General features: G+C 42.2%; 1 protein-coding gene across 1 annotated transcript; it reads left to right on the forward strand.

Annotated features, from left to right (window-relative positions):
• Window positions 1-287: 287 nt before the first annotated feature.
• CFAP58 (cilia and flagella associated protein 58) lies at window positions 288-61,675 on the forward strand. The gene is made up of 18 exons (XM_074591508.1): window positions 288-381; window positions 2,179-2,460; window positions 7,517-7,665; window positions 9,462-9,618; window positions 11,692-11,886; window positions 14,613-14,750; window positions 17,310-17,469; window positions 19,213-19,295; window positions 20,455-20,646; window positions 24,908-25,069; window positions 28,021-28,167; window positions 31,666-31,806; window positions 32,169-32,392; window positions 34,358-34,469; window positions 36,661-36,765; window positions 53,823-53,942; window positions 55,439-55,572; window positions 59,757-61,675. Exons 1-18 carry the CDS (start codon window positions 373-375, stop codon window positions 59,875-59,877), a joined length of 2,631 nt encoding a protein of 876 aa, XP_074447609.1. The 5' UTR covers window positions 288-372; the 3' UTR covers window positions 59,878-61,675.
• The last annotated feature ends 82,504 nt before the right edge of the window (window positions 61,676-144,179 follow it).

Here is a 144,179-nt window from a genome sequence, read left to right on the forward strand (position 1 = left end):
CCACCACTCTGCCCAGGGGCCAGCTCCTGGACTTTCATGTCAGAGGGGAAATATTCCTCAGTGTTTTGATTAAAATCCCTGGTGGTTGAATTTCAACAGCTGGATGAAAACCCTGAGGCCGAAGGGACCCGGGGGGTGACCAGGCTTTTGTGCACGGCCTCTCCGAGTAGCCTCTGGGCCGGGGGCCCACAAAGGTGGGGGGCCCCGGGCCCAAACCCCGCCTTCCCTGTCCCACGGGACGCCACGGCGGCCACAACGGCCCCAACGGCCCGCCCCGCTCCGCCCGCCGCAGTTGCTACGATACGGCGCGGCGGCCTCCGCACCGCCGCGGCCTGGGGCCGCCACAGCATCGCCACCACCGCCGCCGCCACCATGGCTGAGGTGAGCCGCCCCCCCCCCACCTCCCACCTTCCATTCCCCGCCTGTTTTTTTGGGCAGGAGAAACGCTGTACCTCAGAATCAGCCCAACGACATCATCTGTATATCATCTCTATCTATATACCATATTTAAGTGCCGAGCTCAATTAAATCCTGTGTTAAAAGTAGAAGCAATCAGGCTACTTGTACATAGGCAGTAATAACACTTAAATTTTAGGAACACCTGCTATTCTTAAGATCGAGGGTGTGATTCTCTCCCTGCCCCCCCCCGCCCCCCCGCCTCCCCCATATGCTGTTACTGCTCTTCTTTTAACTCTGTTTATGATCACAATCATAAACGAGATCAAAACTGAGGGTTTGACATTGGAGAGGAGGATGAAATCAGAAGAACACCCAATTCGTTGCCTTGAGCGCCGGAGCAGGTTTGTAGGGGTTACGCGCCCAACTTCAGCCATGCCTCGCTGACCGCCCGTCCAGCCAACAGCAGCTGGGGTTTGATATCCGAGTTGCCTTTGCTGTTCTCCCATTGAAATTTCTGACACAAAAAAACCCACCTCAAATCAGAGCCTTGGCACAGAGAGGGGATTTGGAGCCTGTGCCTCTGCCTGGGTGTGTCGCACGGCCTGAGCTTGCTTTCCAGTTGTAAGGGTCTGGTTTTACCCTTTTAATTTCACGTTTTCCAAGTAGTATGAGCTTACTTAGTCCCTCCCCCAAAACAATGAAACAAATCATTTTGCTCTCAGAATTCTATTTTTTTCTTTAGAATTTTGAAAATTCTCGCCTTTAAACTGTGTTCAGTGAGTAGGGGCCTGACCATTTTTGAAATAGCAATCCTTTGGTTTGTGAGGGAGATACGAACGCAAATTTTTAAGGTGGTGGGAGCTGTGCATCTCATTGCCTCTCCTCTGTGAGAGGGGCTCACCAAACATCCATGGCCGGGCTAACACAAGAGCTGTTTTCCTATCCAAGTGAGTCTGCCTCCGAGATGCGATCTACCTAGACTTCAGGTTGCAGCGTAGAGACATTCCAGTCGGTTTTGAGCAAGCTTGAGTAATGGGAGCGATGTAGCTGTGACAGCGTGAAGCATCCTGTGGGTTGATTTATCTTGCTGCTTAGCAGATCAAGCTAACTGCCAAGAAGTGGCCATACTGCCTCCCCTCGGTATGATTGTGTCCTGTTGAACGGTATAATGGAGGCTTATTACAAGCTGTTTTGAAAAATATTCATGGAATTTGGGGTCCAGCAACCAAGCTGGCAAAATGGGGCGTCAGAACTGATCTAGATAAAAATGTCCCTTGTGAAAAGTTTAACAGTAGCATTTCCTGCAGAGGAAGGATTGGCTTGCATTGGCATAACTGGAGCTTTCAGACATGCTTATCTGCAAGTGATTTGCTGGCACTATCTGCATAGAAAGCATAAACTAATCAGACTTCAGAGTCTAAAGAGCTGGGAAGAACTGAGGCTAAAATACTGGGCTTCCTGAATAGTTGATGTATTATTTAAACATTATCACAGTGATGATATTTTATAGATCTATCTTTAAAGTACTTGTGGTACTCAATTACAGGAACTCTGACTGTTAAAGCACAAGTTATTTCAGTAAAATCGGGGGAGATCTGTTTGAAAAATACCTTCGATATGCATATCAAATGCTAGCAAGAGAACTTTTATTTCAGAAAATTTTGTCATGATTTCTTAGTAGCTGTTGCACACTCAGTATATTACTTTTTTATATTCTGGGGTCATAAGTGAGATTTTGAATTCTTCCCGTTTGTTGATTATCTATCTCATTTAATTCAGGAAAAGTCTGGCAAGCCATATCTAGAAGAAAGTGCATTTGAAGCACTGGAAAAAGACTTCCAAGAAGTCATCCATCTACTTAAGGGAGATAAAACTCTGGAAAAATTCCAAATAGAATATGAGAAACTCCATGCTGTTATGAAGAAGTCTCATGAAAATGAAAAGCGTCTCATGGAGAAATGCAGGGAGCTGAATGCCGAGCTTGTGGTGAATTCATCTAAAGTAGCTGCTCTCACAAAGCTCTCTAAGGATGATCGGGGAACTATATCATCAATGAAGGCGGTAAAGTTTTGAATAGAATTAAATATGATCTGAAATTGTTAATGAAATCATGATACTGCGGAAAGTATCTACAAGAACACTTTATTTTATGTAGAGAACTACCTGGAGGACTAAGTGTAGAGCTGCCATTTCCAGTTCTTTAACCTCTGCTTTGCTACCAATCGCTTTGTTTCCTCAGCCTGGTATTTTTACACGGTCCAGTCAAATTCTGTGTTTATTTGCTCCAAACCAACTCCATCAGCTTTCAAGTACTCACTAATAGTTTTTGTTTAAGCTTTCCCTCTGTAAAATTGTATATTTTCAACTTAATCTGCAGTTTTTGATTCATTAATATTTTTGAAAGGCTGTTTGGATGTTAACTATTGCCAGAACATAAAAAAATCTACTTACGTGCTGAAATATGGATTGTAGACCAGGGAAGTGTCATAAACGCATATAAATAAGTGTTTCACGGTGTTTTTGGAAAGGAATCCTATGTAGCATTTCAATGCGATTTTACCAATTTACTCTGATGTGTTCTTTGTTATTATTGATTTGAACTCTGTCAAATCAAAGTGCTTGACTCGCTAAAAGCAGTCAATGTTTTTAGCCTTACAGTGAGGTTTGACTACCAGAAATGTAAAGCTGCCAAATCATTAGAGGACTGTATTTTGAACTTTTTTCCTTATGGTGGTTTAAAAACTTAGGCTGTGGTACCTCGATAGGCTTTAATTTAGCATTTAGTCGAGAAACCTCCATGCCTTACAATGAAGTGTTTTGTTCCAGTAAAATAAATTCAGTGTGGCAATCCAGAGTGATCTATAAGCACTGCAGAAACAGAAGTTCTTTGAAATGAAGTTTCTTTTCGTTAGAATTATGAAGAAAATACACTCAGAGTAAATATAAATAGCAGTGCTGTCATCCAGTGGCTGCAGCTTGCAAGCCCATGGTACTGTTCAAAGCATCCTCAAGGAGGAGGAAAACCGCGTAGAAAATCTTGTTGATTTTCACTGCTGCTAATCAAAACCTGGTAGGTGGGTGTCAGGAACCGCAATGATCCTTATAATTTTCTTTCTGCTATTATATGGCAATACTCTGTGAACAGTAGCAGAGGCAATCCATCAAGATATTCCCAAGCTGAGGAGACATTGTCTTAGTAATGTCATAAAACTGAGGAGCGTAAGAGTAGGAAAAATAAGAGCCATTCCAATTTCAGCAGCTAGTTTGAAGCTCAGGCAAGGTATGGCTTAACAATACCACCTACTATTGAACCAGCTAAGAGATTTTGGAGTGAAAAAGCTGCTTGACAATGTATTCCTATTAGAAATGATGTGCAATGCACAACATGGGATATTTAAATTCTAGTGGTGTACTGTGGGACAGGTAAGCAGCACTGATACTTTTTCAGTTTGGTTATGAGAATTAGTCTTTCCCTTAAACGTTCAGGAACTATTTGGATATTGTTTAAAATGTTCATGTCATGTTTTGGGAGGTTTGTTTGGTATACTCTTCATATTTCATGTTATTCTCCTTTCTGAAGCTAAGTTCCATTACAGCTGTAGTATTTCACGACAGTTTTACTAACATTCAAAAAATGTGTTTTGCAGTGCCAAGTGTTTGCAAGTGTTGAGGAAAGTTCAAGTGCTAAAATAACAGAGATAATATTTTTCAGTGCTAAATTAAAGAAACAATCTGTTCCACTGTTTAATTATTTACAAAAGATAGGAGAATCCTGGTGGGGCTGTTCTTGTAAACGTGGTATAGTTGCTTCAAATTAAGTCCCTAAATCTTGGTGACTTGATGGGTCATCAGGGTAACAGGTGTACAGCCTTCCTCTTCTAGGTCATTGTTTCATATACAACTAAAAGTTCCAGAAGCAGAATTTTTCTCTACATGAAGCCTTTTTGTAATCAGTAGGATTTGTTTAGGGGCAGGGGTTAACTACACAGATCAGTGGCTGGTAGGACCCAAGTCAATAATAATCAATAGCGGTTAACTCTCTGATGGTTGTTCAGTGCTCTGTTTTGTAGTTTTAATAAACCGGACATAATAGCCTGCTGTTTACAGTCATATCAAAGGAGCAAAGTGCCAAGCTGAACACCAAGGGAATACAATTCTCTTTTTCATTGATAGGGATTCTAATCCACAAGGCTGCACTGGAAGAACCCTAGAAGGAGAATTTACAGGAGCTTGTACTTCCAAGCCTTGGAATTACCAAGTTTTCAATTTCCAGGGAGATCACTCCAGTATCCTAAGACAGCATTTCAGTAATTCTCAGTTCCTGAGCAGTGAAACTGCTGTGATCTTTCGGGGTACTTAATGACAATAAAGTAAGGCAGTCACACTTTATGAATTCTGATTCGCAATTTCCAGAGTTCCAGTACTTGTCCAAAAAATTTTGAATGATTCTAACCGCAAGCATCCAGTGTACTTCCATCTTTAATTATACAACAGACTGCAATGCACGTTACCTTCCTAACCATGTACTGCAGTCACCCAGTGATGCTGACATACTCTGCATTATTTCAGTTCAGCTCTCCATTGAGTAATAATGTGAGTATTATTTCAATGAAGGCTTCCACTGTCAAAAATTTCCTTCTCTTTACTTTTTGATTTAAAGGAAGCAATCTGTCAATCCGCTATTCAAAGTAAAAGACAGAACCAAGAAACAACTGCAGTGAAGCCCAGTTTCACTGATACTGAAATCTGTAACTAATTCTTACTTAGATTTTGTTTATTAATAGGGCCATCATCTGTGCATGCTAACTGTATTGATGAAAATTGGTTTTATTAATACAAATTCAATAAAATTGTTTTTACACATTGAAAGCTAGATAAAGTCCAAAAAGCACAGCTTAGGGTGACCTGAAGCCACTGCTTATCTGAATGGTCTCATTGACTTCAGGGGATCACTTTTGTGAATACTCACTAGAACAAAATACTCTGAAGCCAGTAAGACCTCTGAGAGGGCATATTGATTTTATTACCAGTTCTGTCTCCCAAACCTCCAATCATAATGATTTAATTCACCAATTTTAATCACAGTCTAATCAGCCAGCAGGAAGCTTTGATTTAAGTAATCAGCTTTAATCTTATTTTCCATTTGCATTTTTCTAGAGAACGGTTGGTTGCCTCTTATTGGTTGACAAATCTGAAACATGTTTATTTACAACTATATTTTATGCTTTTCTGCCAGTCAAGATGATACACTGTCTTCATGCCATTTTTTAAGCCTAGTATGCATTTATTTAAATTTCATAATTGAAGATTTTTATCTAAGATAATAATGAATGAAAAATTTATTATTTATTAGATGATACTTAATACTTTATGTGTGATCATTGCTGCATTTGAATAGAAATTAAAACTAAAAATGTATAAAACCTAAAAGTTGACTTTAATATTTAAAACTGTTTAAATATGCTTGATACATAAGTGAAAAGCACATTTTTCAGACTAAATTTTGAACTAAGTAATTTATTAAGTAATGAAAATACTGTTTGTAGGTATTGAATTTAATTCACTATAGTCTTCTTCAGAATTTCTGAACAAGTAAAGCCCACTGTTTAACTCTTTATTAATAGGTTGTGAAACAAAAAAGAAGAGCAAACATTCCTGGTCTTTAAGCTCCAGATGGTTTCTCGAATTTGGATATGCTGATCTAGTTGAGTAAATAAAATGAAAATCTATTCCCTCTCCAGTTTGAAGAGGCTACAGATGTTATGTTTTGTGTTAGCTTTTCAGCAAACTCTGGTAACCTGTTACTTATGCTAGTTCAATAGCTTGAATTTTTAATTTAGGCAGTAAACAGCTCAGTACTACATTTACTTGATTTAAAAGGGTTCAATAAATATATTAACAATATACCATAATATAGACATTTTGAGTTTAATGTTAAAAAGGGTTTTTTTAGAACCAGATATATTAATTTCAATAAAGAACTGCTGTAAAAAATTGATATAAATGAAATTACTTTATATTCTTCATTGTGGAGGTGTTTTTTAACTTTTTTTCCCTGCCCCATTTTCATATGATGCAAGTAGGAGTTGAAAAGGATATTATGGCCTGATGTAATGATGCTTCTATCTGGCTCTTGGGGACACCCTGAAGCTAATGTCGAGCTTCACAGCCACAATTGGAGTCTAAATCTGTACAAGTCCATCAAGTCCAGAACTCCACCAGAGCCAGCTGAGAAAAGAGCATGAGAGAGAGAACATCATGCTGTGACCTGCAGTGAAAGGACTTCTGATGACAAAAGTAGTGTCTTCATTATTTACTGAGTCTTTGGGAACTTTTCTTTCAGTCCAGTTGCTCTCTGAATCTATGCGTTTTTTTAGCACAGGATTCCAGAACTGGTATGAGCTTGGTTTGAGCCTGACAAGGAATAAGCCTGCTGTGTGATTCTTAAGGATCTGATTCAAGGGAGAGAGATGCAGAGGAAGTTAAAAAATCAAGTGAGCCCTCCTACCCTGTCCTGTTTGTGGGTATCAAACCCTGGGCCTGTGAGAGGCACATGAGGCTCTCATGCTGAAATTTGGCATGAGAATTGTGGCTTGTCTAAATATGTAGTCAAAATCAAAATACATTACGTCTTCACAGATGAAAATGAGCAAAGAGGGAGAAAAGCCCAGACTAACATCTTTTTTCTGATCCAAATCAGTGATTTGGATGTTCATTGTCGTAACAGCTAGTAAGATTTTTACAGACGTAAGTGAGCTATTTATGTAGATGGTACCTTTGCGGGCACTGAATTTTTGGCAGATTTTTTAGATATTAGTGAGACGCACAAGACCAAGACCTCATAGAGTACGATTTGATAATGTTCAGATCTATGTTTTAAAGAAAATGTATTAGAGCTTTTGCGGTGTAAATAGACATAGCTCGAATGGCTCAAAATTTGCTATGCCCTCGTCCAAAAGAAAGACAACTGGTGAAGAAAACTGTTCTGAATCTAAGCATGAAAAGGCATGAAAATCTCTTTTCTTAATTAACAAAAATGCAAGGCAGTTAATTTTTAATTTGTTGTTCATTTTCAATCCAATTTAATTTATGTAATTGTTTTCCATTTTGTTCCTAGGAGATTGAAAAGGCCTGGAAAATGGTGGATGCAGCCTATGAAAAGGAACAGAAAGCAATGGAAACGATTGATTCACTGCAAGAGGAAATTGCTCGCCTAACGAACTTAGTGGAGCAAGGATCTGGAGTATCCCTGGGACAGGAGTACAAGTAAGCTTTCCCCAGGGAAGGGGAAAGCCTGACCTTATTTGCCATCATTCTACACCTTGTTTAGCCATTTAAACACTACAAAGGCACTGGAAAATAGAAAGGTCTTTTCTGCCTTTTACTTTTCTCATGAGTGCACATTTATTGGTCTATGTGTTTATGCAGTGAGCAAGTACAGAATCAGGCTTTGAGTGAGTTCATTCAGCATTGCAGTAAGCTGAGAGATCAAATAAAAATCAATATTATGCACTTTCTCAGTATCCGTCATATTGTTTTATCTGACTATCATTTCAGCATACTCTGTATTTGAGAATAGGATCCTGTCAACATTTTTACATATGATGGCAGAAGGGTCAAGTAGATAAGTGAAGGAAGGAGGAGACTTGATTTCTCTTCTGTTCCTAGCTTTTTTATGGGGCATTATCACTGTCTGTGTTCTTGTTTGTATTTCATATTTATAAATTTTCAAGACCATGGGGTTTTTTTACTGAACACTTATACAGCCAGTAGCATAGAGGGACCTAATGTCAGGTGGAGGCACTAGCTGCTACAGTGTAAAAATAATAATGATCCTCAGGAGGTGCTCAAAAGCCCTCCAAAAGCTAGCGTTTGTAGTATCAGGCTGTGCTTATGCTGTAAGATTAAGTGTAAATTCAAAGATGAGATATTTGAGTGTAGCATATTGACCCTATGACCTGTGCACTTTCTATTGAGACTGCTGATGTTTGGGCCAGCTGGTTCTGGCTTGAAATTTTCACACTGTGTAAGGTATTCATTTATATTATGCATTCAGGATATGCATGGGGCATGTTCATCTCCCCATGCGCTGTGTATCCAAGCTGCATAAACAAGACTTGTGTCTGTGAGCAAGACCTTTAGTGTGGTCAAACATTTCCCCTCCAAGGAGTGTACCAGCACGTAAACCAGCTGGATGCATGATAAATCCACTACTTCACCTTTTGGCCCTGAAATGTTCTGGACCTGTGTAACAGGTTTCCTTCAATCTAAAAGCTTGGTCATTAAACCTTCCCCTAGTATAACTCTCCCTAGAGGCAGCTCTCTGTGGCTGCTTTTTGCATTTTTCTGCAAGAGCCAGGAGCCAAGACCTCACTCTTGCAATTGCCAGTTGCTGCCCAGGCTGCTGAGACCTGCCTACTTACAATTTCTTCTTAAAGTTCCTTCTGTATTGCCCTCCAGTTCCATGCTTAAATACTCTGTCCAGTGACAAGACCATGGGACTAGAGGACTCCTCTGCAGGTATTCAGCCCTATAGAGCTGAAAACTCTAGACTCTTTCAGAACTATAAGGCTGTTTTTTAAGGTTGAGCTGGAATCCACAGTGCTTGGACTTTCTTTCAGATTGTAATGTGTCCAAAGAGGGAGTCTGTTTTATTTTTAATTAGATGACTGTTAAGACATAACCCAGTTAGATGCTGCAGGGAGAATGGTTACAACATGTAACATTTTTGGTCCTTTTTTGGTGGAGAAGAAGGAATTTTGTTCCCTGGTAGATTTTTGTGAAACTGAAGGTTTCTTCAGACCCATGAGGATGTGATATTACAAGAAAGACTGATTTATTGGACTAGGTTAACTTTTAAAGCTGCCTATGTTGACAGTGACTGCAAACACAGTAGATAGGGCATATAATTCAATTGATCAGCAGAGCCTTAATCCCAGAGGAGTTTTAAATGAAACAAATTACTTTTAAACTCCTGTTTCTGACAAAAGATCTTGCTCTGGCATAGGAGGAAAAACAGAAAGGGCTGTGACACTGCTTGACTATTATTTCCTTGCTTCCAGTATCCAGGATTTGCTAAAACTTAAAGAAGAGATAACAAAGGAGCGAGACAAACTCTTGTCAGAGGTCGTGACGTTACGTCAAAGTCTAACTCAAGCCACAGAGCAGCAGCAGGATACAGAGAGGGCAAAAAATGAGGCAGATCAATCCGTTATGCAGGTCTGTACAGATCACCAGGTGGTGATTTTGGGCTTTGTCCTGAACCATTCTCCACCCTTGCAATTGATCTCCATTGACTAGTGTGCTACTGCCGGTTCTTTCACATCTCAATCATATTTAGGAGTGCTCAGAAAGGAGTCTGTTGTGAATTATTTTTATATTTTTCTCTACTTCTAGACTAGGTCCTTTGCAAAAAGTGTATTGTCATGTACCCACTGCTTCCATAGCTTCCCCATACCCTGAATGAGGCCAAGGTTCCTTTGCCTGAATAATAGTTATCTTTCATACTGGAGATACGTGGATGTTTTCTGCATTGTAAATCCTTACTCCTCCAAAGAAGCACTTAGAACATAGCCCTGGATTGTAGATCTGAGGTCTCTTGCTGTTGGCAGTGGTTGTCATATGGTGCCATACCAGCATTTGTAAGAATGTATCAAATTCTGACTTAAAAGCTAATTAGGCTGTTTTCTCCCATACTGCTTATGAGAAGCTTTTCCAGAACCTAATTTTTCTAATGGTTAGAGACCTTCTAGATTCTTCTTCATACTGATTCCTGCCTACTGTTTTTCAGCTTAAATAATTTTTCACCTCACCACTGTCTGTAGAGAGCAGTCATGTTCCATCCCAGCTTTACTTTTTTTGTTTCCTCTTTAAGTTAGGTTTCCTGTTTTTCAGACTGAGTAGACAGTTCTTCTTTACTAATCCATATGTATAGCTTCCTTTAAATGTGTATAGCAGCTAGAGATGCATAAGACTGAGGATCAATAGGATACTCACTGAATGGAGAGAAAGTAGAAAAGGATGGAACATGGGATACAGAACTCTGATACATCAAAATATAAAAACATAATAATGAGGAATAAAAGAATTTAAAGCTGAATATAAATAGGGGTTGGAGCAAGACAACAGGAGAAAGGAAAAGCAGAGAAGAACTTAAAGAACGGAGAAGAGATGGAAGCGGCATTTAGCTTACAATTTTTTGTTAATCACAAATAGGAAAGTAATGATCAGCCTAGGTTTCATGCATAGAACTCATTTCTGTTTCTAAAGCAGATGGTTGGGAATGTATTACAAGAGAATATAAATCTTTGCTTTTCTGACAGCATTGTGGGCATGGGAGAAAAGAGAGAGGATTGAAACTCCCGTCAAAACTCATTGAATCTTGCCAGCCTTAATCTTCCAATATGCACTTCATCAGCCCTTAAATTTACAGGATTGTTACAGAGTTTGTAACCACCTCCCATTCTCCTGGTATGATATTATTCTCCACTTCAGACTGCTTAAATGACAATATCTTTTTAAAGATCCTGTTGAAGACCCTGTCAGTTTTGGCAGCTTTTCATCTGTGGGCTCAGAGGGAGAGGAATCTTTAAGCAAAGAACGTCTTTCAGTTGCTGGTCCCTGGCTGAACTGAATGTTTCCATGTGGATCAACCCCCCGTGTCTCCCCTCTGCTGATTCTGCTCCATCACATTTTTGGGGAGGGAGAGAGCAGAAGTCACAAGAGAGTCTATTAAATATGAGAGAAAGCTCCTCTTTCAAAGCTCCTGCAGAGGAACTTCGAGAGCAGAAAGAATGGGAGCAGTTGTGAAAACACTGGTCTGACATCTCTCTCTTTCCTTTACTATCAGTGTAGTAAGTGTTTCTGCTGGTAAGATAGAAAAATAAAAATAAAAATCCATGCAATACAACATCAAGCTCAAATTAGTTTTAACATTGCATTTAGAAATTACCACTTTACAAGTAACTTACAACTGAAAATACATTTGTGCCACTCCATCTCCGGAGGAATTCTTTTATGTCTGAACTGTATTAGACACTTCTGTGTGTGTGAACTGACTGGTGCTTAACAAATTCTCGTCATCGATAAATAGGTTCCCTCATGCAGGATTTTTTGTTCATCCAGTAGAGAACGTATTTACTTCTGAGAAGATCTGGCATATTCCTTGTAGTAGTGGGTACAGTAGTATAGAAGTTGTTGTTTTCAAAATCAACTGTAGTAGGAGAGGTGAGAGGCCTTGTTGTCCTGAATAAAACGCAGCAACTTAAACTTTTGTCTTCTCTATTATTATAGCTTCAGCAAGAAATCCAGCTGCATCAGAATGAGGCATCACGAGAGGCTCGAAAGAGGGAAAAAACGGAGAAGGAGCTGAAAAATCTTCAAGCTGAAATGGATAACAAGCAAGCTGAGATCAAGAATTTACAGCAACATATACAGAGGAACAAAGAGGAACAACTGAAAATGGAGCAGCAGCTAAAAGAGCAGAAGGTAGGGTACATGGCACGCTGTTTTCATCAGGTATAAGATTAGGATCAGATGTCAAAATAAGGAGAAAATAGATTTTCCTGAAAGGAGAGGGAGGGAGATTACTTTTAGTCAATAAATTTTAATAAATATTTATTTTTATATAAATTTTACTTTACTAATGAATAAATATGTAAAGCTTGCTGACAGATTTCAGATAGAATTCCTCACAGAAATCAGTAGCAGATCGCAATGATATTGTTGGAGATCATCTTGAAAAGATCACAGCAAATGAGACATAGCTCTGTGAAGAGCATGGATAATCTAATGATAGTAACAGGAGACTGCCAGGTTGGACTCCTGACATGTATTGCCGGTTTTGCCACTGATTGACTATAGTGGCATTGGTAAAGTTATGTTACCTCCGACCCCTTCCTTCTTCTCTGTCACAATAATTTTTATCTACCCCTCAAGCTTGTGTAAGAATTTCTGTGAAAGAGCAGAGAATTGTCTTCATAAACCTTTTTGATTGATTTTCCCCATTCTGTTTCTAAAAACTTTATCTGGAAATGTCCTAACATAGTGTTCTGCAAGTGTTTGAATTTCCAGGTTTTCGGTCTATTTCCCCTGACTTTGAGAAGCTCTCAGGGAAGCAATTTCAGTAAATGGCAGGGGAGATCTCGTCACTGGAAAACAGACCTACCTCCAGGGAAACTTCTTTGGGAGTTGTGTGTGTCTTGTAAATTTATGACTTTTATGGCTTTTTCTTCCCTTTAGGTTGCTGAATTTGTGAAGGTAGAGGTCTGTGGCAAGTTTTTGTCAACAGAGAGTCTTAGTAAAATACATCACATAAAGAGATACAGAGAAGACTTGATTATTTCTCTGAATATCACTGATTTGATGCAGCTTTTGAGGGCAGATCCATGATCTGCCAGGACAATCACATTGTTTTTAAATAGGATATCTACAATTCCTGGTTCTGCTCCATTCTCTCTCCTCCTTTCTGTAGTCCCTTTCAACCTTTCTAAGTGCAGATTTTAGGGGCATTTGATTGTCCAAACTATCCTGGAAACCAATAGTTCACATAAAGTGCAGTGCCTAGGCTAATTAACCAAACTACTTGTCCTGGTTTCAGCTGCAATAGACTTAATTTTCTTTCTAGTGGCTGCTGTGTTTTGGATTTGATATGGGAGGAATGTTGATAACGCATATTGTTTCAGTTTGTTGCTAAGTGGTGTTTACCTTAGTCAAGGACTTTCTCAGCTTCCCATACAAACTGAGAGGGAGCATAGACAGGACAAGCTGGCCAAAGGAATATTCCATACCATAGATGTCATGCTGAGTATATAAATGGGGGTTGCCTGGCGGGCAGGCATCCACAATCACTGCTCGGGACAGGCTGGACAACCGATCATCGGGTGACGAGAGTGACTTGTGTTGTATTACTTTATTTTGTATATTCTTCTATTATTATTATTATTATTATCCTCTTCTGTTACTGTTCTATTATTCTGTCTTTATCTCAACCCATGAAGTTCTTTTCTTTCCCCTCCTTTTCTCCCTCTTCTCCCTACCCTACTGGGGGTGGGGGTAGTAGGGAGTGAGGGAGTGAGTGGCTGCATGGTCCTAGTTGGGGCTGGAGTTAAACCATGACACTACTGCACTGTCTTTGTTGCCTGTGCTGGCTCGAAGGTGTCTGTGGAGGCCCTGCATTGTCTTTTGCAAAAAGTCTGTCCAAAACACAGGCTATCCTACTGTGCGAGCGTCACGGTAGAGATCCGCAAGAGAAGGTGACTCAGCTATTGCAATGTCATTGGATTATTGTTTCTCAACTGAATTGTAGTTGGCTGTGTTGCCTGATCTTATTCCACTGAAATTTCTAATAAAATATCCTTGCTTGCATGGCAGTGAAGATGGATTGATACAGCTGCTATAGGCTTCATCCCACCCATGTCCACGTCTCAACAAAGAATCGCCTGAATCACCATGTTATCCTGACATTTGCAACACAAGAAACAGTGTTCCTTGTTTTTACATTGTCTTTGCTTCTGCATGCATTCTGAAGAGGGAGATTCGACTGCTCTTCCTTTAATCAGTTCATCACACATTAATGCTTGAACTGAAAAATATGATTGTTCTTTCCTTACTTACGGAGTAATATCTGTTAGGGGAAGTCTCATCAAGCAGAAGACTGGCAGCTCCAGTATTATAGTATATGTTCTCCATAGAAACCATGAAATGCTGTTCCACACTTTTGACTGAAGACAAATTAGAGACGAAAATGGTTGTGTCCTGGTCTCAGCAAACCGTGTACCCAGAGAAATGTTATCAGCATATTAATGTAGGATTTGCTTGCTAAGAAACAGAGCTCCCTGCCCTCTGCTGATTGGAGTAATTGAACCTCATACTAATTTTCAGTAATTATATGTAGCAAGTTGTTGTGTTATGTGATGCTTGCCAAATGCCTAACAAGAAGTAAAATATTTATCTACCACCTGCGAGAGAGACCTGCTTAGCTCCCAGAAAAAAATTACACTGTGTTATTCATTAGAAATTATCATTTTCCCTAGTCAATATGAACATGTATCATATTTCACATTAGTAATTTCATCAGCAATGAAGAGTGGTTTTTAAGCAGACAACAGTCTGTAACAGCTTTTATCTCCTGGGGAGATAGAAAGTTCTGTCTTCATGTATATGTAGATATTGTAATGAGATTAAAAAGAATTAATAGGATTATTCTTTAACAGATCCTGAATGAAAGAGCTGGTAAGGAACTTGAGCAATTTCAGATGAGAAATAATAAGCTTGTGCAAGAGAGCGAGCAGCACAGTATGATGTTTGAAGAGGTGATGCAGGACATCCAACAGAAGACAGCAGAATTGAAAGTAAGTACCAGAAGGTGTGTGCATCCTATCGGCCGTATCACTCTGATGTCAGTCTTGCCACTTGGGACAGGGATGACCTCGGTTCTTGTACTGATAGTTCCCTATGGGTAGTTTTGGGGGAAATCTGAGAAGTTTTTAAGAATAGGTCTGGCTATCACTGGATGCCATTCTGTCTGTGGCACTACCATGGTGCAGTCGCCAACTCTGTCACCTGACAGTGTGGCACCTGTCCTGCTTGAGGACCCACGTTTGATAAAACACATAAACCAAAATGCTCATCGTGTTTATAAAGGATGTATGGTACTTTTGACAAGCTGTCCTGGTTCCGGTGGGGATAGGGTTAATTTTTCCTGGTATTCCATGCCATGTGAGCCACGCCCACCCTGAGCTGCCGGGGGAGGGGGCAGGAAGTTCCTGCTTAAAAGCGGGCTGGGGCGGCCCGGGTCCGGTCCGGCCGGCGCGCGGCGGGGAGCGGCGGTTCCATAATCGCGTTTGTATATTCCCCTATCGGTGGTGGTGGTGGTGGTGATGGTGGTGGTGTTTGCCTGTCCCCTTTACTGTCCTGTTAAACGGCCTTTGTCTCAACCCAAGAGTCTTGCCTTTTCTTACGATTCTTCCTGTATTAGGAAGGCGCGAGCGAGCGGCACGTGGTTCTTTGTTGCCGTCTGAGGCTAAACCACGACACAAGCATAAGGTCTTTTTTTGATCATGAGATCTTCAGATAAGAGCGACAATTTTCTTAGAGTGATTAACGTAATCTGAATGTTGCCAAAACCCATTGAAAAATGTTAATAAATCATAACGACAGTGTCCTGGATAACTTCCACTGAAAGCAGTTGCTTCCAACACTAAAACTTCCCCCCCACAGTATTGGTAGGGGAAGCTAAATATAAGTAACCAAGATGGTGTTTACTTTCTGATCTAAATGGTTTTCTTGTCTGACTTTACATTGTTTAACTGTTGTTTTGTGCCACTCAGAAGCAAGTGAGTTTCAGTTGGGGAAGGATTAAATGATTCATGCATATGCTTTTTAGGGTACTTTGAGAGCATTTGCGATAAAGGGTAATGTGTAAGCGTTCCATGTTATTACCCTGTCTCCCGTATCTTGCATTTTGTATCATCGTTGGGGTTAAAACACTAAACATTAGAAAATTCAGGTAGAAAATCATTATCTTATCAAGGTTTAGTCAAGTATAACCAATTCACCTAAATAAAAAGGTTGTTTGCCAATAGAGAGCACTTTTTTTTCTTTTAAATGGGAACAGTTAGCCAGAATGATAAAAACTAACCACTGACGGATTAAAAGCTCAGTTCATAACTAATATAACACAGAATATTCTGAGTTGGATCCTGAATGGGCTGTATGGTGGGAGCTTGTTTCCTGTTGCATTTTGTTAGGCAGATATTTTTCTTACCTATTCGAGAAATGAATTACCATCTTTTCCAGGTTATCTGGTTTTATCATTACTTCTAACAATACCATCATTGTTTAAGATTTTACAATGTGTTCAACTGTGACATACATTTGTGACTCTAGAGTGTCAAAAGGAGGATTTTGATTCTATGATCTTATTCTAACTTGAAGAAAAGTTGATGGAACTTGTAGAGTCATGCACACAGAATTCTGGGAACAAAAAAATAGAAGATACTGCCCAGTTAGTAATTAAGCTAATTGCTAAAGTTTCTAAGGGGCCCAGTCATTATCTGAGATGCCCTTTTTGTGGGCACTGTGCTTGCAGTTTCATCCTGCAGTGTGCTCAGTGCCTCCATTATGGTGTTGGGCAACCCGAACTTTTCATAAATCTCTTGAAGGTTATTGTCAGTAAGAATTGAGGAGATTCACATCCTCCCAGAGGATACTCACATAGCAGGATTCACCGTCTTACAGATGCAGTATCTGAGGCCGTAAATGGAACACTGTAGTCTGTGATGGCTGTAAAACCTCACAGTGGCACTGAATTATACAAGGAAGTTATATTTACTTCTTAAAAGGAAAGAGACCAATTTATGTTGTGATTATTAGTTGTGTTTCCTGGTAACCAGTTCCTTAATTTTTATGCAGTGTTTTGATTGATTATTTTCTCCTCTGATTGTATAGCAAATGAGATGAACTCTACATTTTGCTTTTTCTTTAAAGCCATAGGTAATAAAAGACATGGGGATAACAGATACCTGCTATTAGGGACATGCAACCAGACCACACTACAGATATCCTTCTCATCACAGTCACTGTCCCTAATACTTCAAAGGAAATTAGAGCTGCCCGTGTTTAATCTGCAGGACTAATTGGGTAGTGCTGTGTGAGGTCTGCAGCTGGGGATTCTTTATTGATCATCTTCATCCCTAAAGCATAAGATTTGATTATCATTTTCCTTGCCCTAGCTAGCTTTGTTTAGATTATTTTTAATATTGTTCAATTAGCTAATTATCTTCTCTCAGGGGGCCCACAGCACTTACATCTTTGCTTCCTGAATTTCATGGAATAAGTATATACCAAGTACAGAGGTGCTTTCTTTCTGTGGATACTTTCTCTCCACTTTCCTTGTTGCTGTTCTGTAGGCCAGAGAGGATGAATTGACTCAGATGCGCCTTGAAATTTCAAAGCTGAACAAAGTAAGAGATGTTCTCCAGAATAAGCTGCGTGTTGCAGAGGAGCAAAAAGTTGATGCAGGACATGAAAGAAACACTCTAAAAAATCAAATATCTGGACTGGAGAGAGGTAGGTGCCTAACTGATGCATGGATCTGTCTTCTGATTCATAATTTATGAATTATGGGTACCTAGTCCTGTTAGGATCATTCTGCTTTAGTGCCTAGTATGAGACTGTATAAATGACAGTTGGAATCTACAGCAGCATTTTGAAAACCTTGTAGGGTTACAGAATTTTTACAATATAGCACATGTAGGGTGAAACTACAACAGACGTAACTGCAATTTGTGATGAGCCAATTTGTGCCACATCACATAGAGAGTCATCCCCAATTCACCTTCATTGCTCCTGCACTGACCTGTGAGAGAGAAGAAATCTCAGAGCTTACTGAAATCAGACGTGGTTAGGACACTTTTTTTTTCCTGCTTTGATTCTGCCGAATAGGTACAGCCAGGAAATGAATACGTGCAAGTGAGTTGATAAACTTAGTATGTAAGGTATGTTTAGGACTTCAGTTGGTTAGCGTGGATACTAGAGCTGCACAAGTATTGACTTTGACTTGGTAGCAGATCTGGAAAACTTTAAGAAGGAACTTTCAACGTTTTTGCCAAACGGAAGTTTTGGAAGAAAATGCCTTGGGTCTAACAAAATATTTTGTTTAACTTTAAAAAATAGTGTTTGTTTGGGGTATTTTTTAGCATTTAAAACCACTTTTTTTTTTTGACTTCAGAATGCAAATAAATTTCAAAATCAAATATGCTTTGACATAAGAATAGGCACATTTTCAAAGTGATTTTCAGAAAAAAACAGCTTTATGATTTTTTTTTCTAAAATAATATTATGAAGTTGGCAAAATATTTGAGTTGATGAGACTTCACTTTTTGGGGCAGAAAAACCCCTTTGCTGTAAACTTCCTCTAGTTCAAGTTGATATACACTGGCATAAATGCCTCTCCCTGCTCTTGCTTGTTTCTAGCTTCTGTCCTGAAGAGACTGCATGAATGAGATACGAATCCTGCCGCATAACTGTATTTATGGAAAGTCATGTCTGTTTTTTATGCATCACTGTGAGGGTGGAAGAGCTTTCCCACAAGGGTTTTGCTAGTACTGCTTAAGGTCATGCTCTGTACTAGAAAGGAGAGAGAACTTCAGAAATTCAAATCTTACTGGAATGCCTGAGAATGGCTACTAATAACATGTATTTTTACAATATTTGGCACATCTTAGCACTCCAATGTGCTGCACTTACTGAGTTCCAGTTAGTGTAGCAGGTTTTAATTAATTTTAAAATATGGGGAGAACACATGCCTCCGATTTTTAGTATCTTTTTAATAGCAGTGTTAATCTTGACCTTGAGCGAGTAGTTTTAACTCCACTGAAGCCAGTAGAATCTCACTGCTTCAAAGGAGAACTGGATTTTATATAGAGGGATTAGAATAATTCTGAAAGTCCCTGTTTTTGAAAGTGCCTCAATTTTTGGGTGCTCACATTGAAGCTTCTTAAAAGGCTCTCGTTTTCAGTGTGTTCCATGATTTCTGAAAATACAACTTCTCTGTGGTATCTTGGTTTGAATACTCAAATATAATAAATCCCCATACCATTAATTACTGTGCTTGAGTTCTTCTGAGTTCTTCTAAGTGCCCAAATAAGTATTAACACCATTAGCTGCTGAGGTTGCAAAACCTGGTCACAGGTAATTGGACTGTTCATGTAATGTTAAAGGTTTTTTGAAAAGTCCACTAAGTTGTTTCTGCCTTTTTAACAGCTGTCAAGTTTGAATGCAGGATTTATTCTCTTTCCTCCTTTTTTCTAGAGTTGGAGACTGCCAAAAAGCAGGCGGAGATTGACAAGAAAGCTATAGAGGAGCTTGTGAGGGAAAGGGACATGCTAAGCAAGGTGAGCTTGCATTGGTAATACTGATAAACAAATCTCACAGCTTGAGAATGCAATGTCTGTAGTTTAAACACAGAAACAAAGAAATGTTGTAGAATAAATAACATTAATTAAAGCATTTGGATTTCCTTAAGCAGATGCTCACACTGCTTCTTTTCTGTGCATTGAAATAGCATTAGTACCCATAAACACACAAAAGATTTCTAAGTTTTAACATATGAACCTTCAGGGAATTAAAAAATGCTACATGTGGTCACTTGCATTGCAAACCCATTATTTGATATCCAAAGAGTTCATTACATCTGTGCTTTTACACTCTACAGCATATGAAGTTAAAAACTAATCTAGGCAAAATAAGGCTTTGCTAGTAAAATAACAAACAAAAATGTTGATGCACCATGTAGCAGCTTGGTAGGCTGCGTTAATACTAATCCTTGCTTTTAGGTCCATTTCTCATACTGATCGTTTTGTATCAGCCCAAGATTCTTCTACTGCAGGATAGCATCTCATGTTTATGGCATTCCTGAAATGTAATCTAGTAAATTCAATGCTAAAAGATGATTTCTGAGGTGTTTTACTTGGTATTGATTCACCGTCCTGTGTCTTGACTCTAGCAGAGTCTCAGATTTGGCAGGTAACAAATACCTGTTGTGTATAGGGAAAGAAATTTCAAAGTGGGACCAGAAGGCTGATTTTGTAAAGATGATATCTTGGTGTTTTCTGTTTAATCCTTATGCATGATCTTAAAGTTTGGTTAATTTCCAGTTTGAACTTGCTAGTTAGGATATGAGAAGGAAGGGTATTTAGCGTTATTATTTATTTTACTGGCTATTTTCATGCTTTACAATCTAAATGCCTTAAAGCTAGTAAGGTTTTTCCAATCATTATATCCATTATCGTGGTTTGTTGTTTGTTTGTTTGTTTTTTGTAATGCAGACACTGGTGTTTTAACTTCAAATCATAAAAAGCACTATTTAGCAGCTTCGTTAGAGATTTTTTTTATATATCAGATTTGAGGCTCAAGTATTTTGACTGAACAAATTAGATAAGAGTTAGTAATATTGGGAAGTCCATATTCCACTTAGACAATGGCATGTTTTTGTTGTAGTGGTGGCAGTGTTGCCATTCCAGCTCAAGAGTCATTATTTTCTGTTTCTTGTAGAACTTGGTCAAAGCTTCCAGTGCCACTCAGAAGCAGATAGATTTAGTGAAGCTCCATGAACAGTCAAAAAGGAACTTGGAAGAAGAAATCCAAAATTATAAGAATGAAGCTCAGAAACAAAGGAAGATTATTTACCAACTGGAGAAGGAGAGAGATTGTTTCATCAATGAAACCAGTGAGCTCAAACAGAAGGTAGGAACAGCTTTTGTGCAAGTGGTTCTTTCCTGACTTACTCTCAAAACTGTAAAGGTGATATATTTATTTTCTAATATGCCAGTGGGAGGAAGCTTAGAGCAGTGGTCTTCACACAGTTTACAAAGATTTCTTCTTGTCAGTGCATATTGCCTGCTACTGTTTCAGGTCTGTCTGGGGGAACCTCATCCATGGGTGTGTATTCTATGAGAGACTTGGAGTATTTCTCTTACTCAGCAATCATTTGGGAAATGAAACTAGGGCTGGAGTTCAAACCAAGGCCTCTGACTTCTTATACCTTAATCCCACAACTGAAGCTCTTGTATGCAGTTGGAAATTACTCTTTGGTTGTTCTGTCTTATCTGCAAAGGACCTTATCTTGTGTACTACTGGTGTCCTCAAATTGAGGCCAGTGAGAGCTGACAGTCCTCAACATCTTTGTAAGAGACTTAGCATTTTGAAAGATTACTCCCAGTATGGGAAAACGTCCAAACAAGTTCAAGCTAGTCTGCAAAGTAGAAGTTTTCCAGGAACAGCTGCAGAGAAATACTACATAAAATTTGTGTTTCCTGCTGCCCATTATTATGTACAATTTTATTGCTGGTGGCATACTCACGAACATGGTTGTAACATGTTCCATTAATTGCTGAAGATCACATTGGAGGGCCCTCCAAGAAGCTTATTGATTTACTGGGATTAGCTTTCAAGCTGTTTCAACTCACAAGTTATTTGCTGTCTTTTCACTTTAAAATTATCCTTTCCAACTTCATGTGACCAGGGGCTTTTAAATAATTTTTTGAATGGTATGTGCTCCCTAGTCTGGAATACCTTTTGTCATTTCCTTAGAATAATATTCCACAAAAGTGAGATTTGTCTTTGTTGCAAAGTCATATTTTGCATCCTTCCCTCATAGTGCATTTCTAACAGTATAGATATGAGTTAAGAAGATTGTAAACTAGGGCCAGGGAGTAATTCATAACACTCAGAACTACAAGGCTCTTGCTTTCAATTCTGATTAGGGTTGCTCACAATATTTTGAGGGTGAAAATGACAAATATTCTTTTTTTCCCCCTGACACTTTGGGTGCAAATTTTCTGTCACGTCTTATAAGGCAGAGCCTCAGTAAATGGGTTATGACACTTGAGCTGTTTGTATGATTGCCCGCTTCGTGATTGTGAGTTTTGAAAGGACTTGCATGCTTCTGTCGCTCATTAGAGGGGCAATTCCTGACTCAGCTTGCAGGTGAAGAGCAGCAGGAGCAGTTCTGAGCACAGAAGTATGTGAGACAATAGTCTTATCCCTGCAGAGGTTCCCTGCGTGAAATTACTCGTTGTTTGGAAGGATAGGACAGGGCAAAACACAGGGTAGAAGGAAGACATAGGATTAGGATTATTATATCCACTAGTTAATATTTAGGTTCACTGTTTGACCTATTCAGACTTGAGAAACTGTGGCAAAAACACAGAAGCCATTTCACAACTGGTGGGGAATGAGCTACCGATGGGCAGTAATCATATGGCCAGTCAATGCTCTTCCATCACCTTTTACCATCAAGCTGGCTCTGAAGGAGCTCACTGCACACCTTCTGAATTGTGTAAGAGCTGGTGAAGAGCCAAACCTGTGTTCAGTCCAAAGACTTCTTGGAACTCCTGCAAGGCAGACAGAGTCATGCTGGCTCTGAAAGGTGTCTGTCTGGTTATTTATAGCAGGTCAGAATCTATAGAGCTGCAGAATTCCCCTTTCAATCGTCATTTACTACTGAGTAACTGATGAGTGGAATCTGCAACCATAAAAGTTTTGGTGGTGAGAACTCATGCTAGACTTGCTGTTCTAGTTATTGGCCTGTCTGACTGCTCATTTGTACCATTTTTAAGCCAGTGTCACTTGTTGAATAGTCTTGCTTTTAGATTAGCCAGCACAAATGAGAAGAAAAATCTGGCTCTTTGTTGTGTAGCCTGTATTACTGAGCTACAAATGTTAGTCGCATATTTCTTTTTTTAGTTGAAATTCTTAGCTTATGAAATCTTCGTTTCCCTGTGGAAGGTTCAGGCTGCTGAAAAGGAAGCAGTGAAGCATACCCTTCAGTCTCACCTGAAGTGTTCCCTGACTGTGCCTTATGAGAGATCACAAAACCAGTCTCTGATGTGTTGTTTTTTCAAAAAAAGCCATTTACAATGCTAAGTCTACAGTTTAACAACACATCCAGGAAAATTAAGAAACTTATTTTCATTTGTGAATTCACATAATCTTTTGGAAAACTTAATGCTTAACAGCAGACCACGGCAGCACTTTTGGACTGATTAAATAAAGGTAAGCAAATAAGGACGGCACCATTACTGAGATCTTGAGTAGGTTCACTGAACTAAATAGGTAACCAACAGTTGATGATAAGTGTACAGATAAATAACTGTGAGAGTACAGAAGAAAACTATGAATATCTAATACTTTCTGCTCGGCTTTGGCCCCTCATTGCCAAATCTGAGAGGCGTAGTGTGCTATCAACTAAATCAAAATTGAGGATGTTCAGCCTCTCACAGGGCTCTGTTGGGCAACACTACATGTATCTTTTCTGTATTTATGAGGGAGAATTGTTTGTGTTTAATTATTCCTGAAACAGCAGTCAGCATCCAGCCTGTGAGCACAACTCAGAAAATTTAGTGGACAGGCTTATTGTGCTTATATTGTATCAAAACCAAGTAAAACACAAATGCAGTGACCTACTTTCAAATCTTACTCCAGCCTATAATCACCATAGTGCAGATAGAAAACATGCCTTATTGATTTCTTCTCCCTGCTATTAGTATTGGCAGGTTGTTTTAACAGAAAAGGAAAAGGCAGGACTAAGTTATAAATTGGGATTGTGTTTTTTGTATTGCACTATAAGCAGTTTCTGGGATCCTCTGCAGTCAGCTACGAATGTGCTGTAATAAAAGTTTCTATATTTAGCTGTCTTTAAAGTTGGTTGGAGGTGCCTGGTAGAATGATCAATTAACTAAGCTCCTGGCCCATAACTAGATGCTTTACTACTAAGCAAGGGACAGCATTGTCAACCACAAACGTTGCAGTTATTGACTATTTGTTGTAAACACATTTTTTTTATTCTTCTGCTTTGACATGTGAACATAAATCTTAGCTCAAACAAACCTTCAAAAACATTCAGGAGAACTGGGTATGAAATGCAGTTGTAAATGGACTTCTCTCCTGGATTTTGTCCATGTGATTTCTCAGCTTTTTCTTTAATGCTTGATCTTTTTCCCAGATTCAAGGGTGGCATTGTTTTCTCCCTCACACAGTGAACCTGAAAAATTATGTTCTTGATGTGTGTACTCCTTAGTTTTCTTTTTATTTCTTTTAATCTTCTTTCTTCGTAATGCTGGATTCCGTTTGAATACTGCTTGTTTGTGGTCCTTGGTTTTCAACTTTGTACAGCAGGCGGAATGTTCTTGAATTTAAAAAAAATAATTAGGAAGCCCAACATAACGATTAGCAACTATTTGTATTTTTGCTCCTTTAATGTAGTAATTCTTATGTATTGTTACAGTGGTAACTGTTTAATAAAGGTATTTATAAAATTTTGTATTTTTGTTTATTGCTACTTTGTGTGATTATCTTCTTTCTACAGTCTACAATACTCCATTCTCTTTAGGTAATCTTCACATCATTATTTCTAATCCTTCATAGACGCTTCTAATAGAAGCATCTAATAGTGATTACCTGCTTATTTAGATCAACTGTAAGTTACATTAACTAACTTTCTTATTATTGTAATCATGTATCAACAGTTTGTGATCATGTGTTCATGGGTTGGGTTAGAATATAGGAGTACATGCAGGGCTTCTTGGAAAAACATGTGGTTTGAGTCATCTTATCATACAGCTGACATCCAAAACATACAAAGTCTGTCTTTGCACTACAAATAACCTAAGGCTATTCTTGATGAAAGATGTTTATGTTCATTTTATTGAACCCACTCAGTGGCAATATTTTCACTAGCTTGTTTTTAAGTTAGGTATGTGCACATCTGTAAGTTTTAGTCTTAAAAACAAAACCTAGGTATCAGATTAAAATAAAATGTTGTCCCACATAAGCAATCCAGAAAGGTTAAACTTGCACTTGGACTGAGTGATTTTTAGCTGTAGCTAAAATGTCTTATCACAGGGATTTGAACTTGTCATCTTAGAAGAAAATCACAAACTCTGCCCCATCCTTATAATCTTGTGATGATAGTTTAATCATGTTCACTGCCTTCTTTTCATTACAGGTCCTCCAGCACCTGAAAGATATTGAAATAAGGGAAATGCAGATTTGTGACTATGAGAAGAAAATAGAAGAGTCTGCGATTAAATTAAAACAGCAACAAAACCGCTGTGAAGCTGTGAGAACAGAGAGGAACCTGTATAGTAAAAATCTGATTGAAGCTAAGGTACAAGGCTGTGTTTTTGCTCGTGTTGCGCTCTCTGCTCTTGTTGGGTTTTTTCCTGATCTAATTTTAATTTGTTAAAAGGAAAGCTCACTGGCTAAATGGCAGAAGTGGTTTCTTCATTCCTGTGTGTTTTGGGGAAATTAATGTTTTAGGTCCCTGACATTTTATCTGGACAGTTTGTATTTGGACTGGAAATAGGAGTACACAGTCATGTGACAATATTCCTGCTTCAAACCACGCATAAAATCATGGTACACTGGAGCTATGGAATCATAAAACCCTATCAGCGAAGAAACTTTTTCCTTTCCATCCTGGCTCCACTCTGTTTTATTCCTTTAGGTGTTGTCTGCATGTATAGGAAATAGGATATAAGGGAATACGATTGCCTCCTTAGCGCTGAGTGCGTATGCACATTACTGTGAATCACGATTTAGAAAGCAGAGGAAACACTTCCCCAGCTGAAGTGGAATTTTCTGGCAGAATTTAAGGCTTCCACCTTGCTTATTCCTTTCAGTGAGTGCAATTTTCCTCAGATAATGATTCTCTCTATTCATATCTCTTCCTTGGGGTTCTCACTAACAATACTAGAGGAAGAGAACAGATCACTTAAGGATACGTTCTGTTATTCTGATGTAAAGATCTAAAATACTACGCAAATCCTATTGCGATTGCAGAGATTGGGACCTTGGATAGCTGTGATTTGCAACCCCGGGTTATTTCAGAATAAGGATTTATAACATAAACATAGATAGTAGATTACAAATTTATACTCTGATTTGAATAGGTAGGTGTTTTGCGTGAGAAGCAGATGGGAATGAACTGTCCAAGTTCCTATCCAGCTATGTGCTGAATTTGATTAGGAATGAATCATTTTGCCATTTATGTGGCTTTACTTGACTTTTGTCTCCTCTTATTAGTGGACACTGTGTTTGGATTCTTGCTGCTCCCAGACAAACTCTCAGGAGAAATGAGGGTGAAAAACTGCAACACTGATGATTTATTTATTTTTTTTTATTTTTTTTATTTTTTTTAAATATCGAGCATAAATTTGCTTACTTATAAAAAAACTGTCATCTATGTGCTGAGTTACAAAATGAAGCAATGAACTCTGTAGCCTTTTCAGGTTTTGAATGTTATATGGTGGTATACACAATGCTGTTCATGGTTCCAGTTGTTAGAGGCTGATGTTCAGGCTTTAATAGCTTACTTGTCTTACCATAAAGCTTTTTTAGTAAGTCCTGCATAAGAAGATAGCTCACCCCAAAAGATGTTTTGGTCAAGGCAGTATTATGTGTAGCAGTGAAAAAATAGCCATTCATTGTTCAGTAACAGGTCAGCCAGCCATGAAAGAAAAAAAAAGAAGTTGTGTTAAAAATTATGGTAAATTCTTTTTCCTTTTGGGAAGTAAAACAAATTTGCACAAGCTTGTTTAGATAAAGCTAGATGTAAGTATTTTTGGATTGCTTAATGTGGAAAGATCCCTTGTTGCCCACCTTGCTGGTGGTCTCCAGAGTACCATGATGTTCAGCTCAGTAAAATCTCTTGGAAAAGACGTGCTGGCAGGCTGTTATTATGAGATAAATATCTGATGCTTTCATCCTTGGGGTTTCTTTTGGTGTTAGGAGCTCATTTGTTTAAGCAAGTTGATTAGGAGACCTGTTTGCAAAAATCGTGTGTTCTTACTGTTCTTCATTAACTACAGAATTAGGAATGTATTTGGGTAAACGTCTGGGCACCATATATTAAATGTCTCTCATCTTTTACAGTTTTGAAGAGATTTATAGGCTATTTAGCAAAGACAGCTATTAATATGAATTTTGCATTCACAGGAGTGACCGAACATGCAAACAGGTGGGCCTAATGGCATATTGTTGCATTTATTTCTGGTTCATTTGATTTGCCAAATGAGTGTAGAATCCACAGTTTCTCTGTACTGTTTGTGAAGACTGCCATGACTCAAGATCTTGCTTAACTATGTTAAGCATATCATGCAAGAAAACATGACTCATCTGTCTAGTAAATCCACACCTATGGCGGACAGTGCTGAAAGAGCTCTAAGCTACCCTGGTTTTGTACTGGAACAGAATGTATTCACATGAAAGGTTATGATGACTTCTCTGTGAGGTGGCAGCCTCTGGCAGAGGAGTAATAGCTTCTAAAGCTACTTTCATTAGATTCAGAAGAGCATGTCTGTCTAAGCATTAAATTTATTAGCTTCCATTTCATGTCACAACATGTGCTGTCACTCCGATGAGCTGAAACAGTTTCTTAATTTTGTATGGGCAGGCACCTCTGTGCTGTGAGTAGAAGTATTCCTAGTGACCTAATGTCTCTACAATGCTAGCAGGCTTTTTGCTCTGTGTTTTGGGCTTAAAATATATGCTAAATATTTTCATACCAGGGACTTTTTGGTCTCTGAGCACTCTCTTCCCTCTCTTGCACCTATGTGCAAGCTAACACATAGGCAAAATGAAGATAAGCATTTCCTATACTCCCTTGCAGGCATATAGGTGTCTGATGGGTATGTTCATTTGAACAAAAGCAGCTTCTCTCCAAACGTTTGTGCCCCAACTGCATAGCACCTTATTGAAAAACACATTACTAGAAGCATGAAAACAGATGGATAGGATCAGAATCTTATTAATTTGGATGGACTGCTAGTTCTTGTCATGTGTCCAGCACTTTAGATTAAATGGCTTATCATACTTGTAACTGATGGTCATTATTTTTGTCAACGTATCTTTTAAAGGCTTTCTTACTGCAATGTCATGCTGGCATAAACAAACAATTGTCATTTAATGAAACTGTTTTGTTCTGTTGGATTAAAAAGTAATGTCTTGTGATACATACAACGGATCTCTCAAGTATGTGGCTACATTTTCTAGCACCAAAATAGCATTAACTCCCAATCACAAACTTCCTCTTTTTTGATCCTCTTTCTGTCCTATTAGGATGAGATAGCCGAAATGAAGAAGAAACTGAAAACTGTGACACATCAGGTGGATCAGCTGAAAGAGGAGATTGCAGACAAAGAAGCAGCCCTTGTGAAAGCACATCTAGAACATCAGCGAACAGAGAAGGAGAAGGAATCATTGAAAGTAAGAGTCTTTACGCATACACCTTCTTACAAAGGATAGTTTCCATGATTTCACAAACTGCATTATGTCCTTGGTCTGTGGTAGTTCTTTCGCTGTATTTAAATAAAATATTCTGTAATTGAAACACAAGATCTCAGTACCTTTTAGAGGTATTAGTTACACAAATCTTCCATACATCTGATGAATCTAACCTCTGCCTATAATTATAATCAGAAAGGTCCTGAATTGTCTGTTGGAAGTTTTAAATCTCTTGATGACTGAATAGTTTTACTAAAAAGTTCCATTTTGCTTGCAGAAATTTGGATTTTGGGGATAGCCTGCTTCCAGCAAACTTTTTAATATAGACCCTTATAATTCAAGTTTTTCTTTTTAAAAGCTTTTTTTCTCTGCTGTTTTTAAGTGCAAACCCCATTATATTACACTTCACAATCTTGTATTTCTCTGTGACTTAGCAAGCATTAGTTTTCTGGGAGTTAGGCAGTGCCTTTTAGTAGGTCCCTCTGCACAAAAAGTTATTTTAATATTGTGGTATAATGCAGCAAGAATCTGTTTTAAATCAAAGGAAATTTGAGCTTGAAGCTCTGGTTCTTCTTCTCAGCACTGGCTGCAGCCCATCCTTAGATAAGCTATTAGATTTGTGGTGATATCTCAACTCAATTTGCTGCACTCTCAAAAGGTTTAAGGAGTTAGTGTCCACATCAGCTTATTTTTTCTCTCCACTAAGCACTAGAAAAAAAAACAAAGCCAGGAAACAAACAACATCCCCCAAAACAAAAGTCCCCTGCCACTTTCTGCAATGTTTTTCTTTTGTCAGTTTATTGCTATGCTGCAATGACGCCTTGTGTTTTCAGCCCCTCTCAGCACATTACAGTTATGACATGATGTCAATAGAGCTTTGTAAAAAGGTGATGAATTTGTGTTCTTGTACTTGATCTGTCTCAGAATTGTCCTATCAGTGGTGGAGAAGTCAAACAGCGTCTCATTTCCTGTGTGCAACTTTCTGCCTTAACTAGTCCCCAATTCTGTCTCATCACCTCAGAACTGTCTGCCATCCCTTTGACAAACATGTGCTCGCTACATGGTTTACCCACTCAATTATTCACTAGCAAGTATGTCCATACACTGACATCACATTACTGACTAGCTTCAGGGCATTGTGGTCTTCTGCCTGGGTGTCTCTGCTGAATACTAAAGCAGAAGAGAATTCAAAGAGGGAGCTGATTGACACAGGCACAAAAGAACCCAATTATTTGTGTAGCAAACCGGCTTCAATTTGTCCTGTTTGCGCTGATGTGGAGGAAGCAAGCAAGCTGTTCCTGGGAAATCAGTTTAAAGAACACACTAAATCATGGAGAAGTGGGATTCATAGAAATGAGACTATACAGACATTAGATTTATGCTTGCCTCGGCTAGCATAAAGGTCTTTAAAATGTGTAATAATGGTAAATGAAACAGAGGATGCCTGATCCAAGCTGCATTAAAGCCAGTACAATGCCATCTTTTGGTTTCAGTTGACTTTCATACAGGCTTGCGAATCAGACTGGTTTGACAAAGCATCCAAATGTTGAAAAATACATTATCCGAAAGATGTAAGAACTATGGCCCTCCAGGTCTGAGCTGCTGTCAAATGCTTTAGTATACTTTTGTAGATGTTCATGCATGTCTCTTTTTTTTTTTTAGTGTTTTCTAGAAATCTGGATGTAAAACCTACAACTTGTTGTTATTTCAGTATTCTGTCCAGCCCCAGTTATACCTTTTATAAAATTCTTATTTTCCTCCCACTTCTATAACAAATAAAAAAACCCTCTTGACTTATGCTAATAGTTCAGAATCTAAACAAGAATTTGGTTTGAGTTATAGACATAGGTCCCATATAAATTCTTCTTTCTTGCTCACTGTTCTTCAGTTCTTACAAACTCTCTGAACCAACTTCAAATCAGCTGTGCTGATTTACGGCAGTTTCAGACCTGGCCATTTTTCTGCATGCACAGTGACTGTGTTTATTCATTTCCTTTTCTCTTACCTAATATACACAGACCCTCATACTGTAGTTTTTAGCATATTTAATCTCACTGAAAGTCCTGTTAGCTTGTGGGGCCTCTGTGTGGCTTAAAGTATTTATGTTCTTTACTATAAAAGGCAGTTCAGATTTACTTTAACGTAGTGCATTCCAGTGAGGAGATTTGTTTATATGAATGTTTGCTGCCAACATCTAATGCCATTTCTTGTTTACAACTCATATTTTTTTTGACATAAGGAGAACATAGAATTTTGATATATTAAAAAAATATTATCCAGCAATGCCAAACGCATGAGCAGTTTTACATTTGTAGACAGCTTTTGCACAGTGTTGATTGCATTTCAATATGAAGTGGCTTGCATTTTTGTTTGGCTGATGGATTCTGATGAACATCTAACACTGAGTAAGAGAGATATGAATGTTGCACATATGGGAAAATGAGAATTTTATTAAAGAAAATAAGAATGGAACAAGCTATTTTATTATGACGATGGAACTGTTTCTGTCTTAAATCAACATTTTTGCAGGTGCAGCCTTCATCACAGCCTCATTCTTTCAGCATTGGATGATGCTCTTTCACAAAAGGCAGCCTGAACATCATCCTTCATAAGGGTCAGAGTTGTGGCAAAGTCTTTGAGTCAAGGCTTGAAAGTTTTCCCATCTATCTGTGAAAATGACTGTAGTCAGCTAGTTCCATCTTGGCTCTAAGTAATTTCCTAGCAACGACAGAAATTTCTAATAATCCAAGAAAACCTTATTAGTTTTTATTTACATACATCCCTTGAATTATAGAGTTCATGACAATGGGATAGAATTATTGGGCACGTTCCAGTGTTTGTTTACATTAGTGGTGTGTGATCACCGTAGTAGTGCATTACTTCTGCACTTAGGGACAGTGCCTCTTTTTCCCAGTCTTCCTCATCTACACACCCACTAAAAAAGTGCTAAAGCTCATTAATTTTGCTGTTCCATGCCTGGTTACCATCATCTCCACCAATTCTGGTATTCCAGTCTGAAGCCTGTCCTGAGTTGATGCTGATTTGTATTACATAGCATAGATTGTTGCCCTTTCCACCAAGGTGAACTATCCTTCCTCACATCCCAGACTGACTTTCAACTTTGAATAACAATTCCATTGAAAAGCTTTCCAAATATGACCTATTTAATTTAAAAAAAAAAATGTTATTAAATGAGATGTCCCTGTACTACAACTTGAACCATTGTCAAATATAAAACTTCATTCAAATTTCTATTTTGTATAACACAACGATTTTAAGACAGTGTTTATGACATATTTTTATGTGTCTTCATGCTTACTTGTCTTAGTGATTTGTTCTCAAAAAGCAACAAAATATGTACATCTCAGGAAACTAAAAGAATGTATAAAATTTTATTAAAATCCTAACTCTTAATCTCAGATTTATGTAATGGGAATTTGTTACTAAGCGCAGTTTACCTATATTCTTTGACTCCATCAGGCTGAACTGCTTAAGATGAAAAAACAGGCTCTGGAAACCAAACAATTTATAGAAAATCAGGAGGCAGAAGAGAGAAAACTCCTAAAAATCATTGCTGAAGCTGATGCTGAGAGGCTGAAGCAGAAGAAGGAATTTGACCAGGTAGAATCTCTAATTTGGCTTTTCAAACACACTGCATTCTGTTCCCTTATTTGCCCAGTGTACTTTTACGATCAAGATCCTCAGCTATTGTAAATGTGGTACTTCTAAAGCTTTATAGTGCCATTGAAACAAAAATGTTAAGACGTTGAAATGAATGTAGTTCATGCTACGTTGAATACGTAGTTTATATTCTTCAGGTGACTGAATAGAAGAAACTATTAGGCCCTTGCCGTATTTCTTTCAATAATAACAGTGAAACCTCTTAATGCATATGATTTTGACTGACGCAAATATAGTCATGATACTTTGGGATTGTACTGAGGAACTGTAACTGAGATTATCCCTTTGCCCTGCATCTTTAGGTTATCAATGAGAGAGATATCCTAGGATCCCAGCTTGTTCGACGCAATGATGAAGTGGCTTTGCTCTATGAAAAGATAAAAATTCAGCAGTCTGTCTTAAACAAGGGTGAAACCCAATACCGACAAAGAATGGAAGACATCCGACTTCTGAAGCTGGAGATCAAAAAACTTCGGCGTGAGAAGGGAATACTTGGCAAGAGTGTGGCTAATGTGGAGGAGCTCAGGTAGAGAAAGTGATTGAATACATTTCTATAGTGACCTTATCCATGATTCTGTGTTTGAGACAGAAAATATATTTTATGCATCGTAAAGACTTGTATCAACCAATATTATACCTTGGAGAAGGGGATTGTTTGGTTTGACCTCAAACATAGAGTGGATTAAATTCACAAAACCATTTATCAGCAATTAAGAAAATTAACATATAAGAAGGAGGAAAGGAGGAAAAAAGACATCTTGGCCAAAATTGAAATAGTTTTCGTATTTCCCCTCATACTGTGAGTTACTGCCTAAAGAATAAACTCAACAGACAGCAGCAGAAAAGGTGTTCATAGTTCAGTGAGCTACTTAGAGGTACTCAAAGCCCAAATTAGTGGAACTGCTTTTTATGAGGCAATCCACAGAGGATGGGGCACACTTGACATATTTATAACAAACCCCTGCACATTTTCAGAGCTCTCTTCTTCCAGATTTATATGCAGACCTGCTCTCTGAGAAAGATTTAGTTAAATTTTTGTTGAAGGTTGTGTTTCTTTAGAACAGAAGTTTAATAGTCCCAGCCTGATTTATCTTCTTCTTCTCTGGCTTAATGTTCCCCATCTCTTTTTTTAACCCTCACGTATTTGAGGTGTATTCTTTGCTGATGGGAAACTATTGTCATTTTCTATAGAATCAGTCTTGGTTTGTAAGGAGAGGCAGCTGTGTTTTTAGCAGATAACCATAATACTAATTCTATGTAGATACCACAGGTTTGGGCGAAGTCTTTACCTTAACTGTATCAGTATAATTCCATGGCTTTCACTGGAGCAAATTAACTTCAGTCTGTGGCCAGTCCCATTGACTCCAGCAGAATTATGCCAGTTTGATTTGGTGTAACAGAAAAGAGAACTGGACAAAACATTAGCAGTTGCAGTTTTCATCGACGGACTGCAGACAGGAATAGGATTTGAACTTGCTGCCCAAATGCATTCAGCTAAAAGTCGGTGATGGTATTGAAGTATAGTGTGACACATGCCATGATGGGTGGATCAATTCTTGCTAACTGCAGCAGCAATCACATACTTTAATGAAGTCCAAAACCATCATGAAAACTGCCTGTCGAAAGACTCCATTTATCACTTGTGCTGCTAATTAGCTTCTTGATTTGCCAATTGGAGATGTGGGCTTTTTTCCTCTTCCATAACCTTGTCCAACCTCACAGTTAAAAAAATGCCTTTTTCTCTCTAGTGAGCTAAAGGCAACTCTGAGCTTAGCAGGAAAAGATTCAGTGGGGGAGTAGGCACATGGTGATCCTCCATCCCCTTTCCCCTTGGAGAATTTACAGGATCCACCCACCAAAGTGATAAGGGTTGGACCATCGCAATCCTGCACCTCAAGCCCCACATCCCCACCATAGGAGTGTAGTTGTCAAAGCATCTTGGGAGCACCCAATTAATTTTAAATTCAGCAACGAATCGCCCTTGAAATTCCTTGAGGAGAGGTAGTAAAAGAAATCAAACTTAGGTTCTCTAAAGAACAGTGTCCATCATACTTAGGACCTAGAGTGTGTTTTATTTACTGTATTGTGTGAGACATGTAGATTTAAAACCTTCTTTCAAACACAAGCTGTCAGATTCAATACAGGGGTAACTGGGTATGACTCCATAACTGATTTGCAGGTTACTCTAGAAGAATTAACTGGCCTTTAGGTACATGGGAAGATGTGGGCAGTAAGATCCAGTAGGCTGTGGAGTAGATGCCCCAGGCACTGATGAAAAGTCCCATTTTTCAGCCATTCTTCTAAAGTGTCTAACTGTCTTATCTTATGGTTCCACCTGTGTAGTGGTATCGGTGTTGACTATTAATCTCAAGAGTCACTTTGCCAGTGCAGTAGTGCATGGGAGTATGGTTTATTAATGTTTATTGTGCTTGGGTCACATTGATGTGGGTTTGGTGTGTTTTTTTTCTTTTTGTTTTATGCTGGTCTTAAGACAGGAGGTTCATCACATGCGGAAGGAACTATTAAGGGAACAGACTCGGTGTAAAGTTTTGGAAGAAGAACTGGAGAATCCCCTGAATGTTCACAGATGGAGAAAATTAGAGGTGATGTCTCAGCATTTCAAGTTCCCAAAGCCCATATTACCAAATCAGTGACACAGCACAAAGCCTATTTAGTTTACTGTTATGCAAATTATGTGGAGAGGCAGGCAGACTGAAATTTCCATAGTACCAGTGGAATGGTTAACTGCTGAATGATTTCCTTGCACAATGCAATCAGTGTTATTTTTGTGTCATTTTCTCAATGAAAAACTGCAGAGGGATTTGTAAAGAGCCAGTCAAATGCTGAAGGGAATAAAGAATGCATAAGGTGAATTTAGGAGGAGGTGATTCCTTAAAATGGATGATGAGAAAGAGGATGATTTGGGAAAGATACAGTCCTACCCTCACCAGTTAGAGAGATGTATATGGGAAGAAAGCCAGAATTAGAAAGGGTCATGGAACAGGTGGACTGGGGAATGGATAGACACGGACAGAAGGTAAACTGCATCTGTGAGAAAAGGAAGAGGCCTCCACATAAACAGTGGTGGGCTCCCTTTACCAGGTAATGTGAGTTCTACTGTTATGTAAAAAGCAAATCTAAATTTTCACGCTATTTGAACCCACAAAATGAAGGGGAAAAATAAAAAATCTGTCAAGCACAGCCCAAATGTATGAACATCAGTTGGCATCACTGGATATTTTTGAAGTAAGTCAGAACCAGCTGAGATTTCTCTGTTGCATGGATCTCTGATTTGATGCCAGCCTAGGTTGCTTGGCTTCTCTAATAATGAGTGCTAGCCCCTACAGAAGCAGAGCTGAATATTTTGGCTGTGCTTACTAGCATGATAGTTCATTTCTGATCTTTCCATGCTGAGCTTGAAGCTGAACGGTGTGTTTGGCTTTTCTCATGGAAGGGAGATAAAATGCAGGATGCTGAACTAGGTTAAAGACATCCAGGTACAATCTCCAGGAGCACCTTGTAACAAAGGAAAATCAGGCCGGTCAAAACATCCAGTGTTGGGAAAATGACTGTATGAATAGACTGATAATGGGAAATGACGTCTCTCCATTCTAGGTCACTGGTTTGTGTTTGGAAGACAGAAAGGCCAGCAGATGGCTAGATCCATATGAAATAATCCTGATGGGGTTTTGGTTCAATTCCTAATGAAGAAAAACTCTCATATCCCTACACGTGTCACAAATTGGCACCATGTTTGGGCAGTGCTATAAAAAAAATGAAGGACTGAGTGGGTCATGGGGACTGAACTACTTTTTAGCCTGGTTTCTCAGGAAATGATGATGTGTTGTGAGCACTGCATGCATATCTGTGTTAGTGTCCCAGTTAGACTTGAACTGATTAGTCAATTTAGATAAAATCAGACAAAGGATTAAGAGCATTGAGATACCAAGTTCCTTATAAGCTCAAGCAAATATGCACAGAGCAGGACTTTATTGGAATCTTTAATGCAGCGTGAGTTTAATCCTTATGAGCCACCAGAGGCACCACATGAGAGAGGAGAAACCACGTGGGAGAGAGGTCGTGTGAATCCCTGAGGGGGGGAAAGCTTCAGCCAGAGTTTGCTCCTTATTAAAGGATCCAACAAGAAGATACAAAGTGGTAGGAAATTTAACTTTGCTGGCTGCTCCTCACAGAATTATTTGTTTGCTCCTTAGAGCTTCCTACAGATGCAATCTGTGATAAAAGAATAAAAAGGAGAGACATCTGCTAGCTCCTGGTCTTAACTTCTCAACTGACTATATTGCAGTTACTCTTTCTTTTGATCAAGAGAAAAATCTTCCTCTCCTTAAAACTCAATTGGCAGCGTTTGAAGTTCTTGAAACAGTGGGAAGTACTTGCACTGCTCTTCCTACGTCAGTGGGCAGTTTCAGTTTCTGCTAAAAATAACACTAACCTCTTTTCCTTCCCTGCCACATGGTTCTACCAATCTTCATTGGTTTGGGGGTTAAGCTCTGAAGGACCTCTATTTACACTAGTTGTTTTGAGGAGGGTTGATGAGTGTAATAGTGTTAAACATGAACATGCTCCAAGTCATCTTCAAGAGGCAGAAATTCCGTTTTCAGGACTGCTTGTATAAATGCCATTTAAAAAAACCACCACAACTACCCCACCCCCACGCCCCCATTTTGTATCTGTCACTTTTAGACAGTTAGATATTACGGTTTTCATTTGCAAGCAAGAAACACTAGCTTGTTGTAACGTATAATTTTTTGAGACTGCTCTTCTCTTGTCTAGGCCAGTGACCCAAGTACCTATGAGCTGATTCAGAAAATACAGAGGCTACAGAAGCAGCTTATCAGCAAGACAGGTGAAGTGATAGAGAAAGAATTGCTCCTTCAGGTACTGCAGCATCATTATGTTGTTGTATCTTATTAACATATGTGACTTACCCTGCATTCTCTGCTCAGATGTGCTTCCTGAATGTTTTTTGGATGCATGACTTGAATTTGTTTTGCATGCCCCTCAGATAGCTTTAGATGGCAGCACTGACACACTGAAAGAGAACAAATAGCAGCTGATTAGGTGATTTTTATATCCTGGTTACTGATACCTGGACAACTCTGGAAAATAAAATTAAAGGTTTGCTTTAGTTTATTCATGTCATAGATTAGTCTTCAAGTCAGTGTTAGACTTTTGGAAGTTTTTTGTCCTATTAAACATGCCTGTAACAACCAGGACATGAAGGAGAATCCTTGTTTGATTCCATTTGTGCTTAGCTTGGCTTTTGGCAGAAGGAACCCTACAAAGTTTGTGTGATTTAGATATGTTGCTGTCTGGGCCATGTTTGACTTCAAGGTCTTTGTGCTGAACTTTGCCAAAATGCAATTTTTGTGATAGCTTATCTTTTTTTAACTGTATCAGATGTCCCTTAACCTCAGGGATACCAACAAGATTTATCTTGTAGAATCAAGGAGAGACTATATTCCTGTAGTGCAAACATTGCTATCAAATATAACAAAAAAGGACTGTCTTTAGGCTTCAACCGTAAGTGTAAAGCTGGGGAATTCATCTTCTCTCTGATGACTGTAGGGATAGCTACAGTTTGCCAGTTCAAGGTATGATTTTAACATCTTCGTGTTAAATACCCTAATAGTCTTGATACCTATGGGGTATCACTCAATGGAGAGTAGAATGTGACCTGAAGCTCCTTCCGTCTTGAGAAGAAGCTCAGCAGATGTTATCAAGGCAGCGTTTGTCTCTCTTTATTGTTTCATAGGAAAAAATAGATCTGCAATTTCATTTGAAGGTAACGTATGGCTATTTATGCCTTTGCAAGGAAAAATGTAATCTTTGTTGCGTAGCACTGAAATGCTATCAGTGAAATAGTTTGTTAGCTTAAACAAAATGTAGCAAAAATAGCTTAAAACTTGCTATGCTTTACCCATGCACAAACACAGTTGTTAGATTTTGACATAGTCTCTATGTGTATCTTGCCTTATCCTCAGTGTGCTTCCATTTAGCTATTATCCTTATTTAGAAGTGAAGAACTGAGATATAGAGGTACTAAGCTGCCTATCTAAGAAAGTCTTTGAAATACTAGGTATTTGAGTCTACGTTACTACACTAGCCATTGGCACAATCTTTCTGTCTATACAGAAGTCCTTCTGTGGCAACTCAAAATTTTTTTTTAATTAGACAAGTTTGGCTAAAAGAAATTTAGTTATTATATCTGGAATTGTTAATGAGATCCTTTGCGTCCTTACTTCAAGCAACAATTTCCTGTGCAGCAATGTTGAAATGAAGGTCTCTCTCTGTGAGATCGATGGTAAAGAAAAGGTTAAAAAATACCACACTCCACAGGGCTTCACACCATCAACAAGCTGAAATTCAGGGCTTCACCATCAACATTTCTGAGCTCTTCTCTGGTTTGCCACAATGTTTTTGAGTGCTCCACAATGGCTGAAATAGGGCTCTTACATAGCAGGGCGTGGATAAGGAGAGGTAACCAGAGATGGAGGACACCCCCCGGCTTATCTCCTCAAAGGGCTGTATGTCCTACTGGTCATTGGCGTAGGGCTTGCAAGCTAAGTGTACTAGCTGAGAGCTTCTTCTGCTGTGTGTCTGGATAACCTTGTATGAGTCATTTTATTGTTCTTTGGAGTGGTTTTCCTATATACATGTAACGTGGTATGACGATACCTGTTTTATGAAGTAGTCTGATACTCACTAAAGCAAAATGTTCGCTAATAACTTAGGAAACTGATGCTATCATGTTCCAAGCTCCTCTGGTGAAGGAGCGAGTGTGAGGAACACCTCCAGCAGAAGGAAATGAACGGAGAGCAGTAACGTTAACTTTTCAGGGGCAGCTGAGCTGTATGCACCAGGAGGGTTGCTTCACCAGGCCCCCTTCTGGGCAGTGTGTCCTATTAAATGGAGAGTGTAGGCTTGATCTTGACTGAAATTTACCGTTATGAGAAACAGCAGCAATTTAGCTCCTGCTTCTGGAATTATTTTTTTTCCCCTCAATATAATTTGTCTCGCTTAGTGAGTCTGCTGTCTGGCCAATATAACAGCCAGCGTATAAGGCACTACTCCCCCATAAGGTCTGGTCTGATCATTCCTTTATTATTTTCTTTTTCTTTTTTAAAATCCTGGTGAATTCCCTCATGCTTAAAGGCATTCAGCGTCTTTTTTTTCCTGGTCTTTTTTTTTTTCCTGGTCTTTTTTTTTTTCCTGGTCTTTTTTTTTTTTTTTATGGTTCTCTCCTGTCAGCTCAGTTCAGTCAGTTTCTGCTCATTTGCAGGATCGGGGGAATTGCTGATGACTTGACCTGTGCCTAGTTGGCGTAACGTGCCCTGTATTCATCATCAGAGACTGCAGGAGCTGAGGGATCCAAACTTATTAGTTTTCCCCATGTTGTGTTTGCTTGCGTAAGTCACGCCTCCTCACTCCCAGTCATCCTTATCCACATCTTGCCCTGTGACAAGAACATAGCCATTGCGTGTATCTGCTTTAAAACAATCTTAATCTTTTGCTTGCCATACATAACCATTTTTATGTGTGTGTGGCCATCATGCTGGCAGATAGAATATTTGTTGAAGGTGAAGCTTATGAGTGTCTGTGTCTGTGATTCCTGTGTGTGCATATTATGTAACTTAAATTCCCTCACATCAAAGTGTAGTAATACAATGGAGTGCAAAAACCAATATAGATTGAACATTGAGTGATTAAAAACAACTTTGGAATTTAGAAATAACCCCCGTCTGGAAATGGTTGAGCCCAGTGTCAGCAACCTGCAGTTTGATTTGTAGGGTATTCACCTTGCTGCATCCTCATGCAGCACCATAATGTTTGTATAAGCAAAAAAAAAAAAATTCCATTTGTATTGTATGCACTGTAGTTCTGTCTTTTGAGTGTTACTTTTTTTTTTAGCAAATTACCTTTTAGATAAAAGCTTGTTTATGCAGAGAACAATGTTTCGGGATAAGCTGGATATATAAATGAATATTTTTGCTAAGTAGGGATCACAGTGTACAGATTCATGTAGAAAAAACACCTGCTTACTTTACCTGCTCCTGTTGTGTATTCGATCACATCCTTTTTATTAGTTTTTTAACTATTTCTCACCTGTTACGTCTTTAAAAATGATGCAGCAGTAAAAGCATGCCACAATCCATGCTATGTGATTAAAAGAAAGGTTCGCTACATTTCAGTCAGAAAATTTTGATTGCTGACAGTACAGGAAGAACCCCGCTTGACTCGTAAGTTCCCATACAAAAATATCTTTCTTAACCTGTCAGTAGGGCACATTGTTTTGTATTGTACATTTACTGAGAGGTACTGAATATGCAAGATGATGAATGTTGTTTTTTTTAGAATGACTTTTCAGAGTTAAACACTTTAATAGAGACATAGAAAGATGTCCCGTGTTACAGAAATTATTAAACTCTTTTCTTGTTTCTGATTTATCTGTGCCCTGTAGCCACAGCATCTTGGGTTATAACCTATCAGCTCTCATACACCAAATAAGTGTGGACATCCTGAGACTTTGAAGAGTAGCTGCAGAGCAAGCGGTCATACTTTCTCCTTAACTCAGGCGTTGTCACAGTTGTGAGCTGCTGTGCTGATGAAAAACATTGTCTTAAAAATCAGATCCAAAACCAAGGTCTTGAATGCTTATGGTCAATAAAAATGCAATGGCATTTTTGCCAAACATAGGAAATGTTGCTTCAGGGTTAGCCAACATCCATGTTTGAGTCATTACCTTCCTTCTGAATTTGTGCAGTTGAAAGATAGAGCATTTTTTGGTTCTTTTCGAAGCCGTTGAGTAATACTGCAGGGCTTTATGGAGAAATGCGTTGTGTGTTAACCAAGGGTTTTCAATGATGGGTGAAGGTCTTTGTAAACACATGTGGTATGAGCAAAATGTATTGTATAGCCATACGATATAATTATTAATAAACAGAAGTGCTCTGCTGAACAAATCCCAACTGCAAAAAAATAATTACTCACTTTGTATGTGGGGCAAATCCCCCACGTGACTGAAGCTCTCTTGCTCTACTGCATGCTGAACTGTGATGTGGTAGACTTGCAGTGTAACATAGGACCTTGTTAGGATTATGATTAGTGTGATTTTGGGAACTTATCCCATTAAAAGTGAATTATGCACTGCTTTATTTGTTTCAAATGTAGTTCTTTCTCTTCAGAGCAAACTCCTCTAATTTGATTTTATGTCTGACTGAGCGGAATTTTATTCAGCTGCACGTCTTGGAATGGATAACAGTGGGAAGATTCGCATTTATGTCAGTTACCTCCATTGTCAGTCATCTCAGAAGAGTGTTTATAAATGTGAGAGAGATGTGCAACCAGGATTATTTGTGGAGGGAGGCAAAGGCAAATGTCTCTCATTTAAGCCTTGCATGTAGTAGTGAAAATATTGTTCTCCTGTACATATATATTTTTAGTCAGTATTGTTTTAAGTTGTCAACAATCAAAGATCAGGATTGGGCAGTCAGAATGTGATGCTTACAGGCTGTTAGCATTTTGAGCTCATGGTTTCAAAGCGTGCAAGGGCAAAAGGCATGATTAGCTCATATATCTGACTCAGAGATTACAGCCAGATAACACCCACATGTCCTTGTGTTGAGCCAAGTTCTGAGCTAAGTTTCAATCCCCCCAAAGAACTGATGGTCCCACTGACAGAGAGTAGGAGGAGCAGAGGGGACGCTGCTGTCTCCAGTATAAATCAGCAGAGTTTCATTTCAGGTATTGTAAGATACAGGGAGGAGAAAGCAAAAGGGACTTTCTCTGGGACCTTGGGCAGGTTACTTAGCTTTTGCATGCCTCACATCAAAAAGAAAGGGAATAAAATCATTTCCACTCTTATAGTGGTGTGTGAATGAATATATTAGAGACATGACTCAATTCAGTAGTAACAATAGCTAGCTAAAGACTCAAAATAGGCAGATGTTTTATTTCGTTTGTGCTAACTTGGTAGTAGAGCTGTTCTATCCAATTTGAGGTTCTTGTTGCTATAGTGTCTGAACATATACATAACCATCTTTATTTCTCAGAGCTGGTACTAAAGTTTCACAAAGAAATCTGCTTTAGAACAGTGCGTTACCACTAGGGTTTATGCAGGCTGGCAGCTACTGAAATCAAAGTTTTCTCCCAGCTAATGGAGGAGCTTTGGGATTTGCTTCCATGTATTTGTTATACAAAATTTTTCTGCCTACTTATTATCTAAAATACAGTTTTTTTCAATGTTGTATCATTTTTTTGAGCCCTGTTCATGACAGACTAGTCCTCTTGAAAATAATTTCTTTCCCTAGCTTGGCAGTTTCAAGAAGCATGCTTCCGCTAACTTCTTCATTGCTCTCACAGTGCTCTTGCAGCTTCCATTATGCAGCATGTAATGCAGAAAAGTGTGCTCAAATGCTGAGTAATAGATTTTCTCATCGGACAGCCTGCTAGGGAAAATAGGAGAATACACTCCTTTTACCTGCCTTTATTCTGGTACTTTTAAGGCCCAGTTCAGTTTTATTTTAGGTATTATCTGTACATCTTCAAAATAGCTGAGATTACTTTGCCCTCTCAAATTTGGCATTTATATATTTTCGGTGCTGAGTACAGGGTCTACTAGGATTTGAGAGTACAACCTACTTACATGTTACATGTAGGGTAGGTAGTCTGAGTTGGGGATTTTTTTGGCACAATTGTCTATTTTCATAAAAATAACTGCAATTCACTTCAGGAAGCTAATGACTGTAGAATCCCTAAGAGTCTCTTTTGACCTGCCCGTTATTGTTTCTCTGTCATCTTGCCTTTAGAGAGATTTTAGCAGAGGTAGTTTGGGAGAGTGCTTTCTGAGTGCTGAAACTTCCAGGTGAACTGCAAAATCCACTGCCAAAATACAATCCTTTCTTTACTGCTCCTTTATGATTTATATATAAAAGTTAACCTTTTGAAGGGATTTTTCTGTTCAAAAATGAAAAGGGAAATGTTCTTTTTGGCTTTTTATACTTTACTAGGATTTGCCTCTTTTCTATCTCTATTTCCTGGCGGATTTGACTTCCTCTGGAAGCACTGGATTAATGTCCTATCTTGTGGCTGAAGCTAGCAGCTCTCTCAGCCCTCAATTAAAGGGGTGAGTATATTGAGCTTTAGGCCTTTTCTATGCTTAAAAGTACCATTCCTACTGGCAAAAAGTCACTTTTCTGATTTAGCTTATACCAGCTCTTGAATGGCAGAAGACTTTCTTGCTAGTATAATTGCATCTAATTGCATAGCCAGTAGCTGGCATAGCCATGTCAGCACAAAGAAATTGCACCAATAACTGATAAAGCTAAGCTGGCAAAACTTCTAGCCATTTATCAAATGGTCCCTGACATGGAAAAAAAAAAGACAGAAAAATGTTTTTCTGTCCTTATAAAAACCTAAGCATTGGAATGTATCTTAAGGAAGACCAGAGAGAGAAAACAGTACCTGATGGAGTGTGGTTTGCAAGTTTATGACTCCAGTTCTAAGTTAGTGGCCAGAATTTAGAGGGATTTATATTGGAATATAGAAATGAGAAATACAGTAAGGACTCAGGCCCGACACTTACTTTTTGGCTCAGATGGGTATGAATCATTAAAAAAAAAAAGTTTACTTCCCCAGTGCCATGCAGAATTAGGCACCAGTGTGTCAAAGGCACACTGTAAGAATTGCCTTGATTTAGAATTGGACTCTGAAGAGAATCTCTGTTCTTTTTTCAAATAAAAAACTAATGTATTCCCATGAACTCTGGCTGTAACCCTGTTCTAACTAGTGATGAACAAAAAATACCTAATTATCAGTACAATATTTTGATGCACAACAGCCTACTGAGTTGGTGCCATCAAATTAATTTCAGTCTAGTGCCTTGAATATGATTTGAACTGGAGTCTCCAATGCAGTATGAAGTGACAGGTTCTTTCCTTCCTGTGCCACCCTTTTATTTTCCTTTTGTTGTGCTTGAAATGTTCATTGCTGAGCTAGGGCTTTGATTGGGGGTTTTGACTTTGACTGTAAGTGAAAATTTTTGGGTTTTAATATTGGTGTTAAGTTGAAGGATTAGTGTCTTTTAGTGATTCTATGCCTCGCCTGATGATTCCTCCATGCAATTAGAATTTCTTTAGTGCCTTTTGTTCTGCCACTGATATTATTTTTTCAAGTAATTTAATTATTTTTTTTTTTAACTTGATCCCGTATCCAGTAGGGTTCTGTACAAAACCCTTAGACTGAGCAAATTGTAGGATCATTGTGTTAATCCTTGCTGCATCTTGCCTGGGGTCGTATGCAATGCTGTGATGATGTAATAAGTAATCACATCGCATAAACAGGAAAGGTAAGAATCACCTCTGTGAAGGTCTATTGAGGGTCTACATATCTATCTGAAAGTTTTGTGTAAGCCTTAAGAATTCAATAGTGATTTGAGGGATGTTCAGTTCTTGCCCTAGCTCTCAGAAAGGAGTTGATTTCTATTTCTGCATATTTTGAATACGCTTCTTGGCGCATTAGTTTATTTTAGCCCTTCTAATCTCAGTCCATCTAGAATTAGAAGATGTTCTATGCTATAGAAACTTACAGCATGATAAACTGCTCTTAAAAACACACTGACATTTATATTCTTCCCTCCTCCCACATATGTTGCAATTCAAATGGAAGAGAATAACGTCTTCCCAGGAAAAACAGCCTTTTGGGCTTTTCTTGTTTAGGGTATGTTTTTTTAAACAGCGGTTTTGAAAAACTGGGTATGAAAAGTGCTGATCACTTCAATGTCATCAGGTGAAGATAATCAGCTGCTCTTTAGAGTACGAAAATAATTTTCCAATAAAATTAGTGCAAATATTTCTGGCACTGGGAAATGAGAAGCAAAGCAGATTACTTAGTGATTGAACAAAACATTTTTGGTGGTGAATTTTCTTAGTAGAAAAGTTTAATTTTTACTGAATCTTTGTGGAACTACATTGCCTTCATAAACAAAACAGATTTCACATGGTAAATAGTTTTGGACAGAAGCAAAGTGCATATTTATTTGAGAAATTAGAAGAAAACAGGTCAAAATAACTTCTGGGGATCTGCTCCATTTTTAGCTGATCTAATGGTGTTTTAGTCAGAAATATTCAGGTGCCATTTACAAAGATGAAGAATTTGCAGGTGGAGTAAAAGTCTCCTAGGGTTTATAGGTGGCAAACGTAGATGACTGCATAATCTGTTTCTAAAGTTTTTTAGAAAAATTGGTATATAGACTTGAGTTTGAGCTTGAAAGAGAGATCTAGTGGGTCATCAGATGCCATCCCTCCACAACATGCAAGATTGATTTAATTACACAAATACCATCCTTGATAGCTGAATGTCAGGTATAGATTTGTTTCCTGTGTTCTAATACGTGTACTCCCAGTCCATGAATTTTAGCATGCATGAGAGAGATTGTTGGCTTGAATTACCCTGTGGTTTATGGTTGTGACTTTTCTCCCACGCTTCTAACCTGCTGCTGTAGTCTAGCCCTGATGTTTCTGAAAAGCAAGAAGCAGATGTATTGGCTTACTCAGCATGGTGGTCCTGGAAGCTTTGGGGACTGAGTTTCATTTCTTCGTATTTTCCAGGAGTTTTAGTGAATTTTGACAATTCATGTAGCAACTGTTTGTGTCCAGACCCTTTTGTTGAATGAGAAGAGAATCACTACCCTGGCTGAAAGCAGTACTTCAGCGTAAGCACATTTAAGATTTAACAGCATTCAGATACTGAAAGGAGGAAGTCTCATATGTACCCGAGGTACATCGCTGTTATCTGTAATCTGTATCACAAAAGCAGAAACTGTGATCACCGAAGTATTTTATACAAATGTCTTGCATCTGATTTAAATCCAGAAATCCTGAGCATGGATACCTTGTGTCATTAAAATTAAAATATTTTGTATAATGATCTATTCTTAAAGTTCTTAGACAAAATTGCCATTAGCTTCAACGATAGTTCACTAGAATAAAGCTTGAGTAAAAAGTTCAGGAATTGTTGCAGTAAATAACAAAGAACTGAAAACAAACTTGTTTACTCCTCATTCCTGTATTCAGCATGTATCTGGGAAGGAAATAAATCTGCTGCACACCCCAGGGTAAAGTATATTAATCAACCAGTTATCTTGTTAAAGGAAACTAAATGATTCTCTGTGCTGACTGAATACATTGCAATGCAGAAACATTGCAGTGCTGTTAGCAATCCAATACTGACTGTCAGCCATCCAGAAGCTGCTAGAGAAGTTAAAATACTGGAGGAGTGCAACAGCAGTGTAGCAATACGTTCACAAGGCCCTATTATATAGTGTGGCCCAGAGCCAGCTGCAAATCTTTATTATTCAGGTGTATCCTTTGGCAGGCATTCTTCTATTGAGGCAAGGGTATTCTGCTCCTCCCTCCGCAAGCGAAATATGGACAATATACAGGATCCTATTCAGTGGTGGATTATTATTTTCTCTGGTAGTTGCAACAACAACAACAAAACCAAATTAAAAAAAGACATTCCACAGGGACAGATTAGATTTTATCTGTTTCAGATCACTTATTTTCATTCTTATGAGAGTGTGAATGGTGCTGTTGTTGAGGAAACATGCAGAAAGATGCAGCAGCACAAAAGCTGTTTTGGGGCTGTTAGGGGCAGGCAGTTAAGAGTCACTCTGTTGTTTTTTTTTTTTTTTTTTAAAAGGTAGCTTAAAATTGGACAGATAAGGACACAAACGGGTGTAGAAAGAACCCAGTTCCTCCATTCTTCACTCTGAGACAGCCAGAGACAAGCTGCTGAGTGCACGGGGGCCATGAACCCCGCGTAGGGAGACTCCCTGCCAAGTAGGGTGCGTCAGTCAGCCAGCTGCTCCACATCCTCTAGGCTCAGAGCTCAAGTCTTCCCGTGCCTGTCTTAGTAGATATAGCTGTAATCTTAAACAGGGGATGGCACACTTGGGCACAGCAGTTGCCTTTACATGAACATTAGGATACATGAAAGAAGGATTCCTTCTTCTGTTTGTTTGAATTTTAAGAAGCAGGCAGGGGGAGCTGAAACAGAACTCCTTGAAGGATAGCAGAGGGTCAGCTCTGATTACAGTGACTCTGAAGGAAGCCATATATTAAAACATTCATGATTTCGGAATCGCTGTGTGTGTTTCTTAGATGCACTGTTATTTCTTAATAGGTTCCAAAGTGTAACAGGAGACCACTCTTTCTTCCCTGAGGTACTTGGCATATGCAGGGAAACTCCGCTATCCTGTCAGAAAGATGTATGTAGGCTTTACTGCCTTGTTAGACAGGTATTTGTAGGTTTAAGTGGTGGCTTGACTTTGGAGACAGCTATCAGAGGCAGCAGTTCCAGAACACCAAAGGACTCAAAGCTAAGTGCTGTCATCTTTCAGGGAAATCTAAAGATCTAAGTCAAGCAGGTGATTAAAGAGATGTAGGTGCCTACCTTACAGAAAGGTATTTCTAGAAGCAGCTCTGCAGTTTCTCTGACCCTTCAAGGTCATCTGTCAGATCAGTCAGAAGTGAGAGCAGAAGCTGAGTCTGCCGGGAATCCCCATTCCAAGCCTCAACCTGAAGGAGCGGCTAATCGTTAAGAACAGAGCTGTGATAATTCTCCTTTAATTCATCTGATATTTTAAAAATCTAAACGGCTATTGAATAGATAAAATACATGCTGTTACACTGACATTAAAATACAGAGGTTTTAAGTCAAATAGTCTATATTTGAAGAAGATAATTATTTTTTTTTTACTTGAAACTCTATATGTAGTAATTATTAGCCAGTAAAAGGTTTCCCATTGTTTGCCTTGTGGAGTTATTCGCTTAGAATTTTTTAGATCCCTTGTTGATAAGATTTGTATCAAGCTCTGAATCTCCTCCAGGACACTTTAAGACAAGCTGCTACTAGAATGTGAAACAAAGGTTTGTTTAGAGCTCTCTTCAGCCCAACTGTCAAGCTGCAGGCACTGTGGAAATAGCTGGAACATTTAAATCAATCCATGCCATGTCAGGGGTAATTCTCACCTTCAAAGAACAGCTCACTTTTCTTTTGTGTGTATATATGTGCATATGTGTTCCTGTTCACACATATAGAAGAACAGAGGATAATTAATTGATCATCTTCTGCAATGTAAAGTATAAACACTGTGATTAAATGAGCTACTCTGATTAATGATTTTATAATGCTTATGTAATGTCAATAGCAAAAATGGAATTGCAGCTGTTATTTCAGCAAGAGGCATCTATGCCGTTTTCTTATGATATATTGTTATCCTTGTGTCTCAGAGTTCAAAAGCTGAAAGGAGAGGAGCATATGTAACCCATGTATTTGTCCATTGGAAATAAAACCCCTGTTTTCCCACACACTTCCTAAGAAATATACAATATATATACCAGTACCTAGCAATAATAATAAAAATAATAATAAGTTGCAGTTGCACTTTAGCTGGAAATGTTTGTACTTTGTTGTTCCTGGAAGATGGTAATAATGCAGCATTCAGCTCTTACTGTTACAAAAAAGAGTCAAGGGTGAAGACCTTAGAAGATGCTCCAAGGTGTTTTTTTCCTCTCTCATTAAGCTGTTTTGAAAATGCCAGTCAATTTGGTGCAGTCTGCTCTGTGCCAAAGGAAACAGATTTGCTCTTGAGAAGCATTATTATCAACTGGAGGGATAAGTCATAGGACAGGTTTAATTTAACTCCATCTAGAGTGGTGCAAATGTCACCAAAGACGGGAAAATGATCCCAGCCCTTCCTTCAAATTGGCGGCAGCATTTTAACAAGAAAACCCCAAGTGTCTCATGCAGTATTAGTGTTGCCACATCATAAAAGGACTTCAATGTCCTGTTTCAAACATGAATTTACCCAACAAAAAACCTCACATTGGACAGTTAAAGAAGGCTCTGGGTGATGATGAAAATAGAAGCTGTTCTAGGGAACTGCATGCTTGCAAAGGTGTTTGCTGATGGACGTGGAATAGACAAGAAAGAACAGGAGCTTTTGAAAAGTGTTTATTGAGAAAGTTTATACTTCACATTTCTCACAGTGCTGGAGGCAACTTTCTTCTCTTGTTATAAAATTTGTGAAGGTTACCGTATGCTAATTTTTTTTACACCTCAGAAGACTTTTAATCGTAGATGTCCTCAGCCAACAGCTACTCTATTAGGTATACACATACACACAAGTGTTTGGCTTATACAGGTAAAATTAGTATAACTAGATGTGTACGTCTGTGTATGTATTTAATTCAGATTTCAGTGTCCTGTTTAACACTTCTGAAAAGGGATCGCAACCCCTGAAGGATGCTCTGCTGCTGTGTGACATCGTAAACAAAATGGCTCTGGAGTTCAGCATAGCGCTGACATTTTGGTTATAATGCCGATAAACAAGAAACCCCACGTGGCATGTTGACTGACTTGTTTTGCTCACCAAAGCCATGAGGAACTGTAGTGTGCTTACAGAGTTACTGTGTTGCTTTCCTCACCTTACTAATTAAAATAAGGATTTTTAGCTAGGTTAAATGTTTTGGGGTTTGCCACCGTACTCTACGCTACATGCACCACACTGCATTACACGCTTTTGCTCTATGTCTTTATCTGGTTGGGTTTTTTTCTTTAGTTCAATTGCTGGCGATAGGAGCTAACATAAACTTAGTCTGAGTCAAAGGGTTTGGGATTTTTTGCGTGTAGTTTTTTTTAATAACTTGTGTGATAGAAAGCTTTTGGTGCACAATGGGATTTTTGCAGGTCTGGTGGAGAAGGCTGTTGGTGAGCTGCTCTGCCAGGTAAATTTGTTGATTTATCTATGTGGAAAGACAAGCTGATAAAAATGTGGAAGCTGGGACTTCATGGCCTATTTCTGCTGTTGAGTACATCTTCATTAAATGTATGGTCATCCATCGTCTCTGGCTCAGGATGGTATCCTGGGCTAACTAACAAGATGGGTCATTTCAGGAGTTTCCTAGTGTGGTGACGGAGCAGGTGATATAAAATGGACTGTCATCTTTAGAGCTAATACCAGGTTCGTTGGTCTACCCCAGCATTGCTGATTGCCTCCCACTCCTTGTCAAAGCGGTGAAATGCTTTGGTGTCATTTTAAGAATGTGTCTGATGGGGCTGATGGTCCCTCTGGCAGGGAACAATGAGGAAATCGGGCTGAGCAGCAGCAATACCTTCTTTTGAAGTAGGAGTGTGCTGGCAAAAAAGTGATTCTTCTTGCTGTTGGCTGAGCCAACTTGTGACCACCAAGTCCTGAAGAATCAATTGAAATTTGCCAAATATCTGCCAGTCCTCTGCAGAAGCAAATTATTTTTTCTCACTTCTTTGTAGAGCAGGCAGGCCAGGAGAACTCCGGATTCTGGCTGAGACAGCAGCTAGTTCAATTTAGGGGAAAGCAACAGTCCCCCTCACGCTGAATTAATAGGCGAGAGACTTAGGGATGCAGAAACATATTGTCATGGCTGAACCTAAAGGCAGACCTCTGGGCTCCTTGGATCTCCCCTTGAAAACAAATCTAAGACAGGAAGGGCTGTTCTAAAAATAATGTGGAATTTTATTTACACAATTTTTACAGCAGGTATTCACAGAGGCGCTGAAATTCTCTTCGGAATGCTTGAAATTTGACTGTAACCCTCAATCTGAGTATCCCAGTGTGACCTACATACACAAAATGAATGTGCCCTCATCTCTCCACCATCGGCTTGTCTTATTTTATGCCATAAACCAATGAAGCTGGTTGACATTATGGGCTCAGTTCTACAGTCAAACACCTGCTGAATTTCATGGGAATTTTGCCACAGGAAGGATCACATAAAAAGCTTTCGTACTGGCCTAGACCTGGGCTGAAGACATGCACATTACTCTTATTGGTGAAGGCTTAACAGCATGGATTTACAGAGAGATCTCGTGGATCTTCCTTCACCTCAAGAAGATGACTACTGCCTCACAGCACGTTTGTTCTTTTCATCTCAAGAACGTGTAACTCTACCAAGATGTATGTTGTGATTGCAGGCTGGCAGAAGGATGGAGGGGAGTGTGAGGGGAAGCATTTTGGGACAAGCCAAAGAAACCCATCTTACACAGGCTATAATGGATTGACTTATGCCTGCCCAATGGGTGTAGGATTTCAGGTAGCTTTTTCTCCAACATCATCTGCGCAGACACCAACAGATATAAATGGAGTTTACTGACTTCTACTTTGGACAAAATAGTGTTAACTGACTTCCAATAGGCACCAAACAGACTAGCTTACGCTCTTGTTTTCAAATTACTGCTACGCTGCTGATCATCATTGCTGACTTATGATTTTCTTGCCAATGCCAGGATACCTTCTCTCCATCTGGCCCCATTGGGGTCTCAGACATGTTAAGGAATGCACATGCATTTTGCTTGTTTCCAAAACAAAAAAGCAACCTAGATCCATCTTGCAGGGGTATCAATTTATGCACTGCAACTGAAAGCTACTTTGAATACAACTCACACATCAGACAACCCTATAGGTCTTTCTACATGTTCTCTGCTGTCTGTATCTGATAACTGGCTATTTATAAGATATCTGCATGTAATACACATTGCACAGCTTGTCTGTCCTTTGAATATAGCTAGAACATTTTAGAAGCCAAAATTTTTCTTTATTATTCTGTGAAGACTTTTTTTCCCTGGGCTTTCCATATTTCTTATGTGTAGAGATAAAAGTACCTGCAATGCGTTTTTGGTGGTAGTATCACATGTACCTTGTGACTGACTTAGATTTACTCTGGTGGTTGCTGGTTTAAAATTAATTGAAATTAATTGATTTTTTAAATTTTTTTTTTTTTTTTTGCATCCTGCAGTAAAATGTCAGAAATTATAGAAATGCCAACCTGTGAATGTAAACTTCTGCTGATGAGGAAAGACATATCCAGGATTTTCTTTTAATGTTTTGCTGACATATGGTGCTTCTAACCCAGTGACAAATTAATTGACTAGATGTAAAAGAGATGGACAGCACTTAGCAAGGAAGGACAGGATATGCATTATAAGACAGCTGGTTCTGCCTCTGTTGGATTATGGAGACAATATACATCGGACAGCTAACGAGTCTCTGTAGCATAAGATAGATTCTCCTTATAATAGAATTGCACGCTTTGTCTCTAAATGGGGTTATTATACACACCATTGCACAATGTTTGAAGAGCTTGGTTGGCCCTTGTAGAGGGTTAGGAGAGAAATAAATTGGAAAACAATTGCACATAAGACCTTCAATCCATCAACTGCTCCATATTTATCCAAATTACCGTTACACTCTTCCAAAATACAAATCTGTGATACATTCAGGGGTGGAATGTTAATACTGACCACACAGATTTTGACAAGGCAGATTTTTCTTTTGCTGTTGCTTTTAGCTTGCAGTAAAATCTTGCTTCCTCAGGAACCACTTGTAGTGACATAACAACTCTCTACTGAGAATGAATTCTCAATCTAATTCTTGCCACTATGCAAACTCCAGTCTGAGTCTCAGGAGGTTTTGAATTTTCCAGGGATAAACTGTGAACAACTTCATTTGTAGGAGCTCTTTCTCAGTAATATTTAGAATTTTAGGGTAATGCTTGCAAAAACAATTTATGATTTGAAGTACTTCCATTTTTTGGGTCCCAACTTGTGACCTTTATGGTGTATGGTTTTCAGAAAATGCTGAGGTCTCCTTATGCTCTTGAAGACTGGACACCTAGAATTTTACATCTTCAAAATAACAAGCCACTTTTGAAAATCCTGGCTCAACCACTGAGCCAGGCCAAATGTAGCATTTCTATGTGGTGTGATGGCACCATTTCCCACATCTATGGAATAAATCTGCGGTAAAGAGTTGTAGACAGAGCTTATAAAAAAGGCAGCAAAAAGGAGTTTTGTCAAAGTCAATGTAAATAATCACCTATCCTACCTCCTACTTTGCATTTTTGTCTTCTTCAGTTAATTTTTTTGTCTGCTACTCCGACTTCCAGTCAAATAACACTCCTTTTTAATTCCAGCTCTCCAGGTACCAGACAAGGATGCGATCTTGCTAAATAATGTTAAATAATAATAATCTTAGTCTGACAGGGTAGATACTAAAAATATTGTAATGTGCAAAGCTATGAAGGTGGCTTTGTTCAGAGCTTTATTCCTCAGACTGAAAACAAGTACAGCCTCAAAACACAGTTGAAAGCGGCATTTCAGTACAGAAAGCTGTAAGTGGGTCCGTGGTGTGGTTTCTGTTCAGGTATGGCTATATCCTATTGCCACCAGTACACTGTTCCAACATAAAAAATGAGAAGAGACATGACAAAGAAAAATAACTTGGTGGTAATTGTGCTAATCATAGTTGTTGCTGTTTATACTTTCTTTCCCTTTCCCAGGGTCCCTGCAGTTAAACTGAAAGGTTTTATATATGTGTGTGTGTGTATGTATATCTGTATGTGTCTGTGTGTACATGTGCTTTGCAGGATTTTCTTTGGAAGAAGTAGTTCTTTTGTACAGTCCTTCCCTGACATTTCTAACAGCCTGCTCACATCCTGTTGGGTGAAGCTGTGATCCTTAATGTACGGCAACGTGGCTCATAAGAAGAAGGATTGCAATAAGCACAGTTACTAGTAATTAATTTCCCACCCCTGGATACTCTTCCAGTGACTCTTTTATATTCTCTGTGGTAGAGCGTGCTCACTGATGACAGTGTTTAAGAGTATTTCATTCGTGGTTCGAAGTAGCTGGATGTTTCTTTTAATGAGCTTTCCCACTGCTATCACAACAACTTTAAATACCTTCTGGCTAGTGAGGAAAGACTGACACACAGGCAGATTTGTTTCTGCAAATATCTTCCTGACTGAGTTGCGTTTTTCAGTGAGGTTGATTTCATCACACATTGTGCTGCTGCTATAGTAGTTTTATAAGAGCGCTTCCTCTTGTCTTTTTATTAGGAAAAGGAGAAACTGTATGTGGAATTGAAGCACGTCTTGGCCCGGCAGCCTGGCCCTGAAGCTGCGGAACAGTTGCAGCTCTACCGGCATACCCTCCGACAGAAGACAAAACAGCTGAAAGTAAGAGATGCCCTCTGTCTCTGGCTGAGGGGCTGCCACACTTGCAGAACGACTCCACCAGTGATCCTGGGGAGCAAGGCTTCAGGAAGATTTTTGATGAACAGTGTCCATGCCTTAGTATATTAGATCAGGAAAATAAGGTTAATACTGCATCTCCCCAGGGGAAAATCAAAAGCAGTAGAAGTACTTTTTTCGCATTATGCTAGTTTGTTTCATTAAAATAGAGGAAAAGTCTTATTAGAATATGAGTGTGCAGCACAACACTGTGAATGCTTTTTGTGCATGGGCATTCTGGGACACTATCAGTTTTCCATTAAGCTTATTCTCCTTCCCTTCCCTTCTATTGGACTGCTAAGATCTTTAATGAGCAAATCAAAGCCATTTTATTTTCTTTTTAACAAACTAGTGGGAATATATCAAGAATCCAGTCTTAAATTATTGTTATATTAGACTTGCAACTTCTATAGGGATGACAGGAGTAACCTGTCCTAACCCTTTGTCACTAGAAGGGAGGATTTTCTGGTTCTGAAGGAATTTTGTGGGAGACACTGAAAGCATGATATTAAAAAGTGATTCTTTGATAGAATAAGCTGATCTTCCCTTGTTCTTGCCTGCATAAAAGATCAGTCTCCCCAGGAGTTCATCTACTTCTACAGCTCCTCTGTCTGTTGAAGTCATCATCTCCTGTTCACTGCATCATAATCACGTCTATACTAACCATGAGGAAAAAAATGCAGGAGCAGATGGGCCCTTAGGAAACAAAGAGGCTGTTATGCAAATCTTAGCTTTCCACAGAGAAGAAAAACAATGTAGGAAATGTAAAATAGAAGCCAAAGTTTAGCTAAACTGAATGTGATTTGAAGTTTTCCATACGGTTCCCATTTGTCCTTAATGCAGTCAATTGCTACTGTGTATTTCAGGCACAGTACGCTGTACTGGCGTGCATGCCATTTTGTGGTGCCAGGTCAAGCTATTCTCCTTCTTAAAGAAGGAAAACACACTATGCATGCTCCTACTTTTTTAAAGTTTATTGATTCGCACGCAAGCAGCATTGTATTTATATTTACACTGCCTGATACTACTTTGCCTGTGTGCATTTAATTACTTCACATAACAAAGTGGATCCATGTGAATAAAACCCATTATTATTAAATAAATCCCTGCTTTATTATTTTTTAAGACCTTCATTTTGAATTTCCACCCAGATATGTGTCCCAGAACATTAAGAGCTAATGTACGTATTAATACCATTCCCATAATCTTGGGGCATATTTTACATGTTTTATTGTGGTTAAATGGCATAGCCTTAATTTTGTAAATTGTTCTTAGGTGAGCAGAAGTTATCAAAAGAAGCATATTGACAGAAAATGAGATGTGGTGGAAAATGGTGATGTCTTATATCATCAAATCTGAAAGGAAAAAGTGCTTGTAAAAGTACTAACTTATGTTAGTTAACTAACATCTCTGGTTTCTGCTTTTTGCCTTTTGTTTGTTAGGTTTTGTCCTCAGAATTGAATATGTATGAATCACAAAGCCAAGAATACAAATATGAAATTGAAAGACTTGCCAACGAGCTTCTGAATGTGAAAAAGAAATATCTGGCTCAGAAACGCAAGGAACAACAGGCCAAGTATGGGAAAATAACAGTTTTGTCTACACAACTTTCTGCATAAACCAGATTTTTTTTAGACCCTGCTTTACCCTGTTGGTCAGAACGTGGCCAAATTTGACTAAGAAGATACAATATTGTTGACAGATTTTCCTGAATGTTATCCTTCATATTACTTCAGTCCGGTCTAGACTTACCATGATCTATGGCCAGGACAAGAACATCGAGCAGAGATGTTGCTGACATGTTCTGCAGTCCAGTTAAATTATTCATACCAATGAGATGGTGCCCAGAGGACACAGATTAGTGTCTGGTCTCTCACATTGAATGAGAGATCCTCAAGCATTATGAGGACCTCAACGCATTTTACAAGTTATAAATGTAATGAAACAGCATCTGATATGGGGTACAACCTTTCTTCAAGTGGCAACTACATAATCCTGGTGTAAGAACAAAGTCATTGTTTCCAAAATGTAGTAGGTGTGACTGACTATCCCCTTCTAGCGGCAGGTTGCAGAGAAGAGCATTGCGCATCCGCTTCTTGTTCCCTTCTTACATCCAGATGGAGGAAAGTGAGCAATGCTCAGTCTGGTTTTGGCAAACGTCTTACCCTTTTGACAGTAGAGCCTAAGGACTTTCCTGTAGGTGGTTGTTGTCTCTTAACCAATAGCAGTTTGATGGCACCTCCCTGCTACTCTCAGTACACAAATGAGCATTCAGCTGCTCCTCTTATTTAAAAGAAAATGACTAGGATCTTAGTCACCCAATTTCTGGCCCACTAAAATGAGCTAATTTGCAGAGGCTGAGATGACACCATTCTGATAATGAATCTCCGAGCTGGGACACCAAAACTATTAGTCAGTTCTGAAAATGGAAGTATTGGACTTTCCTTTTAAAGAGAAGTTTCTTAGATTTCTGCAGTCAGATGACATATCTGTTACCAAGTTTTTCTGTGTATGCCTTTTGTCTTTCCACCCTTCCATCCTCAGCCTGTCCCTTTCTCGCACGCTAAAGCGAACAATTCTCTATGTTGCTGAATATAATTCAAAGCTGCCTGTATCTATTTCTTCCTTAATCATATTTCAGCCAGCAAACAGTTTTGATGACTAAATTAGCAAAGTAGTCAGTGATAAACAGTGACTTTTGTCCATCTGCAAATTGCATAATGTTACCTTAATGTTTGGAATTAGCAACAATTGTGAAGTGCTAATGGTCTTCCTGGAGCTTTAGGATCAATATGTGAGGCTTCCATAGTGCCTGATAATCCATTTCCAGCAGCTAAGTATCCTCTTCACAATAGTTTTAATGTTTCCATTTTGGACTTTGGCATCATGTTTCTTCATCAGATGAGAAGAAATTCACCCATGTTCTGTTGTTATATCATACCTCGAATTAATTCCAGTCATAACTCTTAAAAAAACACAACTTGTTAGGGGCATAACTACTATAAAGAAAACAAAAATATTGGGAAAGGTGATGGTGACTGCACTTGGGTCTGTTAATCATACACAGTGAATGGAATTTCATGGTGCAATTCAAATAGTGCCAGAGCCATTACAATGTTTATAGGTTCAGGATAGATATCTGCCATTACTGCAGCTTGTCAGGTTGTTGTTCTTATGGGCAGGCATGACTGTAGACTGATGAGCATGGTGTCTTTGTGACATCTGTGTTTTGGAAGTACATTCAGATGCTGTTAGTGGTGCTTCTGCAGGATGATAGTATCTCATTGCTCCCACCTCAGGCGCAGAAGCTACCAGCCCTGTGCAGTCAGCCCCGACTGGCACTTGTCTTTGTGGCCAGGTGCTGTGCTTTGCTCTTCTCTGTCCCTCATTGATTTGTTCCCCAGTCAAACCTGTTGGACCACGTCCTGCTTTGAAGGATATGCACACCCCAAGGCATAACTGGGCATATCGGTCCTGGATAACTGCAGCTTTTGTAATCTCTAGACTGCCCTTGTGTTGCTCAGCAGCAGAGCAAAGGAAGCAACCTTGTTGTGCAGCCTTCCTTCCCCAAACTGCCAATTGTGTATGACAGGTCTTTTGCTTTCTGCAATAGATCCTTCCCCAAGGAGTCCTTCACCACTGATGTACAGCCATTCCACGCTTGGACTGGGCTGGACAGGCACTGCCTGGTGTGTAGATGCCAGCCAAAGAGCCATGGCCAATTGATTCATACAATCTCAGGTTGCTCTAAGTCCCAGCTGATACAAAACCACTAACTTTATCTCTATCATGCTGGCTAATGTTAACATCATGTCTGAAATAAATGCGGCTGGTTTTGCTAATAAAAAGAGGATCCTGTCAGGACAATAGTATTAATAGCATTATTGACTACCCTCGTATGAAAGAGAATTAATACTCTGAGATAACCTCACACAAAGGTATCATCTAAAGCTTTTATTGATTTGCACAAGACAGTTCTGGTTTGTGATTTAAAGTCTTGATAGTGAACTAATGCAGCTTTCCATGGGATGCTGAAGGAATATAATGACTGACAACAGGAATTTAGCTTTGTTTTGTGTTAAAGCTTAAAATCCAATGTTTAAGATTTTGGTTGTGAATTTGAAATCCTCTTTTTTTGCTCTCTGATTCTGAATGTTGTCTTTCCCAGATGTCTTAGGCTTTCTCTTTCTCATTCTTCCCATTCTCTCCTTCTGCTTCTTGCACCCTTTCTGCTTCACTACTTTTACCAGTTGTTTCTAGCACCAGGGTTCCAGTTTTATCTTGATAAGGATTGGTAAGAAAATATGAAGCTTAAATCCACACCAGCGACTTGATCCTGCAGTCCTATATATGTAAATAACTGCACTGAGGGATGTCAGTAGTAACTGGGAGCTTTTGCACGTGGCTGCTTGCACATTAATTCTGCATAATATATTACAGTATTCGGCTGCATAGATTTTTTCCATACTGATAAGCACATCTGTTGGCTGTCTCCATGGGAGCGTGAAGAAAGAATGAGCATGGACTCTGGATCATTTTCTCTCCCCAAAGTTAGAAGCCCAATAGTGAGATTGGATGAGCCATCTAAATATAGCATGTTAGTTTTTAGTGCTATCATGTGGCACATCTATTAGTGCCACATTGATAAAACTAAAAACAGTTAGAAATGGTTTTCACTGTTAAGTTCATCTGTGCCATCTTTTGCCTATTCTGACACCTCCATATGATTAAATTTGGAAAAGGAAGCGCAACTATTCATCCTACAGGGTTTCTCTCTACTTCCTCCTCTCCCAACACAATTATTTAGGGACAAAGAGAAAAGTATTAATTCCAGGAAGCGTTTTCTTTTCCCTTACTGGGGACTGAGAAAGGGTGCTAATGCAACAAGGCTAGGTTTTGCAAAAGCGTGGTCGCACTCACGTTTGTGTCTCAGTCTCTATGACTGTAAAATAAAAGTAATGGCACTGACTTTCTTTGTAAAGCCTTGAGACCTCTGCTGTTATGATAAACTTCATAAAGCTCCACTTGGTTAATTTTAAATATCTCAGGACCTTTCTCTGAAACCTCCAGGAACATCACAGTGAGTTTCAAATACTGCCCTTTGTATTTGTTTTGCTGTGCTTACCTCCCCCCCAACCTCATCAGAGTGCAACCAGCTAACCCTTGTTCCCTCCTCTTAAGGCCATCCAATTCAAGCCCTCTTGGATCCTCAGGTGGAGCAACTTCCTGGGGCTATGACTGCACCCACACTGTTAGTTTTTTGCAAATGTCACAGGCAGGGTAATTATCACTAGAACTTTGTTAAAATGTGAAGACAGGTAACACTATTTGTTCATTAAAATTCAACAAAGAAAAAATATCTCCCTGTTGCACCGTTGATGAATGTAGCTGTTTGTTTGAAAACAGGCATATACTTGCTAGAATGGGATGGTGATTAGAAATCTGAAGTCACAGAGCTCATGTACAAACTTGCTCTAATGAGGTGCTCTGACCATTTTGGGGAGTAGCACAAAGAGAGCTCATTTATTTCTGATCTTTAATAATTCCAAAAAAACCATCAGTAGGCTTGTAATTAGATCCAAACAGACACCTAGTCTTGGTGGTTTAGCCTAACAGGCTTTAATCAACAATTTTTTAATGATCTCTTGATATGTGATAGCATCAAAGAAGCTTTGGAGGACACAGATTTTCTGAGTTTGTACACATCACTGGGCTGCAGAATGAAATATGTATTTTCCTTGTCTTTGTTTCTATTTAAAGGGAGAAGGAGCAACTCTTGACTGACACGGAGCCTGAGCTTCCACGCTACAGGTCTGATGTTCCTCGCTTCACCGGAGGGGGCTTTGCTCTCAGCAGACCCCTTCCCAAAGTTACAGCTTAGGAATGGACTCATCACATGCCCATTCCCAGTCTCTTGCTAAAGTCTATTTGTGCTGGGTTTTTTGAGAAACTGTAATTTTAAAAGAAATTCAGCATTAACTTTCGCTCTGAAATCAGTGTTTTGCCTTCAGGAAAAGGCATTTTATAGTAGAATTAATGTAGTTTTGGTTTACAAACTGTGGACCAAATCTGCCCATATGATGCCAGCAACAGTCTGCACTGGTGTAACTGAATAGTGGAGACCATGCAGATATTTCTTATTCAATACTGTGTCTCTATTTAGCTCTGTAACACCACAAAATGCCTTAATATGCAGTTATTTCCCCTTTATCTACCTCTGTTGTAAGCACTCCTTCCATTTATCTTCTGACTCAAAGCACCTGAAAGAAGTGAGAAAACGGAAAAGCAGAAAAATTAATAGGCTGCTGTTTCAAGCCCTGCTGAGCAAATGCAAAATTAACAAGTCTTTACTTAGATGTACACATGTAGCAGTTCTTTGTGCAGGTAGTCTGTAATAGGGTTTATGCAGTGTTTGCTACAGTTGTTAGTAAGATCAAGGATGTTTGTGGCCACAATGTGCATTATTAAGAATGCGATTCTGTTTACTCTGGTAGACACAAAGTGACATAATTATGTCTGTTCAGCTGGGGAGACTGTACACACTGACTGGGACATGCTGTTCTCCCACATAAGTCCTTCCAAGTGATTCAAACTTGGACTCAAAACATGGCAAACTTTACTCGCTAATTTCTAGACACTTGGGCATTTTTGTAACTTTCAGAAATTGTTTTTGTAATACAGCAGGAGCCCTCCAACCTTTTCAGCCAAAAGAGATTTAATTACCATTCATTAACAAGTGAAATAACAAAGTCACGGCATGAGGTGCTGAAGTATAGAAAACTTTCAAGCTGTAAAATAAAATGTTTTGAAACTGATTTGTACATGGAAGCTTTTTCCCAGCCTGGGGGATAAAAATACTTGTCCAAAGAGATATGGTGATAAATATTTCACATGCACAAAAAAAAAAAACGTTTGCAAAGATTTTGTTCTTTCCTTTGGTGGAATACATAATTAAATATTAAAGCTACTGTGGGAAACTTTTAGTGGAAGTGTTTAATTCAAAGGAATCAAGTTAAATGCGACAGGGATCTACTTTGCTTTTACATTGGGGACCAGAACACTTAGTCATCAGATCCATTGTGTTTTTCTTTTGTTCCCAAAATAGCTATTATTGGTTATTCACTGTCAAGTGCATGATGCTAAAGTTATCATTTTAGGGCAGTCGTGCTGTTTGAATCATGTCTTTTGTGTACCTGACACGTCCTTATAGTTAGAATAATTGAGAATAACTGACACAGATGCTTGAGTTTGACGGGATCCCGAGTAGGTTTTACTGAAGCTTTTAAGAGCTGGTATTTGTTAAGGTCCTGAGTATCCAGCCTGGAGCTGGACTCTGCTATGCTTACTGATACTGGCAAGTAATTTGTACGGAAATAAATCATCAAAGTCACGCTTATTAATTCACATGAATGAAAGAGGCACAGTCAGACTCCCAGAATACCATCACATTGTAGAGAGGCAACTTATTTACTCCACTCTGAACTGTACAGCATACTCCTTAATTTATCCAGAGGTAATCCAAGACTGTGTACATCTTTCCCTCTGTTATCAGGCTTTAGGAGACAGGTGTTACAGTGGTCAGAGCAAAGGAAGGGAAGCCAAGCAGATGGAATCTGTTCCCTAATTGCATATATTTTTATTAATGCACTAATAAAACGGATTCTTTTCCATCTTTAGGTATACTTAATAGTAGCTTGCATTGCACAGATCGGACTATTTTCAGGGTAAGAAGCTCCATCCCTAAATGACTCTTGACCTGAGTTTTCCAGTCTCTAAAATGGGTGGGATAGTATTTGTCTAATGACTTGCAAAGCTGAATTCACTTATGTCTAAAAAGGGATCAGTCCTCTAGATTAAAAAAACATAGAGGAGTGCAAAAAATTGTGATTTTCTCATATAACATGTTCTTCCAGTCTGAAGGGCTGGGAAGTGAGTGCAGTGAATTCCACCTACAGAGTATGGCAGCTTTTACTGCGTTCATCTACAATTTCAGGCATCCAGATGTGAATGTGTTGGCTACTATCTCCAGTTTTACTGCGTTATTTACTTACTACCGGGGAAACTAAATTCAGAGGTTAATTTGGAAAAGAAGAAAAAAAAAATAGGCAAGAAAATGTAGTCATCAAATTATTGCCAGTAACTTTCAGCATAATCAGGAATAGAATAACTGCAGCCAGCTTAATTTATAGTGCTAGAGAGTCAAAACCATTTCTGAGTTCATATAATAGAATGGATTAAAGCACACCAAATCCCTTCCCCCCTGGCCTATAAAAGTCAGGGAGCTTGAAAAATCGCTCTGGATGTCTGTGAACCCAGCTGATGCTGAGGTGCTTTTAGTGTTCAAGGATTTGGCTTGCACAGCAGGGAAAGGCAGAGTGCTAATGAGAGTATCATTTGTTCAGTTGCTTCTGCATTGTGAGCAGCAGCTCTGAAGTGCTTCTCCAAGTTTTGTTGCAGAATAATGTTAATTGAATTCCAGTCTGTGCAAGATGCAAGCCTGGAAGTAGCAAGCATATCTTTAACTGCTTGTTCCTGTAAAGATACATGAAAAGATGGAGGTGAAGGGCTATGATCCATGGCACTTAAGTTAGAGGAAATCTTTCTTCACTTTAATTGGTTCGGATTGGAGCTGTAGTAGCTCGCACAGTAAATCTATCCTGGAGGCTTTTTCAGTGAGCAAAGCATGTAATATTGTTCATTTTCAGAGCTCTTCCAATACATAGATAATATTTTAAGTACCTTCCCATCTGAACTGGGCTCTGATCTTGTCTAGCAGGTCTGTATTCAGAGTATTGTTCGAGCAGGGCACAAACAAGGCACTGAACTACCAAGTTCAAAGGCAGGAGCCCGACCCTTCCGGGCCGGGCCGGCAGCTCCCGCGGCACACGGCTGGGGGGCCTGGCCTCAGACGGCCACAAAGGACCGGTGCCGCTCTCCCGGCTCCCACAACACGGGGAAGAACCGGACGAAAAAGGCAAAACTCGCGGGTTGAGACAAAGGCAGTTTAACAGAACAGGAAAAGGGAACAAGAAAACAACAGCAATAACACGGACAGAGGAATACACAAACACGGTTACGGAACCGCCGCCCCTCCCCGACGGGACCCCGGACGCCCCCGCCCGCTCCAAGCGGCCACTTCCAGCCCCCTCCGCCGGCAGCTCCGAGCGGGCGCGGCTCCCAGGACATGGAATACCTGTGTCCCTGCCGGAGCCCGGGCAGGATTAACCCTACCCCCGCCGGGACCAGGACAACGGCACAAGAATCCCATCCTTAATTTACGATCGCTTTGTGAGCGCTTACTACACACCCAGTACCACGTCCTGCCGCTGTAATCCTGGGAACCCTGCGAGGCCACAGCAGGGAAAACCCAGGCCACAGCTCAGGCTTGTTGTGTGGGGAGCTGCAAACCCTGGGGAGGCAGGAGGGACACATAAACACCAGGCACTCCCGGAGCAGCAGGTGCTGGGCCCTGGGGCACTAATAGGCCTTAATCACCCTGATCAGCACCACCTGGGCCCAGGGGCACCATTTAACGAGCTCAGCCCTGCAGGAGAGTTTCTGGTCGTGCCCGTGCCCCGTCCTTGCTGTACCTTGACAGCAGGACTGAAGAACAGCATTAGTGCTATCTTCTAAGCGCTTTAAAAGAGCAAGCTGGCATAGGATGAAGAATGGATTGTACAGAAAAGGGGACTTTGGCTGCTGAAAGCTCAGGCAAACGAGAGGGAAGGTTTCCCTCACAGCTCCTGCAGATGAAGAACCACTATGGCGGTGCCTGGCTGCACATCCCAGAATGCTGTCTGCAGGTGGGTTCTAAGCAACTGTGTGAGTCCATGAGTTTATATCCTTGTGTTATGGTGAAACTGTTGTGCCCTAAATAAGTTGCAAGAAAGAGCAAAGAGAAGTAGACCCTTGACTTATTCCTTGTCCCCCGTGTGAAGTTAACAGGAGAGTCAAAAGGAGAAGTCAGGCAGCAAAAACAGTGCCTGCCATCTCTGAAGCGTTAATGATTCTTTCTGAAAGTGGGCCTGTCCCAACTATCTTTACCCAAATTAGAGTCTCTAAATCACATACGTTTGTATTTAGGCATTTCAGCAATTGAGCATTATTTTCCTAGCAGGTGGTTTAGCTGTTGTGCCATATCTTCTAGCAGAGTGTATTTTTAGTGTGTTTCTAAAAGCAGGAGCTTGATTTTGATGCTCTTTCTGTTCCCTACTTGGGTGCTTTTTAAGCAGCCCCACACAGATCTGCTACTTATGCTGTTCTGTGTACAGAAAAATGCCAGGATCTCATCCCCTGGGCTTGCTTGAGGAGCCTCATTTGCCAAGGGGTAAGGTGAAGCCCTGCCTGTGGCACACACGTGTGTGAGGGAGCAGGCCAGGATCCATAGGACGCGCTACACATGGCTGACCTGCTCGTCTGCTCAGCCCTACCCTTTAGCTTGCTTTCTCCCTGAATTGGAGCACTGATACAGGTTTATTGAACCCATAAATTTTTTAATCCCTCTGCTGATCTCAGTGCATTTATATACCTCATCCCAGGTGTATATAGAGCCACTCAGACAAGACCGTATGAGTAAGGCTGTGGGAATGGAGCTCTGGGGCTGGAACAGGCTCCAAACCTGCTGAGATCCTCCCTATCCTTTACTGCCTCTCTGCTGGGGAGTGTGGAACACTGAACTTTCTCTTAGGGCCAGCTCTGCCTTCAGCAGCTTGGTCTGTGCAGGCGGCTGCAGGAGGAAGGCAGCTTGGAGGTGAAGCTGCAGTCTTGCCCTTGCATCATCCTGATGTAAAGAGGCTGAACAGGGGTGTCCAAATATTGAGCAGCTGTTGTCACCTGGCCACCCTCATGGTGGGAGCCACACCATGGCTGTCTCGTGATGCAGCTTGGGAAGTGGGTGTCCTGTCTGGGTGTCAATTGGGTAGAATCGTAGGGTTGGAAGGGACCTCTGGAGATCATCTAGTCCAACACCCCTGCCAGAGCAGGGTCACCCAGAGCAGGTTGCACAGAAACGCATCAAGGCAGGTTTTGAATGTCTCCAGAGTTGGAGACTCCACCACCTCTCTGGGCAGCCTGTTCCAGTGCTCTGTCACCCTCAAAGTAAAGAAGTTCCTCCTCATGTTTAGACAGAACTTCCGATGCTCAAGTTTGTGCCCATTACTTCTTCTCCTGTTGCTGGGCACAACTGAAAAGATCCTGGCCCCATCCTCCTGACACCCACCCTTTAAGTATTTATAAGTGTTGATAAGATCCCCCCTTAGCTGTCTTTTTTCCAGACTGAAGAGACCCAAATCCCTCAGCCTTTCTTCATAAGAGAGGTGTTTGAGTCCCCTAATCATCTTGTAGCAAGTGATGACAACCAGAATGCCTGGGAGGGGAAGAGGCATTGATTACTTTTAATTATTTTTTTTTCCTAGGATGAAGGGGGTGTTACGGGGGTGGGTGGGGATCAAGTGCTAGATTCTATAAGGCTGCTCTGAAACAGAGGTAAAGATAAGCTTTGTTCCTGTGCTCTACCTTGGCTAGAAGCAGCACGCTGCTTAGGCAATTCCATCTAATAGCAGCGCTGGGAGGCGCAGCATCAGCATTGGCCTTCTGTGGGTTGGCTGCTGTCAGCCAAGGCTCCAGCAGTGCAGAGGGCACTACCACAGAGATGGTTTTAACTTGGTTTTCAATAGGAATTGGTATTACCAGTGCCTTTGTGCATGTAATAGCTCCTGCTCTACTTGCTGCTGGGGCTCCTAGTTTCTCTACTGCCTTGGCTTGTGTGGTGCTCACCTCTCCTGCAGTGCCGCCTCTGAGAGGGCAAGGATGAACCCAAACCTGTAAGTCATTGGCAAAGTGTTTCTTAATCAGGGTGTATCTGTGGATTTTCTGTTTGGGATCCTTCTTGTCTTACAGCCTGAGTGCTTTCAAGGAGGGACTCCATCTTCCATGGACAATGAAAGGCTGGCCAGGCTGACCTTGTCATGGCTGGGCAGAGCTTTCTCCTAACAGTGAATCTTCTGGTTGCATGTCTTATGCTGGCTTTAAGGCAAGTCTTGCTCCCTTCCTGTGAATCCCAGACCAGCCATTTTCTTTATTTTTACTATTCTATGTTATTTTGCAGATATTGTCAGTATTTTCTCTCTCTTTATTATTATTTTTTTTTATGAGCTCTTCAGCTTACTTAACATCCAGAGAGGAAAAAGGGTGCAAAGGTGGTTTTGAAGGATGTTATTTTGCAGGCTGGGTCTTGGCAGATCTGAATTCCCCTCCAAGGCTCCAGGAGCCTCCTTTGCTTGGTGGGCACTTTAATCTGCCCAGGTGTGAAGTGGATATAACAACTATGCTTTCAGCCAGCTTTGACTATTTAAGCTTCACAGTTCTTCACAGCAAGAGCCATTTCTCAGGGCTCTTTCTTGGCAGAAGACTAAGCAGTAATTTAAAGCCATATTAATCTGAAATGAGAATCTCTACATGAGGTTTGAATGCACTTCAAGTGAAGTATGTATTTGCAACTTCTGTTGATCCCTCTTAATTCTCTGAGTGTCCCTGTAGAAACAAGGTATGTTTGTGTAGTGGCAAAACGCACTGATAGCTCAGCCTCATTGAGCACTGTAGGGTGATAAAAGCAAAAATAGTAAGGGAGTGGTGTATTTGGGATCAGCACTGGAATGCAGGTGACTAACTATTTTTCCCTACAAAAAAATATAAACTCATCAACATCTGCTCCTGTCTCCCCTCCACAGACCACCCTGAAATTTTATCCTGAGTACAGAGTATTTCTGGAGGAAAAATGCATGTTTTGTTTTAAAAAAAAAAAATATATATTTCAAGTGGTGTGCCCACCTTCTGTGGGAAAGTACAATTTTCTAGGACTGCTTTGACATTTACGTGATCACAATCAATCATGCCAGAAGCTATCTGACGGCAGCTGAGCTGCAGGAGTTGACCACAGATATGTTTTCAGCTGGCCCCAACTGCAGAGTAAAATGTGTTTGCTTAAATAGTCTTTGTCACTTCAAATGAAAAGGTGCCTGAAGCAGCAGTTTAAATAAACCTGTTTTGCTTTGCAATCAGGGCAGGCTAAGAGCAAACACATGCTCAGTTGCTGTGTCTTACCCAAAGGGTGGTAACTTGCAGATTTGTGAACATCCTCAGAATTGCTCGGTTTTCCTCTGCAAAAGCTGTGCCTTTCTGCAGCCCCTTTTGATGAAGGGTGTGCGGAAGCACGTGGTGTGGCTGAGCGATGGGGCGAACTCCGGGGGCTGGCTGGCTAATAAATGTTCTCGCGTCCAAGTCCCTCTTTGAGCTGCCTCATCCCCTGCAATTTCTGTGTTATTGTTCGGATGCATTCCCTTTTGGCAGGTTAGGAAAACTCATCACTGGAGTTTTATTTTAACTGAGTGTACACAAATCTTCCAGAAATTACCAAGTCCCTTGCCAATTCAGATGCCGTAGAAGAAAAAGACAGGCAGACCTGAAGTGTCTCAGACCAGCCTTTTTTAGCAGCCCTGCATTGCTTTATTTGCTTAGTGGTGAGCTATTTGCTAAGTCCTAATGCTTGCACCAGTCCTGAAGTTGGAGCAGCTTCAATAGGCAGCTCCTCTTGCCAAAGTTACCTTCAGAATTCTTTAAAGCAGTCTCTGGGGTTTGGTTTTGGAGTGGATCCTGTTGTCTTTGTTGCAGAAACGAGTATTTCAATTGGTATGCGGCACAGTAGACGAGTTAGAGCTGCATGTATTAACTGGAAGAAGTGAGCAATTAAATGAACTTTGGTTACACGAGTCAACAGATCTCTGCTTGAGTACATTAGCTGAGGGTTTAGTGTATTTCCATTTGCATCTAATCAGGTGCAATTGCTTCTTTGCCTTTAATATGATGTGTGCTTACTAGATCAAAGTTTGATTTGATTTTATTTTTTAATTTTTTTTCTCTTTTACCATTGATACTGAACGTTGATGGCACGCAAACTGTTCCCAGGGCAATGGCTGTCCCATGGTACAGCAATGTCCCATGTATCCCATACAAGATAAACAGCCTGATGCTTTGGGTAGGTGCAGTGGGGGTTGTCATCAAAAATGATGCTGCTGTCTTACAAGTGTGCAGAGGCTCTGATGGTGGGGGGGTTCTGGTGGGTTTAGCTGTTGGTAGACCCCATGGTGGATCCTTGCAGCAGTGAGGTGCTGAGGGAGGATGAATGTTCAAGAGACTATTTCTTTGGTACTGGGACGATGTTTGAAGACACGCTCCCTCCTGCCTCCACAGCTCCTGCCCAGCTCTCAGTGTGGGGAGGTGTCAGAAGCTGGCGGATCTGTGCTGGTGTGTGTGGATGTGACCTATAAACCCAGGAGAACTTATATTTCTGGTGGCAAACCTGATTTCTGCCTGTCTCATATGGGGCAGGTGACTGTCCCCACAAGGCACTAGCTAGCCTCTGTGTGCTTAACTCTGGTGGGGTGTGCGAGGGCTGGATGGAGCAGGGGGTGAGCTCTGTCCTCCTTCCCCAGATGTGCAGCCTCTCCCTGTGGCTCTGGCCACATCTGGGGATGCTCATGCTGGGGGCTGTGTGCTCTGCTCCTTCTGCACAGGAACAGATACCTGCGGTTTGCAGAACTGTCAGTCATGCACCCTTCACAAGCTCTAAAATTCAAGTCAGGTGATATCAAGGGGAATTACACACCAGCATCACTTGTCTGATCAGGAGATTCACCTTGTGCTCATGAGGGATGCCTCTTGTAATTTACTTCAGGCTGAGGGATAACTGATTTTTTTTATTTTTTCCCCCTATCTGCCTTAGTGCAAGCTCGCAGCAAACTGCCTAAGCCCTCTGCTGCCTGGTGCGTCTCCCCTGACTGTTTCCTTTGCTGTCAGTGTGTGGATTTCTGCTGGTCTTTGATCAAGCTTTGCAGCTGGGGCCTTGCTTTCTTCATTCTCTTTCATTCTGTGTGCTGGCAGTTCTGGTCTGCCCATCACCATCCCATGTCCTGGCCTTGTACCTGCTTTGCCCTTGGTTGACTCCAGCCCCTAAGCTGCATCCAAACAGCCCAGGGTCTGCCTGGGGGAAAAGTGGTGGCACTTGCAGTTGTACCATGGGGCCTGGCCTCCGCTTTCAGCCAGGCACTTGCACTGCCTGGGTTGAAGCTGAATTTGAGGAAGGAGAAGCAGGAGGCGGTGGCCGTGTGCTGCTTCTGGTACTCTGCAGACAAGACAGGTCATGGAGGGTTTTTGTGTTTGTTGATGGGAACCCTGAGACTTTCAGTGCCAAATCTTGAGCTAAAATTCACCCGAGCACAGCACAGAGGAGTATCAGGTTCTGTGTTGCATCCCTGCCTCCTGGCATCAGAAGAAACAGCCTTCTCCTGCTCTTGTGACACTGTAACCTGCCCGATTCCCCGTGGTCACCTCCACACACAGTCTGGTGCATGCACGGACAAATCCCCCCAGGAGAGCTGGGCAGGGCTGCCGGCCCACTTTGCAGAGTGCCCCTCTCCTCCCCAATTCCGTCAGCTCACTGGGAGAGGCCAGGTGTGTTGAGTAGCTGGTAGGGTTTGATTCAACATGCCATGAAGCGGTGTGCTGGGAAGCACTTCTGCTGGGGCTGGCCCTGGGAAACTGCCTTTGGCAGCTTCTGATGGGACACCAGCAATTGGAAGTGCTGGGGCGGGGGTGGAAATCAACCTTTTCATGGGTTTTATTGGACTCTTGGAGAAACAACAAGGCTGGTTTTGCTGAGCAATGTTTCCACTAGGAAATGTTGCTGTGTAAAGCTATAAAGTACAGTCACTGTAGGGAAATGCTGTGGGCAAAATGTTGCTCAGGGAGAAGGTGAGTGTTGGGAGCAGAGATCCTCGGGGTGCATGAGAGGCTGAAGTGTTGTCCCCAGTTTGGCTCCTCCTCTCTAAGCCCTTGCCAGACAGAGAAAACCAAAGGTGTGTTACCAAGCAAGGCGTCCAGACCATGGCTTGCATCTTCCCTGATCTTGTCCTGGACTCATGCTGAGGCTGAAGGAGAAGGGAATCGGGAATAAAGGTGTTGGGTTAATTGCCTGCGCAGAGAACGGCCCTTGCCTGGGATCGCAGCATGCTATAGCCACCAACTTGTTCACCTCAGCACTTGAACTCTGCTGAGCTTTATCTGCCCCTCGGGGTGCCCAGGGACACCTGCCCACCCCACTGTCCTCTGTCTCAGTGGTGCTGCAGTAGATGGTGGATTTCACAGGGCATCCCTGGCTCCAGACATGGTGAGGTCTGTAACAGTATTTCACCTTTCTGTAGCACATTCCAGATGAAGACTACAAGGAATGGGCCAACACTAACCACATCACAACAACCCTGCTTGGGAGAGATACCCGCACCATGCCTCAAACAGGCAGCTGGAAGCACAAGGTGATTTCTTCCCAGTCGAGTCTATGTCAGAGTCCCTCAGAGAAGTGTTTAAGATGTGCAGGGTCTCTGTCAAGATCCAAGCATCTCCCAGTTTTTAACTGTCGCCTGGCACAGCAGCGATGGGGACAGGCTTCCCAGTCCTGGTGCACAGATGGGGCAGAGGAGCAGAGCTGGGGAACGCAGTCGGGAGATGCTTTGCAGCCAGGACCTGAGCTGGGTCCTCCATACCAAGTGTCCTGCCCTCCGGTATTTTCCCTCTTTGATTTGCTTGCAAAGAGAACCCAGTTCCAACGCCAAGCCTTGGGCAATCCCTTGCTGGTGTAGGATATTACAAGCATAGCTGCAAATCTACCAAGAAGTTTTTCAAGTCACTGCTTTCCCTGTGGAGTCAGCACAGCAAAAGCCATGTCTAGGTGAGATACTTCATCCCTTTTTGAATTTTTTATCTGAATTTGAATCTAATATCCTTGTCAAAGACTTGCAGGCAGCTGCAGCTCAAATCATCCTGCATTTTTCTTGTGATTGCTTTGCCTGATATCATGGTGAGTGTTCATATCAAGTCAGTGCATGATAGATGGTTAGATTTATGCTGTATGTTGTGAACGGGGGGGGGGGGAATAAATATATTTAAGTGACTTACTCAGCTTAAACACCAGCACTGCCCGCTGCTCCCTTGTCAGCGTTACATGCAGAGAGAGATAAAATAGCAGTGGTAATTGTGGTGATGGAGTGTCATTGGCAAGTAATATGAGCACAAAGACCATTTCCAGAGACAAATGGAGTATAACTCCTCTGTAATTTCTCTTGAATTATTTTTAGAGTGGGACAGACTGAAAGCCCTTTGAGGAGAAGGGCCGCATGGAAGGTGTGAAGGGCTGGGAGCCTGAGCAAACATTAGGACTTCCTAAGAGTTTGACACTTATTCAAAAACACAAAGGCAGGGAGAGAAGAAATCTAGAAGTGAAAGATGTGGTGATCCCAGCAGCGTGAACTGTTTTCCAGGGAAACTGCTGCTAGAACTGGAGCAGAGTTTAGCAAGAGCTGTGGTGATAAATGCAGCCATCTGGATCACAGGGTTGTAACCACAGCTCAAGCCTGAGGAGGTGCATAAATCACTGTTGTGCATTTACAGCCTTTTTATGCCATCTCCCTCCTTTAAACTTAATTTACTGTGTGGATCAGGTGCCAAAGCCTCTTTGCCCCAGCTTCCTGGGCTTCCCTGTTCTGCTTACAGAGTTCAGAGGTGGCAGAAGCTGCCTGTCCTCCAAAAGGACTTGACCCCAGTGCTTACCTTGCCTCCAGGCTGCTGTGTCTGCCAGAGGGTTTTGACAGCCTTCTGCTGTGCAGGAGCAACAATGGAGAACAAATAACCCTCCAGATCCAAATGGTGTCAATTGGGAAAATTAAAATAACAAATGAGAAGGACAGGTGGGGTCAGTCTTCCTGACACTGAGAGTGGGCATGAGGGAGCAAACATGTTTCCTCTGTGATATGTGGTAGATTTTGACAACAGGATGACATTTTGGCTTGTTGATGAGCAGGGGATAGAGAGAGACTAATGAGGAGCAGGAATAATTTGGGATGCAAAGCCAGGGACTCCTGGGAGACCCACAAGGAACACTTGCATAATCTTAACATCTTCCTTTGGCCCAAATCCCCAAGCTCTCCTTCCTGGGAACTTCACAAACTCTTCCTCAGGGTGCTGCTGTAACAACATCCTCCTCTCCCCTCCTCGTATTTTCTTGTAATAGCTCTTATGGGGCTATTATTAAAGGTTTGGTGCAAGCTGACAATCCCCAAAGAATTGGTTAAGAGTATTTCCTGTACAAAACTGGGTTCCTCTGTTATAATGCAATATATGAGTGTAATGATTGTATCCTGCACAGGAAAATTAATCAGCAAACTTTGTGGGAGAAGAGGAAGCAGGAAAGGGGTGTGCAGCAGGTCTAGTGCAAAGAGTGGAGCATCTTTCTCTTGTGCTGGGGCTGCAAAGCCTAATCCCATTTGCAGTGTACTGGCCAAATGTACAACAAAGAGATAGTCTCACTGTCAAGGACCTTATAGTCTCAAGGATTTAAAATGATGCTCAGGAGAGCATGGACAATGAACAAAGGGTCATGGGCAGTGACTGAGCCACCAGGACAAGACTTTCCCTGGCCACAAGCAAGTCTGAAGTGTCTGGATAAACTGCAGGGACTCTGCTTTTTGAGTTGGATGAGAAGAGGATCATTGCCCTTCTCTCTGAGAGCACCAGGCTCTGCTGAGGGCTCTGACTTGCAGGATTGCAGTGGGAATTAGATACCTCCATCCCATGTGGCCCTTTGTCACTGTGTCCTGGCTCCCTTTCTGTGCCAGGAGGCCTCTGGTCCTGCAGAGGAGCTGTGTGGGTGGCTGAGTTCTGGAGCATCCTCCTGGATCTGCTCTGCCATCTTGGGACAGTGGTACAAGGAGATTCACCGCTTTGGCAGCTGAGGACTTCAAGGCACCCAGGACCAACGTATGCTCTCCGATGAGAAATGGCTGTGCAGTTACCACTGGCAGTACTCCTCCTCCCTGCCTACTTGGGCAGAGACACAACACACACTTGCTCTGAATTTCACTTTTCCTAATTCAACCAAAAATGCGGTTAAGAATGATGGAAAACGGCACAGCTGTGCCAATGTGCTGCTCCTCAGCACTGCTGCATGTTCAGGATGGGAAAGCTGCTCTGACTTACAGAGCTGAAGGTGTATTTTTCTCCCTTCTTCCTAATTTTATTTTGTTACATTTTTGCAATTATCCCCTCCGGGGCTATAATTTTTGTTTAATATCTAATGCATTTTTAAAGGCAAAGTCATTACTGTTTTGGAACTATGGGTAGGTTTTATTTTTATTATTTTTTTAATACAGCAGCCACAAGCAATTTTAAAGCACTGCTTTACTCTATAAAACGATCTTCCCTTATGATTTGATGTTGATACTGCAGCCTGATTTATTTTGGAGGACTGCAGCAAATGGCATAAATGCTTAAAAGATAATTGTGTTGGTGATGGACGTATGGGCAGCATACGCACTGCACATATTTAAAAGACAGGATGGCAAGGCTAGTATTGTTCAGCTGCCAAGATTTCCTGGTGTATATGAGGTATAGTGGTAACTACATCAGCCTGGAAGGTTTGTGATCTTCCAGCCGTGATGTGGGTGCTTGATCCAGGGTCAGCCTGGCACCAGGTTTAAAGCAGATGAGCAAAGTATTTGGATCCCGTCTTGGTAATGGGTTGTGTAGGCGGTTAGAAGGGTTTAGCACAGGCCCAGATGTGGAGGATGTAGGGGAGGGGACGGGAAGGACAGGGCTGCAGGAGCATGGAGGAGCAGCAGTAGACATTCAGGGCCTGTGGCAGGAGCAGGGCTGCAGAAGCAACCATAAAACAAGTACAGAGGGGTCCTGGGCTTCGTCCCTTGCGTTCTCATCTGTTACCCCCTTTCCCTCTGCCATCACTGTGCCACCCCCTGTGCAGCAAGGCTGTCCCAGGGATGCTGTGTGCACGTGAGGGGTCCCTACCTGTTCCCAGGCTATGTGTAGTACAGAGTGTGGCCTCTCTGTGCAAGGCGCCTGTACCAAACGTGGTGTATTTCAGCACTGGGAGCTCAGTGTGTTCCTTCTCTAATACATAACTGGAATTTGATGCAGGGAGGACAGTCTTTACCTGGGTATCAAAACCAATGAGGACAACCTAACAGGTATAGGAAGGCTTGCTGAAGCATAGCTAAAATGTTAGGAAACCAGATCCTGAAGTCCAAAAGGAAGCAGCAGGTCTGGCTAGACAACAGTGGTTTGACTCAGGAGTCTTTTGATCTAATTCACCCCCATGCGCGTGCATGTGGTGTTTGCTGCCTGATTACTGCCTCCACAACCACCTCCAAGGCTTCTGTGCCCCCTTCCAGCCCTGGCACCTGTATCAGGTGGGTACTGGCCAGGCAACAGCTTGAGGCTCTATCAGTTGGTCCCTACTGAAGGTGTTTCTGTGAGGTTTCTGGCAGCCTTTCTTAAGTTGAGATTTATTTTTTTTCCTCCTGGTGGATGAAATGCAGATGAGGTGATGGATGTGTTGGTGATGTGTGCATTTGAAGTTTGCATCAAAGCTCTTTGGTCTGGAAACTTGAAGTGCAGGCTCCTCTCTGGCCCAGCTCTCACCTCCCAAGCTCATGGGTCTGGAGCAGGGCAAACTGCACTGAGGTAAATTAGAATGTTTGGGTGACTGCTCTGAGCTCAGCATCTCCCAGCCTCAGCTGCCTGCTGCTCTGGCATCCCCAGAGGGCCTGGGTGCAGTGAAAGAGGCTGACCTCTTTGAAGAGCTGCATTTCTGCAGCTTTGCTGGCCCTTCCCTAACCCAGATTTGTCTCCCTGTGCTGGACATCCACCCGCCACATCGAATATCCTCCAAGTTTTGACTGCTACAGCCCTGTCGCCTCCAGCTTCTGTGGTGTGATGAATTTAGGCCAGAGTAAACCTCCTCTGCCTCCACCTCAGCCCTAAGCATCCCCTGAATGGAAGATCTGTGCAAGGAATCTTGTGTCTCCTGCTGCTGACACAACCCTGGGCAAAATCTGCTTTATAGCCAAAGGGCACCTTTAAAACCTATTTATGTATGTATTCCGGTCTTTTCCATTGGAAATAGGGAATTTGCAGAGGGCAGTAATGGACACTTTCCTGTCCTTATAGAGGATTTTTTTTTTTTTTAATGCTTCCAACTCTTAAGGGCCAAGACTGTTGAAACAGAAGGATGAATTCTTGGCTGCCTCCCTGTGAGGTACTTCAGGTTCAGTACAAACTGTTTAAGTAATGGGACATCTCACATAGCTGCTTCATTTTCCTGACTCCCAATGAGGTGAGACAGCGAATACCTCACCAAACATGGAGGCTGTGGCGTTCTAATGTGACATACCTAAGTATGATTAATCCAGAGAAATACCCTGTCTGTTTAGCTAGCTCAGGTTCCGGTTGCTGTATTTGTTTGTCTGGGGTGTGCAAAAATGTAGTGCAATGGGACTGTAGGCAGGGCAGGATGTGCTGCTAACTTGTACCGGTGTAAACTCCAGAGCAGAAGGATGCTGGCCAAAGGGCAGGGAACGAGGGTGTTGCAGTGCAAGGGGTGGGCAATGTGCCCAGTGTCCTGTCTGAGACAGACCAAGTCCAAGCCCAGGAGATGGGACAAATGGTGGGGAACAGCCTTTGTACAGCCTGGGGGGAGCTTTTCTCCATCCTGTATCAAACAGCACGAAGGTGTGTCAGCACATCACTGACCAGCTCTTCCAAATGCCTGATTTAGCTCAAGGGACTTATTTAACCCCTGTCAGACTGAAGTAAATAGCTTTCCCCTCTGTCTTTTTTTTCTTTTTCTCTTTCTCCTGACTTGGTGCATCTGGACTCTCCTTTCTCACGTCCTGCCCTGTACATCTCCCTGAAAGCAGCATTCATACAGAGGCGAGGACAGCACTTTCTAAGCAAGGCACCCTGAGCCCAGGCAGATCACAAACTTTATCCCGAAACTGCTGTGCTAATGCTGGGTGAACCAGTCACTGGAGCCCTGGCACAATCCCTCTTTGCCCAGTATGGCAGGAGAGCTGTGACACAGGAGATGCTCAGCTCCTCGCTGTGGCCTTTGCAGAGCTGGCCTGTCCAGGGGAGTTGCTCATGGAGGGTTGCTGAAGCATTGCAAACCCTGGGGCTGCAGCAGGAGTGAGAGGCAGGCAGACACAACTCGTGTTGTCCCCAGATGCTCCAGGATTTTTGCCCCTTGCCCTCTGGTGACACTATGCACAAGCAGAGGGGACTGATGCTGCGTCAGATCTGCCAGTCTCCAGGCTCAAGGCAGGTGCTGATCCTGCTGCTCCAGCAGGATTGGAGCCCGCGGTGCTGCTTTTGCTGTTAAAGATGTGACAGGACTCATCACGGGGAGCCTGAGTGCTGCGAGCATGGCAGGCAAGGAACGGCTGAGGAAGGCCACGTGCTGGGAAAGAAAATAGCTGCTCTCTGTTCAGCAGCTGCTTCTCCCTTCACTGTCTGGCTCAGGAGCTGCTCCCCATTGCCATGTCGTGCAGCGGACATGCTCCGAGATCTCTTGTGCTGTGCTCAGCTCTAAATGCACGAGGGGCTGAGCCCTTCTCCATCTGTCTGGGGGGAGAGCAAACTCCAAGGGGGCTACCATCTTTTAACTTTATTCTCTTTCATGCCATGTAGGGGAGCTGTTGGCAGATTCAGACTGAGCTGCTAAAGCAGATATTTCATAACTTCTACAGGACGTTCTCTTTACTTTGATTTCCTCCATCTGAAATGTCTGTCTGGGGAGAGGCTATTCAGCTGTTGGAACCACTGTTTTGATCTGTTGTGCCAATGCCTCTGCTGATAACCGTTGTTCCTGTGATACAAGTATAGAGAGAAAGCAGAGCCACTGCTCTGCTTCCCTCTGCAAACAACTGAAGGAAGGAAAATGCCTCCATCTAATTGCTAGGGATGAGCTTATGCTGGGTACTCATGGCTTCTAAGTTCCTGGATGGTCTTCCTGAATGTCTGTGGACTCACAGAGACTGGGGAAGCTTAAAGTGAAACTAGAGCCAGAGAAAATGGAGTGTGAATCAGTAACCTGCAAATGTGGGCAGATTCTGGAGAGAAGGCTCTGCCATTACTCTCTGTGCTGGGGCATGAAGAAGGACAAAGGTGCTTTCTCCGAGCCGCCTGACTGTGTTGCTTTGTTACTGGCTTAGGTGGAAGAGCCTGCAGAAAGCGTTTGGGTGCAGACAGGAGCTGATTGTGCTGGTTTTCTCCCCAGCCCACCTAATCTTCTCCATTGATGTTTCTGCAGCCTTTCCCTTCTCTTTTAAAATTAAGGCTATTGTTTTTGCCTGTTGAGGAGCTGCCACCAAAGAACGCAATCTTGGAGGCACATAAACTTTTCTGTCACTTTCTAACTTAAAAATACAGACAGTCTTTATGAATGAAAAAGAAATTTCATAGAAATGTTGAATGCTATTACAGCTGGGAGTTTTCTAACTAGATGCTCTTCAGCAGAATATGCCGACTTGTTGAAACTGAAACTCTTCAAATACATATGCTTATTTTAACAAAACTTGCAATGGCAAAGTGGTCTCAGCTCCATGACAAAATTCCTGGCTAGAAATGGAGGAGAAGGAGCTGGAGCAGCTAATAATGCCCTGGTGCTGGGGTGTTTGCTTCTGACGGGGGATGCTCCAGCCAGACCAACCACTGTAACTCGGAGTGCCTTGAGGAACTGGCTTGGTGGTGGGAGAGGAATGTCCCTCCAGTTGTCATTGAGCCTTAGTCCTGTCTTGTGGCCTCTTTCTTCTGCACAGCATCTGTCATAATGTAATGCTGAACCAGGATACGTCAGTCCCTGGAGTCCCCGTCGGTCTTGTGGGGGGAGCAATCAGTGGGTCATGTGCAGCTGCATTGCAATGTGCCAGTTTCTATACAACAAAGATGCTTTTTCAGGCCAAGCTAGATTCCCTTGTGCAGGAGGGATGAAAAGGAGGCAGGGGGCAGCTGCAGAGAAAATGCCACTGGAAAGGCTATTCTTTGATTCGGGGTCAAAAGCAGATTTCTGTGCGTTTTGGCTATAAGCCCTGTTAAGTGCAGCTCTAGGCAGTCTGGAGCTCTGTGACAAGCACTAATTTTGAGAGATTGTTCTTTGCTGGTGGACAATTACACACCAATCACAGCAGGAATCTGAGCGTGGCTAATCTAAATGTCCTGGCATTTTGCTATTCAGGAAGTAATGTTTTTTGATTTGTTAATGTTATAGAGCATTTACCCTGTACAATAAAAGTTCAGATGTTCTCCCCAGGTTTCATTATTTCTCAGGTTTACTTAGTAAAAGCAGGAATGCAATACATGGGCACCACCTTTGTTTACAATTAGCAGAAAATTGCTATTTTAATGTAGCTAACCCCTCCTGCGCATGCCACCTATAGCACTTGAAAGCAGAGACAGGCTTCTGTGTGGGGCCTGTTCCTGATGGGTCTCGAATCGCTACATCCCTGTGCTGAGCTCTGCTGAGTCCCACAGATCAACGGGACCTGCTGATGGCTGGCAGCCCAAGGGACCTGCATCTCAAGCAAGAAGCTCTTTGTGAACGCGGTGTCCTTGGGACTGTGCATTTGTCATCGTCAGGTGGAAGCTGTAGGGTAGGCGGCAGAAAGAGAAATTAATATGTACCAAGGCATATTTTTTCCTGGTAATGTATTGTAGGAATGAGAGGTTGTGGGCAAAGGTCTAACTGAGCTGTTTGGTGCCTGTCTGTCACAGCTGAGAGCAGTTTTGACATTCAGAGGTTGCTCTGCTTGTGGATAGTGCTGCTTCTCTCGCAGAGCAGCATTGCCCAAAGGTCAGTGCCGTCTGCCACAAGTGCAAGACCTCAGCCAACTTATAATGGCACCGCTTGGTGCTGTGAATTCAGCTACCAAGAGATCACTGGTATTTGAGAGGTGTTGGACTGGATAGTTGCTTGGAAATCAGCCTCTCTTCCCTCCCCCTCTCCAAGGAATTGGTGCTTGGATCAAATGTCTTAGAATTTGGTTTGGGTTGCTCCTGGCCCTGCTGAAGGCAGTGATAATACTTGGAGGTGTCCCACAGCAGAATTGGCCCTGGGTCCTCTGGTGGCAAGTGCAGGAGAAATGTTGTAGGTCTCTAAGGGTGGGAGATGTTGCGCTGTGCTATACACTGCCTTGTTCCTACTGTTGCTACATCCCAGTATTGGATGAACTGGGATCCTGCATCATCACACATGATGAAGTGGGCTAGTCAATAAATCCTTGGATAGCGTAAAACAGCTGACTTCAAGGGATTTGCACTCCCTTGCACCAAAGAATCCAGCCACAAGCATCCAAATTCATCTGGGAGCAGCTTGTTAGTAGCACCTAGATACTACAGTAATTGGTGAGCTATAAATACCAAAGGCAGACATAATATTAAACAGGCTGTGTCATCAATTAGCTAATGACAGAAGCATAGAAATGTTGGATAAAAATAACCTGTAATAGCACAATTCTTTCTTCTTACTCTCCTCCTACTCTCCCTCACCCAGAAATGAGCAGCTCTGGGACAACTCATTTTTTACTATTAATAATTTAGGAGCTGTAACGTTCTGTGACAAGCAGTGTCTGATCTGCAAAACACTCACTTTTTCAGATTGCTTTACACTTCCAGTCATTTGCAAGAAGCAAAGCTGGTAAAAACAAGAGGATTTGAGGTGCAGGGTTCTTTCAAGTGATGAGGTGGAGCATGTGGCGCAGCTTCTAAACGGAGTTTTAGTTCAGTGACATTATTGTGATGGTAACAGCTGCCCATCGTGCCTCAGCGCGGCACAACAAAGAGCACACACAGGCACAAGGTGTGGAGGGGGCTCCCAGAAAAGAAACTTAGCATTAGGTTAATTCCTGGGCTTGGATTTGCAGCTGTGGATGAGACCCCACAAATGCAGCTTGGATGAACAAAAACCTGGACTAACCCTGTCAGAGATGACACAGTGTCAGAGTCTGCCTTGTCCCTTCATGGCAGAGCCCTGATCCGTTGCTCGGTGCTATGAGTGGGCAAACGCTGTTACGGGTGGAGAAATCTGGGTCCCTGCAGAGTGCTGACAGTAGCCCCCCTGTTTCTCCTTGCTCATGCCCCTGGGCAGAGGATAAGTCTGTGGTCCCCGTGTCAGCCCTGAGCAGCCCTGTGGCAGTTTCTTGGCCTGTGGAAATGCAGAGGGGTTGAGAGAACCGACGTGCCCATCACTAAGGAGCAAACCCCTTTCCTTCTGGATGTGCCTGTTGTAGCCGAGCACAGGCTTTGTGAGGCATGGATAACCGCAGTCATAACTGCACGGCTCTGGTAAGGGCAGAGAGCAGATTTCCTTCATCAGTTTTGTTCAAAAACGATTGCCAAGCTTAAAAGGCTGTGGAGGAGGGGGGATACAAGGAAAGGGGGGTGCAGACAGCCTGACCCACAGACAGTGTGAGCATGCAAACCCTATTCCTGAAGCTTATCAGCTGGTGAAAACCCTTTGGCAGGCTTCCAGAAAAAATGGAAACACAGAGAGCTCTCCTGGATCTGTGTCCCAGCCATTAACACCCTTATCAAGCTTTTTCTTTTTGGCAAGGAAATGTTCTGACTGAGACACTGACCTGAGAGCTGGAGTCTGGGAACTGTTTTTTCCTTCTAAGTTTCTCTCTGTGATTTAATAATAGCTCAGGATCCTTTATATAAAACAGCAAGACAAATGAGCCCTGACTTTCTATTGGTTTTTAAGTGGGCATAGAGCTGACTGGCAGGTTGCTGGGTTGCTCCCTGTCTCCGAAAGCCTTGGTGCTGCTGCGTGTCCACCACTGAGCTTATCCCTGAACTTCAAATGCAGCCCTGGGCTCCCCCTGGCCCCCAGACAGGGAGTGCAGGTGGCTTCTGGGGGCATGGAGAGACGTTTTTAATGACATTTTAACTCAGATAGCGCATAGCACTTTAACAAAAGTGGTTTCTGCTACTCTCTGCTCTGTCCCAGCTGCTTCTGTTTTGTTTGCTTGACAGTGCTTGCAGCAATGGTTTAAGATTTGGGCCATGTGGATTAAGCCCTGAAGTAGACTTTGTGTGACGCTGGGGACGGATTCAGAGGCAAACTTTCTGCTATCTATCCAGTTCCTTTTGTAGTCAGAGAGCAGCCATCTCCTCTGCAGAGTGATTCAGAGAGGCTAAATTAAGCGCGTTCTCTGAATCAGCCTCCTGGGCAACTCACTTTGCAGTTCCCATCTCTGCCACAGCCTCGAGGGCTACAGCTGGGACAGAGCTCAAAGCCCAGAGCTGGTCAGAGACGGCTGCGAGAAACAGGGGTCTTGGGGTGCTCCATGTTTGTGGGGCTGGGCCAGCCTCAGGGGGAAGGTCTCTCCACTGCTATTGTTTGTGTCACCTGTCAGTAATTTGGGGAATCTGGGACTTCCCCAGAAAATCTGTGATTTGGGGAACCTCCTGATGTTCCTGCGTTATATCTGGGAGTGAGTCAGGAAAGCCCTGCAGAGCCAGCTGCAAGGTCTGCGCTCCCCTGAGCTCAGCGGCTCAACAGCCAAAGGATGGCAAGAGGGAGAAATGCTGAACCTGATCTTGAGAAGAGAAACTGTCATGATGCAGCTCTCCTCTCCGCCAAAACTTCTTGCTGTTTTTTAAGAGTCAAAACAAGTCTGTTTCTATTTAAATAACAAAACTGCATTGCAAATGTTGAAATTCAAATATTTTTACTCTTCCAATTTTTTCAGGTTCATTTCCTGCCTTTTTCTTTATCTCATTTTCTGTCTTCCAGGTTGTGAAGATTAGGTTAGGATTTGATGGGGATATCCTGAAATACCTCAGCTTTTGAAAATGGAAACAAAATGGGTTTCTTTTTTGTTTGTTTGCTTGCTTGCTTGCTGCTTTGGGAACTTCTGTTTGTCTTTAGGGAAAAAAAAAAAACCAAACCCAAACAAATGTCCAGATATTCCACACTAAATGCTCTGTGTTTGTTTTTTTTTTATTTTTATTTTATTTCCCTGGCTGTAACACATACCTCTGTGCAAGAAGCACTGCCCTTGTCTTGTTGCATGGAGCTTGTGCTCACTGATGGGTATTCTGGAAAAGCCTTTAAAGAAAGGCTCTGGCTAACTTGTGCTGTTGGGAATACCCAGGCTCATAGTGGATGAAACCAAGACAGTGAAAACAGCGGTGGATAAGTGGGAGAAAAGAGTTGTGACGGGCTCAGACAGGACGAGGGGATGGAGCTGGCTGGGAAGGCAGCGAGCAGCCCTCCGGGACTCACCCCTCAGCATGGGTGGGAGCTGCAACTCCTTCCCAGGCGGTGACTCCTCTCTCTGCTCCTCCTTCCCAGTGCTGGCTCCAGTGGAGCTCCAGAAATTGCAAGTGGGGGTGATTTAGCGTGTCACTGCTGAACACAGGAGGCTTTGTGGTAGTTATCTTATTGCTAATTAGGAATATCTTTGGGTATTTCTTTGGAAGAAAACACTGATTCACTTATAATAACCCGTCTGCTTGTGGCAGCAGGTTACTATTTCTCATTTTGTCTGTGGGCTGCAGAGCCAGTCTGAGCAAGGACGGAGTTCCAGGTACAACCCCCACCCTCTGCAGACTGCGTAGAGCAAGAGAGGATGAGGTTTGCTGGGGTGAGGGAAGTGTCTCATGTGCTTCAAACTCTGCCCTGGAAACACTCCTCCCTGTGACTTGAAGGGAGGAAGCTAAATGCCATCTTGTTTTCCAAACCTTTCTAACAGTGATGATGGTTAGTTTGGCTGAATAAATTAAAAGACTTGAGAGCTTAAAGGGGGGTGAAATGTCACTTGTGTTTATTTTAAAAAATACATACCACTTTTTATAATATTTTCACGGCTCATTAAGTTTTCTTTTATTTTAATTTCCTTCCTAGAAACTGTATGATGTGCTACTCATTGCTCAAATTCAAAATGGGATTTTTATCATTGGTATTATCTGTTTAAAATATGTTTGACAGATAAATTCCTCTTATTTCCCCTTTTCTACCCACCCCAGGGCTTAAATAGCTCATAAACAACAACAACATCAACAAAAATTGTTTTGTTATTCAAATGAGACTTCTTTTTCCCACTGCAAATTCCTTCTACCCCACAAAATGCGTTTTTTAACAAAAACAACTGCCTAAAGCTCTCTGATTTTTCTTCACAGGCAATCATTCTGGCCCAAAACAAACAAAATAGGGAGCCCATTAAGCCAGAACCTGTTTTGCATACACCTGCAATGACAATTTACATATGCACATCAAAATGAATAATCTGTTGCACAGCATAATTGGTTAATTTTGATTATGCAGGAGCATCATCTTGCTGCATTGATAAAGGAAGCTCTTGCTTGTCGGCTGGACAGTCACTGATGAGAGATGGGCAGGGCACTTCCCAAATACAGGACAGGTACTTGTGAGAGGTGTGGGGGGGCTTTGCCATCTGTCCACAGATACTTTTGGTACTTTCCTACTTGCTGACCACCTGCCTGTTGCTAAACGCTTCTTCATGTAATCGATCAAGGGCTGGCACTCATAGAATTACCAATGTTTTGCCTATGTGTGTGCATATAAGAAAAATATCTAGAAATCAAGTGCATTAAAATAATTAACTATAATTATTAACTATAATTGAAATAATTAACTTGCCCTGACTTGCCGTATATGTTGTCTCAGCTGTGAGGGACATAAGGCAGTCCTTTTAGTCTGGGCTAATCTGTGAGAAGAAAGTCACACTTGCATCTCTTTAATGTACTATTTGTGCCCTGGTTGGCAGTGGCGTAGAGGAGAGGCCTGGTTAATGAGAGAGGAGGGCTTTTTCATGGCAACTGAGGGAGGCAACTGCTGTCTCGTGTCATCTTTTGTGTTTTGGTTATTAAAGCCACATGCGGCAGTGGGGCAGGTTGTGAGGAGGGTGAACATCTGGGAAGAGAGTTTCCGTCAGATGTTGCACCAGCTGCTCTCGAATGTGCACTGTGGAATTTGGGACATGAGAACTGGGAAAGGGAACTGAAGTTCCCCGGTGTGCGAGCTGACCCCACAGCATATAAGCATCTCTGCACAGCGCTTTGAGATTTCTTTATTGACTATTAGCACAACCCTGGATCTTGTTATAGCTCTCTTTGAGCTGTTCTGTGTAAAGTACCTTGATCTATGGCTAAAAAGCGCTATTTAAGTATTAGCATGATGTGGTTTTTTTCTATGTGCTCTAATCTTCTAGTCCTGAAGTGGAAGATTTAAAGTGTGACATGAGAATTGGTACTGCAGGAATTATTGTTGACACATCTGGAGTTGCAGAAAAGAGCATACTGGAGACCTGAGCCCTGAGTGGTTCTCCGAGGGGGACTTTTAGATTATCTGAGGTTTTCCCACCACTCCCTTGTTGGACTCCCTTGTTCACTACATGGTTAGTGCAGTGAAGGTGGGTCTTTTCTTGCAGTTTTTATCATTGTGCTTCCCTGTGAGGTTTGTGGTTGGGGGTAAGACTCCAAAAACCCGCAGTAAAGGAGTGTGACAGGAGACAGGCTCTGTGCTGGGAAAGCAGAGCTGTCTCTGAGCTATAAGGGATCATGGGTGTGTGATCCTTGGGCATTCATCCTGGAGTTAGATGGGTTTTGCAGTCTGTCAGGGAGAAATGGTTATTTTCTCCCTGCCTCGTCTGATCCTATCACTGACACTGCTGCAGGAGTTGTCCTTGTGTTTTCTTGAAGGGGCTGACTGGTCTCTCTAATTGGCACAGGAGGGAAATGGCACAGCCCATGACTGTGGAAAGAAAAGGTCTCAGCTCAGGCAGTGGAGTTGCGTGGCCTGGGGAATGGAGCTCTTTGACTTTATCCCTGCCAGTTGGCATCTTTTCCAGTGTGCCTTTTTTCTTCAGTGCCCCAAATCCACAAAGCAATCCAGCCTATCTGTTGTCCCATAGCCTCTAATGACTGGCATGCACGCCCAAAGTGATGCACGTAGCCTCTCGTGACTTGAGGGTGTGAAGCCACGTGTGCACTGAAGGGCTTTGACAGAGCTGTGAGTCCTAAATGCCAAATTCTGGTCCGCTGCTTGGCAGCTCTCTGGATTGACTGTAGCATTCGAGGAGGGGGTGGTGAGAGGAGAAACAAGCACGATGTTTATTTCAGAATTGTACAGAATAGGGCTGGAAGGGGTCTTGAAGGTCATCTAACCTCTCCTGTGCAGGATCAGTTTGACCTAACGCACCAGCTAGATCTGAACTGAAACCAAGTCACGTTTGCATATAAAGAAGCTTGCTGAGAGCCGGAATGTCATTGTCTGAAAGTAGGCAGAGGCCCAGATCTACTTTGCTGAAAAAGGCAAACTGTATTTAAAAAGATGTTCTTGGAAATTTAGGCAATTTTCTCAATGCTGTGCAATGTCTCAGTTAGTGTAACTTCAAAAATCAATTACTTTCTTTTACACTAAACAATGATTAAGCTGTTCAGAACACTTGGCAAACAAACAGCTGCAACATCCAGAGAATGAGAACTTCCGGAAAGGACCATAGTGATTGCTTAGATGCTTGCCTTTGATTAAACTAGAAATACGGATGTTTTTTTTTCCCCCTCCATTCCTACCTCTCTGAGAAAGGTTCTGCAGGAGGCTCTGAACTTGTATTTTACATTCTTGTGCCTATCTCTGAACCCATCTTCTAATGAATATTTGAAAGTTTGACTTAAACTGCTCCAAATGGTGTCTAGATTCCCAGATGAAATGTTAAATTGCCTATAAGAGGAGCCTGAAGATGAAACAAACTCTACAGTAGCAAAGCAGACCTGAAGATTACATATTTCAGTAATTGATAATGGTGCCACCTTTTCAGACCCTTCATAAAAGAAAGAATCTGTGTATCAAAGCCCACATCATCTGGGCAGACGCTGTAGCCATAGAAATCAAAGGCAAACTGTCAGTTCTCCCTTCGTTTTCCTCTCCTTTCCAGGTCATGAACTTCTTTTCAAAAGGAGATATTTTTCTATGGGAACCTGGAAGGAAATCCTGGAAACTGGGCAGAGGCTAGTAGCCTTGATTTGCAACAGAAAAAGTGGGGGCAGAAAGCAAGATATTTCTCATGCAAGGCTGAGTAGTCTGTAGGCATTGGGGTGATGGTTTGCCCAGACATCGGGAAAGTAACTCTTAATTCCTCTCCATTTGGCTTGCTGGTTTGTGAGGTGACACGTGTCTCTTCCTTGCGCAAGAAGCTTGAGTCCCTGCATAAATCCACTCCATCCCTCTTTGTAATGGATCGTTTTTGTGAGCACCATGGTTGTGTTCATTTTGGTTCGTATTGGGCTACAAGCTTGGCTTGAAAGTTTAGGTAAAGCAGCTGCACAGATAGGACACCAAAAACTAGCATGTAAGAGTGCTGCTGCTGAGGGGCCGGGGGAAAGCCTGGGATGTGCGGGGGATTTATTTAGAGTAACCAAGAGGGGATGTGTAAGTTGGCATTTGTGTCACAGGACCTGTCATTTTTAACATGCAATATGGTCTCACCCACGGGCTTAATTCTTGCTAAGAGGCAGAGTCTGCTTTAGTCAGGGCATTTTGAAAGCCCTATTGCTGCATGCAGTCTTCCTGTAGAAGTGTTTGGGAGAAGTTCTGTGTTATTTTTATGACCTTGCTGGTCTCTAGCTGCATGGGATGTCCCGGCTGCATGCAGCAGGGGTTGAATGCAGTGGGTCACATAACGGTTTACCTGTGGGGATATCCCTGCTGGGGACAGCCGGATACCTATGTTTTGCACATGATGGACCCACCTAATCCCCATTCATTTGTGGTTTCAGGAGACCTTTGTGCCTTCTCTGCCCTGGAGGGCTGTCTGCCCTTCTATGCAATTCAGAGCCTTGAGAGCAGAGCACAGCTGTGTCAGGAAACTGGGCTGCTGTAGGAGACCCAGAGCCTGTACCACAGCTCAGCAGAGTGGTGCCTGATACCTGTGAAAGGCAAATGTAGTCTGGCCATGTATCCCACGATGGTGTATAGCCCATGAAAGCTTATTCTTTTTGTCAGTTCTTTTTTTGCCCCTCTGGGTTTTGACTTTCTGCTGCTACTTAACTTTGTAAAATAATAAATGGCAAAAAATGTTCTTAGAAATTCACGCCTGAGGCTGGGGCTTTTTCTAAGTAGTTTTCACTCTTGAGAGGGAAGCTACTACTAAGCAAAAATTACCATAATTAACTATAGTAAACTGCCTGCCATTTGATGTCTCAGACTTAAAAGCTTCTGTTGGGATACAGACGGTTTTTGAAAGCAGGGCCTCAATGGCCTAATTAAAAAGGAAAGAAGAAAGAGAGAGGGGAGCAGGAAAGACTGGTGATAAATCTAAACAAATCACAATGAGCTGACAAGAGGAAAGGTAAATGCAGCCTCACTTCTTGGTCCAAAAATATAGCCTGGGAAGTCTGGGTTTCATCTTGCCCCAACATGCTTTTCCTCTGAAGTGAATGGTCCCTGGTGTTCAGGATTTCATGTCAGGCTTCAGTGGAAGGGAATTTTGGATCAGGGTGCAGTGTTTCTCCGAGTGTTCAAAACAGACTCTTTAAGACTTCCGGTCTTGGGAAAACACATAAGATTTTGAGTGAGTTCATCCCAAGTCAGCAGCAGCCTTGTGATGAATGTGGGCAACACAAATATTTGTATAACAATTAACTGTGCAGTGCAATGATAATAACACAAATATGCTTTCAGTAAGATAGTGCTCATAGCAGTTTAAATTGGGACTGTAAATACATTGATTTCCTGGGAAGCGGGGGAATTTACACCAGCAAAAGTGCTCTCTCTGATCTTGTAAGCTGTTATACTGCTACTGCCTCGGTGGGGGGAAGCAGGTTTCAAAGGGGCAGTGCTGAGCACACAGGCACATCTGCAGCACCATAGAGGTCAGGCAGGTGGCATCCGGGAAGGGTCTTCCCTTGCTCTTCTGCATGCTTAGACTGCTTAGCTGCCCAAAGAAATGTGAGGAGCTGAGGCTGTATTTCTTCATCTTGTGAAGATGCCTGGAAAAGCAGTCCATGTGGACAGCAACCCCTAGAAACGAGTGAGGTGGATTCCTGTTGCTTTCTAGATGTTTTCCAAAGCCTCTGACTGATGAAATCAGTTTGTGTTCTGGTATTGGAGGGTGTTTCTGTCCCAATGCAAATAGCTTGTGGAGCACTTCCTGAACTTGACTCACAGCCCCATAGGGCAACATCAGCTGCATCCTGGAATGTCTGCACCTGTCAGGAAGCATCCCTTGAGGCCCTGAATTGCAATGTTGCTACAGTAGCATTTTGCACTGCCCCCAAGAATGTGGCCAGCTTTCCAGCAAAGGGGCCACTGGAAAAGCTTTGCTGCTGTAATATTTGGTGCTGAGGAGCTTTGGTGATGCTGTACAGCTGGAGTATGTTGCATGTCTGGCTGTTTTGCGAGCAAAGGGCATCGCTGTGGGAGTCACCACCAAAAGCAAGGGTGTTGCATGGCTGGGGACCTTGTGGTATCTGCTCATACTGCTGTGTGTGGAGGGATTGCATCTACAGACTCCACCCTCAGGGGCTCAGCCTGTATCTAGCCCTACAGATATCACCTGAGCTGATGGCAGTGACCTTGCAAGGATGAACAGAGCCACTGGCTGCTGTTGAGAGGGAAGCAGTACCCAAAGGGGCAGCCATGTCCTGGCTGCCCTTCTCAGCTGCTGCACTTTGTACCTGGTCACGCAGCACATGCAGGGTTGTGCTGTGACAGTGTCATGTCGCGCTTGTGAGTTGGAGGCTGACGCAGGTGAGCTGTGTATCCCAGGCTGAGCTCTACCTTGAGCTCCTCTTGCAGTCTCTTTCAGTGCTGCTGCAAGCGAAGATGCCAGGAGGCATGTGTGGCCTCTACAACCTCACAACTTCTGTCTGAAGCAAAATAAGGAGCAAAGAGAATTGCTTGAGGGAGTCTGAACTTCTAAAAGAATAATCAGACTTTGCCCTCAAGGAGGAAGTTCACTGGGTTGCAGCTGCCTGCCCACTCTGATGATGGATATTTCCCTAAGCCTTTTAATGACAGTAATTGTGCTCACCTTTCTCAAAGCTCTGATGTGATGCTGTGTTTCCTGCCTGTCCCTTTTGGCATTTTGTGTGGTGAGAGAAGCAATTTCTTTTCCTTCTGATGTTGAGTCATCTCCAGTTGTGGCTATCTGATGTACAGCTGAGCTTTTGAGTTTGGCTCCATGAAGCCTGCTAAGTCCACGAATAAGGCTGTAACCATGGCAATTCTCTTCTGTTGCTGCTCAGATAAACCATCAATGTGGAAGACTCTTGGTCTGACATCCTTAAAGGGAAAAGCAAAGCTTTCTTTGCTCTGAGAGCTCAAAGCAGAAGAGAAGGAAAGAGTCAAGAAAGGCTTCGGACCACTGTTTGGCTGTGGCTGCAGAGTATCTAGGCTAGACATGAAGACAGCTCTGCTGGGTCAGAGCAGAGATCTGTGATGACACTGTGCTGCGTCGTGACCAGCAGCAAACACCAGTGCAAGAATAGGGCGAGCAAAGAGTGATCTGCTGCTTCACCTCTGTGCTGTGCTTGTGGTGATCTCGGAGACTTCCAGAACCAGACATGGTGTCTCTGTATGCAGTAGCCCTACAATACAGGCTAAGTCCCATTCCAGCTACAGCCAGTTTGCAAAAGCTTTGACAAATGCTTCAAAACTCCATTTACGTATATGCTAAAATCCTGGGCCAGAAAGAAGTATGATTTCTTTAATGTTGTGTAAGTCTCGTGTAATTCCACTTACTGAAACAGGATCACCTTGGCAGTCCTTTCCCATGCTGCTACCATTACAGATGTCATAGCTGCATCCTGCCAAAATTCCTCAGGGCAAACTCCAGGCACAAATGAGAAAAAGCTACTCTTTCGGCCAGTAGAGCCAAGCTATCCAGAAACTAGGGTAAACTAGACCAGTGTAAATATTTCTTATATCCTCTGGGCTATAGGAGAGAAATCACCTATTTGTCTAATACAAGGAAGTCTAAAATGAGATGCACTATGTTTAACGGAGGGTGCAGTTTGGTAATGTAGCTGAGCTGATCCAATGCCTTCCTGATCCTAAACATTTTTAATGTTCCGTTTATATGTCTTTGGTGGTACAGCTATTGTCACCTTTGATTTTGGTTTTGCTAGTCCGCTCCTGCTGAGATGATTCAACTCACTAAGTTGGCAGAAAAAATAAACTTGGCCAAAAGTTTTTCCCCAGGATAGAATAAAGGAAGCACTTACTGTCAGATTAGTGAACTGAACTGGCTCTATGAAGGGTCTGACACAAGGAAAAGGGACCATGTGGCTCATAATCAGGTTGGGGAAAGGGAGGAGGAAGGGTAAGAAGACCAGGGCTGACTTTTCTCGTAGCAGAAAACTTATAAATAGTCTTGTGTGGGGCTGAAACATGCCATTAGCTGTGACATCTAGCATTATGAGAGATTAATCCTGTCCACAAATTTTCAGCCACAGTGATTGGGTTAGACAGGCTGTGTTAAATGCAGTGCAAAAGCACAGCATGAGGGCAACATCTCTGCTTTCTGGGAAATGGATGTTCTTGGAGTTATGAATGATTTTGCCTGAAATTTATCCCAGAAAGTTTCTACAAGATTGTTTACATGATTGTGTCTTCTTTAACCTAGTTATTCAGCAGAAGCCCCATGTGGAGTTGCAGCGTATGCTAGCAGAAGAGGAGGTACTGCTGGTAGACCTATTTTACCTCCCCAACCAGCATTAGACACGGCAAAGAAAGCAGCTGTCTATGCTACAGTTGTTACAAGCTGTTATTCCCGCCTCCTACCTACCCTTTGAGATGATAATGTTGTCTGCAGAAAGCTGCAGTATATATACAGTATTTATGTGCTGTAAATTGTAGTGCTTACTGTGAAGTGCACTGTGGTGATGGAACTCCCTTTTCTCGTTCCCTGTTTATCGGGGAGATGTATTGCATAGCTGGGTGGAAAGGCCCAACAGCAGCTTACACCTGCAGCAGAAATTTCTCCCGGGAAGACAAACACAGCTCAGGCTCCAGTAGTTAGAGAAAGTACTTTTGCGGGGTGGTGGAAACCACTGGAGCCTTGTGATGGCCCTGGATCCTGGAGACCACTCATCTTTTTATTGGGATGGGTCGACCCTCTGGACCTGCCCCTAGTGTTGATATTAGGAAGAATTACTTTACTGAAAGAGTGGTCAGGCACTGGAACAGCCTGCCCAGGGAGGTGGTTGAGTCACCATTCCTAGAGGTATTTAAGAAATGTCTAGATTTGGCACTTCAGGGCATGCTCTGAAGGGCAGAGATTGTAGGTTGTTGTTTTCTGGGTTGTTTTTGTTTTTGTTTTTTTTTTGGTGTGTATGTGTGTGTATATGGTTGGACTCTATCTCAAAGGTCCTTTCCAACCATGAAGATTCTATGATTACATGAAAAACAATGTGGTCTCCTTGTTGCATTCATGCTTCCTTGTGGTCCTGACAAATTGTCTGGTCAAGAAGGCCCTTCCATGAGTAGTAAAGTTAGAGCTTCCCATTCTGATCCCCCTTGCTCGCTGCAAAAATGAAGCAATAAGGAGGCCTTGCAGTGTGATGCTATTGCCTGAGGAAGGGTGGAGGGATATACGCCAGTAAAAGACTGTTCCAGGGAGCTGTACAAGCAGAAAAGGTTTAGTGAAGTTGTAGGTAATCCTGGGATGGTTTGGGAATTTTTCCCTAGTGATCTCCTTGCTGTTGGAGGGAATTGGATATGGGAGTGAGCATGGCTCTTGTTTTCTCCTACTGTCTTCTGAGGGCTGAATACATTTCTGTGGCTTTTAGTCTTGCAGGCCTACAGTCTCAGGCTGCCCAGCCTGTGATGGGCAGTGTCATGGGCCCTGTGGGATGTCTGTGTGTGGTCTTGCAGACCAGATGTTCTGTGGCCCTGTCTGTAAGACTCAAACAAGGCACACAGAGGTGGAAAAGTGGTTGCCACAGGCTCCATACATAGGCACTGGTGGGAAAGGGCCATATCATATGCACCTTGGTCAGACATCTGGACCTGCATAGCCATCGCTATAGCAGTGTGTCAGATGTTCCTTCAAATGCAGTGATTACCCTGCGCCTTAATGTTATGTCCTGCCCACACCTTGCCTTGGAACAGGACCTGTCTTGTGCTTCATGCCAGGAAATGCCCAATTACAGCACTAACACAACGTAAACTGCAGGTTGTTAACGTCAGCTGGCTGCCATTTCACTGAATTTGAAACTTCAGGAGCCAGGTGCTGGGCTGCCTTCTCCACATCACTCTGCCAAAGCACCTGTTTCTCTTCCCTTCCTGAGCACCTCATGCCAAAGGCCATGCTGTCTGCAGTCCCTCTGGCAGCTTCTTAAGCTGCAGACCGTGTGTGGATCTGTCCTGACGCCTCCTCTTGCACCTCTTCTAGCTTTAAGCAACTGCCTACCCTCATCTCCTCTCACACTGCTGCTCCTCTTGGCAGCTGAAATAGCAGGAGTGAGTGGTTTGTGAACTCTGGCTGAACTGATGGGATCTCTTCATAACACTCCACATTTCTGCAATTAGGTTTTTTTTAATTTAATTTTATTTATTTTTAACACGCTCTGCTCCCAGATTTACTGAGCTGAATGCAATTGCTTAGCTTCATTATTCTGTTGCAATAGGTCTGCTGGCAAGTTTATTAAGCAATAAGGGATGAAAGGCAGCAAGTTTCTAGGTGGTTATAGTGTGTGTTGTGTAGCGTTGATAAGGCACAAGGTCGAAGGCTTACAGCTTTAATCACCAGAGAAAAATACCCTGGAGAGACAGGATCTTATTGGTATAATGACATGGAAGTCAGTCATAAATAAAGGAACTGCTATAAAAACTGCCTATTCCTCTTTGCCTGGAGAAACTGATGCTTAGGAGAGATCGTTTGTAGAATTGCTCTAATACCACATCTGTGGCTATCTTCCCCTCAAGGATTATGGACCGTGGTGTGAACTTGAAGTGGAAATCCCTTGAAGCAGCTCCTTTCTTTATCTGCTAGTCAGAGGGAGCTCCAGTTTTGTTGATAAAATTCATGCTGAGGGGCTTTTTCCCCCTGCAGAAAACCTGGAGCTTTCTGTGTCTGCAGGGGACTTGTCAGATCTTGTAAAGTCTGGCAAGCTGCTGCTGGTGGCCCTGCCAGTGTGATTGTGGCTTTACCCTTGTGGTACTGCTGCTTGTCATCTGCCGGGATCCCATGGGTGTCCTACAGGATTGTAAAGAAACAGCATCTTCCTTGGGCCTGAATATGGCTGAAGCCACACCATTTTGTGCATGTGGACTCTTTTCCCTAAACAAGCAGGTCACGTACTGCTGTCTCTCGTTCTTTCTTATCCTTACCTACTGGTGTGAAATCCAACTTTAAAATCTTTACTTGTGTGTCTGCTTGGTCACTGGTCATCATTGTAATGTTTGGCAAGTGATGTCATTGCTACCAGGCTCCTGGCCTTACACACGCCCTGTAAATCTGGGCTAATAGTACATCCCAACAAAATACAGTAATTTCAGGGTGAATTAATAAGTTCTGGAGGATTTGAGACATATCCTGTAGAAATGCTAAGTAATAATATTGTCTCCCTGTGGAGACTATTAGAAATGGAAAGATGACATCTGAGGGAAAGATACTGTTATAACAATGCAGAGAAACCAGATGGGCAAGTGATCCACACAGCTTATGTCAAAAAAACAGGAAGCATCTGTCTGAGGGGAATGGAAGAAATAATTATTGTATCTATGTACAGCCTGGGAGATTGATAGCTGTAATTTAGCAGTGGCTGTTCAGCACTTCTATCAGCAATGACAAAGTGGCCTGCAGAGTTACCTGTTTCTTAATCAATCTCTTGATTGCAGTATGGAAGGGGCTGGACTTACTCTCTGAAGAGAGAGATCTTATAAAGTGAAGCAACAGTGACACATAGCCATATGGGATACCATATGTGAGGACAACATCTGCAGAGGGCTTCATATCTTCTCTTTCTCTCCCCCCGCCCCATCTTATTTAATTGCTAAGGCTTATTGGATTAATATGCAGATCAGCTCAACAGCCATAGCTGAAGAGCTCAGTACTATGAATCAGACTCCTGTAGCAGCGGAGTCCCTTGACAATGTCAGAGAAGTAGCAGATTGCTGATTTAACGCCCCGATGTGCAAAGCCTACCCCTGTTGTAGGGGATGGAGGCTGGAGGGGAGCTGTGCGTTACCTGGTCTCCGGGATTAATGCTGAATGTTCTTGTGGGTCACCACTTCAGGTCAACGTAAATTGTTGTCATCACAGGGCACTGTAAAGTCAAAGTGCTTGTCCCTGTTTTGTAGTTCTCAGTCAGCCGTGTTGTAGCAGCAATGCTCTGGTGGCAGGAGCACTATAAGCCTTTTGTAGGTGGAGTGATGTGACAAGGGCTAATGTGTCTGTTCTCTCCTGCCACATCCCAGATGATTTACTGTGACAGATTACCTCTGTCTGCTGGCGTTGCCCCATCTGTGCAATACCTTGCAGTGCACCAAGCTGCCTGCAGCGTGCTGTTCCCTCAGAAAGCAGAGCTCCCAGAAGTTTCCTCCTGGGCTGCAGGAGGAAGCAGAACATGGCAGAGCTGGGTGTCAGGAATAAGGAGCTGTGGGTCTGGTCTTGGCCCTGGTTGCCCGTGGCAGAGACCTCAGGGTAGGGGGTTTCCAGTGGTGCAATGGAGAAAGGCAGAGCAGGAAGATGAGAGCAGGGTGGCCAGGAGGGGAGCAGCCGGCATCACAGGGCCCAGTTCCTGGACCTCAACTGAGGACGTTCTTTCCACAGATATTGGTATAAGTGCAAGGTAGTCCTGCAGGGTGACTAAAAGCCTTGCTGAGAAGTAGCTGTAGCAGAAGCAAGGATGGAGTCTAGGCCTCTGAAATCCTGTACCTGTGCTGCAGTCCTTGGAGCCAGCTTTGCATCTGGAGAAAGGACTTAAATTGGGCTGAGGTGACTGGTCCCATCAATGTATGGGCCACGCTTCCTGATGCAGCAGGTGGGTTACGTCTAACAGGCCTCATGAGCCTACATCCTTTTTTTTGTAAGTCAGCAAATAGCAGGCCTTGCTTTTCACCTGACATGGCCCTCGGATTTGAAATCTGGTGTGGGAGAGAGATTTATTTTAAGGACAGAAAACTGTGTTTTACTGTTTTATAAGTCTGATTCTGCTCATAGCCCTCTCTTGTTCTATTCAACTTACTGAAACAGATTTTCATCTGGAGTAAATAATGTAACTGTTTCCTCCAGTGGAACCGCGACGATTCACACCAGCTTGGGTTTGGTTCCACTAACCTTGACTCCTCAATGTAATTAACTAACATAATTTCCCTCTCATACCCCTGTTTCCCACCTTTGAGACTGCTGCAGTGATATTATATAATCTGAGATAAATTCAACCCTGATAAAACTTCCTAAAAGTCACCCTGATTCTGTTAGGGATGAAGATGCTCATTTGATCCTCATGGTTTGTCAAGCATGATTTTAATATGACTCAAAGTGGCTGAGTGCATCAGGTTTTTAGCAGCACAGTGGGTACCTGACACCTCTTTGCTTTAGGATCTCTGATGCCACTGGTAGTTTAGTGCGGTGCTTTAGCACCGTTACTCCAGTGAGAATCCCTAGGGAAGGCTGTGGTGATGGCTCTCTGGCTGACCTGTACTGGAGACAGCTGAGTGAAGGTGGCTTGGAAATAGCCTTGGCACCTGCATCTTTTCCTTTGGTGGAACACTGCTGCTGTGGTTAAACTGCAGGGACTTCTGTACAGGGGATATACAGAAATGTGGTCATTCACCCTCCACTCATCATAGTAAGATACCTGGAGGTAACAGAGGATAATGGGGAAACACAATGTTTTCTGGATTCAGCTTGAACAGCAGCTGAACTGCATTGATCAATTCTCTTTTCTTTAATGTCTGAGTCACTAAACAGGAAGGGATATGAAATAAAGAGGAAGCGAATAGATATTATTGCAATAGCTACTTTATTGGCCCATCATCTAGTTTCTGCATCCTCCTCAAGGTCTGGTTGTTCATCGCATAGCCCTTTAATCGAAAGCTCTCTCTTGCCACATCCTAGTGTGATTGCTTTGTTGTACAGTGAAGATGTACACCAAATCCCTCCATGGCTGCTGCAGCAGCTCTGGCCAAGGAGCCATGCCATGCCTCTCACACTCAGAAAATATTAGAGTGAGTCAGGGAGAGGCAATGAGCCCCAGTAAATTGAGCCTGTGATGCACTACAGAGCTCTCTTTCCTGAATGTCCTCCCTTCACTGAGGAAAGCAAAGTGGTTTGGTGATGGATTCCATGGAATGGGACACCTGAGAGCAACAGCTATTCAAGTATAAAGGTGTGCTTTATGGAGAGATTATGTTTTTGTTTAAGCTTCCTTGGATGTTGAGATGACAGCTGTGTAGAGATTGTGTGGACAAATGAAGTGAGAGCTAATGCTCAGCAAGAGGGATGCAAGCTTCCCAGGGGGTATGGATTTGCTGTACAACACAAAATCAGATTTCAGAGATCAGCCATGCTGAAAAGATATCGATTGAAGATAAAATGCAAGTACTTACCTGTTCATTTTCTGCAGTGCTTTATTGCTCACTTTTGTTTAGTTTTGCACTAAATAAAGGGATCTTTGTCTTCTCTCTCAGGCAGGGCTACCCTTTGCAGGCTCACAGAGAATCATCACCCTTTCCTCATATAGGAAAGGCTGAAATACAAAGGAGATGGCAAAGCTTCATATTCTGAATACATCAACAAACTAAAATTTTCATTATTTGGCCACATCTGCAGTGGACTGATGTGATCCCCTTCACCTGTTGAGGATTTTTAGTCTTGTTTCCCATTATGGGATGAGGGAAAAAAATAAGGGCAAGGAAATGACACGACCAAGTGCTACCAGCTGTAATATCCATTGTGGTATAGGGGGATTGTCTGGTCCCTTGCCCACAATTATGACCATGAGAGGACACTGTGAAGGGAGCTGTGCAGGTGCAAGCTGTTCTGCACCATGGAGGCCCTAAATGTTTAAGTTAGCTTAAATGAAAATCCAAAGATCAGAAATTCTCCAGGAGGCCCCAGGATGATCTGCTGAGGAACCTTTCCTGTGCCACGAGTGACCATAGGCATGTGGAGACTGAGTGTGGCTGTTAGCTGTGGGTCACCCAGCTGGTAAAGGCTGGACTGCTGGAGATCCAGAAACCAGGGGAGATGGATTTACAGAGGGACATGGGAATTTAGGCTCTCGGGTTTTTAGCCCCTCATTAATACTTAGGTGGGTGAAAACCAAAAAGTTTTTAAGATCTTCCCTGTTCCTATCAATTTATCTGAAAATAGAGAAAATGAACTGCCCAGTTGTGTTGAGCAGATAGATCGTGTGGCCCTGTGTTGCTGGATATCATGCATTCAGGAGCAAACGTCACTGTGTTTAAAGCCTTTCTGTGACCTGTGTGGTCCCAGGTCAGCTCCTTGTGATGAAGGTCTCCTTTCCAAACACTTGTGAAGTTGAATGGACATGGAAATTGAGATTGTCCCCATTGGTCAGGATGAATGGACAGCATGGGCTAAGGTTGTCCTGTGGCCCTGTTGCAGGGACAGGGATTGATTTCTCATGCTTTCAGCAAGCACCTTCCACTGCCAATAAAATAGTTGTAGAACGCTGGGCAGTTGCAGGCTGGTTGCCACTTGCTACAGGCTGTGAAACCAAACTGACTCCTCCGTAAAGGAAAGCAAAGATATGGACACAGGTGTTCGGGTGGCTGCAACATGCTCCCTGCCTCTTCCAAGGCCTCTAGGTGAGAAACACGCGGGAAGAAGGGCAGAAATCCAGAGCTGCTGAAGCAGCTACAAAGCAAATCGTGTGTCTGTGCACATGTGCATTTATGTCTCTGCATGTCTGTTTCCCTGGATTTGTCCTTCTCTTTCTGTGTTCAGAGCTGGTTGACTAACTTTAAAAAAAAAAGTGCATAAATGATTTCTCAATCAAAAATTACAAATTATTTATCTAGCCAATGTTATGTGTCTCGCTGTGAAGCTAGCCAAGTTGCTGGAAAATGGATTTACCATGAAATTAGTGAACTATCAACAGTCTAAATGCTGGGGGGACACTACCTGTGAGGGCCAGCGGACAAGCTGTTGTGCACTGCTGATGAGAGGAGGATAAGAATGAAGTAAAAAAACAGGTGAGAGGGTGTACGATGATGTGCTTAATAAGTGATTCTCTCACTACTATGTTTCCTGATCTTTTTAGTGATTTCTTTCTTTATTTAGCATATAAGCCTAAGTTACCATATATATATATATATAAATACTTTGAAAAACAATATTAAGGTGCAGGAATCTGCCTAGAGAAATTGCAGGGAAATGGCATCTATAAAAAAAATCCAGCATGTTGGGCAGACCTCTGTCTGCTAAAAGTAAGTGGCATGCGTGGCCACAGTATTGCATAAATATGGCTGTTCCTAGGAATGTAATAGCTTATACTGTACGAGAGATCTGTAAATCCCAAAATGCCTTGGACAGTGAGATCTATCGGCAGCATTTTTGTCTGGGAGTTGGTGAAGCGGTGGCTGAGACTAGGATTGGCAGCATCCTGCCACAGGTGGCAAAGCTGAGGAGTGGCTCTAGGTCTTTTTCCCACTCACCTGGGCTACTTTTCTCTCCTTTCCCAGGACCAAAAATGTGTTCCTGAGGCCTATATCACAGGGCGCAGTCTTGCTTTCTGCCGGGAGGGAAGTCTGTGGCTGTCTGGACCGTGAGATCTCTGACATCAGGGTTGCTTTGCAGTAAGAGCTGTAAGGTGTTCTGGGTAACCTAGAAGACTCATCTGGGAAGTGCAAGGTCCTGCCTACATTTCTGCATTTGTTGGTCCCCTTTAAATCCCACCAGAGCTGACAGGAAGAAAGGGTCATGACTCTCCCTTGAAGCTGAAGCAAGGCTCCTGCTGTGACCCCGGTAGTCGTGCATCAGGTACTTCTTTGTTCTGTCCCTGCCATCAGGGCTTCTGTCTGCTCTTCCATAAATAGAAAGCATCAACCACCTCAGAAACCTCTATCCCCACTCTTTGATGGCTGGGGTCATGCAGGACTCATTAAAGAAAGTAAATAAAGGATGTGGGCAGGCCTGGCAGCAACAGCTTTCTCCTGGTGCCAGCAGGCCCTCTGCCAGGTTAAGCTGAACTCCCAGCGAGAGCTTCTCAGAGCGCCTTTGGGATGTGTACAGAAGAGTTCTGTGGTGAGATGAAATATTTAAAACTGCTTTGGGTTGAAGCGAGGTGGGGGAGCAGCAGCCTCTTTAATCTGTGCGCAGTTTTAAGACTGTGTGTGAATCATTGATGAGGAGGGCAGAGTGTTTCTAAAGCTCTGGCAGGTCATTAAACCTGGTGATGGACTCATTAAACAGGGAGCTGCATGGAAAGCCCTGGACAAAAGTACTGGAGTATTTCACATGCATTGCTCTGTGGAGGGCCAGCACTTTTTACCTGTGACTTTCAGGGTATTGTTGCAGTATTTATTAATAAAGGAAAACATCCTAGGCCAGTGGACTGTGTTGCATAAGAGGAAATATGTGAAAGAAGCTCTTTGATCTGTCAGGCAAAGGCATAAGAAGATACAATAGTAGGAATTCAGGACTCGGGGGTGTTTCTAACCGTCTGATTATGTTGCACATGGTGGTTGGGTAAATCACCTCTGCCAAATCTTTTAACTGGGATTTAACTGGAACGGGGAAGGGGGAATGAGTGTTGCAGCGTTAGTGTTCCTGTGGCTTCATTGGAAGAAAAGAAAATTCCTCTTTGCCAAGCAGTGTCCTCAAACCCATGTGTGTTCACAGCTTCTGCTGGCCTCAGTGTTCACACCATAGTGCTGTTTGACCTCTACTGTACCTGCTGTTCTGTGCCTCAGGCTTTTTCTGACCCACCTGCAAAGATCATACATGCCGTTCAACGGCTCGGATAATTTTCCAGCCATTACAATGACAAATGCGATACCAGATGATCTGTTCAACTAGTTTGAATTTTGCTTTCTTCTGAGAATTTTGCTCTTCAGTAAAACTGTTTACAGAATTCTGCTTTTCACTAAAACTAAGCATAGTAAAACTGTACTTACATGCTGACCATAGACCTGAGTAAACCTGCCCTTACTGCTTACAGTCCCTGTGCTTCACCTCTAATTGTTAATTACACAGATTTAGATACTTGGATGGTGTAAACTGGCATTACCCCCTTGGCTTCAGATAGGTTTACAGGATTTGAACAATATCCCCTGATTGTCTTACATTTACATAGCTGTGTTCCAAAGCAAGGTGCAAATGTCACGCAGAGGAGATGATATCTGCCTCCCTCAGGGGGCTGGACACTGTCCCTCAGCTGGCAAGAAAGCAGCAAGTGCCCTTTCCTACAGAAAGGCCTCAGCTGTCTGCCCTTGCGTCCCTGGCCCTCATGAGAGGGTGGAAACAGCTGCAACAGAAAAGATCCTTCAAATTTGCAATGTGGAGGAGGAGCAAGGGGTTAGCAATGTGGTGGATACTTCTGAGCAGAGAGCTCTGAGTTCCTTTCTTCCCCTCTGTTTCTTGGTTGGGCTGAGAACAAAAGGAGGTGGAGGCAGCTTGGAGGAAGGTCTCTGGCATGGCAGAGGTGTGGGGATGTCTCACTCAGATGCTGGGCTCGTGGCTCAGGTAAGCCCATGTGTTGTTTGAAGCCACAGATGGTAGTGAGGTAATGAAAAAGCTCCATACCCCTTGCTGAGCATGGTAGCTGCGTCTTGATGTTTATGCTTTCTACTTAAACTTTTGTTGGGACAGCTTACTTCTAGAATGCAGTTGCTTCTGGCAGAGTAGAGAGCTGATTGCTACTTACCGTTGCTAAGGAATCCAGAAGAGAAAGCGAAGAATTAAATAGGAAATTTGTTTTCTGCTGCACACAAAGGTATCCAACATGCTCTAGTCTTGTCCTCAGGTAAACAGTAATTGAGTTGTTCCTCTTGCTTGCTTTGGTCTGTTGCTTGAAACCAGTAAGCTCTCCCTTGAATGATACACTTCCAGCAATCCTGTAAGCAGCGTGCTCAGTAGGGGTGGGAAGAGGGGTGTGTGCGCAAGCGCTTGGGAATGTGCAAATGGGAAAAGGGAGTGCAGTGGGAAAGAATAAATGAATTCTGACACTGTAAGTGAAGATTAAGCAGTGAAGAGAGTGAGGTTTCAGCTGGCAGTCATTGCATTAACAGCTTGGATGTTTCAATAATCAGTTTAAAGTTGAGTTTATCAGGCACACAAAAAGCTCAGCTCTTCAAGGTGTGTAGTTGTAGCTCAAAGCCGTTGAAAGTCAAGAGAGATTATGATGGTGTGGTGTAAAAATGCATTAATGGGATCTCTTCCATCCACTAAAGGAAAAGACAACTCATGTAGTCAGGAGCAGATTTCTGCTGCTCGTGATCCCAAACTCCTGTTCAACTAGGAGCAGAGAATGAGGCAGCTGCAGAAAGTTCAGTCACTACCTGAAACTGAACCACCTCTGGACTTCCCTGTGAGAGCCTGTGGCTCTGTCTCCTTTACTCCTCCAATTGAGCAAAGTGGCCTGCAGTGGACAGACACAACAGCACGAGTCCGTTATCCTGCTTGTCCTTGCCCAGATGTGGTCTGACTGGGGCAAGTGTGACTGTGCTTTCCTGAGCAGACCTTTATCAGATACAAATCTGCACAAGCTTCCAGCTTCAGTGAGGCTGGAGTAATTTGTAGTGTGTTTTCAGTGTTTCTACTTGGGCAAGTCAGCGGGCAATTGCCTTGAGAAGAACTGGCTACCTTAGGAACCTCTGCCTGGGGATATCCAGCAGCTGAGCTGTGCTGTCTGTCTGTGGCACTCCTCTGCCTGTAATTGCAGGCAGCAACTCTGTTATATGCTGCACACTTGAGCAAAAACATCTTGTAAGAACCGTTTGTTTCATTCTGGGGCTCTGTGGTGTGAGATCACAGAATGGTTCGGGTTGGAAGGGACCTTAAAGATCACCTAGTTCCAACCCCCTGCCCTGGGCCGGGACACCTCCCACTAGACCAGGCTGCTCAAAGCCTCATCCAGTCTGGTTTTGAACACTTCCAGGGGTGGGGCATTGACACCTTCTCTGGCCAACCTGTTCCAGTGTCTCACCACCCTCACTGTAGAGAATTTCTTCCTAATATCCAATCTAAATCTACCTTCTTTCACTTTGAGGCCATTACCCCGTGTCCTATCATTACACTCTCTGATAAAGAGTCCCTCCCCATCCTTCCTGTAGGCCCTTTTAGGTACTGGAAGGCTGCTATAAGGTCTCCTTGGAGCCTTCTCTTCTCCAGGCTGAACAACCCCAACTTTCTCAGCCTGTCCTCATAGCGTAGGTGCTCCAGACGTCTGATCATCTTTGTGGCCCTCTGCTGGACCTGTTCCAACAGGTCCATGTCCCTCTTGTGTGGAGGACTCCAGAGCTGGATGCAGTACTCCAGGTGGGGTCTCACTAGAGCAGAGTAGAGGGGCAGAATCACCTCCCTCGACCTGCTGGCCACACTTCTTTTGATGCAGACCAGGATGCAGTTGGCTTTCTGAAGAGATCCCTCTCTTCGGTTCCTTTCTGACTTCCTGACTCCAGATCAGAAGGGATTCTGTCTCCATCGATTCCTCTAGTGTGTAGCCAGTCTTTGTCTGTGCTTTTTGGCGTCTAGCAAAGGGCAGCCTAGGCCCTAACTACCATCAGCTGTCCCACAAGCGATTACTGCAGCTGCTCTCCATTTCAGCACATAGGGAGGTTGAGACTTGACCCAGTGACAGGATTGGTGCTTTGAGATCCAAACCTCTGCTGTGGCTGGATGTAGTAATGGTGTCAATATGGAATGTGTTTGCCTGGAAGTGTTTTTTCTGTGCTCATGCTTGCTTTCTTCTCTGTACCAGAAGTTAGCCTGACCCTTCTACTATGCAGGTAAAGGTGCATTCAAAGGACAGCTCTTTACTGATAGAGGAGTGAGCAGCCATTCAGACTCCCATCCCATTGCTTCACTAGAGAAGAAAAATGTCTGTGTTATATTTTCCCCTCTGGAAGGAATTTGGTGCAATTGATATCATTCCATAGTCTGCTGTGTCTTTTTGTCCTATTTCTTTCATCAGATCAGTGTGCTAGTCTGAGCTTTGCAAATACAGCGGGACAGCAGAACATAGAGAAAAGTGGGAGGGAAGTTCAAGGAAAAAACATCCCAAAACCAGCTACCACTTTTCACGAAATCTAAAGGGCTGTAAGAAGATGCATTTGGAATGGATGCAAATGCTGGATATAGTTTACGTGGCTACAGGATAAGGAAGGATGCATGCACACATGCAGAATGCATGCTGGGGAATGGCCTACAAAGCAGGCCACAAAAGGATTCTGAGAGCAGTAACATAAAATTAAGAAAAGGGGAAACTGTAAGCTGGAAAGAATTGAAATTGTCCTGGTGAGAGATCTTTAACAAGCTGTGGGTAATTTCCTCAAGGGAAGCGATAGACTCTCCATTGCTGAGGTTGTTTAAAAAGTAAACTGGATAAAACAGTAAGAAATATGCTCTAAGGACTAATCTTCTGTCAACTTGATGAATTAATGACCTAATTGGTCCTTTGGTTTCCTTCCATCTTTCATGCCTACTGTTCTGTAAGCAGCAGCTTCTAGTCATTAAGAATAAGACTAGGTGAAAGGAGTGGCATTACTGGAAATACTCATTTACGTTCAGTGGCTTGGTCTTTTTCCAGACCTCTTAGCCGTGAGAAAGCTTTGTTGTTATAAGAGATAGAATGGGTGTGAGTCTCAGAGGGTCCCAAACTGAAACTTGCTTTCTCCTTTCCCTATGATGCCTTGAGTTGTTTCTGTCTTTCAGGTAGGATATTATTCTGAGACCTGGCCCAAAGCAAGCTATTCTTAAAAAGCTATGGTAATTCATTGTAACTCCTACATCTATTGGCTGGGTTGTGCCAACCTAGTCTTTCTGTATGCTTCTTGGGGCTTTTTCAAGGCACAAATAGGCAGACAGATTGTTTTCACATCAAATCTCGTGGCTTTGGGCTATCTGGTGATGCAAAACAGATGGAAAGCTTTGTGATCCTCCTTCTCCCTTCCCCACATACTTTCCATCTATTGAGTTGCCTGTGCTGCTTTACTTCCCGAATCATAGAATGGTTTGGGTTGGAAGGGACCTATAAGATCATTTAGTTCCAACCCCCTTGCCATGGGCAGGGGCATCTCCCACTAGACCAGGTTGCTCAAAGCCCCATCCAGCCTGGCCTTGAACACTTCCAGAAGGGAGCATCCACAACTTCCCTGGGCAACCCGTTCCAATGTCTCACCACCCTCAGGGTAAAGAATTTCTTCCTAATATCTAATCTAAATATACCCTCTTCCATTTTGAAGCCATTACCCCTCGTACTGTCGCTACATGCCCTTGTAAAAAGTCCCTCTCCAGCTTTCTTGTAGGCCCCCTTCATATAGTGGAAGGCTGCTATAAGGTCTCCCTGGAGCCTCCCCTTCTCCAGACTGAATGCCCCACCTAGGAACAGGGCACATGGTCAGGGAAAGAGGAGGGGCATGATGGCTGTCTCTTGATATTTTTGGTGCCTGGAAAATACTTTCTATACATTGGAGGAAACTTTCAGGATGCTGAAGATAGTCAAAAACCAGAACACGTCTTGCACTGAAAGAACATCAATGTGGTTGGAGGTAAACACAGCAAGACACAAATACAGCTGGTCTTGCACCTATCTCAGTTTCATCCCAGTAATGACAAAGGGCATCCTTTTTCTGTCCCATTCTCCTTGACTGTTTTCCCTTCTGTTCACCTCTTTCTGTACCATTTAGGATATGTGAATCACTGCCACATCTACTGTGCTGCTATACGCAGGATTTCAAGTGCTGAGAAAACTGTCTTGCTGTATTTTCCTTGTCATCCCTTTCTCTTTGTGCATCTGCTGGTAAAGCAGCCTGGCAATAGACGAAACAGCATTTGAAGAAGGAAATAAAATATGTGTGACTCAATTCAGACTCACAGACTGGTTCCAGATTACCCTCCTGCAATCAAATATTTGACTTTTTAAAAACAATTTTAATCGCTGTAGGTTTGGGGTTTTTCTGCTAGTTTAAATGGTGGGGTTCCCAGGGCATTCAATGAAAACTTCCTCAGCTGATAGAGGTGGTCTCTGGATTTCATGACTTCTTTTCAGAGTCTTCAGACCTGGTCCCTATGAACTGCTGAGCATCATCAGCCCCTCTAGCCTTGGGTGGGGTTACATAGGCTAACCCTTGCTTGGAATCAGTCCCAGTGTTTTTTGAATGCCTGAACTCATCTCAGCCCTAGTCTTTTTTTTAATCTTATTTTCAATGGCGTCTTCTCTTCTCAAACAGCTTACAGGTATCTGTTCCCTTGGAGCTTCTTAGCAGATTGTATTTACTGTTTTTAATGTGGCCAGCACAACCTTGACAAATGCTGCTTGAAGCTGCAGCTCGTGTGACTCCTCTTATGTTTTAACTTCTGTTATTTCAGTGCTTACATGTTCTGTTCAGTATTACTCAGTTGTAAAATTACCAGAAGGAAACAGTAGTGGAGCAGGACCACTGATCTTCTGTCTATAGTTCAGGCTAAACTTAAGTTCATTGGCATGTAGAGCACAGACTTTGTTCTGAAAGGAGATCTCTGCAGACTGCATCCCTAGCTTGTTCAGTGCAACACAGGATTTTTGTATGTATGGGAAGGAATGTGATTGCGTATGTGAAGACTGGTGCAGGTTTTGGAGCCCTTTGGGAAGAAGGGGGTTTTTAGGCAGTGAAGGCCAGTGATGGAGGGAGATGAAAATGGTGAATAAGTGATTTACTAGTATCAAATGCTGGAAGATTAGAAAAATAACAATGTCTTCTGAAAAAAAAAAAAGAGGACCAGAGTCACTTGGAGGGGAATGGTGCATAGTCCTGGCTGTGGGCAGCAATCCCCGTCTTTGTTATCTCCAAGTAACTGGGAGGGAAATTGAGGAAAAGATGTCCTCATGATGAATGAAAAAAGCTACTTTAATAAATCTGGAAAGGTTCTGAACATCCAGTCATTCAGTGTCCATAGGCAGTCCTTTCTCCAGCTGCTAAAACTGAGGAAAAAAAGTAAGAAAGCTCTCAACAGATATTCCTTGGCAATTAGAAGGGAAATATCCACTGTGCTGTGTGTTTCCCTTGGCCACTTCCACTTAATGAATGCCCTTAGAATAGCAGCTCTGCTATTGAGCCAAAGCAAATTCTGCACCATGTTGGTTAGTTATGTGTGCCCTGCGGACAGAGAACAAAAGTGCTAATGCATGATTTATGTACCAAACCAGCACAGTAACATTAAGTAGCTAAGCTACACAGTGCGCCTGTTGAATAGAGACTGCATCTCCATAGGCGAAAGTGCTTCTCACCCTGACCTACCTGCTTTGCTGAGGTTGTTCTAGCTGTGTCCCCACCCCCCCGCCCCGTGCCTTTGGAGGTGAAAGCATCCTCTGTGCTGTTGTTGTGATGTTTGAGCATAGGGAGTAAAACTCTCTGTGCTCAGCTGCTGTACAACTAGGATGCAACATTATTAACCATGGGTGTCACTGAGCTGAATGTACCTGCTGAAGTGGGGGGTGCAGGGACGTAACAGAAGGGGTCTCTCTAGGCAGGTTTATTGCAGTCAGTTCTTCAGTGATGTGAATATATCATCTTTGGGGTTAATATTTTCTTTTAGAACCTCATAGCAGGTTCGCTGTTCTCCCTTCTGGATTCTGCTAAGGCCTGACTGAGTAGGGATGGGGAAAGGGGACATGTAAAGAGACTAAAACAGAAGTGTAAGCCTGAGAGGGGTGAGACAGTTTGACTCAGAAGTCAGATCGCTTTCCTTCTCCTGGCTTTTGTATTTTGGTTCTCTCAGCAGCAGCCAAAGACTGATCATTGTATGCTGGAGCTGGACCCTGTTCTGAGCTTGTCTACAGCTTCTGGCTCTGTGTGCAGGTGCTGCCTCTTGGAAATGCTTCTGGGGTATGGCCAGCTATAGGCTGTGTACTCGAGCTGTGTGCGTTTGTGGTGCAGGGGCAATAGTACATGATATGCAAGTAAATGATATGAGTACCATATGGATAAAAGCTATTTATTAGTAATACCTATTCTCTGGCTGCCATTTGGCAAACACAACAGCTGGACTGCCCTATAAAGAAATTCAAATGACTTTTAGGAATGGAGACATTCACTTTGTCTGTAAACTTTTTGTAGAAGACACATTACCTGCAAGGATGTGCCATTTTCCAGGGGTCCTTATCTCTTACGGTTTTATTTCTATTATTAATTCATAGCGTGAGGCTTAGAAAAGCCATGTGTAACCCAGCAGGTAGTTGTCACCTTTATCTTGCTGGCAAGGTATGGCAACAGGATGAAAGTCAGGAATGATCTTCTCTATTGATTTAACATAACTTCTGTTTAGCAGAGAGCACAGTTAAATGCAGATATACAGCTCTTCTTGGCTGTGTGGTCCTACCAGCCCTTTACATGGGTGATAGTGAATAGAAGTATCAATCCTAGCTGTCAGGGTGCTTCCTCCTTTGAACCTGTGCCATTGTGCCGTGTTTTAAAGTTGGCTTAGTTGGAAATCCTGGCTTTGGGAGTTAGTTGACCTGTAAATGGAGCGATTGCAGAAGGTAATAGCTGCAAAACATCTTCTGCTTTTTGTGGTATGAGGGCGTTCTCTGCTGGGCTTGCTCACCACCCAAGGTTAAGTGATGGACTTGTTCCCAGCTGAGCTGAAATGGGATAACATTGCGCAGAGCTTCTTGATCAAGTAGATCTTGATATCAATCAGTATTGGGATGTTATGTTTTTGAAGCTCCTAGTCTTTAGTTCCTAACGCCCTTTTGATGGCTGTCTCTGCAAAAGAGCTCTGGTGTGTTTGGAACTGGCAAGGTGCTTTTCATGATCTTAAGTGTGCCTATTAAAACAAAAAAAGGCCATATTGAAAATCAATTTTCTCCTTGCAGGTCTTGAGCAATTTTGTAAGATATAATAAGATGAGCAATCTGGTTCTGGCAGCAAAAAGAACAGATGCCAAGATATAATTTCCCTTACCAGAAAATGCTGCGGAGTCACTTTGTGTTGCAGAAGGAAGAATCTATGTTATTAATAGAGGACAGTTAAAACTGGAAGTCCTGAGAGCACACACTTCATCTGGTCTGTGCCATATGGAGGACAGTAGGCAGGGACACATCCTGGTCAGCCAGGAGAAAGATGACAACGTCTTGGAGCAAAAGAGGTTGTCTGTACCTTGAGGGAGCAGTGGAAACTGTTGGCTAATGTATCCCCTAACACCAAGGGTTTGTGTTTCTGACTGCAGGAACTCTTGCTCATATTTTTTTTGCAGGGTCAGCCTCCAAGAAAGGTGGCAGAGAAAAGCTGGCATTGCCTATTTGCAAAAGAACTGGTACCTGTGGGGCCTTGACCTGGGTCCTTTGCACCCTTTGCAGCTGAACAGATCAAAGAAATTGCACCCCCCCCTCCCCCCCCCCAAAAAAAAAAACAACCAAAAACCCCCCCAAAAAAACCCCAAAACATTATTACTTAAGAGTGCTGAAATTTGCCTATGTGACTATTTTCCTTCTCTTAGCTCTAGATATATCCTGGATCTGTCACCACTATCACCTCCTTGTCAGTGTCAGACACTAATCAGCTTCTGGAACAATACAACACCCCTGCCCACTTCTTCTGTGAATACAGATGTGTCACTTTTAAAGCAGGTGCTGGCTGGTGGAGGGTCACGGGGGTAAACTTGCACCTGAATTTACTGCATTTTTATACAACTGGCAAGCAAGCCTTAACTCATCTAAACAGTCTTTAGTTGTTCCCTATTCTGGCCAGCTATCTCATCTCCTTATTAGAATTAATTGTGTTAAGTATTGGGTCACAACTAACCTTTTCTTTTTTTCAGAGGCTGTGGCAGAGGTAATATTGCATTCTCAGCATCATCAAATTTGTTCTTCTCCATTAACTGATGGGCTTATGGTTTTCTTTGCTCTCCTCTTACTTTTAATGTATTTATAGAGCCTTCTTTGTTGCCTTTATGTCCGTGTTAGTTGTAATTCATCTTATGCCTTAGCCTTTCTGATTTATCTCTGCATGCTTATACTATTCCTTTATACTCTTTCTTAGTTGCATGTCCTTGTTCCCACTTTCTATATAGCTGCTTTTTGATTGTTTGGTCTTTAAAGTGCTCCTAACGTAACCATATTGGTTTCAAGCTATGTTCACTGTCTTCCCTCTGTACTGGCATAGACTGCTATTGTGCTTTTGACACAGTCCCTTTCAGCACTACCAGATCTCCTGCATTCCTCTCTACCTTAGATTATCTTCCCAAGAGGCCATGCCTCATAGTTCTGAATGTGTTGAAGTCTGCTTTCTTTCCTTCTTCTTTTTTTGAAGTCCGTTGTCCTCATTATCCTCGTCTCCTTTCCCTTCCTCTGCTGTCTCATGATCACTTTGGATACCTCCATTGCCTTCAACCTTTCAGTCCTTAAGAGTTTCTCCTTATTGGACTAAAATCTAAAATGCCCGCCTACTTCCTATAGTTTTCTTCACCTTTTAAAACAAAGACCTGTCACCGTCACAAAGAACTTAGACTCTCTGTGTCCTGCTGTACTGTTTTGAGTCACCAAAACCCTCCAGGAAAGGTGATATTCTGCTATTTACCTGGAAAAGACTCATCCACTTGCTTCTCTTTGGATCATCCCCTCCTCCCCACTTCCTCTAGAGCAAGAGATCTGGAACAGGAACTGACATTTCTCTTATTTCTGAGCTTCAAGCCAGCACTGCTGCCATGAAGTGCAGCACCCGCTCTCTTTTTCTATGTTGTTATTCCCTTGAATATGTGTGTATATGTAGCTTTCCCTATAGTTTTTCTGTATGGCCTTATTTCTGATAAATTCATTTTAAGTACGGACAGGCCCCAAAGTTATAGACCAAGTAAGTGAAAACAGAATAGGATCATTTAAAATCAATTCCAGAAGCTGCTTTTTCCTTCACAGTGAGCTTTGAGCTACTGTGAAACATCTCTACTCATTATTGGAACCAATACAAAAGCTGGAAACTAATGCTGGCCTATTACAGCTTTTCTTTGAACGCTGTCTTCCCCTCTCCTTAACATGCTGTATCAAAGGGGATGTATTTACTACACAATTTGAGGCCTCTGATACTACTTGTTTCTCCAGAGAAGAGGTATCTGGTCAGATAACTCTGGGAATCAAGAGACTTCATCAATTCTTGCTTGTCTCTTCCCCTCACAGTGTCTACAGTTGGGCCTCTCCTGGCTTTCTGTGAAAATAGTCGCTTTCCCAAAGAAGGTGTATTTACAAGCTTGGCTGGTCTCAAGTGAAAACTGGCGCCACTGGTTTAGCAGCAGGAACAGATAAAGGTGGATGTTAAGAGAAAAAAGGTGGATGCACCCTTAAATGAAGGAAACAATACCAATACAGAACAATAATAATTTATATTGGACCTACAAACCCCTGCACTATTTGATATATTCAGAAGTGCTATCCACCAGCGTATGACCTATTAGCTAGGTATTTGCATGTATAAGACACAAGGGTGTTCATGTAACATCTGGAATTTTTATCACCGTAGCAGAAACATTTGCTGTTCCTTTCTTTGGTAGAAGCAATAAGTGATTATTCTGGACCAGTGACAAAGGGTGGCATGATGCACACCTTACTAATGAAAGCAAATATATTAAAATAGGAGAGATGAGACGCTTAAAAGCCTCCTATCGCCCTGCGCTTAGGGCTGAATGCCAGTGTTGTACTTCAGTTTTTAGTGAGTAAAATAACTTTCAAAATTATTCTAGTGATAGGAAAGGATTCACAACACAGTTCAGACTCAGGTCTGGAAGGTTTACACTCCGAGTTTCCCTTTTTAGTGTGTCCCCTCCAGAGTTGCTTCAACTTGTAAGTCATTTGCCAGAAAGTGAGGATGAAAATGTTTTTCCAGTCTCTGCTCCAAATAACAGAATTTACAGATCTGCCTTGTTAGTAAAAAATTATATTTCCAGGTATTTAAACACTTTGAATATGTAATAATCTTAACAACAATGTAAAGCCATAAACACACATTGTTCCGGTGCTGCTTATTACAGTGCCTTTAAAACAGCAGAACATCTAATTCTGTGTTCAGTGTTTTGCTCATTTTGGGCAGTTGCAAAAAGAATCCTCTTTCATTAGGTGGTGTGCTATGGCTCCTTGCGATCTAATAGTGAGTCATAAAGCAAGCAGAATGGCTTGGTTATATAAGTGGTTTGGCTTTTGTTTCATTGGCAAAAATAAAAAAAAAATCACAGATGCACAGAGAAGCTTGAAATTAGGAGTTCTAACAGGTTCAAAAGTCAGAAGGTCAGAGAAGCTAGATTAACTAGAAAATTGGTGTGCGTTATCTATTTTTTTGATCCCATTACTTTTGAAAGCCACTTTTGTTTTTTTAGTTCTTAAGCTACAATTATTAACTCCTTATATTAGATGCTGCTGCAGTCTTGCTGACTTGCTGAGGATGGCTTCCAAACGGTTGTTTGCTTCAAATGAGAAAGAAATGTTTCTATCATAAAAAGCTTAGCCGATCATTTGCCATTCATGTAGGTTGATAGATTCAGCTAGGGCAGGCCGCAGATAGGCAAATGGTTTGACTACGAGACAGGAGTTTCTCCACTGCTCTAGAGTTAATCCATTACCAAAAATCAGAGGTGTTCAGTAGCATAACACTGAGGCGGGGTTAGATATGCAAGTGTTCGGTTTGGATACCACAGTCTCCACTTGTGAAAGGCATATGTAAATACATCTTTCTAGTGCTTGGAGGCCAGAAACTTTGAAGGTTCTTTAGTAATGAGTAGCTGGGACAGAGCTTGTCTACAGAAGTAAACTCAGGGGAGGTACAGGGTATCAACTAATGGAATAAATTAGCCTCCTAAGCACACGTGAATGCCCTCATTCAGAAATAAAGTGGCCTTAGATTAGAGGGCTTGAAAAACCTTCAGAACAATGATGTCCACTTGGGCGTTTAGAGAACCTTAATTTGTGTGTGCTGCCTCCGCGCTGCTTGCTGATTCACCTCATCTTTTCTGAGCACTCCCGTGATGAAATGGGCCACAGTTAAGCCTCATACTGAATTATCTGAGCATAATCCTAAGGCTTAGGTTACCTTTGCAAACACTGATGGCAACAAATTCAAAACCTGTTCTCCACAACTGTAACTGTTATCAGTATTTCGCCTCTCTGGCAGCATTCCTGTCTGAAGTCTCATTCCCTCCGGCTGTGCTATTCAACCGTTTGTGCTAGGTTAAGAAGAATTCTTTGCGTCTCACCATACCCATATGTTTCTGCCACATTGACATGTTTTGAGCCCTGTGCCCTGTCTCACAGGGACGTCCCAGTGGTGCTGCATACCCAGGCTGAGAGCTGCAGCAGCAGGTTGCATAGATGTTGGAACTGAAGTGCAAGGCATAGGTATTGGCCTGTTCCCTGGGAAAAATTAACAGTGAATTAGCCTTCATATTGCCTTTTGCACACCTGGTGATTTTTAATCTAGAAGTGAAAACAAAAGCTGCTTTCACACACTCTCTGAACAAACTGAGGTCAGCATTCGGCTCCAAAAGAAATAATTTGTAGCGTTAACAGAGAATTATTAGGGAGGCCTGTATCATCACATGAAGTATAGGCCTGCCTTCTGTGTGCAACGAGATAACAACCAGCCATCCAGGGATCTTTAACCTCTAGAGTCGACAGCGTGAGGATGAAAACAAAAAAGCCTTCCTGTTAGAGCAGAGGGATCAGAGGAGGCCTGTGTAATTACGAGCCATTAAATAAAGTACGCTCCTATGTCTTCAAATGCCAAGGCACGTATATAATTAGCTGATAAACTGCAAATGAATAATTATCCAGTAGCAAAAGCCAGAGGGGTGGAGGGATGCTGTTTACCTTCTCTCTCTCTCCTTGCAGGGCAGAGTGCTATGTAAATTGCTTATTTTAGTGAAAAGTTGGTTATTTGATGTTAAATGGCACAATGACTATCTGAACTGGGAGACAGCATTTCACAGCTGGCCCCAGGATTTGCTGGTTTGTGAACTGCGGGTGAGATTTATGTAGCTTGGAGACAGTGGTTGTAACTTCAGCTATTTCATGTTGGCTGTGTTTGCACACAGACTGTCTGAGGAACCTCAAACGGAAGCTGCTGCTGAGCTACCAGGTGTAGTTCACTCTGCCTGGGGGAGGTCAGCAGCCTGGGGATGTTTGCAAGACTGGAGATCAGGTCCAGATGTGCAGGACGGAGGTTGGATTTTCAGCTGCCTTGCGCTGGTGCAGTGTTGATGATGTGAGGATTGCTCCCACCTGCTGATTTACACCGCCTGTGATGTGGCTGTGAGGTATGGATCCTCACCCAAGTTACTGTGCTGAGTTACTACACATCAGCTGAGCTACTGTCCCTGACTGCTAGGGCAAAAGGGAAAAATGCAATTCATTTTAATCTCCTTTTGTTGCAGTCTAAACTGTGCTGGATAATCTCACCCTCTCTGTGGTGTGCGAGTGTTTTCATGCATGTTTATGGTACCTCAGATATGCCATCAATTAGATGGCTGTATGAGCCTCTCCTGTCTTCATAATTACTGAATCTCTAAAAATAGTTTCCCTCTAGACACGTCGATGTTTCTAGATTTGGCAAAAGTGGGAATGAAACAAATAGAATCAGACACAAGGAACTGAAATCAGATTCTCTTACAACTAACTCCCCAATTCAGGAATTTTCAAATCAAATAATATAGATAGAAAGGTATCGATTGTCCTGAGTACTTCCGAACCTCAACACGTTTAGTAGTGTAAGTCTGTGCCTAATAATCTGGAGCATACTTATTGTTTTGTGTGCAGGGAGTGGGCTGTTGAATGGAATTATGTTTGCTTGTTGTACGTTATTCAGCCTTTAGATGTCTCCTGCTGCTGCAAATAATTTGGAAAGGGCACTCCATGGTTAATAAGAAAAGGAAAGTTAGAGTGTAAGTTTTGATGAAGCCTCTTTCTGTTACTTTTAATGGGTGGCTTTAAGTGGTTTTTGAGAAAATCTCTAATTCCATGTACCATGACAGCTAACAAGGGTGGGTAGTGATGCTTATAGTTTCCAAATCAGTTCACCTATTTCTTCCTAAAGCAGCTTTTTTGAATTTTGAAGCTTACAATTAAGTCTTAATATAACACTTCAAGTAAAATATATATGTATTTCTAAAGTTTGAACACACAGAAAGTGATTCATGATCATAGAATAGCAAAGATATTTTTTAACATAAGATTAATTTATGCTCTAGAATAAATAGCATTGACATGCTGGAAGTGATTCTAGAATTTGCCTTTTTAATAAGTATGTACATAAAAATGATTTCATATGCAAAGACTTTCCCTCTCAAATAATCCCACAGCATTTTGCAGATGGATGTCCTAACTAAAGCCAGTGAAAAATCAGACATTATAATGCAACCTGAGAAGTGCTAAGTTTCAGAAAACTTTGCAGACTTTGAAAAAATTGAAGGATTGCTCCAGCAGTTGTTTTAAAATGAAGTGGTTTTTATTTTTCTATCTCTCTGGTTTACATAAAACTATTCCCACCAAAAATACTTTTTTTTTTACTCAAAAAATTTTTGTTGAATCTGTTGTGTTTGAATTTATATACACCCAATTTTTTGAATTTAAATACACCCAATATGAGCTAATGTAAATCTGAAAGTGTTGAATATGGCAGCAGTTGAACAGTGAGTGGGTCCATCACACAGACTTAATTCTGGGAACCAAGCCTATGAAGTAACAACTCAAAATTGGAAGAAGCTTAGGAGAGCTGTGGTTTGGATGGTTAAAATCTTTTTAGGAGAGGAGGGCTTATGCCCTGCTTCTTTCAATCAGTGTACTGCTGTCTGGATTATCAGGATTAATGATCTTGACTTTTAGCTATCAATCAAAGGGCAATGTCTCCAGTACAATTCATTTCTCCTACCCAATAGTTGGTTTAGAAGCCATTAAATTACCTTCAGAATCTCCAGTGTTGCTGGTAGCAGCTATGATTGAAGTTGGTAGATATTTTCTGGTTGATTAGATGGTTTCCTCATCCCACTACATTTTCAGAAAATTCAAAATCTTTCTGCTTTGAGAACTTTCAGATATATTGGTGTCAGAATTACCAGTGTAACCTGGTGAAAGGAGGTATGTGTTATGGGCAGCTGAGAAAGTTTCCCCCTGCAAATCATTGCAGTGTGTGACCAGAGCCACAAGGCTTTAGGTCAAAGGTGTCAGCTGGCACAAGGATTTCAGCCTCAGTGTCCCCTATATATATGATCCACTCGTAAAGACATAGTTTCCATATCTCTGCTTCTCTTTTCTTTGTATGAAGACTTAGGCAATCCTTATACTGATTCTGCAGGCCAATAACTGATGTATTTACCTGCAACAAAGATGATAAAGGGTCCAGGTCTGAAACAAACACAGAATAGACCTCAGCACAGATTTCCCACATGTTCCCCCACTGGTAGTTTGAGATGTGTTGGGTTGCATGTGCATCCATGTCTAGATACTGACCAGAAATCCTAGCCTTGTCAAGATAAGTTTCATGCTGAAAAGAAAGAAAGTCTGAATTGACAATTTCTTATGAAATACAGCTTTTCAATCAAAAATTCCTGCCCTGCTCTAGTTTTAGCCCCGCCTAGCTTGTGAGATCCTATTTCATCGAAGTACATATTGACATGGTTGCAAGCATAATATACTCTGTGGCAAACCTTAAAGTGTACAAAAGAAAGGGGAATGAAATTTACTTTCTTCTTGGTAGGCTTCCTGGAACACTTCAGCATGGAAAACACAACATTGTTCATAATCATTTCTCATCCTCGGGGTGCCGGCTCCTAAATCCCGGAGGCCTTCAGAGACACCACACAGCAGTGTTTGATAAGAGACACCTCCTTAAAATTTTAGTTTGGGCTCCTCCTACTTTTCATTTCCATTATGAAGTAAAATGAAAGGAAAGGGGGAGATCCAAGCACTGAAGTCACTGGGACCAGAGAGGAGGTAATAGGAGAAAGCTTTATTGTGAATCTTTTTGCTGCTTCTTGAACTGTGCCCAATTAGGATGGAGAATACTTGATCTTACTCAAAAGTAGCTAAATTAATTTTACCTCTATGCTAGCATTCAGTATGGAAGAAGCCATTTGGCTCCCAGAAAGTAAGGAGAATAGAAATAAGACTGTAGTACACTGAATAACTCTACAAATTAAGGATTATGTTCTTGGATGGTACAAAGTGGCATTGTCCACTTTGTATCCACAGCACTGCAGTGAGAATTTGCTGTCTTTTACTCTCCTGTCTGTTACTCTTCTTAGGCATTTGTTCAGTGCCAAATGACTGTTTATATGGGGAAGTTAGGGATGCTACAAGGGAAGCTTCTAATGAACTTCACTGAAAACACAGAAGAAATGTTTGTTGTAACAGAGGAATCATTCACTCTTATACTCTTTCATATGAAGTTTTCAATATCAGTTGAACCTCTGAGTCTTTAGGAACCACTGAAACTATTCCATAAAAGAAAAAGAGTGTGGAATAAGGGACTTCTCCAAGGTCATGCACTGAATGCACTAAATTCTGTCTCTTAGCTGTGAAGAAAGCTATTATTTCCAGATGCCAATCTTCTCTGGAAGTATAAAATGTTGGAAATCTTATAGGAGGGACAATTCTTTAAAGGGCTCTGATCTAACTTTTCACTTCCAAAAGCTTTGGGAGAAGACCTGTTTTTAAACAATTTGAAGGATGTGATTCTTAACACACTTAAGAAAAATTAAGATCTACTGGGATTGATTTAGATCAAAATGGTCATTCCTGAATGTATAGAAATGGATTAGACAAGGTCTTTTGCTGGCTGTATCTTCTGTAATTCTTCAATTACCTCTCATTTCATACTGTACCCCGCAATGTGAAAATATTTGAATATTTCAGTCTTCTCAGCTTCTCTGAAGCTGAAGGCAACAAAGTTTGTTATTGTCCCGAATGAAATTTGATCCTGAAGACTTAGGGGAAGGCATAAATAGTTGCAAGAGGATGATGGGCAGCAAAGAGAAGGATGTGGAAGTTTTGGTGTCACCTGCATGTCTTAAGTAACGTATTGACTCTGTCCTTAAAAGAAAGCACTTCAGTTTGACTTAGGGGAAGGCATAAATAATTGCAAGAGGATGATGTCCCTTCTGAGCAGATTCAAGAATGCTTAGCAGCTGCAAGCACTCTGAATGGGAGTGCAAACAGCTTATAGACAAGTGTCAGGGCAATAATGAGTATTGTGTGTGCAGAGATGTCAACAACAGGACTCCAGAAGTTGATGAGGGCAGTCTCTTCTCTTCTAGGTAATGCTCTACAGGTTTTCATAGATCAAGTAATACTTAAATGAGCAGTGAGAGCAGGACTGGGCTTTGAATATTCAGCCTCTTGTAGGTCCCAGATTATGAAGGGTGAGAGGAAGAGAAGGTTTCATCTTGGCCCTGTCTCACTCTAGGTTTGTGCCATAGCTAGTTCCCCTGGTTTCAACAGCGCACCTTGTTGACTTGGTCATACATCACAAGCGTCAGGTCTCTTTATCTCATTTTCTGACTGAAAGAAAATTCTGTGTTGTTTTGTTCCTCATTCCCTTATCTGTTTAGCTGTAGGGACAGTCAGGCAAGCCTTAGTTGAGCTCAGGTTGCTATAATTTGCCTGAAGACCACTTTCCCTTTCAATCCCAGCCTGGGGATCTTGGAGCTGGCTGTAAGCAAAAGATCACAGGTGACAATGGAAGTCCTTGGGGGACTGAAATGGCTTCTTCTCAGGCCACACTAGGCTGCATAGGGAAAGCAGGCTGAGACCTGCAAGGTGTTAGATTAATCTAAGCCAGTGCCCTACTTGGGCAATATGGATCTCTGCAAATGGGTCTACTGAGGACGGAGAAACTAGTTGCAGATCACATAGTGCATCATACGTGCGCTCTGCTGTTCGCTAACACAGCAGTCCACAGGGATGGCCCTTCGCTGCCTGACCTCCAGAGAGGCACAAACGGGACAGAAAAGCACCAAGAGCTAGTCAACAGAGGCCCAAAGCTCCAGCTGCCTGAGGAGATTGCTCATCTTTGCATTGCAGCAGAGTGAGATTTGCATTACAAGAAAAGCTCTGGGAAAGAGCAAGTCTCAGTGGCTTCAAAAGTAGTGCTTCCATGGAGCTCCTTACACTGTTTTCAAAGCAAGTTGTCTTAGGCTATTTCATGGGTGCTCATCAGCCCAGAGAAATGTTCTGGAGAAAGATTTCTGCCTAAATTTCTGCCTTTGTTAGTCCTTTGGCTGCAAAAGTCTTGTAAGAGTCTCCTGGGAAGGCTTTTCTGGAGACAAAGGAAGGCTGTAAAATATTCAAGAAAACGTAGGCATTTGTAAATGAAAAAACTACCAAAGACTTCAGATAGACCACGTGATTGGACGCTATAAATATGCTTTATAACAAGCCCCTGTTATGGCAATAATCCATCATGTACTTCTCTTCATGGATTTTTGAGGCTGTCTCTGGAGCTTGGTGGGAACCCATCTGGTGGTGGAATCCCTTCTGAGAGACTGCAGTGGCTTGTTTTGTGCTCACAGGCTTTTGACCACTACTAATGGTCAGACAGCAGGGAGTTAAGGGCAGAATGGTGAGGAGGGTGCAGAGGAAAGGTCTTTCATCCTGTGCTGCTGAGGTTGTCTTAATTAACGTGTAAAGGGCAAGCAGGTTTTTTCCCCTCTTATGCACATTGAAAACAACTGCTTGTATGTGTGAAAAACATTTCATTCCCTTCATGGCCTTCTCTGTGTATTGATTTACTCAATTAGTGGTGCGTGGCATGTTTCTCTTTTTAACAAAACATTGTGGGATTTTTGACATTTAAAGTGTTGGACAATGCACATGAAACGCAGATGCTGTTTTAGGCAGTCTTTGGTATGCAGATCCCTAAGTCTTTTTTCACCAAATACTTATCTACAGCTTCCACAAAGCACCCCACCCTTCCCATCTTTGCAAAGTATTTGTGGTGACAGAGATATACTTTGTTTCCTGTAATCGATGAAACCCTTATAATGCCACTATAGCTGCAAGGAAAATAATGAATTATATAAAGGAAAAAAAACCGAAACCACGACTTTAGTTGCCCTTTTTTTTTTTTTTCTGAAGTGTTGACATCAAACACCAGACATCAAATGAAGTGAAACAAAGCCCCTAATGTCTTGTTTTTTCAAAAAAGACCCAACACATAATGATCTCTCCCTCTCTAACGGGCAGTTTATTTTTGGTCACCTTCAAAGCTGTATTTCCTTTGCTCCTGGTAATGGGAGGATGTGCCCCTGAAATGTGTTTGTATGGAACAAGGCTGGAGCTTGAACTGAACGTTTTAAGACGGATAATCAAACATTTGTGCTGCGTGCTGCTATGTTTTTCCCCACTCTGTCAACTGCAAGCCAGAAACACTGCTTGATCAGAGCACAAGGGCTGAGGTCTGGCCTGCTTGCCGACTTACTGATTGCACTGCCATGTTGACCCTATCATACTATCACTTTGTGCGTCGATTTTCTCTTCTAACGTTGGGCTGCGATTTACCGGTTTTTCAGCCAGATTCCAGAGGAGCTTTCTGGGCTCCTAGGTTTCATTTTCATTGCCCAGAGCTTGATGTTTTATAGGATTAATGTGGTTTCAAACTGGAATAGGCAAAACATTTACAGAAGCTCTAACAAATGTTGGTCAGTCACTTTTCCCTGTTTCATATGTTTCTTTGATGTATAGGTTGCTCACTTGGAAACTCATGTTAGTGGAAGAATGGAGCCTGCATGTTTCTGCTGTGGAATGGCAGGCTCTCTATCAGACTGAAGCAGAATCTAATACAGCTCTTAGCAACGCGAGGGCTGTGATATTGCTGGCTGTGGGAAATCATGTTGACGCTTGTCAGCTTGACATACCTCAGTGGGGCTGGCCCCGTCTAGTTAAAAGTCTGTGTGACTCACTAAGCAAATTCTACCTCAAGGTTAAAGTGCCAAGTTCTGGTAGAATTTAAATATCTCTTTATGGGCATCTTTGAAAATCTCAGCCTCAGTGACCTGCTGGGTAGCTTCCATTTATTGTACATTGTTGTACTTACCCTTCTGCTCTAATTTTTTAAAATAAACTGGGCTGATGCTTATCAGTAATGAAATATCCAGTTTCTTGGCAGAGATGTTACAATCAGTGATTTAAGCATTTTTCTTGAAAGAGAGGGGAAAAAATTTAAACTAAATTTTTAGACTAAATTTAGTAAGCCTTTGTTAAACACAGCACAAAAATACAGGTGTTAATACAGGTGTTAAGGGAATTTGGCTAGTCTAATTTGAGTCCTGTAGCCTCATGAAATGTTTACTTATTTCAGGTTGGTCCATACCTGGATTGCTAGTTTCTGAGCTTGCTCAGTGTTTCATCAGTATTTGAGGTCTTAAAGATTATTTAGGTTAGGTGAAGAAAATGATTGGGGGACCCGGCACTTTGCTGATATAACTTGCATTCATCCACAGTGGCTGTACACAAGCCTTACTTTCAGTCAGCAGTTTGCCTCAAAGTTCCCCTTTTCTTTTGGCGTACATACTTGTAGAACCTCCCATGCATGGATATACAGTCCGTCTAGTTTCCGAATCATGACTTCCCTATCTTTCACTAAAAAATGGGATGTTTCATGGTTCCCTCATTCCACCCAAATGGAAGAATGCTACCAAACCAGTCTCCTGGAAAGTGATGTGAGTGCCTATAGATCAAAACAAGATAGTAGTGGGACAGAGGATCTCAAATATAAACATATTTGGACTTTGGCATGTATAAAATGAATTTATTTCTAAGGCTTTGTTTAGGCAGCATATCAAAAATATGATTTTTTTCTTCCCACTCAGAATACGCTTTGTCTAATCCATTTTTACTGCACCCTTTTTTTTTATTCACAATGCACTGAATAATACATGGTCCCCAGCAGAACACAGGACAGAGTTCTGTTGTCATATGAGCTGTGAAGGAGCCCTGAGATTAGACAGAGCTGTTGATTGATTTATGACAGCTTGCTCAGGAAAAGAACAAATTTATTGAGATGTCTTAAACTCTTCATCCCTGCTGTCCCCCTCTGATCTTTGAAAGGGTGGTCCCCTTATGACTACTGAAAGACAGCACTGTGAAATGAGGGTGTTCAGTGTATGAGGCAGATGCTTGGCTGGGCTTCCCTTGTTCTGCACATCCCACCTGTCGAGGGGGTTCCCTTGTGAATTTGAATGCCAGCAGCTATTGGTTTAAAGCAGAAGGGCTGAAATCCTATACCTGCCACTGCTGGGTGCTTTTAGCAGGACTCTGGGCTGTATGCGGGATTGAAGTGGCCTCAGGCATTTTACAAGGACCATATCCTAAACTGCTGTAACTTTTTGAGAGTCAGTGTGTCTAGCTGATTTATGACATGAGGATCCAGCCCGCTCTGTCATCTGAGGACATTTCTGGTCTGGTGAATGTTCAGAACATGGTAAATTCATACAGAAGCTCATGAACTGCTTCACCAGAGCAAGTCATGTTCTAAAAACCAAGCTGTCCCCTCTTTAACTGGCAGACCTGATATAACACAATGACCCTGGTGCTCTTGGGAAGCTTCACTCAATCTTCTGCTAAAGGCGACTATGCATTCACTCTGCAGCATAATTGTCCTATTTCAAGGCTAGAGCTACCTTCCCTTGGGACAGGTTTCACCTTTGCTCAGTTGAGCATGTGTAGGAGTGATCCACAGGAGCACATGGAAAGCAATTTAAAGCAGCAAATTCCCTGCTGTTTTCGGAAGCTGTTAAATCAGGTAGTTCTGGAGTGAAGAGAGGGTACAATGCAAGAAATTCTCCTATTCTGAATAGGCTTTCTGTTGTGAGCTGACATGGTGGTTTTCCTCCAATGCTAAATTCTTCCAGTATAAATTTTTCAACAAGGATTTTTTTTTTTCCCTTAACAGCACTGATAAAAACACATGATAGGGATGGGAATTTTGATGAATATTCTGCGCATTTGTAGCATGGCATTTCCTACGGCTCAGTAGATCTATGATAAAAAAGAGGTGTAGATATAGAGGACTAATATTTTTGCCACTTGTATGGCACTGATTGATGGGAAGGCTACATCTGGCTGTATGTTCTGTCTGGAATGACAGAAATAGGTCATGAGACTGAGTGAAGTTAATAAATGATAAATGGTACTGGTCAAATTTCTGCATGTCTTGTCCCTGGCAAAAGAGTTTTAATTCAGGCAATAAAAAGCCCCCTCTGATTTGCCTTTGACTGCAGTGGTCTATGCTGGTGCTTGACCTACAGAATAAGGCAGCTTATGCTATAGAAATGAAGGTCTTTGTTCTGTAGCCTGCTGTAAGGTCCAGTGGAAGTGGTCCTCAAACACTGCTATGGTGGACTCTTTCTATCACTTCAGAGTGGTTTAAAATTTCTCTTTTAGTTGAAGGCATCAGCACCCTTCAGTTAGGGGTTGTTTGTGCAGCTGAGATTCTGCTTGCTTTTAGTCTTCCACAACGGCAAGTAAAATAGACCTGGGTAAAACACTCTTCAGTTAAAAAACTGGGTTCCTAGTTCTCTGGTTTGCTACTTAACTGCGCATGCATCAAAGCCATGGAGCTGATTTTATGCATGGGATGGTGAGTTTAATTGGTTTGTTTTTCTGGGGATCTTGGAGTGGTTTTACCAACGTGAATTAACTCTTTCTGCTGAGTTGCATAACTGTTTCTGTTGTGCTTAGGAGGAATACCCCAAATAGTTTGAAACAGCTATTCAGGGAGGACCAGTTTTAGACTGGTTACTGTTGCTCATCTGTAATCAATGGATAGACAGCATTTTGCAAGTGAGTACACCCTGTGCTACTTCTAGAAGGCTGCAGAAATAATCTCCTGGATTTTTTGTTTGATCTATTTTACATAAAATTGCCAGGCAATTTAACAGATATTAAAGCAATAAAGTTCTGCATACAAATAGAATACCACAAATTTCTCCCAACTTTAATAGAAGAGAGAATCATTGTGGATGGATTTTTAATTTTATATTTTGCTAGCTGATAGCACTTATTACAGATGCCTCTCTGCTCTAAAATTAGGCAGAATGATATTTTATTTCAATTATTTTTAGTTGCACTTTAAGTTTCCATTTGTAAACAGTTCATAAACAATTTGTTTTAATTAAATGGTTATTAAAATATTATCTTCTCCAGGAGATCAATAGGACCTTCTCCAGAGGTGTGTGTAGCCAGCTGTAACATACAGTGTTCATATGCATAATAGGCTTGTGCTGTCTGTGGCTCAGCTCTGGTTTGCTAGTGGTTAAAGCCCCCAGCAAAAATACCAGATAAAATCTGACCTCTGTTCCCTAACCTATCACTGGCGTCCTGTCTATGCCATAATTTTCCCCATCCTCATTTCAGAGATAATCATATTGATTAATCCTTTGTAAAGAAAGCATTAGTTGAGAACTAAGGATTATTATAATAAATTACATGTGGAACACTTACAAATACCATGTGATCTTAACAAATTTTATGTTTCTCATGGTCGCTTCTCTCTGTACTCCTGCTATTTTCAGTCGTTTATATACTCAAGTCATCAACATCTTGCAACATGGTAGAAGGATTAGCTTGGAAAACTCCTACCTATCAGTCAGTAGAGAGAGAGAGACAGGCACAATACCTAAATTAAGCCCTACAGGAGCTTCTCGTTCATCATTCTTCTGATTTTAGACACCACCGTAGAAGTCCAAGACTTTCCGTTGTGCCAGAGGAGACAGTATGAACAGGGACCTGTGTTGACCCACTTACAAGAAGCCCGTGTTATGGCAAGGAGGTGAAACTTGATCTCAGGTCCTTGACTGATGGGCTAATAACTTGGGAACTTGCATGCATTTGTATCAACAACCAGCTTTGTTTCCTGTTTTCCATCTTACAGATAGGAAAAAGGGAGGTTCACAATGGAGAAATAATTGCCCCAAAACACTTAAGATGTCAGTGGCAGAGTTGGCATCAGCTGCCAGCCACAGAGAGCTTTTGACGCAAGATGTTGCCTTGCAGTTTCTAAACATATACAGTTAAAACTGCACTGAGCTTAGCGCACCTTTCTTTTTTGTTTCCGTTATGTGCAGCTTTCCACTGTAACTGCTGTACAAATTGTCAGCTTGACCTTGACCAGAAGCTGCTCTGTTTGGACACTGATGTTTTAAAAAAAAGAAAAAACCAAAACGAAAAACAACAAAAAAACCCCAAACAAACACCAAAAAACCACCCCCTCCTTCCCACCCCCTCCTGCCCCCACCAAAAAAACCCCAAAAACCAAACCCCCAAAAACCCCCAACCACACCAGCCTGTACGTTCATGCCTGCAAAGCCCTTGGAAACAATAGTGGAGTGATACCTGCCCACCTGTCCTCTGGACTCACAAACCATGTGGCTTGTTGTGAGAAGCCCGTGTGTGTGCTCATTCCTCTGTGTACCCAAGCCCCAGGCTGAAGTTGCACCTTTGGAATCACTCACTGAAGGTGTCTTAACTTTCAAGAAGCTGTACCAGGAGCAATACAAGGAATGAAAACTGCTTTCCAGCATGGCTGTGTCTCACTCTGTCTTTCCCATCCATATGACTGGGGCCAGGTAGAGGAAGGGCTGAATTTTGTGATGTCTAATAGAAAACCCTTCCCAGTTGAAGACATTAATTTGGGGAGCTCTCCTCTGTCCTATTGCTCGTACTGAAACTCTTTTGAGGGAGTTCATATTTCTGAAGCCTCCACTGGTTTGTGAAGCTGGTTTGAAAATGACCAGTTAATTCAAAAGCAATAGGGTGGGTGGAGAGACAGCTGGCCAGGCACTCCCTAAGAGATTTCCAAATTGTAATGAGCATGTCAGAGGGCATAGAGGTGGATGAGACCTGAACTGCCCAGAGTAAGATTTGTATGCAGAGATTACTTTCAGAACCAGGGATTTTTCTGCTCCGGATATATTGGTATTGGACTGTGCTCTTAGAGTGGTGGTATTCTGGAAAAAAGACGGCTGAGGGGGGGCCTTATCAACACTTATAAATACTTAAAGGGTGTCGGGGCGGCTCATCCTAGGAAAAAAAAATAATTAAAAGTAATCAATGCCTCTTCCCCTCCCAGGCATTCTGGTTGTCGTCACTTGCTACAAGATGTTAAGGGGACTCAAACACCTCTCTTATGAAGAAAGGCTGAGGGATTTGGGTCTCTTCAGTCTGGAAAAAAGACAGCTAAGGGGGGATCTTATCAACACTTATAAATACTGAAAGGGTGGGTGTCAGGAGGATGGGGCCAGGATCTTTTCAGTGGTGCCTGGGGACAGGACAAGAGGTAATGGGCACAAACATGAGCATAGGAAGTTCCACCTAAACATGAGGAGGAACTTCTTTACCCTGAGGGTGGCAGAGCACTGGAACAGGCTGCCCAGAGAGGTGGTGGAGTCTCCAACTCTGGAGACATTCAAAACCTGCCTGGACGCATTCCTGTGCAACCTGCTCTGGGTGACCCTGCTCTGGCAGGGGGGTTGGACTAGATGATCTCCAGAGGTCCCTTCCAACCCTATGATTCTATGATATTGGGGTTTACTGTAGCTGTCTTTGCTTGATGTTTGGGTTGCTGCAATGCATTTGCTGCAGAGGTGTTACAGTAAATTAAACTGAATTCCTGAGAGCCTCTGCTTGCTGGGATGACAGGAAAGTCAACCCTGGCTGTTGTCCCAGGAGATATATGTGGGAGCAGGTTTGACTGTATGCTTTTACTGGTTTACTTTGAATTAGGCACTGGAATTCAGTTAATTTTGCTAAAAGCAGAACATGTTGCAGCACTGCTTTAACTTGAGAGATAATAAAACAGGCTAGCTTTCAACACTGATTAATAGGAAGGTCCCTCCTCTGCCAGAGCAGTCTTTTTACTAGGCTGCTCTGGCTGCCTTGCTCCAGAGGGGCCTCATTGGGCTTTTAGACTGACTCTTCTGCCCTTGGAGTAATGCACCAGATGGAGATGAGTTTGCGTTTGTGAGTAGTATTGCTGGAAAGGGTGGGAAGCTAGGAGACAGGAAGGACTTAGTGGAAATATGTTACACATGTGACTAAACCTTCCCCTCAGAGATAGGGTTTTGGTTATGGTCTAAGTAGTTACACAGTTAATTCAACTAAGATACTACATAGATGACAGGAGCACTGGCTTTGATGTGTATAGACTACTCCCAATGTTCAATGGATGCAATTAAAGTGAGGCCCAACATCTTCCAAAAATTTGGTCCAAAAAGAGGTGCTCGTGCTTTGGCAGCAGATGTCATTATAAGAATTTTATTAATCTTTATCTATTCACTTCACAACTGACACCCAAGATGGACGAAGCTGTGCACATAATCAACTCATGGGTTTTGAAAAGAGTTGTTTAAAAAAAAAAAAAGTCAATGTTTGGTTCTTGAAGTTCTCCTGTAGAGCAGAAAGGGACTCCTCACTTGTCGTCTTATGAGAACTGTTTCTCCAAACTCTCTTCTCAGAGTGCTTTTCTGTTCCCTACTCACTTGATTGGGGAATGGAATAAGCTTGTGTTAACTAGTCATAATTTTTTTAATCTTCTCCTCATCTGTATTATTTTAATGCAGACTATCTCTCCATTTCAATTGTTCATCGTTGCTGTATAGTGATACAGGTGTTAAGTCAAGGAAATGGTTCATCATTTTCCTCCCATAATCTTTATGTTGGCAGGATAAACAACCTGGTTTGTGTTCTCTGATTGCTCCAAATTTCCTACAGCAGGCTTCTCCCTGAGCTAATTTTTGCTGTGGTTTTACCTATGTGACTTTTTTTTTAAATTAAATTTTTTATTTAATGGGAGTTCTTTTATTAGCAGCACTGAGAATTGGTCTGCTTTACCCTAGGTTAGGGGCAGTATTTATTAAAAATGAACTAAATAAAAAAATCATCCAAGCAGGAGAAAAGCAACATGTTCACACTCAAAGAGCAGAGACAGTTGGCTAACTAGTTTTGCTTGGCACATGGAGTCCTTCCGCCTGCCACCAGCCTGTACTCTGCCTAGAAATAACAATCTCACTCCCGTGTTGCACCTGATTTGGCTCCGTGGCTCTGCGTTGTGAGATACTGCTGGAATATCTGACACCACTCTTGAGCCTGGGACATAACACCCCTCTGTGAAATGGCTCTTATTCCTACCTCTTGCTGGGCCTGGTCTTTGCTGCCAGGCTGCATGCTTGTATTCTGCAACTCACCACTAAGATCTGTTAATAAATATAGAACTTTCTGCTTACCAACCTTCATATAATTATCTTCGGAACTGTTTTTCTTCAGTGCATCTCATAAATGGCATGCCATAAAATATTAAGAGGGCAAGTTCTAATCACTCCCTGACTTAAAAGTAAAAGGTGATACTCCCAGTGGTGAACCATCCTGACTCTGTTAAATTGGTCCTATTTTACTTCCCACTGTGTACCCAATGGATAATAAGCACCACTTCCTGATGGCCAAAGCTGAAACTTTTATAATCATACCCTGGAGACCTGTTCTCTTCAGTTTCCCATTAAGAATGATGTGGTTACTGTGTGCCAAGTGCATGAAGCTTCTTGTGCTTTCAGAATAGAGGATTTCATGAGGTATCTCAGCAGCTGCGTTTGTCCAGCCAGAAAAGGCAGGAGCTACTGTCCAGTGGGCTTTGCTGAAGTTGGACACGACGCAACAACATGGAGGGCAATAGTGGTTCAGACAAAAAGGAGAAACTTGTCACGGGGGAAAAAGCTACCAAGCAGCCTGCAGTCTATCAAGTAATGAAATGACTCTATAGACTATACCTGTGTAGGAGCTCCTTAATAGTACCATGGACTGGTAGAATGCTCCTGGAATGAATGTTGCTCAGTGCAACAATGCACTTGAACAGAGTAAAGCAGAATCCCAGAAATGCCCTCTTTGCTCAATAACGTACTGTTTGCTCTACAGGTTTTTGTTGTTATTATTAAGTCAGTCTATGGGACTGGAAAACCATCTCTTCCTCAGCTGTAGACGCTGCAACATGGATGGATCTGCTAGGCAGGCTACCTGCAGCAAAATGGCATTAAAGAAATCGATGCAACCTTGACAAGCACGTGGCCTGATCAGCCAATATTGATTCACTACTGACATGCTGTTGCATAGTCCTCTCCTATTTGGATCTGGTGGTTTGTAGACATGACTGATTTCAGTGTTTGTAAAGAAGCACATAACAAAGAAAGAAAGAATATAAATTATTCTGTGAAAGTTGGTTCTTGAAAGTGAAAATGTTTTGTACACCGGGGGGAATTATGTAGCAAACTGGCAGATTTGTGTATCATTTTCACATACTGTGAATCTTAATGTTAACTTAGGAACATGTGGCTGAAAGGTCATCAAATCCAGTCATGGCAAACACGTTATAGCTATGTGCTTTTCAAGGATGATGGAAGATCCACTCTTCCTTCCCACCATATCTCCACAAAGACTCCAGTTCATTGTCATACGCTTTTGGTACTGAATACCCATTTTTTTTGAATGCAAAGTACCACAGAACACAGGAGACCTCAAGGGCTTTGCTGAAATTCTATGTCCCTGCACAAGCCAGGAATTGAAAGCGCTCAAAGGACTCCAGGATGAGGACAACCTCTAATTTATTGGGGATTCTTTCTGGCAAGGGGCTGAGGAAAGAGTGGAAAATGCAAGGGCTGAAGACTGTAAATCGCAAAGGCTTTCTTTCTGTTTACTTCAGCAGATTCTAAGAAGTTTCTGCTTGGATTATTTCAAACATTGTGCAGGACTTCGCCCAGCATAGCAGTTCTTCTCCTGCTTTGTTGCCTTATACAGTTTGAGGAAGATGCAACTTGATCCCTTTTCCAGGGTATATTTTTCACTCTCAAACTACCTGTCAATTTCATAGTTTTGGATTGTGTTTTTGAGGAAACTCCTAATTCAGACTTGTGTAGCCATTCATCAGGTAAAGGACGTGGATGCAAAATCTATATAAAAAATAGCTTAATGTCTGCCAGCCAGCTCCTTCCTTTCAGGCACTTCATTAAGACTCTGGTTCTCATACAGATAGGGTCTGTACCTCTGAATTGCTCAGATTTGTGTGAGGCCGTGTTGGGAACGTTGTGAGGTTGGAAAGCAGATAGTAAGGGAATATAAAATGGAAATATGTTCATAATTAAGTGTTTCCAGTGTAATCAGAATCTCAAAAGCGATCACGTGCATTCAGCGCAGAATTTGTCTGTATCCGTAACAGCTGAAGGAGCCATTGCTTTCTCAGTTCAAGCCCCAGACAGGGCGTTCTGTAACTTATGAAACTCTTCAAAGCAAATAGGAATGGAAACGTTACATCTTGGCTTAAAAAATTCATTCAAAATGGGTTTCTATTTGTAAAATATTTAAACATTTGCCTGCAGTCGTAGGAATACAAGCAAAATTGTGCTACTGCATGAAAATCTTATGAACTAGCACAGAAATGGAGGTCTAGATGTTACTGCAGTTTAGTAGATGACTCAAGTACATAACTGTAAATTATTCTCTGGAAGAATTACTGACAAACACTGTTTTATGACAATTCCATAATGGTCACATAGGAAAGAAATACATCTGTCTATACAGACATATATAACGTTATCATACTAAATATTCTAAAGCAGATTTTTGGACCTGCCCAAACCAGACAGGGCTCTGCTTCCACTGAACCTCTCTTCACCTTTCCATTCTCCTGTTTATCTCTTCATCCTTCTGTCCATCCCTGCCCCTTTAACCAGGACAGTAGTCTGTGTGCTTTTGCAATGTGCAAAATTTATGGTTTCTGTGCTGCCAGCAAATGAAGACATTTTGTATTCAGGAAATTATTCTCTAAGTACTGCCTGCCTGAACCCCTTTGCAAAAGTTTCTTTTTGACCTGACGAGTTTTTTCCAGCTTCTGCCTTGCTTGCTACCTAAATGGGAATACAAGGGAGCCACGGTCTCCCCTGAGGGACGTCTCTGCAGCTGCCACCGCCTCTATAGGCCTCACACGGTTTAGAGGAGGCACAGGGTGCATTAGGAGTGTCATGTGTTGGGTTGGTGCCAGGTGCGCAGTTGTGGTCCTTGGGGAAGGCGGGAGAGGAACCCTTTCCACCAAGGTGTGTGTATGAGTTTGCAGCTGAGAGTTGAGGCTGCTGTGGAGCTCCGCAGGGCAAGGAGCAGTGTAGAGCTGGGTGTATTAACATATTTATGTTGTTCTACAGCCCAAAGAAGCAAAACTATGCTGTGCTAAAGCTACTTATCTGTTGCTTATGACTACTGCACTACTTCTGTGTAATCAGCCAGAAAGCTATCTTAGGAAGCCCTATTTTGCTTCTCTTGATGTCAAGAAGAAAAATCCCATTTACAGCAGTGATACAGAAACAGGAAGGAGCAGATGCTAGAAAAAATGAATTTGAAAAGTATCTTGAAGAGAAGAGGGAGGGATGGTGCAGAAGGGTCTATAGAATAAACTTACTGGGTTTGATTAGGTATGTGATACAAAAAGCAGGAAATTAAGAAGCCTTTTAAGAAGGGTACCTATATGGCTGCAAACACCGAAGACAAATTCCTGAGGACTGGGGATGACATTACATAGAGGTTTGAAATGTAATGAACCTGGGTCCTCCAGGAGGTGCTGCTGGGAATCTGGGAATGTTTCTCCATATAAAGTTGCCACAGGGCTTAAATGTCTTCTTCTCCCAACACGTGCAGGGGTCCTGTGTGTGAAGTGGCCAGCAAGCTCCACTAAGTGTTACGGCAAGGCATTTCAACCTTTAGCTGTTTCAGCCCGACAGAAGGCTTTGGGATGGAGGCAGCACTATGCACAGCTCTTGGAGTGAGTAAGCAGTTGTCTGCTGTTTGTCTTCCAGCAGGTAGGTCACCCTGGAGTCGCTTACTTATCTCAGTGTTGTAGTGCAGCAATGGGGCTCCTGGAAGAACAGCTCTTGTGTACACAGGTCAGCATCTGGGCTGAGTGCGGCATGCTATGCTCATCCTCATATGGCTCCAGGAGAGTCTCGCTTTCTCAGGAGCTTCAGCACCCTGCTGCAGATCTGTATTGTGCTGATGTTGTTGTTTCTTGCTGGGAGGAGAGCGTAGGAAGGGGCCCTGGTGAACAGTACCAGACCAGTAACCCTCAGGGTCTCTGTAAGCAATAATCTGTACCTTTTAAATAAAACTCCTATGTTCTAGGGTCAGTCCCACAGTCCATGCTCCCGTTAAAGGGAGTGTTATGAGGACTGTATCAAAACAGGGTGATTAGCAAGGATGCATTGTAGTCTCATTGCCTGCAGCCAGTGCAGTTCTCCTTGGCATTTTTTTGGGCTTCTGTCTGTTCTTTACTTTTGGTCCGAAAGCTTATAGTTGCCGTTGACCAGGATCTGGGTGCGTATAACTGTGCAGCTGCATCAGGGCAGCAAAATTGTTACTGCTGTCAATAATGGTCCACTATCAAGCTTATAGGCTTGGGTTGGGTCCTCTGGTTTGACTGGGATGGTGGAAGGCTAGAAATCCACTGTGTCCCTCTCCTGTTGTGCAATCTCTCATGCATCTGCAGGCTTGCTGCTCTGACTGCTGACTTACTTGCATGAGACCTGCACATGGGCAATTCTCCAGGATCGTGACTCTGGCTTTAAAGAAGCTGGCTGCTGGAACGGTTGCTCCTTTGATGCTCACTGCCATGCTCTGTCTTCAGTGGTGCCAAATGTATTGATGCCTGCAGAATTAAGCAACTACTTTTATCCAGATTGCAGCAGCTCACACGGCAAGCTGGGTTCACAATTACACTGTGACCCACTGCAAGCTTGAGAGAGGCATTAACTGCTGTGGATCTCTTTTTACTGTGTGAATGTTGTGCCCTTGTCTCACCTGCCTGCTCCTGGGAACAAGGGGCAGTCCAGCTGTATTTCTTTCACTGTCTGTATTGGCTTACAGTTAACATTTCTTGAGGCTTTTAAAATACAAGTAAAACGTAACTCCTGGGCCTTCTGGGAATACATCTGATTTTTCAGGTTTTATCTTTGTCATTGATCCCTTTTCAGTTACTTCAGCCAAGATGAGGAAGTGATGTGTGAATGATGGAGCAGCTCTTTTTTTAACTAGGCTGTATGAAAGGGTCAGCTGTTAAGCTGGGATTCTTACAGAAGTCCCAGAAATAGGTTCTCTCTGCTTTTGTGCAGCCAAGACAATTACTCCAGGGAGAACACTCTTCAGTGCACTGAATTCGCCTTTTTGCTCTTACACTTTTTTCTGTTCCCCCCCTCCAGAGTGTGAACTGGACAAAGACTACATAAGGGATGTATCCTGTGAGGTCAAATCCATTGCAGCTATTTAGTATGGCCTTCGCAGTAAGAATTGCTCAACTCAAGTTGCAAGAAAGTGACGATAAATGATTCCTGTACAGGGTTTACTTTAAAAGCATTTGAAATTGATTCTGAGCTGACTTGAGTAGAGCATAGAAGAGGAGAACAACTGACGTTTAGTTTCATCTCATAAGGGTCTTCAGGTCATCAAGACATAGTAAATGGGCCTATAATTAAGCGGTGAACACTAACAGAACAGAGAAAGCCTCCTGTCCTTAGTTGTCAGTGATGCTCTAACGTTGCTTGTAGTTACCCTGTTTCTTTTTAGATAGTTGTAACTTGGGCTGATAAAAGGTCCAGTAACTTGGTGGACCAATTGGTGGGAGGAAGTATATCTTTCATGGTTCATGCTAAAGAGGAAATGAAAGTTTTTCCAGAAGTTTTCAGGAAATATTATTTCTAGGACATCATTATGCCATCTGGAACTATGATCCTTCTTATATACTTCCTGATTCAGAGAAAGGAGGTACAAATAAATGTGCAAGAAGGTTACCATTCAGTGGTAAATTCCAGGTTTGTTTCTTTGGTTAACCACATACCACACTGTCTGGACAATATTTTGCATAAAACCATAATTTTGAATCTAGGAAACACAAATGTCAGACTTCTGAGCATTATAGAGTGAAGTATATGTACATAGTTGATCTGCCATCCTGCTGAGGCCAACCTTCACAAGCAAATCTATCCTTGAGATGGAAGGATCTAGACATGTTAGTTTTCTGGTTTTTGGTGGAACAGGTGACCTCGCATTTTCCTATTAATTAAAAAGACCATAACCAAGTGAGAGATGCAACTGTGGGATAGAGGAGGGTCCTTGAACCCAGTGACAAATTTTTGGGCAGCTGACAGGTAGTTTTCAGAGACGCGTGAAGTCATGCCAATGTGCACTGTTATTACCTGCTCCCTGTGTAGCATAAGCAGAACACATTTACAGCAAAGCTACAAGTGCGACGTGGGTACATGTTAAATCTACTTATGACGTGGCTCTTCATCAAGCAAGTTTCCTGCAGCGTGTAGCTACCTGGGCTGCCCCATGTGTTTGGTCTGAAAGCACAGACTGCTTCTGCCTGAGCAGAAAACATAATTCTGCTTCTCCAGGCAAGATTCACCAGCCTCTGTCTTTGGCCTGCAGCAAATGCAGACATACTGGCAATGGAAGCCCTTTATTAAAAGAGCCTTCTGGAAAATATAGTCAAGGGACAATATATTTAACATTTTTTCCCTATGGTGTGCAGGTGCAACGTGAATGCAGAGCACACCTGAACAAGGAAGGTGGCAGAGTACAATAATATCATGAGCATCTGAGTGCCACACACTTGGGTAGACGCGCTCATTCCTAAGGAGATGAAATGAAGTCTGCTTTTGTCTATATGTCTTGAAACCATTCCCGCAGGTCCAGGTTTACTGGAGTGTAGATTTAATGCTCCCTCACTGAGCTTTTCTGCCAATTGATGATGAGGTAATTGACAGATTCTTAAGAAGAAGGAGGTAATGAGCAGAGATGCATGGCAAGGTTTCCCTATTCCAGCTGGACTGGAATGTCATGTAGGGTAGCAATGCGGGAGAAGGGTTCTTGTGGTGGATGTTCAGCACCAGGGCTTGCACCACAGGTTCAGGTTCCCTCATACACAAGAGCACACAGGGCTTAGGGCTTCAAGGACACAAGGCAAAATCATGCGTATTACGTGTAAGTGAGGTACTTCAGGTAACCTGCTGTCACCTGTTTTTCCCACCTACCCATCAAAGTCTAGCTTAGACTGAACGGTCTGATTCTTCAGTGCTCCATTGCTCTTCAGGCAGTAACAATTATCCTGGATGCTGTATGATCACCTGTCTTGTAAAACATTCTCTGATATGGGTATGAGGGCATAGTCACACAGAAACTTGTTTGGGAATTACAGGCAATCTGCAAAACTGAGTCTGATTGGTTGTCTTGAACAATGAAGCTGACTGGTGGGATTTCTGCCCCTTTTTCCTTCACAAAAAGAGACATTTTTCCTTAGGATAATTCACTTGTCCAGTTTCCAGGAGAGGCCCATGAACAGCCTTATTAGTATACCTCAGAAGAAGGTGAACCTCCTCAAGAACTGGAAGAGGTAGGATTGGTGGGGGAAAAGAAGGGAACGTTTTAAGCCAGCATCAATGTCAAAGACGTGATGCTACACCCCAGTATCTCCACAGAGTCTGTGGAGAGACATAGATGCTTCAAGAGATGTAGAGCACCTTAATTCAATGCCTACAGTAGACATCAGCAGAATGTCAACCCAAATGAGTCTCTGACTCACTCCAGTTTTTTTAGTCTTTGTGCCTGGTTCTCTAGGTGCCCTTTAGTTTTCCTTGTAATCAAACTGTAATTTGATTGCTAGGGCCACCTCCAATCCCTCCGTTCTCCTTTATGTGCGTGGAGTTCTTCCACCCCAATTTGTTCCTCCCACCCATCCCTTTGTATAGAACGGGGCGAGCAGCCTCCAACACAATGTGCCCAAAAAAGGATTGTGCAGTTGTAAGGTGCTTGTCACCATCACACCTCGTTCACAGCAGGGAGATGACTCAGCTGCCACCCCACATGGCTGGGATGTGTCACCAAGTGAACGATGACATTTTCAAATGCAATGGAATTTGGAAGTGGAGTAGAGTGAAGAGGAGGAGTTGGGCTGTGAAAGGACGTTGTGGAACATCAATGTTTACGATAATCTGAAGCTTTTAGTTAAAGAAATATGCATTTTAGAGAAGTATAACACTGTCACCTGAGCACATTGCAATCTATTCTACTCTTTTACTTTATAGTGAAGGGAAGGCTGGTCTAGTAGTTAGAGGTTTTGCATGTAACTCGAGTAATCTAAGTTCAGCTCCTTGTTCTGTAGTAAATTCCTTGGATCTCTCTTACCCCAGCTCCAAAACAAGGTTGAAAAAAGTGCTCCCTCATGAGACCATGGGGAGATTTCAGTCACAGTCTATATACATTGTTGTCATGGAGTAGGTCTGATTGACGGAGCCTGCTGATGCATCAGTGTTTGTGAAGAATTTGGAGCTCTTTTGATGGGTAGAGCCATGAAAGTGCAAAATTTTATTTTAGCTATTCTGGACAAAATACATTCACTACTTGTGGTGGCATAGTATGGACTAAAAGTAAATCAATTGTGTTTAGATGGTACATAGACAAATGAATCTCAGGGCTCACATGGGAAATAATGCATTAAGGCAGCTTGTTTTGAAAGCACAGAATGCTTGAGTGTTTCAGATGCTAGATATGGTGAAATAGATGGTGTTGAAATCCGAGCAGTTAGTCTGGGTTTTTGTGTAGAGACACTTTATAAGTATAGGAGGTTTTCACTACTGTGGATAAACCTCATATTTATTCTTCGCAGCAATGGGCAGCTTTGTGAACAGCTAAAGGAGAAACAACTAGAGTATAAACTGGGATTCAACCCATCACAGACTTCCTTTGCTACTGTGAGGAAGTCACTTAGATACGGTGAGCCTTGGTTTATCTGTAAACTGGGAAAAATACTCTTATTCTGCCTCACAGTGGTCCTAGGTCCTAATGCTCATTTATCAGATTTTTTTAAAGACCGTTTATGTGCCATCCTGCTGTCTGGGACACTAGAGAGCCTCATTTGGATGTAGCCTAAAACAAAGTCCCCTGATGCTTTGGAGACATTATGGGACCGTTTGTTGGCATTAGGCATGAAGTCCTGGCCAGAATCCAAGTTTAGTATAGTCCCAGCCTGTCTACAAGAAACTCTCCTTTGCATGTTCAGTAGGATATGCTCCTGTCTCTTATGCATGTCTATTGTGTGCTGTTAAAACAGCTGACACGTTTCACCCTAGAGGAGCTGCATGCTATAATAGGTAGATCTTTTTTTACAGTAAAGCAGTGCGTGGCATTTAAGTGTTTCGAGATTCCTTTTGGGAGAATGAGACTTATATAAAAGGATGAAAGAGCATTCTGTTTAGATGGGAAGTGCCTAAATATGTTCTTTCTTTGGTAGAGCTGTAATCCCATATTCAGTGCTTAATGAACAGATGACAATGATAAATGTTTGAAGAATATTGTTATTGAACAAATGTTTCAAGCCAGCAGGTGTAAACATGGATTCAGTTAGTGTTTAGGAGTCCAGAAACATGAAAGCAAAGGTGTGGAATTAATCTTCCGCGTCAAGAAGTCCAGGTCTGTGCTGTCAAAGGCGTTAACTGTTTCACTAACTGATTAAACTCACTTAAAAACAAGCGAGGGATCACTGATACCACAGAGTTGTTCCGTAGTCTAACACTTGTGGTTAGAAATCTTTCTTTATTCCCCAGCTTAAATGTCAGTGTATGTTAGTTCTTTCCTTAGTGTTAATCATCTAAGATTTGTACAGAGAACAATCATATCCATTTTCCTTCTTGTTTTTCTGAACTAGGTTCCCCTTGTGGGATAGATTTTTCTCTTCCTGATCATACTGTTAGCCCTATTTCATACCACTTCTGATCTTAGTGACTGTAGGGAACAGGAACTGTCTGCTTTATCCCAGGGGGAAGTTCTTGTAATGGTCTAATGGCTTTCTGTCTTTCTGGAAAGAAGGCACCTCATGTGTTACTATGATTATTTTTTTTTTCCGATTCCTGCATTTTGTTGGTATCATCTGCTAAGCAACAAATACAACATGCTCTGTCTTTTCTTTTGATTAGCTTCTGGCTTAAAGTCACAATTCTTATTAGTCTTTAAGTGCTTGCCTTGACTGTGATCCTTCAGTGTACTCATGATAATTCCTCCATTCCTGCCTTTGGCCAATTTCTATTACTTTTTAAGCGTGATTTCATAAGTGGAAACACAGAGCAAGACTGGTTCTTATGGAAACTACTCATAAATTCACTCCATCTACATATTGCCCTGTTCAGTACTACCTATTGCCATTGCACCTGTCAGCAGTTCTTGCAATTCCTGACCTAACCTTCTTTTTTTCCATCTTGGCTAAAAACTTCTGAATTAGCACCATAGTAACTGCTTTACTTGGAGTCCAGGTAGATGAGATTTACTCCAGTTCCTTTGCAGAGGAAGCGGTTACCTTATCAAAAACACAGTTATTGTAATATTCTAGATCTATCTTTGGGAAAGTCTGCCTTCAATTTATCTCAGAAAAGATTGTAAAATCCTGCATGTGGGCGAGGCCAAAATAACTGGCCTGTAGCGACCTAGATAGAATTTTTTTTAAGTCTCCTTCTAGCAGTTAGATAACCAAGAAACCGACTAAAAATCTCTGAAGCCAGGTCTGTGGATTCATACATGGATTGCCTGATTTCTCTGGCTGGCGCAAGCAGAACAATTGGAGTTTTACTTCTTTTCCCATGGAACCGGTCATTTAATCTCCTGTGTGTGTATTTCCAAACATTGTTTTGACTCTATTTTTATTATTATCATCTTTAAGAAAAACTGAGGTAGACTACTTATTCTGTTTTGAGATCGCTGCAAATCTGTAACTCACGTTTGTTGTGGACCTATTTCTTCCTTTCTTGCTTTCCTTTCAAACATGGAAAAGCCCTTTCTGTGAAGTCCTTGGTTTCCATTTCTTTTGCCAAATCTAATCTAGTTTGATTTTGGACAATTCTTGTTTTGTGTTTCTGTACTACCCAATCCTGGGGCTCCCCGTTGCTTCTTGTGTCCTTCCTGAAGTACAGAGCTGTAACCAGAACTTTTCCCTAAGAGCCTTTCTCTCCTCTCTGGGGATACATGATCCAGGTAATCCTTTCCCCTTCAGTTTAAAAAGTAGTTACAAAATCTGATACAGAGTCAAGTTCCTGAGTTCTCTGGCCCTGGTAACTTTACTCATTCTCTTAATTTCTCCAAGTAAGATGAAGCAGTATGGTTGTTTGGAAGACACTGACCCAACAGAAGCTTATGTGAGCCTGGAATATTTTGCACCTAAATAAAATAGCCTACTTACAGAAAAAAGATAAAACACCATAGTTACGTGAGATCCAATGATAGGGGAGAGCATTTCATACAACATGCCAAATTCAGTAGAACCAGAGAAGCCTTCTGTGTGCTAAAAGAGGCAGAGATGGAGAGAAATATTTGAGGAGAGACATGAGCTGTCCAACAGGATGAGCACGCACCAAAACATACTGAGTTTCCCTGCAGGTGTCCCAGAAGCAGTGCAGCAGAATTGCCTTAAAACCTTGGTTTCTGGTAAGCTTCCACTGCCAGCCCAGTTATTTTGGGAAAATTTTTCTGTTGTGTTTTTATTTGAGTGAAATGTGAGAGTCCTTGTCCTCATGTCCCATCAATCCATGCATTAAACTGACAGAGTGGGACCACCCAAGGAGGAACACCAGTTCATTCTTTTCTGCATGCAAGAATTCTGTTTGCTTGCTCCTGATGCCATGGTAGCAGACTGTGACCTGGATCCTGAGCTGGCATAAATTGGGAGAGGTTTGCTAAAATGAAGGGAATTGTGCTGATTTACACTCATGGGTATAACAGAGGTGGATGTATTCATCTCTATCGACATTCCAGGGCTGGTCCAAACCTGAAAACAAATGTTCATAGAATCATAGAATGGTTCGGGCTAGAAGGGACCTTAAAGATCATCCAGTTCCAACCCCCCTGCCCTGGGCAGGGACGCCTCCCACTAGACCAGGCTGCTCAAAGCCTCATCCAGTCTGGTTTTGAACACTTCCAGGGATGGGGCATCCACAACTTCTCTGGGCAACCTGTTCCAGTGCCTCACCACTCTCACAGTAAAGAATTTCTTCCTGGTATCTAATGCAGAATTTCACAGTGGATCAAATTTACCTTCACTGCCTTACTGTGTATGTGAAAGGTTGGAGCCTAGCAGCTTGATCACTGGATGGAGACTGGGAAGATCTGAGCTATTTCTGATTTTTTGCCCAAGTTTCCACCAGCTTGTTGGGTGACCTTGTGTAAAGCATCTCACCCCCGCTTCCTTTATACAAAATTGAGCTAATAAAGCTGAAAAGTGTTTTTCTTTGAAACGTGCTTTGAGGTTTACTGATCAAAACTGATATTTACTGTCATCTTTGTGTGTCGTGGTTTTTGCTTAGTGTACGTTGCCCACCAGAGTCTTTCAGTGAAGCCATAGATTGCAGCAAATTTGTCATTCTTCTATGTCTATCCCTTGTGGTGGCAAAACTGAATAGGGCTTTTTTTTGGTCACAATGGCTACTGTCAGCTTATAGCAAAACTCACACAAGGGAGACAGAAGTATCCAACAAATGCTAGTGGTAGAACTCTTAATATGTCCAGAATATAAATGATTTTGCATACAGAACAGCCACCACTGGATTACAATTTACTGATTACGTCCTGCCATCCATATAAGACTTTGACATGTTGTGTAACTGTGGGGCACTGTAAGCACATACGGTGTGATTTCCAATGTACTTAGCAGGCTCTGTGGCTGCAAGAGTTTATAGTCCGGTCTAAACAGGCCTATTCAGAGATAAGTCATACAAAGTTGGGGGCACAATGTGTGCTTAGCGATGCAGGCTTCAAAGATGGAGTCAGGCCTTAGTCATCAGCCGAAGTGGGTGCCACATTCCTATGAATTTAAGGGTTAAGTGTTTGTATTTTTGCTAGGAAACAAGCCCCGGATGATGGGAGACAAGGGACATGTGCATGTCGTGGCTTTTTGATGATGGGAAGGCAGCATAAGGTAAAAAGAGAGAAGGCTATTGGAGGTGCGAGGTGAAAATAAAGATTGAGAGATTGAGAAGGAATCATGAAGATGCCTGACATCAGCATGGGAGAAAACACATTGCTGCCTAACATGAGGCAGTGCAGAATCTGAAATATGTAAATGCAAGATTTGGAAAGCAGATGACCTCTGCACATAGCCACTCTGGTTGCTGGAAATTACCCAGGAGATCTGGCCATATTTTTGCATGTTATTTCCCATAACAAGGTATCTTAGTCATGAATGTTGCTTCATACAGGCATAAAAATCCATCTCAGGACTCAAGCAGTTAAATTAAATATAATCTTCCTCCCATTGTCTGCCAGCACCTCACTGAGTATCACTTATTCCTGAAGACAAGACCTTTATTGCAAGGAAGCCACTTACAAGGCAATGAGTCGTTTCTCAGAGAGCAAAAAAAGTTATCCTGACGATTGCTGAGGAAGACTGTCATTGCACTGTAGTAATACATAGCCCCTACTATGCTTTGGAGATTCCAGAAACCTTTTCAGATGTGCATGTGTGTTGTCAAATTGCCTCAATACCAAACTCCTTGCACTTCGCACTGCATAGAGCACAGTAGTGAAGACATGTCTGGGGGAGGAACTTGGGTGCTTTTGAGTTAACTTAAGATAGGTACATGTCCGCACAGCATCCTGGCCGTCAGACTTCAGTGGCTGCTAGTCAAAATTCTCTGATGGACAACTTTTTGCTGAATATTCTTTTTTTCTTCAAACTTGCTTGTGAGTTTTTTATTTGCTTCTAGAAAACATAAACAAAATGCTATTTTTCAAAAAAGCTTTTAAGTAAGTTTTCATTATCTTCTGAAAAATATGAGTTTTTTTAAACCTTCTGAGAGGGTGGGAGGAATGAGCAACTTTGATGCTTTCCCTATTTTTTGTGTACATAGGAACAGACTGCAAGAAGTGGAAAAAAACGGAAGCAATCAGAAAAACTTGTTGCAAAATTATTGCCATTTTTAAATACACATATCTTAGTTTTGAATCCTCTTTATGGGAAAAACAAACTGCCAATGGTTACAAATTTGAAGTGAAAATATGTGTTTTATTCAAAATTTTGAAAATACATTTTACTCAAACCAGATCTATTTTTCACCAAAATGTCACATAAAAAGGAGAAAAATGTGCCAATCTGGCTTTTTCAGGGAGCACGCTGTGAGTTACCAAGAAGCCTGAAGTGCAGGGAGCCCTGAGCAGCAGCTAGGGGAGCCTGCTCTGGAAGATGGAAAGCCATGGTACAGACTGAAATCTGAGCACTCTCTGAGATGGGGCAAGTAAAACGGTCCTTGTAGAGTCTCCTGCCCTCCGGCTGACAGGCTGCGGTTTTGTGGCAGCTGTGATTGAGACATCCCTGTAGCATGGGGAGCTTCAGAGCTGGAGGGTGTCTCTGGCTGCAGCAGGCAGGCTGGCGCAGGGGCGATTGTATGCATTTACCCTTGGCTTCGTCCACAACTGGTTTTAAACTGCAGGACGGACAAGCAATTATCAATAAATCTAATAGTAACATTAATTCAAATTATTATTAATTCCAGAAAATTAATTATTCATTTTCCCCTTTCAGACTTCCCAGTAGATTACAATGCTGGTCTTTGAACACAGGAAAGGAGGGGAAATGACATTAGTGCTGGCCCTAGCATCTCTGCTTTCTTTATAGATCCACCACTTGTCCAGCCTTTGCTGATGTCTGATGGCAACTCATGTCAGTGCATGCTTATAGCAGACAACTGCTAACACCTGGGAAGGGAAGGCAGCTGGATGCTTGGAGTTGCCATTTTGTATCAGAGCTGTAGGCTGTAATTCTCTGCCTTTGAACATGTGAGCAGGCTTATTTGGTTCCTGTTATATTCCCTTTGTCTCCTTACCAGGGACATACAACATCCTCATAAGATACACAGTTTCTGAAAATGTTGTTATAGAAACAGTTGCTATGGTGGAAAACCACTTTTCCCAGCATCCCCACCCTGCTGCTGCCAGAATCTGCCTCCCCTGCTACCACAAGCACTGGGAGGTGCAGATGTAGAGCTGACATGGAGGTGCAAAGCTCCTCACGTCCCCTGCCTTTACAGTGTACGCTCCTTAGCCTGCCTGACTGCTCTGATTGTGCACCAGGGCTTACAATCAAAGGGGTCAACCTGTGAAGTATGATCCTCCCACCACAAACCTTCCTGACAGTATAGAAGTTGGCTCAGAAACCAGTCTACAAAACCTTAATATTAAAGAGTGGGGTTTGGGGTTTGGATGGCTGGGAATTCATATTTCTTTCTGGTCTAATGAGAGAGTTTTAACTCTTGTTCTGTGTGGTCTGGTATCAGACACGTGGGCTAGTGGAAAGCAGGGTAAGATGAAGACTCTGATGTGCAATGCTCGTTCCCATCCTGACGTGCTGGTTCATGTGCCGTGCTAACGTGAAGCTCTGTAAGCATGGATGCATGGGACTGGGCCCTCAAGTACTCTGCGCTGTGTCTGATACCCTCTGCTCCCGCTGTGCGTGCAATATAAAGCTGCATTTGCCATCCGGCACTGTTAAGACAGTCCTGATTTGGTGGCTGCAAATTATTAATTTCTCTTTCTACCCTTTGCATTGTGTGCTTAGCATGATAACAGTTTTTGGCAGTGACAATGTCTATACCGCATCCAATATGACCGAGTCCCAGATGTGGTTGCAGTCTTTAAGTGCTGTTGCGGTACCTCTGCTAATGGATTCTTGCCAGAGCTACTTAACCAAGTCCTGCAGATGTGGGTGTGTTTGTACTACAAGGGAGTTCTCCCTCTTCTCTCTCAACTTGGTTTCCTATTTCCCAAAGTCGATGCTGACATCAGGTACATGTATCTAGTCGCATAGACAATGGCTCCTTCTCTAAGCTGAACTATTCCTGTTTGAAAAGAACGGAGAATTTTGTGACTTACCCTGGAGCACTGCGGTGTAGCTGGCAGCAATAAAAAAAGCTACAGCAGTGAATGAAGGAAGGTCTTTTCTAGATGATTGGGAGTTCAGGATGCACTCACAATTGAGCTTTTGTTTGCTGTTGTTCTTTTTAAATAACTAAAAATTCAGGGAGTGTTTTGGGGGAAGCCCCTTTGATATGTTTGGTGCTCATCTATCCGGGAGGATGTGGTCTGAGCAGGGTGGACAGTTTCCTTCTCTGCGCAGAACAGAGCAAGGATTGTCTGAGTATGAGAAAGGCAAAGCAGTGATCCTTCAGACAAGATCCTGTAAGACAAAGTGGATAAAAAGGACAGTCTAGGGAAAGGACTGAGGCTTTCTTGGGTTTGCACTGAAGTTGTCCCCTTGATATCTTTGCGGTTTTTTTCTGAGATTTGCCATTTCTGTGAAAGCAGGTAGGGAGGTCTGACACTTTGCTTTCAGAAACTGGGAGGGACTGGGCTTTGAAAGGAATACATGCCATCACCCTTAATGTATATAATAATACAAAGCTGAATTTTTCAACTTTTGGCGTCGTGTATTGTTTGATTCTCACTTCTGTGACACTCCATTCTTCCAATGAAAAGTGATGCACAACTAACATTGAGGCTTTGGTGGGGGAGGGAATGTGTTTCCTTATGATACTGGCCTTTATTTAGGGGCAAAATAGTGAGTAGAAATCCTGGTGGCTTGATCTCATTTGACAGACTCCATAATCCAGTGATGTCAATGAAAGGAGATGTGGAAGCAGATAGCACCCTCAAATTATCTTCTGTCTGTGCCCGTATTCATCAGTCTGGTGAGCAGTCTCTCTCCCTCGCACCTAACTGCTGCTGTGGTGAGGTCCTCACATCTCTGCACAAGCTCTCCGCCTGTGCAAGATCTCTCCTTGGTTCAGGCCAGTGTGTGCTCCTGGCTGGTAGCTCTGCCTCAGGCCCTTCTTGTACTCAGTCCAAATGAAGACAAGAAAGGACAGTGCAGTTATTCCAGCACCTTCCTTTTGTCTCAGGGACATCCTGACTCTGCAGGGATTTTTAAAGCTATACTGTTTTTCTCCTAAAAGCCTCTGTGCATATTTTTCCTGTTTGCAGGGGTTTGGATTTGCTAAACCCTTGCTGGTGGGCACACCTTTTTCTGTTTGAAACACAAGCTGCAGGATAAATATTCTGTTTGTTTCACTGACT

The sequence above is a fragment of the Larus michahellis genome, chromosome 6, assembly GCF_964199755.1.
Source record: "Larus michahellis chromosome 6, bLarMic1.1, whole genome shotgun sequence".
NCBI lineage: Eukaryota > Metazoa > Chordata > Aves > Charadriiformes > Laridae > Larus > Larus michahellis.

What these genes read in the sequence shown, in the direction of transcription:
- CFAP58 (XM_074591508.1), top strand. An exon ending in AGCAGCTAAAAGAGCAGAAG is followed by an intron (nt 11,887 to 14,612) that starts GTAGGGTACATG and finishes ATTCTTTAACAG; the next exon opens with ATCCTGAATGAAAGAGCTGG. An exon ending in AGAAGACAAAACAGCTGAAA is followed by an intron (nt 53,943 to 55,438) that starts GTAAGAGATGCC and finishes TTTGTTTGTTAG; the next exon opens with GTTTTGTCCTCAGAATTGAA.